Consider the following 138,379-nt stretch of genomic DNA (forward strand, 5'->3'; position numbering starts at 1 on the left):
AGGGATTAATAGAAAAAAAAAAGTATATGCCCACCGGAAATATATTTTCTCCCCGTCAAACGAAAGCGAGCTAATAGAATTTATATGGATCAAACTATACTCAAACAACTCAGAGAAATAATAGAACTAATGATTTATCTTCAAATACTTAGAAGTTAGAGAGCACCGTAATAGATTCATTGTAATATTCACATTAATAGTACAAAATCTGCACCGTATCTGCAAAAAATCTTGACCTTGAGGTAGTTTTGAGTTTGGGGTGAAGGTGAACCAATATATATTACGTGGTTAAAATTATTGATTTATATATCCTTATCTCGTATTTTATTTTGTCATTACTTTATTTATGATCTATTTCATATGTAGGGAAGGGATTAGTATGTTGGGTTTGTAAGGTGATTGCAAATAAAATCCCGTATTGGTTAAGAAATGGGGTGATCATGGACATATAAGTATTGCGATGACTCTACATATAAATAAAGTCGCGAGGACTATACCTAAAGTGGCGCTAATTATAGGATGGTGGGTGGATTTGAAGAAATTGTAGAATAAGGGTCAAGAATATGAGGCAGCTGCAGAAATCCATCTCATTTAGACATCACAAACCAAATCTCAACTTGTTTCACTTTCACACCCAAAGCCAAAGCGACCCAAGTGGAAATTAAAAAGTGGCCATATATGATATACAATTCAATTCAACTCAACTACTCCCAATTAAAAACCATTCCTTCTCATCTCTCTGCGTTGGTGTGAAATGGTGTTGAATAATAATAATCTGGCAATCTCAATAATTTTCACTCTCATTTTGGTGTGGGCAGAAACTGGGGCCGGCGCCGCCGTAGACCCCCACTTCGAGGCCTGCCGGCGGCCAATTTCCTGCGGCGACAACCAGACCATAAGATACCCATTCTACATCCAGAATCGCCAGCAACCCTTCTGCGGCTACCCGGGATTCGCCCTCAAATGCCACCCCAACGGCCACCCCCTCCTACGTCTCGCCGGCGGGGACTATTCCGTCCGCCGGATCTCCTACGACACCAACTCCCTCCGCCTCAGCCCGAGCTCCGGATCCGGGTCAGGGTCCGGGTGTGATTCTTTGATTAGAAATATCTCGTCCGCCCTCGGCCGCGACGAACGGTTCCGGGTCGCCCCCGGCGAGGCGTGCGGGGAGGAGGCGGCGAGAAATGGGTTTTCGGTGGAATGGACGGCGGGGGAGTGCAGATTCTGCAGCGACAGCGGTGGATTCTGTGGATTTAATGAATCGATTCACCATTTCAAGTGTTATTGCCCTGATCGCCCACATGCTTGGCACTGCACACCTATTCCGGGTTAGTTTAGCTTCCTCTTCCTCCCTCAATTTACCTTCAAATATCAAAACACTACTTTAAATCAATTTTTGATTAAATAGAAATACCATTCCAATTCTTCCATTCATTTTTCAATGCCTTAAAACCTTTGGTTTCACTTTTAATTTTGTGTCAAGTTTGCAAGAGTAGCTCATATCTATTAGGTTCTTTTAATCCTCTCAAAATCGTGGTTTATTTTGTTAATCCATTTTGGATTCCAATTTTTTTTAGAATACTCTTTGAATGTTTTAGAATTTGGTACTACATTAATATTTATGGTTACATCTCAAAACTCTAATAGCTCATATCTTATTAGATCCTTAACCAATAACATATATCTCACCAATGATATGATATTATTTATTTTAAGCATAATACTAACTACTGTGTTTTCTATTTTACTCCAAAATCCCTCCTCAATCAAATGTTGTTTCTCACGATGTATTCATAATTTTTCAAAGGCTTTGAAAACTAAATTTATATAATTTACATGAGACTTTTAGAATTTATGAGCTAGAAGAATAAATATTTGAAGAATTTAAAAGGAAATAAATCTGAAGTGACGAAATGGAAACAACTATAAAAAGTAGTAAAACTAATTTATTTTATTAAATATCAGGATTTATTAAGAAAATAAAGAAGAAGAACTAGCCGTGGATTCGATTTACATTGGAATTGGGGTCAAAGGTTTTTACCTTTTTGGGCAACTAATCATAAAGTTGACATAATGCAAGTGCTGTTTGGGGCCGGGGGCAAATATGGAAAGGAGGTCAACTTGTCTATTTCCCAAACTTTAATTATCTACCAATTAAAAGAGTCGGCATTTCGTTAATCAAAGCAGGCAGTAGCTGCCGCGTGGTAAAATTTTATTGGATGTCATGTAAAAATTAAAGAGGAAAAATAAATAAATATCGGTTGTATTTAGAATTAAGATATACGAATATCCATTACTTTTCGTGTGAAGTCAACCAATTATTTATTGAGATAAAATTCATATGGCTTCAGTAAATTAAACACGTAAAAACTTTTGTTTAAGAATAAACTTTGGTTTCATTTAATTAATTTGGGAGACTCTAACGATTATTTATTATCTTCATCATCTTAAATTCTTTGGTTTATCCTTGGTAATCCTATTTTAAGAATTGTTTTCAAATCACTGTAAAAATAAAAGAAAGAAAGAAAAAAGAAAGCGAGAGAATTGTTTTCAAATTTATAGAAACTAAGGTCAGTTCGAAAATAAAATTGTTCGTGTGTGTTTTCTTAAATTATTCTCATGATACCTGTGTTGTTTTTATTTTAAAGAAAAAAAAAAGAATCCTGAAAAACAAGAGAAAAATAATTAATTTTACGGGGTGAGGTTTGAACTAAAAAAAAGAGGTTTTTTTTTTCAAATGATATTTGGGGTTAGAGGTGAGGTTTAAACTTTGAAATGAAAATGAGAGATACATATGTATGCCTTAAGATCGTGCATATATATGTATTTGTTTACTTGCTGTTATCTGTGATTCCATTTTCATATAAACATCGTCACATAAAACAAACCAAAATTTTATTTAATGATTTTATTAATTTAGTCATGAATTTAAATCTACTAAAAAAATAATTAATTTTACCGATCTATTTATTATAATATCATGTATAACTCGTCAATGAAAACATTAAACAATATAAACCTAAACCTAATCCGTTTTCTTATTAAAAAAATGAAATTTCTACGGAAAAAATGGGATTGGACAGATTCCAAGTTGTTGGGGGGAAAAAACCGATCAGTAAAGCTAATTGTGAGAAGAAAATCATATCTGGAATTTAGCGGAAACTCGTGAATGTCTCATCTGTAAGCCGCCGTGAAATCCAATTCGCCGGCGAAGAGACGGGAGAAAATGTTTTCGCCTCATCTTCTTCAACAAACATCTGATACTCGACCTCAGCAAATTCTTCATCGGCCATGACTACCAGAGCTGCGAGTCATCATCTTATTATCATTCAACTCAACTCTGCGATTTTCCCCTTCAGATTGCTTCCGAGCTAAGTTTTCTACCCATTCACACCGCTACATTCTCGTCATTTTATGATTCTGTTCTTCGTTTTGTGCAAATTTCAGTCAGAGACGCGTACCTCTTGTCCTCTCCATCTAACTGTTGACCTCTGACTTCTTGTGCCGTCGGTTCATATCGGGCGAAGACTTCTGTTCTGACTGTAGAGAGCAACTGCTAGACGTGGTTATCCCTAGGCCACGGATGACGAAACCTTCATTTAATTATAGCCCTAATTTTGAACGTTCAAACAGAGATTATGAAGAGTCAAAGAGTCAAGTCTATGTAATGGCTGGTCAATCGGGGGAAAATTGGCTCTCTCCAATTCATCAAACCGCATTTTCCTGTACGGTGCCTTGTAAATTTCTGAAGGATGTCCCCACCTTGATTTTTCTCTTTTGGTCAGGTTTCCTGGAGACTCCCATTCCTGGCTTTTATCGCAGTTTGGGATTTTGGACGAGGTCAGCATAGGAAACCTAGAAATCATAAACATCCCGGAGAAGTAGATTTGGGGATCGAGGTGGTTTTCTGGTAATTTGAATACCGAATTCCATATGGCGTTCTTTTGTTTCATTTTGTTCTTCGTTCTCTCTTATCTAGTATCACTTCAGTTGGCTTTGAATGAGAGCAGTTTCATTCATCCAGATTGTCCGGCCTTCGAATGCGGGAATCTCGGCCTCATAAGATTCCCTTTTAATAACGAATCGCTCCTTGATTGCGGATTATACACAGTAAGAAACTGCAAGACACAGCCACAAATCCAGCTGAGACGTGGAGGAGTTTGGTTCGGAGTTGCTTCCATATCTCAGGCTAATGTCATCCTTATCGACGACCAAGATCTTAAGAACCGAATAGATTCTCATAATTGTTCTATTCTGGCCGATCTGGCTCTTCCAGAAACTGCTTCATCTTCTTTATACACAGCTGATAATATTACTTTGTATAATTGCAGAGATAAGCCTAAAGATGCTACTCCTCTTTTCCTTAGTTCATTTAACTGCTCTGGTTATTACACATACCCCAACTCTAGTGGTCCGTCCAACTGTTTCAACTCTAAAGTTCTAAAAATTCCCGTTAACCCGGTTGGTTCCCAGAATCCAATTATTGAGTTTACTTATAAATTCCATCTTCAAGTGACCATAGCTCGTCGTTGTTATGAATGTTATTATGGAGGCGGCCAATGCCTGACTACCCCAGAAGGAAACTTCAATTGTAAAAATGGAAAAACTATAACAGAAGGTATTTGACTTTCTATGCGGAAGTATTTCCAGTAAACTGTGCTTTAAATCATCTGGATTGGGTTTTGCAATTTCTTTGTGAGTTACACTTTCCTGGTTTGAACTCTGTAGAGTATAATTTTCTATGTTGCTTTGTTCCATCCTTTTATGCTTACTGGAAGTGGGTGTCGGTGTTTTTCTTTTTCCTTTTTTCCTTCTTTTGGCTGTTTCAGATGTGTCTTTGGAGTGTGTTCTTGTGCATAATCTGTACTTTGAAAAACAAAAGCTGGACTGTTCTGTACTGAATCATTACGAGTTCAAAACTAACAACATTCTTTTTCATTGCTATTGCAGGTGAAAGAAATAACTTGAGGATAGCACTAGGTAGAGTACCTTTTCCGAGAACTATTAATTCTTGTCTAAATTTGCTTTGAGCTAATATCATCTAGACATCATATGGAATGGGATGAACTGTTGCTGGAAACCTCTCTTCCGTATTTTTATAACCTATTTTTCCCCTCCTTCCCAGCAGAAATGCATCTATGCACGTCATGGGGAACCTATCAAATTATTCTAAAATAGTTGAAACTCAAAGTTCTATTATTTTCTTGTCGTTTAGTAAAAAAATGACCAAAATTCTGACCACGGCTCCCTCCTCCTCCTCTTTGTCTTCAGGTGCTGGAGTCCCAGGTGTAATTCTGCTTATGTTATTATTTGCTCTTTGTCTTTGGTACTGCAGAAAAAGGCATGCTGCTCCAAACATCCTAACAAGGAATATATCTTGCGAACCGTTCTCAAAATTCGACCTGGAAGATGGTGGTGTGTGCTTTGAAGTCCCTGTTTTCTCCTATGTCGAACTCGAAAAGGCGACTAACAAATTTGATCGTGATAAAGAACTTGGAGATGGCGGTTTTGGAACTGTATACCATGGTAAAAGAAAAACACTCCTCTGTTTACTAACTTTTGTTGAACTGCGTTTTGAGAAGCTTATTAAAGAACTCCATTAGGAACTCTCTAATGTGATTCGAAACCTTCATTTTACTTCCAACTAGGAAAACTTCATGATGGTCGGGAAGTTGCAGTGAAACGCCTTTATCAACATAACTACAGACGAGTAGAGCAATTCATGAACGAGGTCAAGATTCTCACCCGCCTTCGCCACAAAAATCTTGTCTCCCTTTATGGATGTACTTCAAGATGCAGTCGTGAACTTCTCCTTGTTTATGAATTCGTCCCAAATGGTACTGTTGCTGATCATCTCCATGGCGAACAAGCAAATTCTAGCTTGCTCACATGGCCCATTCGGATGAGCATTGCCATTGAAACAGCAAGTGCTCTAGTTTATCTCCACGCTTCAGATATCATTCATCGTGATGTGAAGACTACCAACATTCTCTTAGACAATAACTTTTCCGTCAAAGTTGCTGATTTTGGGATCTCTAGACTATTCCCAAACGATGTCAGTCATGTCTCAACCGCTCCTCAAGGGACCCCTGGCTATGTTGATCCCGAGTATTACCAGTGTTATCAACTTACAGCCAAGAGCGACGTGTATAGTTTCGGCGTTGTATTAATCGAGCTTATATCGTCAATGCCAGCTGTGGATATAACAAGGCATCGACATGAGATTAATTTGTCTAACTTAGCTGTGAACAAAATCCTAAAACAGGAGATTGACGAGCTGATTGATCCATGCCTCGGGTCTCAATCAGATAAAAACACTCGACAGATGATAATGGCAGTGGCATGGCTAGCTTTTCTGTGTCTGCAGCAAGACAAGGAAAGGAGACCAACAATGGAAGAAGCTCTGGAGACTTTAAAGAGGATCGAGAGCGGGGAAGAAGACGGTGAGAATCTGCAGGATGATAATGGTGCAGTGTTGAAGAGCTTTGATACAGCTCCTTCTCCAGAGTATGACGAGGTTGTGTTGTTGAGGAGTAAGAGGCAGCAGTTGTCTCCTACTTCTGTTGCTGATAAATGGTTCAGCTCAACTTCATTAAATCTCAGTGCATCAACTTCAGTATCATCTCTTTCTTAGTTCTTTTTTCTCTGCTCTTTTTAGTTTAATGATAGAAGATGAGATAATGATCATGTAGGAAAGAAATAAATAATTTGGCTCCTTTTTCTAAAAACTAATATATGATAATGTTACATGTATCTGAGAATGACTTTTTTGTATACAATATACAGATTACAGGGCAGGGAATGTACATAGGAATTATTGATACTGTCATGCAGCTGTAAATACATTCTTTGCACATTTTTTTGGGGTTATTGATTGGATCATGGGCCAAACTTGGGCTTGTATTTTTTGGGCCGGGCAGCCCAATGATGACCTGGGCTTTGTGTCTTCACTGTATGGAAAAGTAGTCCACAGTGGTCAGAGTTTTATTGGTTGTTTTGCTTTGTTGTACTGCATGATATATAGGACCACTGGCAGGAAGGGGCCATTTTTCAAATTACTTATTGATTTAAATAAATAATTTGAAAATGTCGAAAGAATTTGACTTTGATAACTTAACAATTTTGATTGATATAAAATGAATAAGATTCCTTTCTCTAGTTGGGATTTAAGGGAATTCAAGTATTATGGTCACATCGGGTCATGTTAATGCCTTTAGGATTTGGGAATCTAGAAAGATCTATGTTTGGTGAAAGTTGTTGATTAATTGACGTAATTTTTAACTATAAATGTCCACATTCATTACATACTATTGAAGTTTTTTTAAAAAAACAATAGAATAAAAAATGTTGTAGAACTTATTTTATGTTATTTCAACCCTATAATGTGTTATATAATATATACATCATACTTCAGAAAAAAAAAAATCATGATATTATGTTGTCTTATTTGAGTGTGAATTTTTATTATTTTTTTAGAATTTTGTTGGTGGTTGTATGTTTGAAGATAGTATTTTGCATATAAATTGTTTTCTTACTCTATGTTTTTTATTGTTATGTAAAATAAGAATTTGTTTGATAACACCTTTTCTTTTTTCTCTTAAACAATAACAAATTTCTTTGTCTTGTAATGAATTATTAAACTATAAAAATGGTTGATTCAAAATTTTGGACGAGTGTCATATCAACTGGCAAGTTGAAGTGAGCTACAGACGAGTCGAGTTCGTGACCTGCAAATAAAACCTTGCACTGGTTAGTGCTTGACCACGTACATTCCAAAATTTAAATTAGCACTTAGTTGAGTTGGTATCGAGCTGAGCTTTATTAGATTAAGTATCTTTTGAAAGGTGAGATTCCTCTTGGAAGCTTTGAGTGCACCCATACTACTCAAACACTCGTATTTAGTATTAGTAGATTTTTCGTCAACGCCATTCACCTTCTTTTGGAGTATCCCAATTCTCAGACAGGCACTGTCTTTTAGGTCGGTGGAAAATGATTTCGCCACTCCTACTTTTTCTCTGCACAACCGAGCTAAGATCTAGACATGTGTTTCTGAACGAGTGGTTCACATAGGCAGTCTCTAATCCATCTATAACAAAAAATTGTAGATAAAAGGAATTATCAACCAACAAACTCAATTTTATAAAATAAAAAAAAAAAACACAAAATCTCATCAAACTTGACCTAAAACAGGAAGGAAGAAAAGAAAAGGAGAAAAAAAAAATCGATTCCCCATTCCCTAAGTTGAAGTTGGAAAATGGAGCCTCTGAAGAGTCAAGTGGTCCAAAGATAATGAAGGGAAGAAAAATGAAAGGCCAAAATGCAATTGGATGGGAGAGAGGTCATTTTATGTGTACTGTAATCCACAACATAAATTGGAAAAAGAGAGAAAAAAAAAAAAAAAAAAAAAGACCCATAAAACTTTTTATTTGGTCATTGCTGCCTTTCAAGTCCTTTTCCATTTCAACTCCCAACTCTCATCCACACACTAATTTCTTTCTTATAGTTCTTTAAAAATAAATAATTAACAATCTATATATAACTCCCAACAACTTATTTTTAAAAAAGAAAAAAAAATACATAGCTCTTTCCCTTAGATGCTAGATTACAACGCTGACTATTAACATATTAATTAACTTTTTGGTTAAATAATAAATTTCGTCTCTATGATTTTAAAAGCTTCAATTTAGTCCAAATAATTTGGACTTAATTTCAACATCTCGGGATGAGAGATCCAACTCACAACCTCATAGTTAGAAGTATGTGTCAATTACCGTTAAACTATGTTCGCTTTGACATTATATTGACAATTTTATTTTTACATGAAAGTTCTATTTTGATAACTATTTTTTTTTACTAGATTTTAGAGCTGAGTAATAATAAAAAGGAGTAGACTTTTAGAGTTACTAAAACTAAATTTAGGAAAGACATGTGAGATTTAACCAAATCAAGGAATTATCAAATTAAAACTAAGTTCAAACCATAGATACTATATTGAAACATAGGGACTAAATTGAAACTTTGCCCCAACAATGGAAACCTAATTCATAATTTAACTATAACTTCTCTTATAAGTCAATGTTCATCCTCATCCCTACTCCTATGATATAGCCCAATGGTATTAGGCCAAATAAAAATAACTTTAGGGGCAAGGGCTGAAAGGTCAACCTAGTTTAAATAAAGTTCATAACATAACATAAGCTTTCTATAATTCATATACTAAAAAATACATTATTTGACTAAATTTATAATTAAATAATTGATAAATTAAAAACTTTCCAACTATACATTATTCTATTATATATATATATGAATCCTCTTTCTCAGTGCTACAATTTAAATATGAAAGTAAGAATTGCATACCAATATAAATATAACTCAATGATCAAAATATATATTTTATATTTTAAGACGGTTTGAATTCTCCCAAAATGCTTTAGCTATCTATTATTATCTTTTTCTCTCTCTAAAGGCTATAATTAAATTATATTTCGTGAAACAAATATCCATGTATTATTTTTAGGTTTAATTTCGCACAATTGTCTTTTCATAGTGTATTAAATTGTGTACAAATGGAACAACTTGGTATAGATCACAATCTATCACAATCTATTCCAAAAATTCTAAATCTAATGAAAAAAAAAATCTGATTAATATTCTCCCTCTGTTGACAGAAAATAAAATATATAAAAGCAGTATATAGTATTTTTAACTGTTCATTTTTTTTTATTTTATTTAAAAAAAAACAGAAATAAAGATTTGGAGAATATGGTGTAATTGAATAGAAATTTGAAGAGTGATTACTATATTACAAAAAGAAAAAAAGAAAAAGTGTGAGGCATTATATAGCATTGGATACCTGAGCAGATAAATTGAAAATAGAAACCCTCCAATTAGGGCGAAAATTTGCATCTAATTGAGGCAATTATTAGGCTACGTATTAGACCATCACATGCTAATCTACTTAATTAGTGAAAAATTATATTATTAAATCTAAATTTTAGTTTTATAAGCAAAAAATTCCTATTATTTGCTTAATTCCAAATGAAAGGAAATAAGCCCATCCACGTGCTAATCACACTTTTTTACTTCTCGTAATTTGTGACCTTTTTTTTTTATTATTATTAATCAAAAGCTAAACTTTCTCATTTTTCATTTTCAATTTTTTACCAATTCATCCACTGTCATTATCTGTTCACTTTGAGAAAGGTTTTTATATTATCAAATTGGGCAATGCTGCAAAATTAAGTATTTCAATTGTGTAATTAAAATATGTATTATTTTAATTAGAGTCCATGCCAGAGGTGGTAACATAAGACATTTTTATATATATAGCTATAAGTTTCTCTGAACTTTATATTAAAAATCGTAAAATAGTCATTTAACTTTATTTCAAATAAAGCATTTTCAAAAAGTATTGAATGATACTTATGGAAATGTAATGCAAGTGATGCTGTCAAATGATTAACATATGTCAAGTCATATGGTTGGATGCAAATCATTTATAAAAAAAAAAACACAAATTAAAATTACAAAAAACAACAAATTAGATCTGAGTGAAAGTTGAAACAAAAAAATTACAAAATCATATTGAATGTTTCGGACTAGTACAACAAATAAAGGATATCCAGATTGGATTTAAATCTTCGACGAGAAGGAAAAGAATATATGCATAGGCTCAAATTATATTAGTTTGGTTTGAATTTATTCGAATCTTTTTATGATTTAATTATATTGACTTGATTGATTTTTGTTGGTACATGAGTTTAGTTATCCCAAAAACAAATCGATTGCAATATTGTAATTTTTTTTCTCAAGTCGATAGGTAATAACTAAAATAATGATTAAATTTAGTTAATGATCCTTGATCTTTTAAATAGTTCTTAAAATAGTTTTCGATCTTTTCAAATTTTCAATTAGGTTATAAGAAAAATATATTAAATTTTGTTAACAAAAATCGTGTATTTCATTGTCAGTTGAAAAGAAATAGATTTTGTTAATTTTGGGTCTAATTTAAATATGTTAGATGGGTTAACACGAATTCAAATTACATATTTATGCGTTTAAATGGGTGAATAGATTAATAATTTGACGAATTCACTTTGTTTACATTAATAATATAAGTGAAAATTTTTTAATACACTCGATAAATTTGAGAATTTCAAAAAATTAAGAACACTAAGCTCAGAATTACTCAAATGATTAAGGATTATTGTGTGATATTTTGCGTTAAACTTAGTTCTCATTTTGTGAAATTTTAAATTAAAAAAATGTTGTTATGTGGGTGATTAGAGCCAAAAAAGCATGAGTGGCAGTGGCACGTGCCGCAGCAAAGTCCTTGAGATTTCCACATCATTGTCATGCGATCACAGAAAAACATGCAAACTTTTCATCACACGTGTCAGCTTTTTACTGTTTTTAAATAACGTACCATGCAAAAAATAAACTTTTTTCTTGAACGTTTTGAAAAAAATTGGAACTAATTATGCAAAAAACAATTAAGTAATAGTTATAATAATACTTTAAATTGTAATTACATAATAATGAATAATAAATTTAAATTTAAAGGGATCATCATTCTGTCAACTATTTCTACCTCCACTCCACGTGCAAGAGGCAAAGAGGTCAGATACCAAAAAGGGAAAAAGAGGGAAAAAAAATCAGTTTTTTCTTTAAAAGAAATATTATTTCCAGCTAGAGATAATATTTTGTGTAAACAATGATGGCGCTTAAATTAAAAAATAAATGTACAATTTTGCTTCAACATAAGGTATATAAGAGCTTAAAAACAAAAACAAATTAAAAAAATGCTTTTTTTCTCAATATTTTTATTAAGTAAATGATTTATTTCCTTAATAATTTAGTTTTTCTAATTTTAAATAGATAACAATTAAGTTCTTAACAATTTAATTATTGCAGTTTAAAAGTATAAAGGACAATATCATTACAATTTAAATTTCAAGAATTAAATAAATACCTCAATTAAATGAAGTACGTAACCAAAAGTATTTTTTAATCCGAGAAAAATAATTGGAACCATGCCCAAAAGAGCAGAAAGATCTAAAGTAAATTTGCAACAAATTAAAATATTGTCCTAAAAACTAATTAAAATATTAAAAGTTAAAGTTAATCAATTCAAAGAAAATTAATTTAATGGTCTGAATTTTCACCCCTTACTTTTGTAAAAATGGAAATGTATATTATAAATTGTTCGTAATTTACAATCAAATCAATCAATATCAGAGATGTTATTAACATTAACATTATTCGATTCTCTCTCTCTATCTCTCTCTCTTTTTTAGTAGGAAGAAAACAATTAGTGGAATCTATTTGATATAACAAAACCACTGTTTCAAAAGTAGATGGCATAATTAAAGATATTAAGAATATTTCTGCAGTGCTCAAATAATGTTGTACCCAGTTTTATTTAATCAAATGATTGAATGAACAAATATTCATCAATATTTTGATTCGAATATTAAAACTATTGCCAAACGTCATGGATTCCATTGGCATTGATTTCATTCAACCACTGTGTTTCTTTCTGATAAAACTAACCCTGTAAAATTTTAAAGGTGACGTCTCTGGATTGGAAGAACAATCACCAAATCAAATGAATTTGAACTTTTTATTTACTGGGTATTTGAGTATTTTCTTCTGTGGAACAGTTCTAATCAAATGCCGACTTTAATTTCTTGGATGAGGAAAGGGAGACTTTTGGATGAGAGAGAAATGTTTCTATTGCTTTTACAGCAAAGCCACTTTCTCCGTCACTTTCCCAGTTCAGATATATAAAAATTATAATGGTTCCAAGCTTTTGCGAACCATTTTAAGTACCTGGAAAATCTCCAAATTCCCCCACCCTACAAAGGCCAAAGGGTACTGAGTCGGTTTGGTGAGGGAAATTGTCGAGAAGCTGACCTGGGTTCTTCTGTTCTGCTCAAAATCCCCGATTGTTTTTATTATAATGGAGTATCTTTGTGGGGATCTCTTCCATTTCTATAGAATTTCCAGGTTCTAGACTTATTTTATCTTTTACAGTTCATTCCTCGTCATCGGTACGCGTTTCCCTTTTCCTTTCCGTGTTGATTTCTCTCTTCTTCTTCCTTCCCCTTCTTTTGTGGGGTTTCTTAGCTTGCTGTCTCAATCAGATCTGCCCTTGACTTCTCGCGACACACCGCGAGACATTCTGGTCTGTAGTTCCCATTTTTCTAATCTTTGTCCTCTGCTTGTTTCCTCTCAAAATTCCCCACAAACCCCGTTAAACAAATTTCCTGTGTAGTTGAGGAATCTGAACTTGAACTCACTTGGGTATTACGACTTGAGCGAATTTGGGTCTGTTGTATTCTAGTGGGAGCGTCGATTTGGATCAAAATCTTGGGTCCGAAGAGCCGAGGGGAGGAGTTTCTTGTGGTGTCTGTGATCAATGGCTTCCAGAGAAGGGAGGCGTCATAATCATCATCATCATCATCACAATCTGGTGCCTCTTGCTGCTTTGATCAGTAAAGAGGTGAGGAGTGAGAGGTTGGAGAAACCCACTATAAGATATGGGAATGCAGCGCAGTCTAAAAAGGGAGAAGATTATTTTCTCATGAAAACTGATTGTCAGCGAGTTCCTGGGAACCCTTCATCCACTTTCTCTGTATTCGCTGTGAGTTCTCTCCCTCTGTTTCTTGTTTTTTATGACTTCAATTTCATGGAAGTCTCTGTATCTGCTATTACGAAGCCATCACCCAAGCAACTGGCTCGTTTGCTCTTTTAAGGAAAGTCTTGGAGCTGACGTTTTTTGTTTAGATTGCTCTTGTTCTGATGTGATCGAACGGTCGTTTCCCGAACTGTAAAAGGTCCATTGGATTTTGCAAGTGGGTTCTGGAGATTTTTCCTCTATCCTAGTTTCATATCTCAAGTTTTATTGGTGGTAGCTGATCTTAAGAGATGTAGTTTGTAAGCCAGGGAAACTTTTTCAAATCACCTCTTCTGATGGATGTTCCAAAGATTTACATAATCTTATAGATGGGTATCTTTTGGGCGTTGAAATTAGGATTTTCTCTTGTTCTTCCTGTTGCTATGTAGTTCTACATGGTTTTCACTATTTGCTTCTAACGCCTTCAGATATTTGATGGACACAATGGAAATGCTGCAGCAATTTTCACGAGGGAACATTTGTTGAGCCATGTCTTGAGCGCGATTCCCCGTGGTCTCGGGCAGGAGGAGTGGCTTCAAGCGCTGCCACGAGCGTTGGTTGCTGGATTTGTGAAGACAGACAAGGAGTTCCAGAGCAGAGGTGTGGAATCGTTCACAGCCCTCAACGATTGGCGATAGTTTACTCTCTTTTCAATTGCATCTCTAGTTAGTAGATACTTTCTACCGTCTGATCTATATTCATTCTTTGATGCACATGTTGCTGTTTTTTACAGGCGAAACTTCTGGAACTACAGCTACGTTTGTAATCATCGATAGATGGACAGTGACAGTAGCGTCGGTTGGAGATTCCCGATGCATTTTAGATACTCAGGGTGGTGCTGTATCTGCTTTGACGGTTGATCATAGACTTGAAGAGAATGTTGAGGAGTAGGTGTCCTTTTCAAATCCAATGATATCCTTTTCCCATTGCATCGTGCTAACTGGCTGATTTGTTTTCGGGTTAATGCAGGAGGGAACGTGTAACTGCAAGTGGTGGGGAAATCGGAAGATTGAGCATTGTCGGTGGCGCTGAGGTGAAGCAATCTTAGCTGTTAGCCAAATATAAGCATCCTATAAGTTCAAAGAACATTGTTTAATTTCTGTAGTGTACTATTTGCTTGATTGTTACAGATTGGCCCCCTCCGTTGTTGGCCCGGAGGCTTATGCCTTTCTCGGTCTATTGGAGACATGGATGTGGGGGAGTTTATAGTTCCAATTCCATTTGTGAAACAAGTGAAGGTATTGATACAATTCTGATTTGTAACGTACTCTGTTCTGATTATGGTAATACCATTTTCAACGTCTCTAATTTACGTATTTGTTGAAAAGTTATCGAATGCTGGTGGGAGGCTTATAATTGCTTCCGATGGCATCTGGGATGCGCTATCATCAGATATGGCTGCAAAGTCTTGCCGTGGACTGCCTGCAGAGCTTGCTGCTAGGCAAGTTGTGAAGGTAATTCAAGCGACCTTCGTCTCGACATTTCGGTGGTTGATAGTTTCATTTCCCAGTTTATCTTTACGTCGTTATTCTACGGTTTGAAGTTTCCTTTCGATGATATCTACAGGAAGCTTTAAGAACAAGAGGCTTGAAGGATGATACGACCTGCATAGTAGTTGACATAATTCCTCCTGATAATTCAGCACAGTCTTCTCCTCCTCCAAAGAAACAAAGCGTACTGAAATCGCTATTATTCAGAAAAAAGTCCCACAGTTCTAATAAGCTATCAAAGAGGCTATCAGCTATCGGTCTCGTGGAAGAATTATTCGAAGACGGGTCCGCCATGCTGGCTGAAAGGTTGGTCTCTTTCCTTTCTGGGTTTTGTTTATCTATTCTTCTTGTTACAATTTACAATTCAAATGTGCACTACAAATATAAATAGAGATGAGCTAGAACTATCATAAGATCAATCCATTGAAGTTAGTCAATCATTACACAACATGGACTACTCTTGAGTTTGTAGAGGCATTGTCAAAAAAATAGAATCCTACTAGAAAATCGCAGAAACTGAAAAGGTTTCGGGATAATTTCGGTTCGATTAACGTATCACTTGACCTAGTTTGGTTGCTAAATTTGGTTTATGCTTGAATTAGAAATATGAATTTGAAGTGATGTTGCAGGCTTGGAACTGTGGAATTGAGTGGATCTGGACATGGCACACCCAGTCTATTTACTTGTGCTGTATGTCAAGTAGATCTTGCTCCCAGTGAGGGCATCTCTGTTCATGCTGGTTCCATCTTCTCCACCAGCTCAAAGCCATGGCAAGGCCCTTTCCTCTGCGCCGATTGTCGAAACAAGAAGGACGCCATGGAGGGAAAACGTCCCAGCGGAGTGAGAGTGGCATAGATTACTTCATTTTTATCAACTCCTAGATTCTTTCTCTTCTTTCGATCCACTTTCGATGGGGCGCGTTACGACTATAATGTTATGCAAAGTGCTGTAAGATGAAAGTTAAGGAGTAGCCATAATAAGGTAAGGAGAGATGAAGTTGGTAGGAGCCATAAAGTAAATAGCTAATTAATGAAGCTAAGCTAAAGCTAATGTTGAAAATGAGACTTCACTAATCCAGAAATTGAAATTTGTCTGTATATTAGAAAGCTCATTTTTTTTTTTTTTTGTTTACTTGTTTCTTCTGAATCAAAGTTCATCATCTGCCATCTGCCTATAATATAATAGGGTGAGACACTTTTTTTTCTTATGATATTCAATGATATAATTTATTTATTTAATGCAACAATTTTTGTTTCAATGTAATTTTTTTGAAGTTGGGCCGTGATATGGGCCACTGTTTTAAGAAAGCAGGCTGATTACTGGACCAAACCAAGCATGGGTTTGGGCCCAATTAAAAGGTGTTGGAACCAACTCAGTTTGAAGTGATTTGAGGAACCAGTACTTTGTTCACTTGAATGTATGCTCCTATCGTATGCATTTCTGTATTCCATGTTTTTTTTTTGGGACCTGATTTGTACTTCTCTCTCTTTTTATATCCGTGTATCCGGATCAGTTTGCATGTACCTCGACTAATAACGGGCTAACTGTCTGATCTTACTATATTTGATTGATAAGGGAACTTGTAGGATATTAAATCTTAGGTAGGTGGCCATCACGATTTTTACTTTATCGGCTTCTAAGGTGAGACATTTTTCCTAAAGTTCAGCTTATCTTATTGCATTTGCAATTGACATGATGTTACGTATAAATGTTACGCGATGTTGAAACCGACAATAATTATTAACTTATTTGAGTCATTAAGTAATGTTACACCATTTACTCACTCCCCCTTTTTTCACCTTTTTCCAAACCGATAGTGCAGATAAGAGAGCCATAGAAATGTGTGGCTTTTGGGTGACGATGAAGCATGATATAATATGCACTTTATGGTGTGTGTGCCCCAAAATAATTGTAAACTTGGAAATTCGATTCGGTAACATTCTCGTTTCTATCTTTTTATTTTTAATTAAAAAAAAATTGCATTGGTTCAACACTCATAAATTCAAGGATCGTCAAAGAAGCTTGTTTTGATTGTTTCCAAAATTTCAACGTAACCAAATGAGCTCTGAAAAACCAAAACGTTGCCCATAAATAGTGGTTATTGATTTTACAATTATTAAACTGAAGGCTCCAAAGTTTTAAAGGGAAAAAACTTTTACTTTTTGAATGATGTAACATCATCTATCTGCATCTGCCTTGGTAAATGCACTCCCAGTCTTTTTCTGGGAAATTATTGAACTCCATTTTCTCTCCTCCTTTCGTTAATTTCGTAATTTGGTGTTTTATCTTGTTTCCAACAAGTTGGTTAAAGTAAACAAATTACCTTTTGACTTACTTTATGTGAAACCAAGAAATGGGGTCAGCGGTTTTTACTCCAACTAACCCCTTTCCAATTGGAAGCAGTTTAAGAGTTGCTTTCACCGGCTTAAAATAGCATATATGGTTGTTATCTGATCTCTTGTTTGTTTCTCATTCTTTGGATTTTGGAAACAATCATTTCTCCTTTCTTATTCCTATTTCCAATTTTATCCTACTTGAATTTTTAGATGTTGAAATCATGCAATACATTTTTCTTCATTAAAATAAAAAAACATGAACGTTACTAAACTAACCCTAAGGTACCTATTATCATAGATCGACGGTTTTTGATCTCCACCTTTGTATGCAATTATTGAACTCAAAAAGAAAAAAATAGTAATTAGACGAGATATTTAATTTTTTTTTTTAACAAATTCATAATGTAGCTTGGAATATGTGTAATGATATAATGTACGTGAACATGCATTCGAGTTACATAGGTTAGGGATGAGTATATGATAAGTAAATATTAAGGGGCAAAATCATATAATAATAACCAAAATAATTGTGTTTTCCCACTTAAAGTTTAGGGACCAAAATGAAATAAATTTGAGAGTGGAAGGCATGGGAGAAAAAACTAAATGGGATGAGTAAACGGAATAAAAATCTGAGAGGGTGAAACATTAATGGGAAATGAAATTAATTATTAGTGGATAATTAAGAGTGGATTAAGATTAGAAGAGGAAATAATAATGAAATAAATAAAGGACTGTAATTGCAGAAGGAAAAACATGGATACAATGGTCAATGATTATGGCTTGATATTTAAAATTGAGGAAATTAGAAAAGGGAGGATATGACAAAATGAGTATACAATATAAATATAATTTTTATATGAAGAAAGAAAAGGGCATCATCGGCAGAAAGCAAAAGCGAAAAAGCAAAAGTGGGGAGAAAAGGCTATTCAACTGTGCAGCTTCCGAAGAATACTTGTCCCATAAACCATTTCTTTTGACCATCTTGACCCTCTGCCATGGTTTAAATTTGTTTGCAATAATGACTGCATTTCTAATTTAATTACAGTTTAAATAATATTTAATTACTTCAACTTTCGATTTTGGTTTATCGAGATCTCTTATTCGAATTCGTAACTTTTTAATTGGAGGTATATGTCAATTACTACTGAGTTATGCTCTTTTGGTTTTATCTTTAAGCTTTTAATCTTTTAAGTAAGGCGTGGACATTTAATTGTTAAAGAATGTTGTCCAACGGAATCCAATTTGCTAATATAATAGTTTAATTAGAAAGGTTTAATTATTTACCCGTATTTTATAACTAAATATTATTATGATTATATAAACAAAGGTTAATGGTAACAGTTGAAATAATTTAATGCTGCGTAATAATGAATAATACGAAAATAGCGAATAAAATTAAAGGCATAACGTGGAAAATAGCGATGTTCCATGTGGCAAAGGAAGTGGTTGCATTAAATAAAAAAAGAAAGAAAAAAAAAAAGTAGTGGTGGAATCCTGTGCAGCTTCTGCATCCTCAAACGCTGCGTATCACGTGAGACTCTGCACGCGCGTCAGAGGCTCGTGTGATGTACGGATGATCAGCCATTTCTTATGATTGCGGAGCGTGCTTTCCACGTTCCCCACAAATGCCTTCGCCTTAGGCTCCACTTTAAAATTAGTTCTCAGACCCCAAATGGAATCAGCTTTTAATCATCTTCCACGTGTCACCGTTTTCCGTCTCTTTCGGGAAAGTTATATCAATTAATAATTCTTTTTCCTTTTTCTAATATTAACCTCCCATATATTAATATGTGATTGGAAGTTGGAACCTAAAGCTTAGAAATGGAGAAAGTTTTTTTTAATCTCGATTTAGTTTAAATTAAAATCTTCATCTCCACCTATTCCAACTTTTTGTACACAACAATTTTAATGAAATGCCGGGGTTTTCTACACAACAATAATGAATGTAATTTCTAAATTGGAGAAACGATTGTATTTTGTGTCTTTATCCTCAAAGACTTCTTAAAATGTCGTCTCCGTCTCATAATTTTAATGAAATTCCTCTCATTTTCTTTGAAAAATCAAGGCATCTATTTATATATTTGAATTATGAAAAAGAAAAAGTCTATGTAATGAATGATAGAAAGGGAGATACATGTGACGGTACTCCGCAAATATTATTTATTTGGAATAATTATTTAGGAGAATCCAATTTTATTTATTTATTTTATATCTCATAAATAAAAAATTTTATTTTGTTTTTTTAGGATATTAAATTTTCGTCGACTGTCAATATTTTCAAGACATTGACATGTGTTTATGGACTCGACACCAACACGAGAGATAAATATGAAAAATTAAACAAAATATCACTAATATAAATATAATATTAATATTATTAGAAAAATAGAAAAATTATATTAAACAGATGTATGTTTGTAAAAATATAATTAGTTGTTGTTTTTTTTTTAAATGTTGATTCTTGGTCCTCTCATTTGCATTTGCATTTATAAAATTAAGAAATTAGCATTTTTCTGGACATAGATATTTAAAACTATTTGACGAAATTAGAAATATCATATGACCACACAGTCACGCTTGATCTATTATCTTCCCCGTTTAACACAATCACTTTGATCCAACGGTAATTTTCTCGGAGGGGGTGTTGTTGTCTTTTCGCATAATTGTTATCTTCCAGTTAATACAGTACACGTTACAAGCTTTTTCAGTTCCTAATACTCGAATGGTCCGCCTCAATCACCAGTAAAAAAAAAGAAAATGATTTATTGCAATGTTGCCCCTTTACTTTTCATTAATTACACCACTGTCACTTCCATTTCCGCTACCCTTCTTCCTCGCGCAGTCGCTACTTACAACGCCGTCATTTTCCTCTACTTCTAAAACCCTTTCTCTCCCGATTCACGTCTTCATCCTCTCTCTCTGTTTTCTTGCAGAGCAACAATGGCGGCGTCTTCTCTGCTGGCGCATTTAGCTTTTTGTGTCTGTTTACTCCATTTTGTGCGTCTTTCTTCTTCTTCGAACCCGGATTTGGATGCTTTAATGGCGTTCAAAGCGGCGTCTGATAAAGGGAATAAGCTTACCAGTTGGAACTCCACCTCTAATCCATGCTCCTGGAATGGCGTCTCGTGCCTCAGAAACAGAGTTTCACGGCTGGTTCTTGAGAACCTTGATCTTACGGGCTCTTTCGGACCTCTTAATGGTTTGACTGAGCTACGGGTGCTGAGCCTCAAGAGGAACCGTCTCTCCGGTCCCATTCCCGATCTCTCCAACTTCAAAGCTCTGAAACTCGTGTTCCTCTCGTACAATGAATTTTCCGGCGGCTTCCCGGCTTCTTTGCTGTCTCTTGTCCGGCTTTACCGCCTCGATCTCTCTCACAATAACTTGACCGGAGAGATTCCGGCTTCTGTCAACCGTTTGACTCATCTTCTCACTCTCCGGCTCGAAGATAACCGGTTTTCCGGTCCGATTATCGGACTGAACCTGCCGAATCTTCAGGACTTCAACGTTTCGGGTAACCACTTCTCCGGCGCAATACCTAAATCCTTGTCGACATTTCCCGAGTCTTCTTTCGGCCAGAACAAGGGTTTATGTGGATCTCCTCTTCAGAGTTGCAAGAGCATTATCAGTAACCCGACTGAACCCGGATCCGAAGGAGCAATCGCCTCGCCCATAACACCGCCCCCGAACCTCACAGTTTCATCGTCTCCCACTTCGCTTCCTGGAATTACGCCTACAGCGAAGCCGGAAAATCACCGCCACAACGGCACCGGGAAGATAGGTTCTCTGGCCCTAATCGCCATAATTCTCGGCGACATTTTGGTGTTGGCCATCGTCTCCCTTCTACTCTACTGTTATTTCTGGAAAAACTCCAATGACAAATCCCGAGACGGGAAAGGCTCGAAGCTTCTGGAGAGCGAGAAGATGGTTTACTCGTCTAGTCCGTACCCGGCCCAGGCGGGAACAGAGAGGGGGCGGATGGTGTTCTTCGAGGGAGTCAAGAAGTTCGAGCTCGAAGATTTGCTTCGAGCCTCCGCGGAAATGCTCGGAAAAGGTGGGTTCGGGACTTCGTACAAGGCCATTCTCGACGACGGCAATGTCGTGGCGGTGAAACGGCTGAAGGATGCGCAGGTTGGAGGGAAACGAGAGTTCGAGCAGCACATGGAAGTGTTGGGAAGGCTGAGACATGGGAACATCGTAAGCCTCAGAGCTTACTATTTCGCCAGAGAGGAGAAGTTATTGGTTTATGATTACATGCCCAATGGCAGTTTGTTTTGGCTTCTTCACGGTATGCAAAATTGCAACAAATAATGCCCCTTTCATTTTCTGCTTGTTTTCGAGAAACTGGGGTTTCATTTCATTTAGTTCTCTCTTTGGGTTTCTCTCCATCTTCCAATTTAATTTTCAGCCCGTTTTTGTTGATGTTCTGAGATCCCTGTTACCTCCATTGTTGAGTGAAGGTCCAAGAGACATGGATTCTTTTTTTAGGCTTAATAATTTTGTGGGAGGAACTGGGCACTGGGCAGGGTCAATTTCCAGACAAGAGAGCAATAGTATGGCCGTACAAAAATTGTCGCAGTTGTGGCAGCTATCTGCGATTTGGAAATGGGGATTTTTACTGTTCACAGATGACACAACAGACTGTTTCGCCACTGTCCAAAGAATCCTATGCCCTACCGAATAAATAATTCTGTCTTTACTTTAATTTAAATTGTTTGATTTCGTTTGTTTTCATGAAAAAGACCCAAAAGTAGAGGATAGAGATAACCCCTCATCCCCATTGCCCGGAAGTGGCACTGTTTCTGGTTTCTTGCGGTGGTGGCCATTTGTGGAGTATTTATGTGTGTTTTTTTTTTTGGGTGTTTGACAGGGAACAGAGGCCCAGGACGGACGCCATTGGACTGGACGACGAGGTTGAAGATCGCCGCCGGCGCGGCGAGAGGTGTGGCGTTTATTCACAACTCCTGCAAGTCCCTGAGGCTGGCCCATGGCAATGTTAAATCCACCAACGTCCTTCTGGACCAATCGGGAAACCCCCGGGTCTCCGATTTCGGGCTCTCCCTTTTCACACCGCCGTCCACTCCTCGATCCAACGGCTACCGGGCGCCGGAGTGCGGCGAGGGCCGGAAACTGAGCCAGAAGTCCGACGTGTACTCATTTGGGGTTCTCCTCCTGGAGCTGCTGACCGGAAAGTGCCCTTCCGTCGTGGAGAATGGAGGGCCGGGGGGCGGTGGATACGGCGGCGTGTTGGATTTACCCCGGTGGGTCCAGTCGGTGGTGAGGGAGGAGTGGACGGCGGAGGTTTTTGATTTGGAGCTGATGAGATACAAAGACATTGAGGAGGAAATGGTGGGGCTTCTGCAGATTGCCCTGGCCTGTACTTCGGCTTCGCCGGATCAACGGCCGAAGATGAGCCAGGTGGTGAAGATGATCGACGAGCTTCGTGGGGTGGAGGTGTCTCCGTGCCACGACGGCTCCGACTCGGTGACGGAGTCGCCGTCGGTGTCGGAGGGCACATGCGGCGGAGGAGCCAGCAGTCAGTAGTAGTAGTGTGTGTACATTCATTTTTATTGGTTTTATTTCATCACTGCCTTTTTTGTTTTAGTTTTATTTATGCTTCCATTTCTAGGCATAAGGGTATTTAGAAATATGTTTGTGTTTTTTGGAGCATCCATTTAAATATTTTAGAATAAGATTCTCTAAAATGTGACGGTGAATATTAAAATAGAAATGTTAATCAATATTCTTGATGCAGTATCTAAAATCTTTTCAACAGACACTATCACAACACTGGGAAATTATAACGTGGACATGTTTCTATGTTTGATTACATATGTGGCCTATGTTGATGTTTAGTTTTGGATGTTTGTGGTAACAGGTATTCTCATATAGAATTTTTAGATGGACATTCTGACCACGGATAGCTATGTAAGTGGATATGAGTTTATCTCGGAACTGACATTAGTCTCTTTATTGTACTAAAAAATTTTTACCTTTGGGCTAGTCCTTAAAATGTTATACATATTTATTTTTTCCTCTTCTTTTTTCTCATCAATTTCTATTAATTGTTAAATATATGGTGTTGAGTAAATATTATTCTAGCTATGCATCATTGAAAATATTTAACCATATAGTTTTTTTTTTTAATAAAATCTACAAGTTCTACCTTTTATTGATTTGAAGAAAACATAAATTGAATAATTATACATAATGAGAATGAAGCACTAAGTTTAGGTGAAATGGTAGGAGAAAAATGAAAGAAGGTTTGATAAATTTATGTGTCTACCTTATAACCCAGTTGGTGGCTGACCTATTTACTTTTGGGCTAAATAAGGGATGGGCCTGACCTCCTCTCTCTTACAGGATGGTAATTCCAACTTTAGCCTATTAGAGAATACACTAAATAAATTATATTCAGATTGATATTTCTCTTAATAATCGAACAAAATTTTTCCATCCCACTTGCAATGCACAGCTAAAAATTTTGGGGGACTCTCCATCGAAAATTCGTGGGGATCGGTTTCCGATGGGAAAATTTTCCCCATTTCTTTTTTGATGTTTTAAATTATTTGTCAATAAATAATTTTTTAAATAAATTTTTATTTAATTACTTAATTTCTAATGTATAACTATCTAAATATATATATATTAGGGAGGTGGGTAGAGAAGAATACCTGATTTTTTAGTACATGTATAATTAAAGAGGATAATATAATTATTTTAGTCTGTATGCATATATATATAAATACATTTTCTCCTAGTACTTTTACTAAAGTAATAATTTAATTCACGAAAAACTTTAGATTTAGTCATTGTACTCTCAAAATAGTAACAATTTAGTCCCAAAGACTTTAGTATGCAATAATTTTTGTTTATGTAGTTTTAAATTTGTAACAATCTTGTCATGACCTTAAGAAATCACATCAAAATTAAGTGTCGATTCTTATCATATAATAATTTAGTCTTTTTAATTTATAAACATATTTGATCCTTCGTTGGTTTACGATAGAGACTCTTTAAATTATAGGGACTAATTGCTACATGGTATAAGGATTAAATCGTTACAAACTAAAGTTGAAGGCTAAATCATTATACAAGGTCCAAAAATATTTTTTAACCATATTATATTGGTTTAAATATTTTTTTTATCCATGTAATTTTCATTCTTTTGCTCATTTTCATCCTATTACTTTCAAACTATTCCTTTTATTTCATGTACTTTAAAAGAAGGGATTATTTTGGCCTTCATTTTCATTCTTATCTAATTTATTTTAGTCAAAATTTTAGCATGACACTTCACCCACCAAACTTCTTAAAATGCAACAACAAATATGTATTAAAAGATCTTCATTGTGTAACAAATTTGTTTTAAAATTTTGCAAATAGGGATAAAGATAGTCACTTTTTAAAAGTACACGGACCAAAACCACGACGATTTGAAAATATATGAACTAAAACAAAAAAAAAAGTTAAAAGTACAAAATAAAGAATTTAAAATATAATAATGATGGAAATAAACAAAAGTTCATTATAAAAAAAAAAGTTAAAAATATATGGAACAAAATAATATTTAAATCTATTATATTTAATTTCAAAGTGTCTCTATTCGTGCATTGACCCGACAAGAAAAGGTTCGTATGGCATTGTAATATAATAATTTAAACTCACACATTAGCTTAAAATCAATGTACCGATAACTTATGTTATACTATACCTTTTATTGTGCCTTAATCAACAATTCTTTATTAAATAAAATCAGATTCTGTCCATCTAAATCCTTCTACTCCTAAATGCGTTCATTTTTTAATATCACATTATGTGTTCTACCAGATTGTTTAATTAAGGTATAATGAAATTGAAAATCTTTAGAATATGATTTGTCTAGTCACTGCTCACCGACTAGGGAGATACGACCTAATAAAAAAATAAAAAATACTAAATAATTCATTAATTTTGTTTAGTTGTGGGATGGAGATCTATATCTCTAACATTTTAGTAATGATATATATCGACCATTGTTATTCACTAATTATCATCACTCTCCTTTTTGTTAGAAAATAAAATAAAAAATGGTATAGACAAATTTTCCCAAATAACACATACATATTTAAAATCTTATGATTAATGATTCTCTCCTTTTAAAATGTAATAATAATCCGTCCATATAATGTATATGGTAGAATCATTGATATTGTCCGTTTTGAACATATAACCTCGTAACTTTACTTTTCCTTTCGCTCAAGGCCTTGTATCATCAATGAAGATAATTGTCCTAATCTATATATCATAGATCACTTCATTACCTAATCAACGTGAGACTTTGTTTCCACACTTTGCAACCCCAATAATTTTAACCCTCCAAAATCAACGAATAAAGTTAAAAATTCTTGATGGGAAAGAACATTTTCAAACCTGTTGTCACAATCAAATTAAAATAAAAAAAAAGGCAAGTAATTTCAATTTTTTTCCAATAACAATTTCGACGCAATATTACACTATTACATATTTTTAAAAAAATAAGTTTGTATGAAAAATTTGTGTTATAACTCTGCAACCGAAAACAGAACGACTGCTTCTTAGAAGTAGAAATATCAAAATAAAAATTTTAAAATTGCATAAGTCAAACTAGAATATTAAAAAAAGAAAAGAAAAGAAAAGTGATGGAAAAAATTGAAAGAAGTGGGGGCATGCCAATCCACACAGAATGGGAATCTGAAAAAAGGGCGCGGGCGCAGAAGCATGAAGCGTGCTGGGCGCACCATTAGCGCCATCCTCCCTACTTTCTCGTGCGTGCCCATTGCCCAACCGCGCACCGCCGCCGCCACCAGTTACCAAACTAAACCGACTGCGGCACCGCCCCTCCCTCCATTTCCGATGTGTCGTCTTCCATTTTTCCAAGCACAACTCCATATAGTCCTTAATGGCCACTACGTAGGATTCAGCGAACAGCTAGCCTCCTAAATGTAAATATTTTGTCGTCTTTTTTGAGCTCGGTGGAAGCTTACGTGGACAAAGCCCCAACCCAAGTTCGTGCTCCACACGCTATATTCCTTTATCCACCCACCTAAAATCAGCATGCCACATTCTTAAATCTTAAATATATGCTAACCCAACCTTACAAGTATTAAACCAATTAAATTAATTCCGTGAACCAATATCCGCATCAATTAGGAGAGTACTTATCCGACCTAAAATTATTCAAAATCAAGCACGCTTAATTTTAGAATTCTGATAGAACGATAAAAAAGAAAGTATAGATAGTAACTATCCCTTATTTATAAACTTTTCTTTAATTATCTCCTACTTAGAAATTTTCTAATATTACGGGAGTATTATACTCCTTTCTGGTTATACGATAAATAAAAAAAAATTGATTCTTTTTAATACATTGCTGACGTGGCACTAATAAATAGAAGGTATTTACGTAGTAGCAGAAATTTTAAATTTTTAAGAAGAGGTGAGGTCAGTGGTTGACACGTAGGCCACCAGGAACGAGCGAACTCCGATTTCGTTCATCTGCTACAAAACGAACGAACAAACCGCGCGATATTCGAAACCCAAACCGGATCAAAAAAGTTGCTAACGATTGAATTATACAACTCAAACCATAGCTTTTGGATGTTGCCTCTCAGAAACGGAATCACTTCTTCATGTTAACAGCGTTTACGCCCATTCCCAATAGTGACGCTGGTGGAGCCGTCGCCGCCATGGCTGCTGCTGCCCCGGTGAACTCGTCTTCCCAATCATGTTCCACAATCGTCGCCTTGGAATCTCCTATTCTCATTTTCGTTTTCTTCCACAAGGCTATTCGAGCTGAGCTTGATCACCTCCATCGTGACGCCATGGATTTTGCTACCAGCCAGGAAAGCGGTCGCGATATTGGGCCATTGTTGCAGCGATACCACTTCCTTCGTGCTGTTTATAAGCATCACTGTAACGCCGAGGACGAGGTTTTTCCTCTTCTTTTCTTTTTGGTGAATGCACGTCTCGACTTACTCAGTTTTCTTAAGCTTTCTGGAAATAAACTGATGAACAAACCAACTGCTACTGCTCTTTTATTAGACTGAACGAAAATCATCTAGCACCACTTGACAAATTTGATCAAGTTGAGTGGAGTTTTTGGTGGAATTGGTGAAAAATGGGAGACGTGATTGTGTTTGGCACCACCTAAATGCGCAACTTGATTTCTGTTTGGAAACTGTACTATAAGTAATTTTGCTGTTTCCAAGGCTAACAGCTAAATTTTTATTTCCTTGGCACTGTTCTAAGAAATTCTTTGGAACGCATTGGAAATTGTAGGTCATCTTCCCGGCTCTAGATCTTCGTGTGAAAAATGTTGCCAGTACTTATTTCCTTGAACATGAAGGGGAGAGTGTTCTGTTTTGCCAATTGCTTGAGCTTCTAAATTCAAATGCGTTGGAGGAAGGAAGCTATAAGAGGGAGCTGTCATCTTGTGCCAGAGCTCTTCAAATATCAATATGCCAGCATATGTTCAAGGAAGAGGAACAGGTACTTCGTACCTTGTTTGACGTTACTGTTTGGTAGCTTTAACTCGTCTTAATCCTAGGTATTCTGATTGGACGTTATGATAGTCTTTACTTATTTGCTGAAGCACATGACTGCCCCCATTGTGATATGCTGAAAGGATATAAGAAAAAGAATTTTGGAAGGAGGAGCTAAAAATTTGGAGGGTAAAAAGCCCAACTCTTCTAGATCGTCAAGTGTTTGATATTTACATTTAGTGAGAATGTTGTGTGCCTGGTCACATGAATATACGATGGATGCAAAATAAAAAGTTACAAAGCTCTACGATACAATAGACATGTTTTTCAACGTATAAGAAGAAGAAAATCTCAATGTCAGGGCCGATCTCATAGTGAGAATCTTGTACATACGACTATAAAGATTGCTAGACAAGTAATCTGAAATTTAACTCAGTATTCATTCAAGTATCCCAGCTTAAAATTGTGAGCTCCTTTGCATGTGCAGGTCTTCCCGTTACTTATTAAGGAGTTTTCTTTTGAAGAACAGGCATCATTAGTATGGAAATTTCTTTGTAGTATACCTATTAATATGCTGGAAGTCTTTCTTCCTTGGCTTTCTTCCTCTATATCTCCAGATGAACATCAGATTATGTGCAAGTGCTTGAGCAAAATTATTCCCGAGCAAAAGCTGCTTCAAAAGGCCAGTGTATCTTCTAGTTTAATATCATTTCAATGGAAATTTTCAAATAAATGGGAGCTAATTTTAATTTATTTGAAGTGAAGGTAATATTTTCCTGGATGGAAGATGCAAGAACGTCTAATGTCAATCAAAGTTTTTATGACGCCAATTTAGAATTTGAATGCCTAGGCTCTCAGGCCCATGATCTTATATGTATGCCAGAGAAGGGGAACGACACTTCTGAATCTTCCAGAAATGGGAAAAGGAAATACGTGGAGCAAAGTAATTTCACCTATTCTACTGTTTCAGTTGCTTGTCCAATCAATGAAATATTACATTGGCATAATGCTATAAAAAAAGAACTAAATAGCATAGCTGAAGCAGCTAGAGACCTCCGATTGTCTCCTGATTTTTCTGAGTTGTCTGCACTCAAGGAGAGGCTACAGTTTATAGCAGAAGTCTGCATCTTCCACTGGTATTAATTTCAGGCTCTGCTTTTCTAGCTTAATTAAATCTAACTCTGTTTAACGATGCATTTATTTTGATAAATCATCTTCATGGATATAATCAGCCTTTACAACAAATAATTTCCTAGTTTTTTTCCCTCCATTTTTCACAGATCGCTTGGTACATGTGTTTTGTACTCTTAAAGATTGGTTGATTATTCAAATGAAGAGAGTGGCAATGGAGTTTCGAGTTTCAGCAGTTTTTTTTTTTTTTTTTTTTGTTGTTGCATACATTGCCGTGATGATTGCATAACATTTTTTCTATAGCAAATAAACAGAATATCTTCTTCTAATATAATAAAGATAAACACAATAAATGCCAATATTTTAAAAGTGATTGCCATCTTTCTTTCGGGTGCAGCATTGCTGAGGATAAAGTTATATTTCCTGCTGTAGATGCTGAACTATCTTTTGCTGATCAGCATGCAGAAGAAGAGATTCAATTTGATAAGCTTAGGCACTTGATAGAAAGTATCCAAGCTGACAGAGATAAATATTCTTCTGATGAAATTCATAACAAGTTAAGTTCTCATGCTGATCAAATTATCAAGACCATCCATAAGCACTTTCATGATGAGGAAATGCATGTGAGTGGCAGTTCCCTGTAACTATATCACAGCTTTCCTCGTTACTTGCTGGTATATTATATGTCCTATTTTTGTATTTTTATTCTGTTGACGATTGAAGGTAGGTTTTGTTCTGGGAATAAAGTTGGTTAGGTAGTTTGTCTCTCTCTGATAGATTTTATCTTTATATTGCTCACTTCTTTTAAACCTATCGTGTCTCTTTGTTGATGTATCTCATTTTAACTTTATTAGAAACCTTAATAATAAATAATAAAATATTTCTTTGAACCCTTCAACCTCTTTTGTTGGAAGAAAGGTTCATTTGAAAATTTACTCCTAAATTGAACATTTGGAGTGGTGATTTTTCTAGTAACTCCAATTTCAATGGCATCTTTATGACCTCTTCGCTTTGCTTTTCACAAGCAAAGGTTCCAAAGAGGGTCCAAGTTTTTGACTTTTGTGCTCCTAGAATCTTTATTGGTCGTTTTAAGTGAGAAGTTTCAGAATTTTCCTTTTACCTTTTCATCAATGTGCACTATTAGGTGTCTTATTTTGCTCTATCTGATTTTATCTATTTTGAGACTTTTTTTTACTATGATTCTGTACACTCATTTATCTTGATATTATTAAAAAAAAAAAAAAAATTTGCCCGGTTGTTTCTACTATTTTCTTGATGAACGGAGCCTTCTAACTAAATAAAATTGGACATTTAGGTTCTTCCACTTGCTCGGAAGCATTTTGGCCCCCAAAGGCAGCGAGAACTTCTGTATCACAGCTTAGGCATAATGCCCTTGAAATGGATAGAGCGCGTCTTGCCTTGGTTAGTAGAAACACTTAGTGAAGAAGAAGCAAGATCTTTTCTTCAGAATATGCAAATGGCAGGTTAAGTTTTGACTCTTAAGATTATGATATACATTGTTTCTTGGTCAAACTTTATCATTAATCAAGTCATCAGCATATTAATCCATTGCTACTAGAGTCTTAATTACAAGCACTTTATTTCACAGCTCCAGAGTCGGATCATGCACTCGTTACCCTATTTTCTGGTTGGGCATGCAAAGGCCATCCAAGGAGCATTTGTTTTTCTGCAAGTGCTATTAGCTATTCTACTGCAAGGATATTGACTGGAGATGAAGAAGTATGCTGCTCCTTTTCTTCTGCTAATGAAAAACCTTCATGCAATCAGGCAACTGAGTATCCCATGCCATCCAACTGTGGAAAGGCAGTATGGCATGGTGACCTAAATGGGTGTCTTCCTTTGAAAAATCCGAGCAAAAAACTTCAATTCGCTCGTATGAAACACTCTGCTTGTGTCCCTGGGCTAGGAGTGGATGACAATAATCTAGGAATGAGGTCTCTGGCAGCAGCAAAATCACTGCGTTCTATGTGTTTTGGTTCTGATGCTCCTTCTCTCAACTCCAGTCTTTTTAGTATGGAAAACGATCCAATCTCTTGCGAAAGTGATTCTAAGTCACGACCTATTGATAACATATTTAAATTTCACAAAGCAATAAGTAAAGACTTGGAGTATTTGGATAATGAATCTGCGAATCTTGGTGATTGCGATGATAGTTTCTTTAGGCAATTTTGTGGTAGGTTTCATCTGTTGTGGGGTCTATATAAAGCTCATAGTAATGCAGAGGATGAGATAGTATTTCCTGAATTAGAATCAAAAGAAACACTTCATAATGTGAGCCACTCTTATATATTAGACCACAAACAGGAGGAAGAGCTATTTGAAGGTATTTCTACCGCACTTTCTAAGCTAACAAACCTTCGCAGAGACTTGAATCGTAAGAAAAAACATAACGGTCAAAATTGGATGAAGTCTCATACCTCTGATATAAATGATACTGTGAGAATGAATATTGAGCTGGCAACAAAGCTCCAGGGCATGTGCAGATCAATTAGAGTGACACTTGACCAACATATTTTCCGTGAGGAATCGGAACTGTGGCCATTGTTCCATACATATTTTTCTGTGGAAGAACAGGATAAAATTGTTGGTAGAATAATTGGTACTACAGGTGCTGAGGTTCTTCAATCAATGTTGCCTTGGGTAACTTCTGCACTTACTCAGGAGGAGCAAAATAAGATGATGGATACATTGAAGCAGACAACCAGAAATACAATGTTCAGTGACTGGCTAAATGAATGGTGGGAAGGACCTCCTGAAACATCTCCACATTATATGGAATCTGTCAGTCATATATCTGGAGGTTTGTGTCGAGCAGATGTCAGTCTCACACTCTACCTCTATAAGTCAAATTATTATTTCTAGAACAAATTATTTTTGGCTTACTAGAAAGTCAATTATTGCCTAATATAACACAGAGATATTATAATTATTTTATCTTAAAAAGAAAGATATTATTATTATTATTTTCAATTTCACTTTTCAGGTTCTGATTCCTATGGCATCTGTGATACAAAGAATGATTCAGTCTTCAAGCCTGGATGGAAAGAGATTTTTAGGATGAACGAAAATGAACTTGAATCGGAAATAAGAAAGGTTGCCCAGGATCCAACCATTGACCCTAGAAGAAAAGATTATCTTATCCAAAACTTGATGACCAGGTTGTTATACTTTACGAACTTTACCTAAACATATAAATTAATATGCAATTTACTATTCTATTCTTATTGTTTAATGGGGTTATATTAGTCGCTGGATAGCTTCTCAGCAGATGCTACCTCAAGCAACTACTGGTGAAAACTCAGATGCAACAGAACTGATTGCAAGTGCCCCATCATTTCGTGATCCTCAGAAACAGATTTTTGGGTGTGAGCATTATAAAAGAAATTGTAAACTGCTTGCAACTTGTTGTGGCAAGTTGTTTACTTGTAGTTTCTGTCATGATAAAGTCAGCGATCATAAAATGGACAGGTAGTTACCTCTTATTTGCTTGATTGTTTGAATATCCCAAGATGTAGTTAAAATATCTTATTCGTTTACAGGAAGGCTTCAACTGAAATGATGTGTATGCGCTGCCTCAAATTTCAGCCTATTGGATCTGTTTGCACGACACCATCCTGTGGTGGTCTCTCAATGGCAAAATACTACTGTAGTATTTGCAAACTTTTTGATGATGAAAGGTGCACATTTGCCATAGCACTCTCATTACCATGCTTCTTATTGAGTTACAAGATTATAATGTGCATCGTGGGTGTGAAGGGGAAAATAAAGAGGAATCTAATCGATACCTAAATTAGTTAAATTGAACTATGGGTTCTGAATTTTGTAGATGATACTTTGTTATCATTTTGCTTATATATGGATGGTATATCAATTTTTATTAAATATATTTTTTATAGGTTTTCCGAATACCTGTTACTATTAAGATGCATGATTTTATTCTTCATTGATCGTATTTTGAGATTTGATAACAGATAAATGATTATTTAGTGTTTACTTTCTGAACCTGAACTTTGTCAGCATATACTCAAATGAGCAGAGAAGTGCAATGTGTTTTTGTTATTTCCGTGTTTTGTTCCTTGCTTGTAGGTTTTTAAAGATTACAAGGCATATTATTAGCTTCTACCATTTCTCATTTAGATCTCTCTTTCTCACACAATATCCGAGATGGAAAAATAATACATTTTAGTTGTTGGATTACTTCCTGGTTTTTTCTTTGATATTTCTTCATTTGTTATTTCAGGGAAGTCTATCATTGTCCTTTCTGCAATATATGTCGTCTTGGGAAGGGACTTGGTACTGATTTTTTTCATTGTATGACATGCAATTGTTGTTTGGCAATGAAGTTGGTTGATCACAAGTGCCAAGAGAGGAGCCTAGAAACAGATTGCCCTATCTGCTGTGATTTTTTGTTCACATCCAGTGAAAGTGTTAGAGCTCTCCCTTGCGGCCATTTCATGCACTCAGCTTGTTTCCAGGTCCCCTTGTTGGATTATTTGCTTTGGTTCTGAGTTTTTCAGTAAAATGTCAACTTGAGAAACTATTTCAGTGGATAGCTTTACATTGTATCGTTACATCATGCAGGCTTACACTTGTAGCCACTACATATGTCCAATATGTAGCAAGTCCTTAGGAGATATGACGGTATGGATGAATAATATGATCTGAATAATATGAAGTCAGTGAGATGCATCAGTTAGCATTGATAACAATATGAATTTTATGTTATTCAGGTATACTTCGGCATGCTCGATGCATTACTTGCATTGGAGGTACTCCCTGAAGAATACAGGGAACGCTGTCAGGTAAACGTCACTTTCTTGCTTACCTTCTTTAAAGTCATTACTTCACTTTCTTGCTTACCTGTTAAAGATCCCATGCTCACTAAACTTCTAATCACCGACTGACTATTTCTCAGGATATATTGTGCAATGACTGCTCCAAGAAGGCGAAAGCGCGCTTCCATTGGCTGTACCATAAATGTGAATTTTGTGCATCTTATAATACCAAGGTGATTAAGGTTAGCTCAGATTCCTGCTCCTCAACATTGAATTAGTAAGCTCCAGTGCCTCTGGCTGTCTACTTGTTCGTGTAAGTGCACCCTTAAAATTGGCATTTTGGTCGTTGCATATAGTAATGGTCGTTTTAACTTTTGAGAATAAAAACTTTAGGTATCAATATGGAAAGAAAATGTAAATTCAAATACGTCACAACTAAGGTGTTTGGGAAACTCAGTGCCTTGCTGCTCATTCTAGTCTAACAGCGTCGGTTACCATTAGGATCTTGAAAATGGGAAAGGATTTGAGGAATTATGTTTGAGAGTGAAATGGCTAAATGTATATTTTTGGTTCTGATTGACAGGACTATTGTCTCTTAATCATAAGTAGAATCCTTCCCTCTTTCTTTCATGGCTATTGTTTTTTCTTTTTGTGACAATCTTACTTCCATTCCCACCTTTATTTTGGTGGTGATTAAGAATTCATAATACATATAATTAGGAAAAATGCTGGTTGCTTATTTTCTTTGGACAATAGCTAAGACTGTTTCTAATGATGAATATTTTGCCATCAAGACAATTATTTGGTTTAATAATTAACATTACTTTACAAGCTTTGCAGAAAGAGAAGGCTTCTATAACTTTCCCTTTTTGTGAAATAAAGAACCGATGAGATGAGCAGCTACTTTTTCAAAAAAGTAAAGCTTGTTACTTGCCTTTCCTTCATTGCTTTAAGTTTACATTTAAAAATGAAGGCTTTGGTTCTTCTATATTTGAAATTCTCAATTCATTGCACTATTTGGAGTAACTCTCATAAACAATTAGGGGCTATTTAAAAAATGACAATTTTCTATATGAACTATACTGTTCCTTGTTTTTAATATAACATGTGGGGTGGGGAGATTCGAATTCACGACCTTCTGTTGGACCTAAATACTTTAATCCGCTGAACTATGCTTAAACTGGCTGATTATACCTTTTCATAATCTATCAAAATAGCGAAATGTATTAAAACAGTAAGCATTTATTTATAGTTGTACCGTGCTATTGGGTTATTTATTGCAATTTGCACAGGAGTAGCATTTTATCAAAGTCTTGTATTAACTTTAGTAGGTCAAAATCTTCTGATTTCATGAAAGAAAAATAAAAATAAAGGTCCAATTTTGAAATTTGTCAACCTCACAAGTCACAACTTTTAAAGATACTAATAATCGTGATAGGTTTGAGTTTTTCGCTGTATTTGAATTATAATACTATAATCTGTTGCACTTCATATATCAATTAGAAATTAGTTATAGCAAAGAAAAACGAGTATAAAAGATTTATATGGTCAAGATAAATTATTTAATATAGTTGACACAATATATCACTTTTAAATATGATAAACGAAAATTGTTAAAAAATTGATCATGTGTTTCATTCAAATGAGAGTTGCCTAAAAAAATGGTTACGAGAGTGAGTCACATATTGTAGTAAATCATTTTTTTTATACTAAGTAAAAATCTAAATGATTTAAATGGTAAAAAAGAAAAAGAAAAAAATTAATAGAGTAAATCTGGATGTAACTTGATTAATTTATATATATATATATATATATATATATTTTGAAGGTTGGACAGATAGTTTGATTGATTAAGATATATATACACGCACGCTCATATACGGTTGAAAAGGAAAAAAATAATAATAATGGAACATGATGCCATACAATGTTTGAAATGGGAAAAACAGAAGAAAAGGAAAATTAAAAAAGAGGAAAGATAGCTACGAGAATTGAAAACAGAGGACAAGGGTAAGTCTGACGACTGACAGAACAGACGGTGGACCGTTTCGAAAAATAATAATCTAAAAATTCATAAAATTTGTGAGCTGAAATTTGAAAAAATCTTCCCTGTTTTCTTTTCTTTCCGAAGAAGGGTCGAGGAAAAGGTCTGAAAAGGACAGGCCGTGGAAGTTCAAGAACGGGGGAAGATTTAAGATTGAAGATTGAAGATTGAAACCAGGCCGTGGAAGTTCAAGAACGGGGGAAGATTTAAGATTGAAGATTGAAGATTGAAACCTTCTCCCCTTTCTCAATTTCTGTCTCTTATTCAACCACCAAATTTGGTTCAGTTTTATCAGCCCATAATTCGGTTCTGTTTCGGAGACGATCTTAGTCCTGTGTTTGTCCTTCGTTTTGTTCATTTCATTTGAAGGAAGAGAGATCCAGTTAGCGTTTCGAATCGTGCGATTTTTTTCTTGGGTGGAATTCCTTGAGGTTTTGGATATGGACGTAGATATCATTTGATTTCAGAAGTTTAGCTGCCTGATTCATTCATAGCATTTCGTAGTTGGAATTAGGGAGTGAGAGAGTGAGATGGGGACAAGTTCAAAAACGGAAGGACCTTCATCCCCGGCGCTTCGACGAGACCCATATGAGGTTTTGTCTGTGTCCCGGGATTCTACAGATCAGGAAATCAAGACTGCTTATAGGAAACTCGCGCTCAAGTAAGTTTTTACTTTATTTCGTATTTCTTTTTATAAATTCATATTCAACGGGAACAATCTTAAAATTCTGTCAATGTGGAAAGCTCAAATCTAGGCTTGATTGTTGATCACTGCATATGCAAAGCTAACAGCTAACCCAGGTCAAATGGCCTGTGAAATATATGGCCACGGCCCGGTGGGAAATCCTATTCAGGATTTGTAGAATTCCCGCCTTTTGTTATTGCTGCTGTCCTGGTTTGTATTGAATTATGTTTTAGTGTTATCTACCATTTCTGGTTCTCATTTTCTTTTTGTACCTCAGCAGTGATTTCAATCTTCAATGGCCATTTTTGTTGGTTCTGGTTTGTGTTAACTGTGAGAGCTTTATGAATTATGATATTAGCGTGGGGCAGGGGCTGAAGGAGTTCTTAGTATGTTGAAGTCCTGTGGCTTGAAATCTTTACCACTAACTTTTGTCTTGATGATTTGCTGTAGCCTGTAGAGGCCATAACGCAATTTTCTAAGAAGTAACATCTATACTTGTTTTTCACTATAATAGCATCATCAAATATAGTTCTATTGGTGATTTGCTGTTTAAAATTTGATTTTCAATTCACATGATGGGCAGGTATCATCCTGATAAGAATGTTGGGAATCCTGAGGCTTCAGAACTTTTCAAGGAGGTTGCTTATTCTTACAGCATTTTATCGGATCCAGAGAAGAGAAGGCAGTATGATAGTGCAGGATTTGAGGTTTTTTTTTTTTTTTTTTTTCTTTCCTCTCTTCCTTATTGTTTCTACTTGTAAAATACCATCATATTTGCCAAGGATAAACTACATTTCGTTGGTTGCATAATTAAATTCTTCTATATAGGTTTGCTTGTTCATTTGTCTTAGTCAATTATAGCCTGTTTCAACCAAGAAAGGGGCAACAACTACAAGTAGAGCATAATATGTGTAAATTCACCCAATGACAATATTAATTAGTTATGAGACCAGAATGGCGAATGGTAAGAACAAACTGATGGATAATTGTGGGAAGAAATCATCAGTCATGATGATCTCAATATACTTCCTCAAGTGTTTTATTTGCTCAATTGTTAACTGAAGCTTGTCTTACAAAGTGTTGTTTAAAAAAAAAAAAGAAATATAAATAGAAAAGTTTCAGTCCTATGTAATTTGGGATTTTTAGGCCTTGTAGAATGGGAACCGTAAACCATTAATGAACAGGGACTTGACTCTGGTGTTAATAGTTATACTGTGATGCGGCAATCCTAATTTGTTTGATGCTTGACTAGTTGAAAATTTTCGTCTGCTAAGGAACTATGGTAAACAAGCTCTTATTATGTTCGGAATGGGGTTACATTTATTCCACTTGTGACTTGTCCCCTTCAACTACACTACCTTTTATTTGAGATTCTATAAAGGGTATCTCAGGCATCAATATAAAGCATGTATAGCTGTGATGATTAGAAACTGATTCTGTAGTTTACCCGACTAGATATGTTTCTACAGAAGTTCCTATTAAAATATTGAAAATAGTAATGGGATATTCTTGTAGAAATCATGTATATTTAGATGTAAAAAAAATCTAAATAATTTTGTAATTGTGTGATATTGAGTTAATTATGTTGTTAATTTATTGATTTTATTATTATTTTTGTGCTGATGGTGTGACAAACCTTCAATGCATGTAAATGAAATTCCTCTTCTTTTGAAGATCCTAATGAACTTGGGTTTCTAAAATAATTTTCCCAGGCTCTTGACGTGGATGGTATGGATATGGAAATTGACTTGTCCAATTTGGGCACTGTCAATACCATGTTTGCAGCTTTATTCAGGTAATATATTTATTTGGTGTTTGAGGTTCTTCTGGTCTGCAATCTCACCTTCTCTAATCTCTAAGCTCGTCTGTTTATAGCAAGTTGGGTGTCCCCATTAAGACTACAATATCTGCCAATGTTCTTGAAGAAGCTCTGAATGGAACTGTGACCATCAGACCTCTTCCTATGGGAACATCAGTCAGTGGGAAGGTGCTTCTGTGGTTCTTATTACGATGAAGATCTCTCTTTCCCTTTAAACTCCATTCACTTATGTAATGCTTCACTGCAGGTAGATAAACAGTGTGCTCACTTCTTTGGTGTAACAATCAATGAGCAACAAGCTGCAGCAGGCATTGTTGTCAGAGTTACTTCCACTGCTCAAAGCAAATTTAAGGTCTATTATATATATATATACTATTGTTATTTTTTGTGCATGGGGAAACATGCATATTGGGTTGCTGCTACTATCATTAAATTCTAACCCAGGATCTCCTTTGTGCACTCAATGTGGTCAAGTGCCCTTTTTTTAGGTGTGGTTCTAATAAGTGAAATCTTTAATTTTCAGCTGCTATATTTTGAGCAAGATACCAATGGTGGTTATGGTTTAGCCTTACAGGTATAATACATTAATATCTCTAATGCTCCCGTGTTTCAGTTTCTCGCTTTTTTTTCCCCTGAAAGATGTATGAGGGGGTAATATGAAATTGAGGAATTAGTTATTATATGGCTGGTAGATTTTTGCTTGCTTCCAAGTTATAATGTGTTTTTACTTTATGAGCTACAAGATCTTTGTGTATAGTTTGTATAAATGGTATTAACTTTGTCATTGTCTTAATAGTCACTCCACTTCAGACATGGCAGTTGTAATTAATTTATATACTTTTAGGATTGACTAGTCTGTTTGCAACAAATGATGAGTATCTTCATAAACAGGAAGATAGTGAGAAGACGGGCAAGGTTACATCTGTTGGGATGTATTTTCTACATTTTCAAGTATACAGGATGGATTCAACTGTGAATGCGGTATGTCAATGCTTATTATTTAAGTCATTACATCTCTACTGTACACTACTATTTTTACTGTTTTTTTTTATAAAAATTTATTTGATGTTTTCTGGGTGATGTTCTGCAAGAGTTGAGAAGTTTATTCTCTTGTATGGTTGATAAATATGTATGGTAGTGCAGTTGGCAATGGCCAAGGACCCTGAATCTGCCTTTTTCAAGAGGTTGGAAGGCCTTCAGCCTTGTGAGGTTTCAGAACTAAAAGCTGGAACTCATATCTTCGCTGTCTATGGTATTATCTGTCAATCATTTGACCTTTTCTTTGAACTTACTACCTAAACTGGTATTTGCTATAATATTTTGTGGTCATGACGCATGATTGTTCAGGTGATAACTTCTTCAAGCCTGCAACATATACAATTGAAGCAATTTGTGCAAAGTCATATGAAGATACAACAGAGAAGCTTCAAGAAATTGAAGCTCAAATTTTAAGAAAGAGAAATGAGTTGCGCCAATTTGAAACTGAATATAGGAAGGTATTGATATTTACCCTGCATTTTCCAGATATAATGCAATTATTTTTTGTTGATACGTTTGTCTGAAAGTACGCTTCCTACTTTATAGGCACTTGCACGCTTTCAAGAAGTTACAAACAGATACAGTCAGGAAAAACAATCTGTATGTATTCTTTACTCAATCCCATACTTTATACTTGCCATTTTTAGTAGCTTTGGAATGATGCTTCTAGCTATTATTTTAATATACATCTTGAATACAAGAAAGATGGACGGTCTAATGGGTGGGGTGGGGGTTAATCTGCAGATTTTTTTTTTTTTTTTTTTTTTTTTTTGGTCTTACTCCCTTCTATTTATTTTGCACAGTGGTTTATTCTAATATTTTCTGTTGCAGGTAGATGAACTTCTAAAAAAGAGAGACAGCATCCACTCTTCTTTCACCGTTTCCAGGCCAGCAAACCATAATGATATTGCAAGTGGTTTAAGCAATGGAAAACATGATGATTCAAAAGTTTACACTTCTGGAGAAGATGGGGGCTCAGATGGAAAGGACAAACCTGCCAAGAAGAAATGGTTTAATCTCAATATCAAAGGATTAGACAAAAAGCTTGGTTGAGATTTAGAAGGGGCATTTGAAATATTGCTTTTCTCTGGGAGGTTTGGAGTGCAACCATAAAGTGATTGGGGCCTATCACACTGCTTTCTTTCTTGTGAGTTTCCTCATAATACTGTTCACTGTATCTACTTTTTGAAGCAGAGCTATACTATACATAAAAAAAGAGATGTGTATTTATGCCATTCTGTTTAGGTCGTATTGAGTGACTTGCTCAGTTCTCAATAGTATTCTGGTAGAGGTATATTTAGTAGTTTCTTTAGTGATAATAAATTCGTTTATTTGGTTTGTGACGAAAACTTGACTGTAAACTGTTTCTGGCAGAGCTGTAGAATTCTCATTTGAATATTACAAATTTTTCATTCATTTGACTCCCACCATGGTGTCCATTGGTTGTTGCCTGATTTTTCTTTGATATTTTGTTGCTGTTGGAAGATTTTTCTGGTCTAAGTTTGATTAAATAAGTGATTTGGTTAACAACTAAAGTACGAAATTTGGCTGTTTATGACTTGCAATTATAGTACCTAACCTATCAAAACAGACCAATTTTTTGGTGGGTCTTAGTTTTTAGGACTTGGTAGGGTACCCTAAACAGAATTCTCAGACAATCATGTAGGCTGAAGATGTGTTGATGAACAGAACACACGTGCAACAGTAGTAAGCAAACAAAGGTCGTTCCAATAATTAGTGGTGGAAAATTGTCTCAATCTGAGCAGAATCTAAGAAGAGGTTTTTTATGGTAGGTGAGTTGTTATCATGTCATGTTCTTGAACCTTTTTGAGGGACAAATTCTCCCAGGAATCAAGGTATTTTGAACATGAAGTTTTTCTAAAAATAAGATATATGCTTATTTATACCCTGTTTTTAAGGTCATGTGTCTCTCATAGGTAACCTTATTGCCTTATGGGAGGAAGCTCCCATATGTTGAGACAATACTTCAGAAAGCACCTTTTTTTTCTTTTTCTTTGAAGCTTTGACTTCAGACACTATTAGTGATATGGCAGAGTTCTATTGGATGAAAATTATAGGTGGACTCTACATTTTTATCAAATATAATATATAGATACACTCAGTAGAAATGAATCACTAGTATTATATAATGGTTTCTCACTTTCTATATAGTATAGTTCTATTGATCTACCTATATTATATTTGATAAATAGAGGATTTTAAATACAACCATAGCTTTAATATGTTTGACAATTCATTTTAGACCAATGCAGATTATTGACTTTACCATGTCTTTAATATATGCTACTGAAAATTTGTATAAGCTTGAGGCCAAATTTTGCCCTTAAATCATGATGATGATCTAAATTAGATAGTTAGATATGTGTTGAATTGTTATGATGAGTGGCGGCAGGTCAAAACAGATGTTTATGTTAATTATATTTTTGAAAAAGCAATAAACTAAGTATTATGGCTCAAGCACACTGAATATTAGTTAAATTAGATTAGTGAAAGATTAAAGAATATATATCACATTATATATGGGTTAGAGGGTAAAGTGAAGTCCACTCAAACTTTTAAAATAATTAGAAAAGTAAAGAGTGTCTCTTGGCAGGCATGGAGGGATTAAAATGAGTCACCCACATTGTTTGGATATTGGGTACTCTTTGCTTTTAAACATATCCACACAAAAAAAAAAAAAAAAAATTGTCCTTTTAGACCCTTCCAAAAAGTAATGGTTTGCAAAAGGAAACAAAGTAAAGATGATTAGAAAGTTAATGGGGTGCAATTTTGATTAATATATGATACTAAAAATGGGATCTTGTTTTAGTTGCAATTATGTTGATTGATTGGGTAAATTTCATAGATAAGCACAACATGGTGGGGCATACTTGTGATTTGGGAAATCTTATATGATAATATTGGCATCTTAATCAACAACAAATTAAAGCAAAACAAAGCAAAAGAAAAGTATGATGATTAAGCCTTTTAAGAAAAATTCAAGAGTTTTTTTAGTGCATTAATTGGATGGGTGGAAACCCATTAGGGAGAGTAAAAATTTAATAAACCCCATTTCTTAAGAAGACACCAGCACATGTTTTATTAAATAAAATTTCTCAGGTTAGGAAAAAAAAAAAGACAAGTATGATTCATTGGATAAAGGTCTCACCACCCACTTGATTATATGTTGTGAATTGCGAAAGAAGTGACAAAGTGGGGACAAAACACAATAAAATGTTTGACACAAAGTCTAAATGTGTTGAGTTTATGTGGGCTTCTTACCAAAGCTTTAATTTTGTTTTGTCTGAAAGAGTTGTACCTAAAAATTCTCAATTGGATGCTTCCTCACATGCCAAAACCTGAATCAATGGAGAAATTTTAGTGCCCACTTGGAATCATCCCCTTTTCTTTTTTTCTTTTGCCCTAACGTAACCTTGTTGGATTTTGACACTTGCAAGACTTAAAATATGAATATATTTCTCTCTAACATCACATCCCACCTCCAAATTATAGAAAGGCGTTTGATGCAGTATTCTGTCGAGCACCACAGGTCGTTCACGAACTAACTAGAGCGAACTGTCGATGTGCAATCTTCGAGACAGAGGAATCTGTACAATGAACAAACACCCCGTCACCCAAGTTAGTGTGAGCACAAGTTTTGTCAAGTTTTTCTCGGAGCAAAATAGCGTACCTGGAATATGGGGTGGAGTGTCTCTTTTATAGGCAGGTAGGGGGACAAAGGTGTTGGAGTCGTTCTGATCGGTGGTTACGGTTGTCGGGGCCCCCAGGTCAGTTGGTCGAACATGAGATCGGATTCCTCGGGTCGGTGGAGCTTTATCATCCTTCTCAACTCGACGAGTGATCAGATCGGCGAGTAGGAATGGTCTGATTTATCTTTTTGGTGACTCCAAACTGAGTAGGAACGTTCACGGGTCGATACTTAACTTTAAACAAAAAGTAGTTTCATTAACTTCTAATTACATCCATTAATCTCTCTCTTGAAAGAAAATTTGATGGGTATGTAGCAAAGACCATAAAGAATTAGAAGAGTGTTTAGAAATATTGAATTAAAGTGGAAGAACTTTTAAAGTTTAAGGAAGAGGGGTAGGTAACATTTGTGGGCAGCATCAACATGGGAAGTCTTTGAATGAAGAAACTAAACAAGTACCAAATGGGGACACCCCATAAAGAAAATGTCAGCCAAGTACATGACTTCTCTTCTGTTTTTGAGCCATATATTAACAATTCTCTGTCCACACAGTTGGGGGTTGGAGTGTGGTCCAGCTTCTCAGCTTCCAAAATTCACACTACACAATCATTCAGAATTTACTCTTCATCACCTCATGTTTTGGACTATGTACGAGATCGGTATATAAGTAAAACACAACATCTGTATTACTCGTGTGAGATGAAACTAAAAGTAAAACTATACGTACGGGTCCATGAGGACCCACCTTGAATGAAGCAAATGGGGGCATTGGAACCATCTTATCAAGTACCTACTTGCTTCAACATTGGAGATTTGTAAGGGGAAAAAAAAGCAACAAAAGAATAATTCAAATATGATATTCCTTTTTCCATCTACACCCCCTTGGATTTGTGGTGCCCCCATGATATCATGTTATATATAAAAAGTGGTGAACATAGCTTAAGCTAGGGATTATTAATCCCATAATATAATATAAAGATATAATCTTTGTTTCATGGAAAATTTTGACAAATCATACACATAGAGAGAGAGAATTGGAGACAAAAGTGGGTCATGTTTTGAAGTTGTGATCAAGACTTTGGAAAGAGCTTTTGAACTAACAAAAAAAGAAAAAAAAAAATTCTGTGTGTGTTTCCAACATGAATTGTAGTTAGTAAGATTTGGAGAGATCTGTCTCCTCTTAAAGTAAAGAAAAGGCATAGGGATTAATAATAGGTTTTAACGTCAATCACGCAAACATCCTATGCACAATAATTCATTCACAAACACCCAAAAAATCATTTAAAAGAATTACAAATTGGGCCCCTCCTTATTTCCCAAGTTTGCAAAATCAACCCTCCCTCTTTTGTTTCTTTCAAAAATACCCCTCCAACTCACTCTCTTTTAACTATTTATATGCATAATATATACCTATTCTATTTTTATACCTATGCTTCAAATCATATATATATATATATATATTATCAATGATTGAATTTTTCTTTTTCTTATATGTGTATAATCTAGCCATAGCTCAACTGATTAAGATATGTGTTATCAATCAAAAGGTTAAGGATTACATATTTGTTGAATTCAAATAAATAAATAAGTAACTTTTTATTCTTATTGATTTAGTTTTTATTGTATTTAATATATTAATAATTCCCACTAATATTTTTGAACCACTAGAAATAAATCTAATTAGAAAGTTAGTGACAAAGAGATCTCTAACTAGGTATGTAAAGTATATAATATATATATGTGTATATATATATCTTAAAAAACAAGTAATGTATGAAGGAAAAAAAAAGTAAGTGCAGTACAGAAATAATTAAAGAGAAATGATAAATTAGAAGAGAGAGCTTCAGAAAATTAATGATATAATAAAGAATAATAAGTTATACCAAGTACTAATTAAAATGGAACATAAATAAGAGGAAGCAAACAAGTTTTGGGTGTCCTTTTCAGTGAATGGGTCATGGGTTAGGTTGACTAATTCGCTGCTTTAATTAATTAGTCCATTAATGAATTAATAAAGGTTTTGGACATGAAACTGAATAATTAGTGTTGTATTGGACTATATGATTCTTCATTTAATTTAAATAATTAATGCATAATAAAAGTGGGGGAAAAATAATCAAGGTGGCTCGCTCAGTCTCAGATGCCTACAGTGAACTAATTTAATTAAACAAATCGTTGAATTTAATATACAAAATTTAATCCTAACTTTCACATGCATTCTTGGATCCTTCCGGCCTATACCACACATTCCATACATTACTAAAATAGGACACAATAATATAGGACATGATATGGCCCAAAAAGATTAAAATAACTCATATAGTTTAGTCAAATCTCACCAATTATGATTATTAAATTGAATATATGCAACTCTGCAAAATAAATTCAAAAAGGGATCTCAAAACAAAAGTAACACTCCGACACGTAAGTTAATCTCATACAATCTATTTCGTTTAGTATTAGCAACTTATTTCGCACGTTCCTAAAGACATAATTATCTCTGGTATTTATAGATGTCAAATAGTTGGAATCGGTTCTTTGACCCACATTGCACGTTCTGTAAAGAACGGCAGGAGTCCAGTGATAGTGGTGAGTTGAAGAGCAATTTTACTTAGTTTGACTGTCTCGATCTTTGTTTCTTCGAGAACCTTAAGATCGAGTCCTTGGTTGACTTTTGTGTTTCGAGATCTCATAGACCTCTTATGACAAAACATGACATGCTATTATTATTTGTCCTCCAAATAAATAGAAAAATTGTGATGATTTTAGAGATGATTAATGAGGTTTAACCAAATCGAAAACTAAATTGAAATCATAGAGACCCAATGAAAAGGTAATTGAAATGAGGCCAGTGAGAGAGAGAGAGACATATGTGTGTGTATCAAAGGGTGGAGATTTGAGAGATGTTTGTTTTTGGTGTTGTCAAAAGGGTAATTATATTTTGGTATTGAAAACCTTCCATTAGATGACAGAGAAAAAAACCAGCAATCCAAAGAGACAAGTGCTGTCCTTACAAGTCCCATGTGTTGTTACTTTGATTGTCTTTCCCATATTTGTCAATTTCCAATCCTTTAACTTTATACATCCCTCTTCTCTCTCCTCCAAGTCCAATCTTTGTTTCTCTCTACCTTGTACTAAATTTGTAAATTAGATTCCTGTGCTCTGTCCTTTATAAATAACACATTCCATGCATCCAAACTCCCTACACATCCCCCAAAATTCTCTCTTTTTCTCTCTCTCTCTCTCTCACAGATTGTAAAAAGTGTGGTTGTGGCTGTGGGTGTAATTAGAAATGGCTGGAGGCCTGGAGTTCCAAACAGAACAAAATCTCACCGCACCCACCACACGCTTAAAGCTAAAACTCTTCGGCTTCGACGTCCGGGAAGAGTTGGAAGAGGAAGATTCTGCCAAAACCCCAACTGGGTCGTCGGAATCCGGCGTCTTCACCCCCTCCGGCGACCGGAAATACGAGTGCCAATACTGCTGCCGTGAGTTCGCCAACTCCCAGGCCCTCGGCGGCCACCAAAACGCCCACAAGAAAGAAAGGCAGCAACTTAAGCGCGCCCAATTACAAGCCACTCGAAACGCCGCCGTTGCTTACGTCAGAAACCCGATCATCTCCGCCTTTGCTCCTCCGCCTCACCTTCTTGCCGCCGCCGCCTCCCCGCCGCCACCCATCATGCTCCCCAACCCAGCCGTCGCCGGGGCGTCGTCCTGGGTCTACATGCCGGCCGCCCGGACGCCGCCGCCGATACAAGTGACGTCACATGGGGCGGTGTTTCCGGCGGCGGTGGTGTCGTACGGCGGCGGGGTGGGGAACTCGATGGCATTGGCGGTGGGTTCTCCGGTGCACGGCCGGGCCGGGGATGGGCTGTCGTTGAACAGATTCCGGAATCAGGGAGATCATAATGGGGTTGAATTTGATGGAGCTTTTGGATTGGATTTGCATCTGAGATTGGCTCCGGCGGCGCCCTGAGTCGCCGGAAATCAGATCCCGATGATGACGTGTTATTATATCGTTGTATGAATGAAAGTTTTCAAAAACCCTAGTGGGAAATTAATCAGTGTACATTTATTTATTTTTTCAACTTTTAGTTTTAATTTTTATCAGATCCATCTCTCTCTAAAAATCTCTCACACATTTGCTCATTAATTATTCTCCTTTAATGTGAAATCATGATTAATTTCAAAACCACTCCTCCAAATTTGAAGAGATTATTTGAACACCGACTCATAAATATATACTGAATAATTTCTTATGAAATTCGTCTTTTTAAAATCGTTTAATGTGCAATAATTGAGGAATTGGGAAGGACGAGAGAGCAAATTTTTAAGAAGAGGGATAAAGGTAAGTGTATTAAAAACGAGATGCCGACGTCAAAAGCATTCTAAAAATATTATTAATACAAGATTAAAAAAAGGGTTTGGTTTATCTTTATTTTATGTGTTTTGCGATTAAACATTTTAATTGAATTCGTTGGCTGTTTTTTTAATGCACTTATAATATATGTTTGCAAGTTAACATGTTGATTAGATTTGGTTTGTTTAGCCATTTTATATATAATTCGCTTTCTCACGCAAACGATTTGTATTTTTAAAAGAAAGAAATTTGAAATTCAAATTTCTAAACCGTAAATGGAATCAGTCATTTCATGTGCCATTAAATCATTTGATTAATGTGTTTTTCGACAAAATTTAATTAATGTTATACAATAGTGAACAGTGTAAAGAAAAAAAATATTTAAGTGATATACTCTCATTTATAAATATAACTCTTTTTAGTACCACTAGAATTAAATCCAAGACTTTTTTATCAGACGATTTATTAATATAATTAAGTTATTATATTGGCTTCGTATTTTATTTATGCAAAAAGTCCAGTCAACAATAATACGAGTAAAAATATCCCAAGTAAAAAAGAAGTGTATATTCTCTATTTTAGTACAATAATATCACTGAACTATGCTCATTTTAACAGAAAAAAAAGAAGTGTATAGAGTGATTTGACAATGCATATTTTAACGCATGTTATTTAATTTCTTAACTTTGCATATTTATTATTTGAGCTTAAAAGTCCAATTTTCTACTTTTGTGCTAATTCAATATACAAGTTAGGAGCACAACATAAAGAAAAATAATTTTAAAAATCTACATAATTTTTAAGTAATCGCATTGTTTATCAATCAACAAAAATTAATATATATTTTGATCTCGAGATTATGAATTCGAATCTATGTCTACTATTATACTAAAAAAAATCATAAAGGTATGAAAGGTATTTTCTTTTTCACCCACCTGCAAGGGTGTTCTTGTCCCTACAATTGGGTAACTTGGTCAACATCGTAATAATGATGGGATAGGGATGATTGCGTGGTAATTTGTGAACCAAAAAAAATAGCAAGAAAAATGTTCTCTTTTTTTTTTCTCCTTCTTTTTCCTTTTTCATTAAATATAATATAATAAAATCAATAGATCAAATGTACTAAAAATATTAGAATATATTATATGTCATGTTGAAGTGTTTGGCAATGTCATTTCCTTGTGATATTTTGAGTTTAGTGGTTGAGAAAGAGTTAATTATTTATTCCGAATATATTATTTCTTAGAGCAAAGAAAAATTAAGCATTAAGTTAGCTGGGGTTATCTTTAGTCAATCACTTTCTCAAATTTGAGTAATTTGTAAGGTTAAATTTGCACATCTATGCCTTTACAAACAAAAGTTAGTGAGAGAGACATTTTCTCAAGCTCCAAGAAAAGAGAAAAAAGAAGGCAAATCTTTCGGTGTCTCCGATAATTAAGCTCATTGTTCAATCATTTCACAAGGTTGGTTGCCACCCAAAACCAAAGAATAAGATGAATCTTATTCTTGTGCATGCTCAAAGACAATATATAAACCAAACATCACTTTATAATCAAAACAAAAGAAGGAAAAAAAAAATCTTTGATATTTTTGCAATAAAAATATCTTGGATATCTCAAGCAATTATTGTTATTCTTTTTTATATCCATGAGTGTTCGGATCAGCTTGCACGCACCTCAGATTAATCTCACAGAACAACTGTTTGACCGTACGATATTAACGTTGAGAAAGAAATAGTTTTTGTTGGGTTTTGCTTGAAATTTATGGTGGGAATTGGTGTGAAAAAAGGGGAAAGGAAAGAGAATGATTGAAAATTATGATGACATGTGAGGGTTTGAAATTAGCTGTTGTACACTACTCCTGAAACTGAGAATGATATATCCTCCTTCTAGATCAGCTTTTTTGACATTTGAGTGCACTCTTTTTTCCAACTCTCATATGGTGAAGTTTTGAAATTTTCTAAATTCATTCCCACAATCTTTTGGACCCCATCTGCTTTCTCTCTCTAGAACAATTTTTATATCATAACCTGTGGAATATGTTACCCAAAACCCAAACTACTGAGGGTTCAAATTTTCTTGTCAATATTGGCCACCCAAAAAGGAAAAAAAAGGGGGGGGGGGGGGGGGGGGGGGGGGATCCCAGTTTTATCTGGCTTTTCTTGCTGGGGTTATAAAGAAGACTAAAACGAAGCTAACCCAATTAGCTGATTTCATCTTTCTCTTCTTTCTATATTTGGCCAAATTGGGTTTGATTTTGTATATTGGTTTGGTTGTTCTTTTGGTTTGTAGCTTATTTATTTCTTAGATTAGAGAGAGAAACGTTGAACAACAACATACATCTTTTAACACTACAATCTTGTCTCCATTGTCATTTGAAACAAGTTTAGGTGAGAGAATCTTCTCATGACAAAAGAATCTCATCACAAGCCATTTCTTTTAAGAGCTTTCTTTCTTTATTTGATTATTGTATCAAATGAATATAAATTTGTTGGTATTAACAATCATTTGGATATAAAATAAATTATCTATCTCCAGCTAAAGTTGATTGAATTGAAATTGGAAAGGACCCAAGAAACAGTACAAGCTTGAAGAAAACCTGCGACAATATAAAGTCTAGATCACATCCACAGATAGATAACTTGAAAGCAATCATACAGCCATGTCTCTACTTTTCCTTCCTTTTTTCTTTTTCTCTCTCTTTACTTCTTTTCCTAACATTATGAGGCCCAAAATAGTGGGCCCTATTGCTGGATGGATCTTTAGGATGACCCAAAAGGGAGATCTTAATTATTGTTGTTCTGTTGGACTTTGGGAACAGATGTGCTTCCAACAAAAATTTGACAAAATAAAGATTTCAAGGATCCATGAAAGTTACTATTGTTTATTTTCTTCATCTATACGATGAATTCTTTTCCTAATGTTATTATTATGACAGGAAAAGTTGAAACTTGAAAGGAGCTGTAGGAAAGAATAATCTGTCAATAAAAGGGAATCATGTAAAGGTTACCATGGCACTGCAACTGCTAAAAGATGACCCACAAGTTTCAACCATTCAACTAAAATCTGTGTCTGTTGCAAATGATAATGAAAGGGATTTACAACCACTTAGAACAAGAGGAGACACCATCCTTGGATTCCTCTGAAACGTTGGAATGGCCTGAGGTAGAAACATTATTTCCTGCTTATTCACAGATGTGGAAGAACAGGGAAAACATTAGTAAAGAATACTGACCACTACAGAGTGTAAGATCACAAAATTGAACAAGTTTTGCAACAGCTGCTGAATCAAGACCTTAGAAGTTTCGAGCTATAGTTCAACAAGGATCCAGAGCCAAGCAGCGATCTCTCTTCGTATTTTTCGACAGGTAGTGCTGGCTGTTCCAACTTCACTAGAACAACATGGTCTCCTTGATGGTTTTCCTCAAGTAAACTGCAATTGGCTGGAGTCTGGACAATCAAATTGTCTCAGAGATCTGATCACTTCTAGAACAGTCTCTATTTTGGCTAGCTACTGCTCTTTCTTTCTATTACATGCAAGACACAGTCTTCTACAAATTCTGCCCGTCTCCTTGTCTTGTCTTGGTACTAAAAGATCAATCAGATGGAAATAAAATGTTGCTGAGAAAGTTAACCGAGAAAAGAAGAATATATTCTTTTTATGTTTATAGAAAAGATGGAAGTGATGGAAGTAATCAAACCAAGGAAATGAAACAGTAGACATCTACTTATATCTATCATACAGACAGCCCCAAATACATCTAAAAGACAACTCCGTACTATAATGTCCATCTATCCTGTGGCATCATGGAATTTTAATATACTTAGTGAGAAGAGCAAGTCTGGATTTATCAAAGAAACTAAAATTGGCATAGAAGAAGGAAACCTGAACTATCATTAATATATGTTATATAACAATCAGATACAGAGGGAAGCACCAGAAATCAACCATGTCCATCAGAAATTCTTGGAAAAAGGAGCTACATTACAAAGGTGGAAGTTTCCAATTCCATTTGCAAATGTCAGTGAAGAAAGCAATTGTCTCGGGGTCAATTCTTTTATATACAATTCTTAGGGAGAAGAAGGTTCCACTGGGAATGAATGGGAAGACTGAAAGTACTATTTGCACCTTGGCAACCTTTGATCACAGGGCAACTACGGGGACCTCTGCAGCAACAAATGATATGGGTAGAATGACATTATAATGAATGTGCTACATTTCTTATCTACAGGAGTAAGTTTTCAACTTGTCACAAACAAAATGTAGATATACACAATCAGATCACAAGGCCTCTTTTTACATGCGAAGCATGACGATTTGTTTCTGATAAGCAGGGATGAAAACTATGAATTTTGTCATAATGGTAATTTTACTAAAAAAAAAATATTGAGAGGAAAAATGATTCAACATCGTTAACAACGAAAACACCAAATCTACTTTGGGGACATAAATCTCATAACGAGACTTGTAAAACTCAAAGCCACTATAAAAGTTTATTTTGATAATCGGAAGTCAAAACTTTGCTGTCCAATAGAGACCCGCACCCGTCCTAAGGCCTGAATGCCTGAGGCATCAATGATTTTTTTAGTATTAAACTCACTCGAATATTTGAACTTGAGACCTCTAAGCCCGTATGACCAAGAGATCCCAAGTTATTGTCAACGGAGCCACTATAGAAGTTTTTAAATGACCGTTACAATGATTAATGGATAATGATAGATCAAAATATTGAATATTGGATATATTTCCTTACATCCAGTACCTTCTTGATTTGATCAATAGTTCTATTAAAATAATGTCAAACAAAAAACTACGTAGCCCTTCAAAGAATTTCATTAAATTAATAGTCCCAATACACCCTAATATCTGAAGAATTCTCATTCAACAATAATCAGCGGCCTCTGCCATTAGAATAAAAAAATTATTAAATAGAGACCTTGTGATGTGAGTGTCTAATGAGAATTATTATCGAAGGATACGAGCATGTTCGGTTGATAGATTTCACATCATTGAAGTTTAATGCATATATAATTTTCGCCACCTGTGGAAATTCCTCATCTATAGTCACACAAAGTTTGAAATTCTATCAGCTAATTGAAAAGCTGTGATTTGCTTCAGAACGAATTGCCGGTTAATGGTTACTTGTTGCTAAAAGATTCTCAAGTTTGAACCAATACTCTAATACATTATAAGAACCAAAGTTTGAACCGCTTGAATCAACTCTCGCGCTTTTGTAAAGAATAATCAGTGTGCCCAAGTAGATATATGTTTTCATTCTTAATTACAGTGATTTAGCATTTAGAGGGAGAAGATCCTCTCAAGTTGGTGGAGATTATTGCTTGTTTCTGTGAATTGACTTGTTGAACACCCGGGTTTATTTTTGCCTGTTTTATCCTTCCCATCATTTTATTCACTGCCCAAACTATTATTTCCCATCTTCTTTGCCATGTTCTTTTGAATAACTTCCTTTCTTCATGAACTCCAGGTTCTCTCCTTAACAGCAACCAAACGATATATTATGTGCATAATTTGGAAGGAAAAAGTTATCCTCCAAACTCAGGGATACTAGCCAAGGAGCCAACTCAATAAACTAAAATCAACTCTACATGATTCCGCCAGGGGGTAATCCACCTTCTATCAACTGAAGCATTATGTGCACGCAATGCTAAACTAAAAAGACACATTAGACACAAAAAGAAAAAATAAGATCGTTCAATTTGACAGGGAAAAAAAAGCGTCCGGTTAAATGATTGCAGTTATAGACAACAAATTCCATAAGAAATCAAACATCACAAGCGTAGAAAGAATTCATATGAACCTGTAAAGACCATCCAAGTTGACAGTAGCTAGAGCGTGGATCAGGTGGCTGAGTTCTGAACATAGACATCGCCATTCCCATTCCCCAATGCCTCGACAACTGAACCAGTGAAGGATCTGTGTTCGCTCTTCCATGGAAAAGAAGGTCTAATGTGGGCCGGCTTTGAACTTGAATGTGCTCAACTTTGATATTGGGCCTCACGGGCTATTAAGCCCAACTAGAACTATTCACCTCGGGTTGCTATTTAAACCCGCATAATTTCTTGGTACACCCACAAATTTAGAAAGACAAAAATTTTGCTTGCTTGTATAAATTGTTTTTTTTTTTTGAGACGTTGTGTAAATTGTTTTAGAATATATAAAACATCTCTAAACAGAGTATTTCGTTGTCTTTTTATGCTATCTTGATTTGAAAAGGTTTAGTTTAAAAATTTTGACGTCATAATTAATAAATTTTAATTATACCATTACCAAATAAAAATAGCTAGTTATAACATTTTCCTTGAGATAAAATGTAAACCACCCCAAATTAAAAAAAGATATTTTATTTTCTGGTGTTTCTTTTTCCTAATAATTCGTTTGGCAAGGTTACTATTTGTACAAACAATTGACATTTTGTTATTAATCATGTGTAATTAATGACTGGAAATGAAAAAAAAAAAAAAAAAACAGAAATAAGCTTGCATGGGAAGTTTAGATCTGCATTTCACAATTGTGACTCTATAATCTAGAAAGAAACATAAGAACAAAAAAAAAAGTTAAATTTAAAGATTGTGTTTAATTGGTTATTGACTTTAAAAATGATTTAATAAATTTTAAACTTTATTTGTTGTGTCTAATCAATATTGGAACATTTTTTTAGTACGATAAGAATCCTTAAATTTTAGAAAACATGTCTAATAAATTTCTACATTTTCTATTTTTGTATTTGATATATACTCAATTTCAAAACATTTTTTCAAAATTTAATGATCCATGGAATACAAAGTTGAGAATACAAGTATAACACTTATAAAAGTTTAGAAAGGATACTAGTCACCCTATTGAAAGTTTATAATTATATCAAGCATCTTTGTAATACAATCTTCAAACCTTTGGACTAAACTTGTAATTCAAATAATAACAATAATAAATAACTTGTTTCCAAAATTTGTTTACTATTTTATTGAATTCCAAAACTCCAGAACTCCCGTAGAATGAAAATGGAAAAAAAGAAGACAAAAATCGAAAACCAATCTCCAGCATCTCTAAAACTTGAGTGGAGTGAATACATCACAAAAATAACAAAACCAAACAAACAAACAAATAAAAGAATTGAAGCAAACAAAGAATAAGTAACAAAAAAGAATGGAAAAGTTTCAAATCGATGGCATTGGCATTGCGAGGGCCTCCATTTTCATGTCCGCATAGAACTTCTGAATGAACAATTCAGCCCTGTGATCAATCGAATCATCTTCATCTTCGCTCCACTCCAACGCCTCCAAAAACTGCCCTGCCTCTTCCTCTGCCTCCTCCACTCTGTAATTTCCATCCCGGAAACTGCCACTGCTCAGGCATGATCTGCACGGAAACAGCAGCGAATACACATGGCGGCGGCGGCTGCGGCGGCCGGATCTGTGATAATGAATGAGAGGAGTGGCGGTGGACGGGGAGAATTGGTAGTGGTGAACAAACCCATAATAAGAATTAGGGTGCCTTGCAGTCGCTGATTTCTTGAAGAAAAGGAGCTTTGGAATGATGGGTTTTCCAATTCTAGTGATAAAGATGGAAACTTTGAGGAAATTTGAGAGCTTTTGGAAGACGAGTGGCATCTTTGCCTGCATTTTTAGGAGGCTGAAGAAGCTGAAGGCTATTTGAAGGTGACGGAGGAGGCGCGGAGAGAAACAGGGATGACGTGGCGGAATGTGATTAGTGGTGGGGAGCCAAGCTGGAAAAGGTCGATGTGGTCAGTTCAACTTTGGACTTATTGGGAAGGAATAACAATCTAGCCGTTAGTATTGCATTTATTTATTTTATGTTTTTATTATTATTTCTTTTTGCGTTCTATGCTGTAAAGTTTGAGGTTTTGACCCGTTTGAAATTTCAAAGCCATTCTTGAGGAATGAGGAGACTGCATTAGAGAAAAAAAAAAGTATTTCTTTTAATTCGAAGAGCACATATGCTTGCTTCTTAAGTTATTTCTTTGAATTTGAGAATGTTTTAGAAAATAGTACTCTCTTATTTTTAGTAAAAGTTCTGTAAAAACATATTTTAAAAGTTTGTTATATACATTGTTATAATGTAAAAGGGGTTTGACAACCTAATAGACTTGAATTTATTTTACCCAACACACGTTGGTTGGGTCAAGGTGGATCATAAGTTTATTCTTTTGTCAAAACAAAAATTTATTAATTAAATTGACTTATTTGGTCTTCAATAGTTAATTTATTTAACTATTCGTGTATAAGTATATAAATAAGACACCAATTACTTTGTTTAAAGTTAATGGTTTAATTTTTCACCCTACAATTATTAAACTCTAAGATAAAAAAAATTAATTAGCCTACCATTATTACTAATTTGTAAACCTTTTTTTTCAATAAATTACACAAGCATATATGTCTATTTTAATTTTTTATATATTGAAAATTTATGGCTTCCCCCAGAATAAATAAGTCTTTAGTTGAATGACGGAAAATTTCACTATTTTTTTAGCAAATTACTTAAATAACCCAAATCAACCTGACTTTAACATTTTATAATAGTTTGGTTGGATTTTGTTTTTAAAAAATTACATCATAAATAAGTTGGTAGAAATTTTAAAAATATTTTTAACCCGTTGATCGAATCTATCATCTATTTTAGTCTGAAGTATGAAGAATTGCAAGAGGGTAGTTTTTAACACAAGTCCACCCATAATAGTAAACATCTATAATTTTCGGGTCCCAAGAGAATTCATTAAAAAAAATAAAAAAAATTAATAGATCAATATATACTATTTCAATTTGGATGCTATTTCTTCCTATAAAATAGTAAACATCATAAAAAAAAACGAGTTTTGTTGAACTTGAACCACGGGTCAAAATATAACAATTGTGACTTTATTTTCTTTATATGTATATTTGACTTTGCAATTGGGAATGCGCTTCTACATTTTATTATTAAGTAAACAAATAATTAATTTATCATAAATTAAATAATCTTGCCTTTTGTTTTCACAAAAAATAATATTGTTTTTTAATGAAGATTTTAAGCTAATAAAATATTTAATATAAATAATTGTAAATTTGTCAAGATAAATTATAAAAATGGTATAAATATAAGAATATTCAATATTTATGATACGGAAACAATACATCAATGATATATTTTAGATAAGTATAATAGTGATATAGATTTATCAATGATATACTCTAGTGGTAATTAATATCAACAATATATTTATCTTTTTTAGAAAGAAAAACAAACTTTATCTATGATAGAAAAAAAGGTACAGTGATAAACTTCTTGGATGATATAAAAATCATATAATGGTGAAATATTATATAGTGATAAATTTTAATTATAGTAGATAAATAAGTGATTATGAATGGTATATAAGAAAAAAATGTGTCGTATTTGTAAAATTTTTGTCTGTGATAAATTTATAAATATGACAGTTTATTTGAAATCATTATTCTAGGTTAGAAATTAATATAAGTTTGGAGTTTCATTTTGCAATAAATATAGCATTGAATCAAAAGTATATATAAATATAATTTATAAACCAAATTAAAGGGAGACTTATTTATTTTTGTAATATAATACTGCAACCAAATATATTAAAAAAATTTAATATTGTTATAAATATTATATAATAAGGTATGGCATGCCTATAAATGATGGATATACCTTGTTTTGGATGGAAGTATATAGATGCCACATATGCAACACTATGCCAGCAAGAATTCCAAGGCCAATGAAGCTTTCTTCCCCTTTAAACATTCCTCGAAAAATCACCATTTATGTTGCAGCTGAATTGGATTTGATAACGGAAAAGTAAATATTAAATTTCCTTAAATTTTAAATTTATAATAAAGTTAAAAGGCTAAATATATATGCTTTAGTTCATCGTTAAGTTAGAATTCTAACCTTCTAATTGGACAAGTCGCCCCGAGTGAAATAGACAAAGGGAAGATATGTGCAAAAAGATCTGTTGACACTTCGACGTTCAAAGTTGGTATTAGTTTGAATTACCGCCGCTCTCAAGACAATTAGCTAATCAGAATTGCATATACATGCATACGAAACAAGTACTCTCTATCTAATACGAGTAGGTTGGTGGGTCCCACTCGCCTGTCGCTTTTTATGATTATCGAAAGATAGTCAAGCTACAAATTAAGGTTGAGGTATTACGTGGTCGGGCTAAAAATAATTGTCGAGGTATTGCTCTTTGGAAAATTGGTCCGAGACTTCACACCTCATCATTGAAACTTTTTTTAACAACACCTACTAATTTAATTAAAAAAAACAAACTAAAACACTAAAACATATATTTAACTTAAATCAAAATATTAAGTATATATTTTAAATAGTTATTCCTGCATGCAGATGTTTGGACCAAGTCGGTATGTATATTACTAATTTAATGTATATTGGATTAAGTTACAATTCAATGTAAAAGTTTAAATTAATAAGTCATCATAAATTTAGTTATTTTATATAATTTTTAACGTTAAAAAATAGACAAATTCTTCTATGAATTAATAGCAAGTTTTCTTTTTCTTTCTTTAAAGATAAATACAATTATATTGCCCAACTATAGAATGATATTACATGACAAATTTTAAAATTGCTAAATTAAAATAATAGAGAGAGAACTAAAAAAGTATATGATTATTATTACTCCAAATATCATACGTAATTGGAAAAGTTTTTATTTCTCCAATACTGATTATTCTTTGTGTGGTAATGATTGAAAAGTTGGTTTCCAATGACGCCTTAACCAACAATAATTATGGCTTTGAAATAACTCAATATTTTTTTAGCATTATGTCTAAAAATAATTTTAAAAGATATATTCCTAAAACTTGAAGCAGGATCAATCTGAAAATCTTGATTTATTTTAAAAGACAATAAAAATTGGAGAAACATGTTTTCCTAATACAATATTTTCTTTCCAATTATTCCTCTTTGTGTCGGTATCAAATACGTTTTTCTGGCAGATTTGAAAATTGAATCTCAATTTTAAAAAATTGTTGTTGTGTTGAATAATATATTTATAAAATAGTGGTGGTTACAAACTAAATATTTAGTTCAATTTAAAATATTATTATATATGTTATAAATTTTGTATAATTATTATTTAAAATATATATATATATATGAAGTAGTATATTTATCAAAATTTTTATTTTGGATCGAAAGTATTTGTTTTTATTTTATTTGAAAACAAGAAATAGAATTCGATTCAAATTTTCTACCAAACAGGCCCTAAACATACCATCACTATTTTTATGGATCAATGACCATTTATCTTTAATCTCAATTTACAACAAAAATTTAAAGGTAATAATTCATTACATTAGCAACGCAAAACCTATGCAATATTGCAACTTATATTTATATTTATAGCATAGATGTACTTATAGAAAAAAATCTTTAAAAATAATAGTTTAGTTCGTTAATTTGATTTCGAGATTTTAAAATTAGCTTAATAATTTTGTTCAATTTTGATTGATTTGGTGGTTAATTTTTATCAATTTAATTTTATATATATATTTTTTGAAATATTCAATCGGAGAAAATTGCAAGGTTGCCAATTATTAGGCATTACATTAGAGATAGCATCAAGCTGAGATTGGCAGGGCCTGTGATGCTTTCACGAATTCTGACAGAAAAAAATTTCATGCTTTTTTTAATTAAAAGAATTATAAAAATTTGTTAGGTGGAATTATTTTTTCAATCATCTATTATTTTCAATTACCAATTTCATAAAATAGTCAACAATTTTAATTAATGTACGTAAAAATGCTAGGGACATGTTAAAAGAAAAAATACTTGAAATTTTAGCGATGGGAAGGAAATAAATATAGGTTAAACTTTCAAGGTTGGGGCAAAAAATTTAAATCAAAAAGATTAAATGTGTCTTCAACTCTATGGTTGATTTTCTTCCAAAAAAAAAAAAAGCCTCTATGGTTGATGTGGAAAAACTCCATTTATAAGCATAAATAATCCTAGGTAGTAATTAGTTGGATCCAAGGTCATCCCATGGAGAGTAATTAATGCAAATTTTAGAATTGAGATCCAACCCGTGCTAATATTAATCACAAATATTATATGATCCTGATGCAATTAAGCAAAATTAACAAATTCAAGCTCGACGCGAGGAGATTAAATATATATATATATTTTTAGAATAACATGGGTGGAGAATCTAACTCAAAACCTCATGATTGGAGGTATATGTCAATTACTTGAGCTATACCCACCATGGCAAATTCTAATAATTTCAAAACTATGCAACCATTTGACAACAATTAAGATAAGAATAAATTGATAATTAAGACACTATCATTTACAGGATTTCATGGCTTTTTCTTGACAAAACTGTATTGTTCAGTAACAAAAACACTTAAATAAATGCCCAAAAATCATTTCTAACTCTCGAATTTTAGTTTGAGATGAGTTGTTGAGTATGTGAAGACGTGCTTCGTGTGTCAACAGGACAAGGTCGAGCGGGACAGACTCTTGAGATTCTTGGAATCGTAGCTGTATATAGCGAATGAAAAAAGCGTTCATCCTGGATTCTCTTCCTCAATAAAAATGTCAAGAAATTGATCCCTATTCATTCGATCAAAGTCTCCAATTCAAACATGGGTTTGATTCACACTCCATGTTATGAGAAATATTTACCATCCGTTTCTGGTCAAGACGGGACAGATAATGTGGCGACAACTAGGGAGAACAAGTCATTCGACAGGGAGATTATGAAATTGCGGAGGCCTTACCTTAGTTGGATCTCACTGGTGCCAGCCTAAACGGTAGGTAGGAGACGGATGTGTGACGTTTGGAGCGAAAATAGATGGCGAGTGCCTAATCGAATTGATCGGATCATATAGGAACAAGGTTCAAGCCGTCATCCGTCTGGAGCCTTTTCTTCCACCTCTCCTCTCCAATCATCTATCAAACTTGCGTTCCCTAGACGCTATAAAATGTGGGTCTTTCCTTCACCTATCGTATGTCCTTCGACAGTTAAAACACCCCATAGATCCGATCGTTCACTCTTTTAGACCCTTAGTTTCACTTGGTTGGGGCAGAGTTTTGCCTTCCATCCTGAATGGAAGGGAAGAATGTGGATAGATGGAACCAAAGAGGAGCTCCCCCGACTTAGCGCACCATTTACTAATCTCATCTTTTACGCAATCAATCACCTTTTGACTGTACAATAATATGTGGAGCTCGACATGTCTCGAAGCGTAGGAGAATGTTCTTTTGCTGATATTATCACCAGTGTTCGATATTGGGTCATTAGAACGCCCATGTTGTGGCAATTCCACTCATAAGATAATAGGTTATTCCTATAGCACGTCCTTGCACAATGCTCAACGCTCCAGGCTGAGCAGCTGGAGCAACTTTTAATCTATTATGAACCCAAACAATAGATTCAATAAGTTCTTGTCATTTTAAGCCTAGTTTACCATATTTTTATGAAGGCATAGCTTTAACATGTGAGTAGCTCAAATTTTCTAAATGTACACGCCAAAAATAACATATGTCTATACTTTTGAATTCATCGATGGATCAATTCCACTGATTTTAATCGTACTAAAATAAGCTAAATATCCAATATTTAAGTTGATCACCCTTGAGAAGGGCACATAAATTGATCATTATCTTATCTTAATGCAATTAAGCAAATCAACAAATTGGAGGAAATTAAATTAAAATTTTTATTTTTTAGGGTTTTTTTCTTGCTTGTACAGCCGCCACTGATTTATCCTCTCCGAAGGGCCTTTTCCAGCCAATCTAAAATGAGGGTTTTTATTTTTGGATAAAATCTTTCTGGTATCGTATTTTGTATTGAGCCCAAATCTTCGTTTTCTGTTAGATCACCCAATTGTGAATGATGCTACAGCAACGCCACCTCAACGTATTTTTTTTCCTCCAATTCTTAGGCTTCAAAATAAAGGGGCAATCAAAACTACAATTAACCAAATTATAATAAAATTTTAAATGAGTAAAAGAAATAAGAAAATGATCACAAGATAAACAAAAACTCAACTCCTAATTCAATTTTACTAGAAACTCACTAAAATCAATCAAGGTAAAAATGTCACAATTTTCACTCAATTTTAACTTAGAAATGAGGAGATGCTAAATTTAATCTCATTTTATGGGATTGTCAATGGTTTGTATATTCAATTAATCTGTTTTATATAAAAAAAAAATCTCCACTTTATTTGCAATATATACCTCCTTAAAACTTTTAAGATTAGTTTACAAATTTCAATCAACCCTTAAATTTTCTAGGTTATATTTATCTAGCCCTTATAATTTAAAAATCTTTATTTGAACTCTCAATTTTTTTTTTCTAAGAGGTAACTCTTTGTATCTAATAAGGCAACTGATCTAATCAACAGATGCTTAGATCAATGATTATATTATTTAAGAGTTATGTAGCTACAACGTGAAGAATTAAACATATAGTTGATTTCGAATGGGTAACGAAACGAGGTAATTTTAGTAAAGTAAAGCAAATTGTAAAAATTATGCCTTAGTTTTTTTTTTCCCTTCTGAGGTCAGCAGACCATATAATCCTTCAAAAATACACATGTAGCATGTCACAAATACTAATTACATTAAAAATTCAAATAAATATTAAAAAAAATACTTTGAAATTCAAGACTTTATAGTAATTTGGGTAAAAGTTTCGATTTAATCATGTGTAATTAAGCAGCTATACTAGTTTAGAAATTCGGGGGTGTAGCTACAAAATTTGCTAGTGGCCTAATTTAGGTTTATATCAAACCCACTAAATGCGATATATTTTAAATCTTGAATTAAGCCTAAAAATGATCCGGCGACATAAAACTAAAAGCAAAACGACGTCACATGGCCCCTTGGAATCTTCAATATATGGAGCGCAGGTTAGCAGGATGGGCGCGTTTTAGTGGCGTCCACAGAAACCAAAAAACGTGTCAAAAATTAAAAACAAAAAAAAAAAAAAAGGAAAATTGGGAGCCCAAACCTCAAAGCCCTGGAAGTAACGTTAAATCGGCCGCAGCACCCAAATAGGTTGGGTATATAAAGTGGCGTTTCCCGGCGGTATTCCGTTTGCTTAGCGCGACCCGAACCAATATGAAGAATATCGCCAACCAACGGACCCTCAAAAATCTCTCTCACTTTTCGATTTTTTTTGGAGGAAGAACCTCAGCGATCTGATCTCGCCGCCTCGCTCTGTCGGCCGGGTTATGGTGTGTTCCGATTCCGACCAAACACTACTAGACTCCAATTCCATGGCCATGGGACTCGAGAGATCCAAGCCCCTCCACAATTTCACGCTCCCCTTTTTGAAGTGGGGGAATCAGAGGTATCTCCGCTGTATGAAATTGGATTCCGATGCCGATGCCGGCGACGGCGACGTTCCTCACGCCGCCGATCGCCGATCACCGGCCGTCAAGTTCAACTGCCGGAGGTTTCACACGGACAGGGACAGGGACAGGCCGGTGTTCTTCAAGGATTCCGGGAAGCGGCTGAGGGGTTCCAAGTCCAAGATCGAGAGGAGCCACGACAATTACCGAGGCGATGAAGGGATTGCGGCGGTGAGAGAGAAACTCATGATTGATCTAAAAACCGCCGCCGATAAGATGAAGGTTGCATTCTGGAGAGATGGGGTGGTGGACGACGACGATGAAGACGACGCGGCAAAACCGGAGAAGGAATTTCCGGCGGCTGCGGCGGCGGAGGAGTTAAGACCCTGGAGTTTGAGGGTGAGGAGGGCGGCGTCGAAGGCTCCGATTGACGCAATTGGCGGAGGTAAAGGCGGTGGTAAGGGGTTGAAGATCGAGAAGAAGGGCGATTCACCGTTTAGAAGCGGCGGCGGCGGCGGCGGCGCGAGGTCGTCGCCAGGGCGGCGAGTGGGAACGGAAAAGAAGGAAAGGGAGAAGTTCTCGGTCTCGCTTTCCAAAAAGGAGATCGAGGAGGATTTCGCGGCGATGATGGGACGCAGGCCGCCGCGGAGGCCCAAGAAGAGGCCCAGAATTGTACAGAATCAAATGGATGTAGGTTTTCTTCTCTCTTCGCTGACCTATTTTTCCCTTCTTTTCAAATTGGGTTTTCAAATCTGCGTCCCTTCCCCCATTGCAGACGCTCTTCCCCGGACTCTTGTTGACGGAGATCACCGCCGATCTCTACGACGTGCCGGAAAACCCAAAAAACTCAAAGGTAATTTCGCCGGGCGCCCTGTTTTTTCTCCGAATAACAAATCTAATCTAATCAATCTTCCATTTATCATATTCGGAATTACCCTCTTGATTCGCCTCATTCCTACAGAGGATTTCTTTCTCGTTTCCCCATCTGAAACCAGAAGTCAATTCCAATTTTCAATCATAATTGGTAATTGGTATGATCGGGATCTTCGTCTAATCACATTGGGTGGTTATTTTAATTTGCAGAGTTAGTACCGGAAACCGAACCGGCAGCCTCCTTAGAAGTTAGACGACCGGCAACCTGAGACGCTGCTAATCCATGGATGACATAGGACCGACAGACGGACCGAGCTCCATCTTCTGGAATCGAGAATTTATTACACCACATTGATTTTCAGTAGATTTGTGTTGTATGTTCCATTCCATTGCTCTGAAAACGCTAATTCTTGTGTATTAATTATAATTACATTTCATTCTTGTTGTCCTGAATAAAGAATAACGATTAGTGGGAAGGAAGAAGCACAATTGTTTTGCTTTCATCTGTGATCGATCTCTGGATGGATATTGGTTAACAAATTAGTGAAAAAATTGATGCGAGGGGAGGCGGTGGTCCAGGATGGGCTGGAGAAGAGGTTATTTTGGACGAGCCATGGATTCACATCGTGGGTGAATTTGGCGGATAGGTGCCAGTTGGTGCCGAATGCTTCATCGTGGCGTCTTGGCCTCGCGCTTGTTCGATACAAGTTTACATCTGGACAGAATCTATCTATAGCATTATACCGAATTTTATTTTAAAAGTTTTATATTTTCTTCTTCTGCCCATACACCAGACCCCCAATTTCTCAGAAACTTTGTACAAGTGGAATCTCATAACAATGCTAAATTTGATGAACATAACAACACACTACTTTTTCCTCTTAAATTGCAAATTACGAATGTTATTTATCATTTTCAAATTTTTATTTCGAAAAGTTTTTTTCTTTTTAATAAACACGTCTCGGATTGGATTTAAAATTTCAATCTTTTGATATATGTCTAATCAATGGAACTATAATTAGGTCTTTGATTATATTGAACAAACTAGAATGCTTTTTCTTTGTTAAAAATGAATGAATTAAACACAAATCTTACTAAATAGAGGTACTTTAATACTTTTCTGACTCTTTAAAATTAAGGTTGCAAATTGATCAATTTGGTTGAAATGATCGAGTAAATTTAAAATTATCATTTTTTGTTTATGAAATTTTAAGATGGGTAGAAATTGGTTTAGGAACATGTCAGGAAAAGCCCACAGCTACCTACCCCGGGAAATTAAAGGGGAAAAATTCTCTTCAAACTAAAAAGAAGAAAAGAAACGGAAGTACAATGAATTTTATACAAAACTGAAAAATTTTGTCAGAAGTGGGATTTGAACCCACGCCCTCTCACGAAGACCAGAACTTGAGTCTGGCGCCTTAGACCACTCGGCCATCCTGACTTTTTGAAAACGAAACGCAATTTAGTTTTATTATTAAAAAGCTGTAAAACTGGTATAAACCCCAGCCTCCTCCTTGCGTTGTCCGATTCCCATTCTCAAAACCCATCCGTCGACGACGGAGTAGAAATTGCAGAATGTTACAGGCTTCCATTTATCCGATCCAACCGCCGGCTCCGATTTCACGTACCAAGTCTACGATACTCCCAATACCTTCATCATTTTCCTGGCCCATCCGCCGGCCGTCGACTTCGTTTCGCCTTCGATCACCCCCGATAACTAGAAGCTCTAACTCTCAAGCATTTGATCTCAACGCCACAAAAAGGTACTTTTAACTTCTCAAAATATTGTTAATGTCTTCTTCTTTAGCGCTCTATGTCAAGATCTTTGACCTCTGTCGAGTCTCGAGCAAAAATTCTGCAAACGATTTTTGGTGAACCAACCGACTTTTGTACTGATATTCCTTTTAATTTATTTACTTTTCTTTGGAATTCGGGTGGAGTGCAGAATTTTAATTGCTTTGGTTTCTGCAAATGTTTATGTCCCAGGCATCAGAATTGCAATTGAAGTAATGCCCTTATTGAGAACATATAGAAAAACTAAGCATCTTACTCTTCATAACTACAGGATGGATGGGTTCCTAGATGTTGAGCTCAAAGTTCGTGATTATGAACTGGACCAATTTGGCGTTGTGAACAATGCTGTTTATGCAAGTTATTGTCAACATGGTGAGCTCAAACATCCACTTTTTCCCCTTTAATTTAATTTACTCTTCACCATTTCAAACGTTGGTGTTTATGTCCACTGGCACCAGAATTTCAATTCCAAGAACATCCATGTCATCGCTGATTATTCTCTTGGCAACCCCATTTGTTGATGTATCCAAAAGGAAAAAAGAAACTCCAGTTGTTGGGTAAACTTTCATTTTTCTATGATAGTGAGCTGAGCCTAAACTTTGTTGGGGGCCATTAGTCTGAAAGCTGTAAAACTGTTGAAATTTCATAAATCTTATGGTTCTCTGAAAGTGACTGAAGCATTATAACTCAGTCAAAAGCTATTCAAGATATTGAATTGAGAACTTAAGCAGGTCGTCATGAGCTGCTGGAAAGTATAGGCCTTAGCCCTGATGCAGTTGCTCGCACAGGGGATGCATTAGCTCTATCAGAGTTATCTTTGAAGTTCCTTGCACCACTTAGAGTATGGGATGCCTCTGTTGCTATGTCCATAAACCATTTGCTCTATAAATTTTGCATTCTACAATTTACTCAATGGCTTTCTTTCTTCTCCACCTGTTGAATTGATGTATCGTTCGAGTAGAGTGGAGACAGATTCGTCGTTAAAGTGAGGATCTCGAGCATGTCAGCTGCTCGCTTCTACATTGATCACTTCATTTTCAAGCTTCCAGATATGGAGGTCGGTAATGAAACCATTCATTTTCATCTCAGTTTACTTTGTACACATTCTTGGTAGCTCTTTTATGCAGTTTTTTTGTCTTAATTTCGTTCTGTAGCCAATCCTGGAGGCAAAGGGTACGGCAGTTTGGCTTAACAAAAATTACCGTCCAGTGCGTATCCCTCAAGAATTTCTGTCAAAATTTGCTGAGTTTGCTCGGAATCATGAGTCGAAGTGATCAGCTTTGGGATGGCAAAAGTGGTACTTGCCTTTGGCCCTGTATTAGAAAGAAGGCGATGGAGCAAATATCTGATTCACATACATATCCAAATGCATAGCGATGAATTCTTGCTTTCTCATATACTCAAGACCACAGGTACTAAAATAGTGTGGTACATATATATATAATTTAGATAGGTTTTTCAGCAGATTATGATTTGATGACAATTTGATACCTTATTCTCATAGTAAGCTTATTAAGATCTCGCTTGGTAACGTTTCCATTCCCTGTTTCTTGTTCTTGTTCCTCATTTGTTTGGTAACAAACGTTTTCAAAAAAGGATGTAGTTTAGTATTTTTTTGTTGTTTCTGATTTGTGTTTCGGTTTCCAGGTCCTGTAGATAAATTATAAATCAAGTGCTTAATTGTACATGTTAAAACTGTGGACCGTTGGCAGTCTCGCATGCCTAATCTTCCTTATTTCTTGTCTTCATTCCCTTCAAGCCCCATTGGAATAATATTTTTCCCTTTTTTTTTATGTTTTATATTTTTTTAATTTAAAATATTTTGAAAATTTATTCTTTTTATTATTATATTTTCTTAAACAAAAATTTTCTATTTTAAAATATTTTGAAATTTAAATCTTTATTTAAAGCTAATAATTTATACTTTTATAAGAAGAAATTTATATTTTAAATTATGTTTTCTCTCATGAATTATGTTCTTGAGTATATGTGGTATATTTTTATATTATATTTACTAAATTTTATTTTAACTAAAAATAAAAAGAATGCCAACATTAGTTAAGATATATATTAATGGTTAAGAAGTCCTACGTTCACATCTCGAATCCCACGAGTTGTACTAAAAAACTAGAAATAGAAACAAAAAAAAAAGTTATCAAACATATTTTTATTTCCATTTTTTTTTCGAGAAACAAGGAAGAGAAATAGTTACAAAACATATTCCCTCATTTTCCCTAATTCTAAAAAAAATAGTAAATGAAAAACAAGAAACAAGAGCGTTATCAAATGGATCTTAAATATTTAAGTACGGACCTTAAATATTTAAGTTGGAATGGTGAGTAGTTGACACTCCTTGAAAAAAAACTAGTTTAATGCTCGAAATTACGAAAGTACCCTCACTTTTCAAAAAGAGATTTTCGAACTCCCCCTTATATCATGATTCTCACCCCCTCGATCTCGGACCCTCACTACTCTCTTCCCCCTTAGTCGCAATATATCTGGTAAGTCAATATCAATAATATTTTTTGGATTAGGTTTCTATATTTTCAAATTTTTTCTATTTTCTTGTTTTTTGTTTTCTTATATTTTATATTTTTGTTTTCTTATATTTTCTTATTATTTTTTATATTTATATTGTTGTTTTTCATATGTTATATTATTTTTTGTTATTTACATTTTCTACATTTTTGTTTCTATCTATTTTATATTTATTGTTTTTATATTATATATTATATATATTTTATTCTATTTTCTATTTTTTAAATTAAAAATATTTTGTATTTAAAGCTAATAATTCAGACTTTGAAATTTATATGGTAATTTATGTCTTCTTTAGTGAGTTTTTTATATTTTATATTTTTGTTTTCTTATATTTTCTTATTTTTTTTATATTTTATGCATTTTTATATATTTTATATTTTATTGTTTTTATATCTTTTATATTTTTTGTTTTTATATCTTATATTTTTTATAAAATATTTCTATTTTTTAAATTATAAATATTTCGTATTTAAAGCAATAATTTAGACTTTTATATTAAAGAAATTTATATGGTAAATTATGTTTTGTTTTGTGAGTTATATTCTTTGGGTATATGTTATATCTTTTTATATTATATCTACTAAATTTTATTTTAATTAAAAATAAAAATCAAAGTCAACACGTATAGTCCAAGAGGTTATGAGTTCAAATTCATGCCTCCACAATACTAAATGAAAAATAAAAATCGAAACCAAAAAATAAGAAATAGGAAATAGTTATGAATATTTAAACTGTTTGAACAAATTATACATTTTGTTTTTTCTTTTTCATCTAAATAATTCTTAGCAACTTCAATAAAAAAATACTTACTCCATTAGAGTATTCATTACATTTTCGATCATTCAAAGTTTATATCCAATTTCAATTCATTACAAGATTGTCTAAAAAAACAATCTCGTGAAGAGTTCTAGATATCTTGTAATTAATTACCTAATTATAAATTAGATTTAACTAAACCTAGAGAGAATTATGGCAAAAAACAACATTTAAGTAATCTCAATCATGTAACCTCAATGCCATATTTACATTTAACTAATATCCATGCATGAAAAAAAAAAGAAAAAAAAAAGTCTTTAAAACTTCGATTTAAGGTTCAAGTTCGGGTTCATGGCCTACTCCCAATAATCCTTAGAGAATAAGGAGTTTATATTTTAAGTTGTCATGGCTTTGAGTTTATAGAAAAACAGAAACATGAGAGGCATAAGCATATATAATAAAAACAGGAGCTTCAAAAAATTCACGCATACATTTAGAATCAATCCAAAGCAAAAACAATTAGAAACAGGAACAGGAAACGGAAACAAGAGGTTACCAAATGAGCCCTTAATTACTTTGATTTCTGCAGACGTTTGTGTGTCCCGGACATGAGAATTGCAATCGTTAAAAGTAATACCCTTATTCATAACATATAAAAAACTAAACATCTTAGTCTTCATAATTACAGGATGGATGGGTTCGTTGATGTTGAGCTGGACCAGTTCAGTGTTGTGAACAATGCTAGTTATTGTCAACATGGTGAGATTAAACATAATTAATTTTTCCCCTTTAATTTAATTTAGTGTTAATTGAATGAATTGAGAATATAAACTGATGGAAAGTATAGGGGTTAGTCCTGATGCAATTGCTCGCACTGGGGGCGCATTAGCTATTTCAAACTTAACCTTGAACTACGCAAATTCAAATTGGGAAACTAGCCTTTGTTTTGTTGCTATATTTGCAATTTTGCATTCCACAATTTACTTAAATGCCTCTCTTTAATTAATTTCTTCTCCAACGAGAAGAGTGGAGACAGATTTGTGGTTAAAGTCAGGATCTCGGCCATGTCAGCTGCTCGCATCCACATGGATCACTTCATTTTCAAGCTTCCAGATACGAAGGTCAGTAATCAAACCATTTGTTTTCATCTTAATTTTGTCTCGATTATTCTTTTTTTGTCTTAATTATTAATTTAGCCAATCCTGGAGTCAAAGTGTACGCCGGTTTGACTTGATAAAAATTACCGTCCCAGTACGCATCCCACAAGAATTTGTGTCCAAATTCGCTGAATTTGTTCCTGATCATGAGTCCAAGTGATCCACTTTGGGATGGCAGCTACCAAAACAATCTTTATTAAATAATAAATTATGAAATATTTGGATTAGGTTGATTTAGTGACATTAATTCAAAATATGATATACATATTTTCTAATTCCTTGCCTCAAGTTTAGTAAGTAAATCTTTATTTATATAATTAAAAATTAAACTCAAATGAGAAAGAATTCATTCCACATATGGTGTTTACAAAATTGGAGGAACGAAATCAATGGGTTGAATCTATATGAAACTTTAGAATTACTCCTCTCATTAATATCATTTTCGTTCTTTATTCCACGACTCTTTTAGTCTCTAGGATAAGATTTAAGTTTGAATAAACTAAAAGTTGCTACATTACTTACTATTTTGCTCTCTCGGTTGCTATAATACATTAATGAATAAGTATGTGAGTATCTTATTTTATGTCCAAAATTATAAATATTTTCTCACTTCCGAAAGAATGCGAAACGTAGACCTCATCGTCACTTCAGCCCTGTCGCAAGCCTATCGAAATATCTCGATGTTGGAACTTTCTCTCCACACTGCCCCTTCTTCTTCTTCATTTTCAAATATGCAACGGAATTAAAACAAGCATCAAAATGGAGATTATCGTCACAAGCGTTAGAAACAGAATAGGATCTTTTAACATAGAAATAGAATAGCATCCTAGCGCGCGCACTTATTGGCGCAAGCGATAGCGATAACTTTTGAGATAGAACCCATAGATTTTTAGAAATTGTCTTGGATTTCTGTTCATTTGATCTGGTAGCTTTCAACAGTTTGAAATTTGATCTCAGATTTTTAGAGACAGAAAGGGAAAGAGATCATGATCTGATAGATTATGAGAGAGAGAGAGGGAGAGAAGAGAGAGTGTTATTCAAACTTTGATACAGATTTTGAGGGAGAGGAAGAGGGAAGAAGAGGATTTAAAAAGTAGAGCTATTTTGGTAATATTTAGAATGGTATAGTTCTACTCTCTATAAATTCAAGAATCAAGAATAATTTTATATTTATGTAGGGTGATGATCAAACTCACAACCTTTTAGTTTGAGATATATGTCAATTAAACTCATTTAGTTACAAAATATTTAAATTTTTAAATAAAATTTAGAAACGAGAACAAAGAAACGGAAACGAGTTTGTAAGGGCCAAGGTAGGGTTGTTTTTAAAATCCCGGAATATAAGAGAAGTTGTTTGAGGCTAACGATTTTTTCTCCTCTCCCTATCGCTTGGATTCTATGCAGATAAAAAAAAAAGGTAACAACTAAAAAAATTAAACTGAATTGAATATTTCGATTTTAAGAGCATAAAAAAATGTGTAAATTATCGAGAGTGGAAAGATAGTTGAAAGACAGGAGTGTAATGTAATTTGAGAGAACCCACCATCAATTTACACTGTAGTACGCGCTGGAGCTTAAATTCCTTCTCGCCCAATTCTAATGGCGTAATTCACTTTCTGGGCTTCCTTTCACAGTTCCTCCTCTAATTCCCCCTTCCAGAATGGCTGAAGCAGTCGAGAAGAGGGTGATGGTGGCCATAGACGAGAGCGAGTGTAGCTACTATGCCCTCATCTGGGTGCTCGAAAATCTTCAACAATCCCTAGCCGAGTCCCCCCTTTTCGTCTTCACGGCTCTTCCTCCGCCCACGATTTACACCTTCGGCGCTGGTGCTGCTGCATCGCTTGGCCTTGCGCGCACGTATTGTCACGTTACATCCAGTTAAGCATTTCTAATTTTACTTTACATACATGTAACTTCGCTAATATTTGATGTATAGAGAGAACATAACGATGATCCGTGGGCTGTCAAGTGATGAACTGAACTAATCCGGGCCTTTTAGGTCTTATGGAATTTTATTATAGTTTGAATTAGTTTGTCTGTACTTGCTGATGGATTTAAAAATAAAAAAGCATCGATTAAGACGTTGAGATGTTCTGATCAGGTCAATTTTATTGTGCACGACAGATACGGAGTTGGCTAATTCGATCCAAGAGAATGACAAGAAAGTCAGATGCGCCCTCCTTGAGAAAGCAAAGGATATATGTGCTGAAAGAGGGGTATGATTGGATTCTTACTTTCATGTCAAGTTTTCACGGTGTTCTGTATTTTGATTCAACAGGACAACTCTGACCTCCAAATTTGAACAATTTGGATCGAGAACATACGTATACTCATATTTGAAGAACTTTTTTTTTAATGTTTATTTCTTGATTGCATAAATTTGATGCTACGTAAAATTAGGAATGCAAAATTGTTTATCGTCTGCAGGTGGCTGCTATATCAATCACAGAGGTTGGGAATCCTGGAACAACCATATGTGATGCAGTTGAAAAGCTCAATATAAATATGCTTGTCTTAGGTGATCGTGGCCTTGGGAGAATTAAGAGGTTGGTCTTCATTTTCTTATTTATACAACCAGTTGTGCTCAGAGGTTAGACTTTATTAATCAACATTTGCCTTCCAGAAGCGTTTAGCTTCGACATCTCAAATTTTTTCTGACGTTCGTTGTTGCCAAAACACATGCATAAGTAAGTTCATAGCTACTAGTAGATTATACTCATTCTAATGAGTAAATATCTATCATTTTCAAATGATGAAACTGAAGAGTTTTCTAGCTTATGTCCTTGCTTCTTATTAGTTGCAGAATGTCTATCAACTTATATGAAATAATTGTACATTTTTCAGCTTTTAATTTCTTACTGAGATATCCTACAACCCAGTTTGTTGCTGCCTGACTTTCAATTCGTTAGAATTTTGAGATTTTTAGCTTTCGGTATCATCACCTAATAGTACCTGTGCAACTTTTTTTCTTCTTTTTATCGATTTTGCCCCTTTTTGACTATAATGGGTTTATGTACCGGATGCTGACTGTATCAATATATGTCTCATACAGAGCTCTTATAGGGAGTGTGAGCAACTACTGTGTTCAAAATGCCAAGTGTCCTGTCCTTGTTGTGAAGAAACCATAGTAATTAAAGGTCTGCTGCTTTGTCCACTAAATTATAGAGCTCTGCCTCAGTTTTTATTATTATTATTTTTTTATTTTTTTAAATGATAATCAGGTTTGAATGACTTTGGAGCTGCTTGGGAGTCTTTTCTTAAAAATAGCTTTCTACTTCCGTTTCCAAGCTAATTTTTACGAATTGTGATCTGATGATCCAATGGCTTGTAAAAGATAAGATTGTTGTGTACTTGATATCATCATTTACAAATTCAGGACAAAAGGACTACTTTGGTGCTCTGGAAAATGGGTCATCTGCCAAAACAATTCTTAAAAGATAGTTAACTAAACATGTTTTTATTGAATTTCTATTCTTAAAAGAGGGAAAACTGTTTCCCAATATAGCTCCATTATCTCTTTACATTTGTATAATATGACAGAAATTTAATGTGCTATTCAACTCCAATTCTTGGATGGGGAGGGGATCCAATTCATGTAGCTCAATGAGGCATGGACTGGATAAAGAGATTAAAAAGAGTTAAATCAAACAAAGAGAATGATATTTCAGGAAGAACTTTATTCACGTAGTAGTGCTGATTGTTTTACAAGCTCACGTAGCATAATACGGTCGACTTTTTCCCAACTACTAACTTGAAACATAACTATTTCATGCAGGCTTTTCCTCTGAGTATAAACTAAAGGAGAGTCTGTCAACTAAAGATGCGATTTAAAACAGCCGCTAATCTAACTCCACCTTGTGCCAGACGCAGGTTCACTATCGGCGCTCGGGAGAAGAAATATTTATCTGCAAGCAAGTTTTTAAGTTAAAATCTCTTCTGCCCAATGAACAGCTCAATCAAGCTTCGTAAGCAGTCTACCTTCTAGTATAGAACCTTCACTTGCACCTTTGTATGCCCAGTCACAGGCTGCTTGGATACTTTCTGATGCATATCTGCACATTCGAGCGAAAGTTGAGGCATATTATTGAAATTATATGCTCTAAAAAATGAAGGATCAATGGACTGTTTCTTGTGGCACATACATTTCTGTGCATGCTACCTCATTAGAACTACACTTCTCCCACTCTTCAACGTGATTTCTCCATCCCTTCTGTTGATCAGAAACAGCAAAAGAGAGAGGAAAAAAAAGCATTAGAATCTCTAAAACGATTAGGATCGAGCTTGTTTTTCAAGTTGAGTTTTGACTTAAAAGTATATGACCGTGATATTCATTTGGATTGCATCAACCAGGCCATCCACACTGAAGTTGTAAAACTTTTCTTCTGCAGTCTCGATAATGCTGTCATCCCAGATCTGCAAAAATCACAACCAACTCTGTATTTTCATGGATTAAAGACTAGAAATGTCAAGGGCACTCTGTTGAAGTTGGGTTATTATAATTACATGGTGAAGATTTTGCTTCCTGGTGTACCAGTGAACATCGATCGTGTTTCCTCCCCTGTCTGTCGTAAATCCCACATGCAGAGGCTGCATTTGAGGTAAAATCATCTCAGTAAATAATTGCATATGTCCATGTAAGCTTCATATCGTACCTGATGGATGTCTCCCATGAAATGTGAAAGAAAAAGAAGTGCTTGAGTCAAGTTATCTGGCGATGGGAAGTTTTAGCGTATTAGCAGATTTATTGGTAAATTGATGAAGAGAAGTCGATAAGATTTTTGTATTCTTGAAAATTACATTTAGACTGAGATGGTTGAGCTTGGTACTTCAGAAGCTGGGAAGTATAGTTGTTAATGGCGCCTGCAACACACCGTCCTATCACTCCTGCTTGGTCTTTGCAGTCCCCTTGAAAGATTGAAATGACAAAAATTTAGAACAAGGAGAGAAGAAATCAGACTAGAGAGGAATGGAAACAAAGGAAGTTACTCAACTGTCATACTGGTAAGAACAGAGGGAATCTGGAGTATCAATGAAATGAAGAGCAGAGGACCAGTGATAATAAAACTTGACTCTGTCAGCCCAACTGCAAACGCTAGCCAAATCGCCGCTAGCGGAGTCTGGCAACAGTTGCTGCACTGCATCTGCTGCTGCTCTGCTCAACCGTGACTGTTCCAACAAAACAAAGACCAAAGAAGTTCCTTCATCAAAGATGCAAATTTGGAAAATGGGGTTTCAAAGACATATAAAGAGAAGAACCTGAGCGATTTTGCAGACGGCAGCATGGCCGTCGACGCCCCAACCAGAGATAACAGGAAAAATGAACCCCAACAACAGCAAGGCCGCCACTAGAACTTTACAGGTCTCCATTTTCTTATTTTGTTTGTTTGTTTGTTGTTCTGGTTCGTTTTTTGTGGTTGCTTCAGCAGCATTAATAGAGCAAAAGAGTGTGAGCCTGAACTGTTGAAGATTTGGAACTGAACAAATGTGGGATATGCTAATTGCTGGATTCCAAATTTGTGGAAGAAATTATGGTAATGTATTAAATAATGGAACTGTGACTCTCTCCTCCCCTGGAAAGGAAGGGAGCCTGTGCTGTGCTGGTTTCACATGAATCTGTTCTATAAGAATGTAATTCCAGTTGCTGTCTGTATAGTTATTTTATTATGTTAGAAGGAATAAAGTTTTTTATTATTAAAAAAAAAAGCAAATAGAAAGAGATTCAACTCGTTTCCTACCTTTCCCTGAACTCAATTTATAAGTCCAATAATCCATTTTCTACAAGCCACTCTAGTAATCAACACATAGAAGAATTCATGTATAAAATCTTTAAAATTTTCTCTCTTCTCGACTTTAAACTTTGGTAAAAAGCAAATTATTAATATAATAAAGAAGTATATAAAACCCTTTATTAATTCCACAGTCTAAATAAAAATGGTATGAATTCTAGAAACTAAGATTGAAGATTTGAACAAATAAGGTTTTCCTTTATACGGCAACTTTGAGATTTCTTTTAAAGAGGGGGAAATGGTGTTTGTTTAAATCTAAGCTTAGAAGGTATTTTAAAAACCGAAAGTTAGAAAGTTTAAGCCGTAAAATCCGAAAAATATGAAGTTATCAAAATTGGAAAAATAAGTATAAAGATTTATAAACTGACGAAGGCTGACAGCTTCCTACTCATTTGACTTATCTGTAAAGAAAAAAAGGGAAATCATATGAAGCAATAAGATAATAGAGTGTTTGGTAGAATAATAGAATGACGTGGCTTCTTTATTAGCTTAAGAAATTGAAATGTCGACTTTTTTATTTATTTATTTTTGTGGTTGCCAAACGCCAACCAATTATATTATTATTATTTTAAAATTATTGATGATTGGGGACGCGGTGGGACCCAATTAAACTTAATTTCTTCACTTTTATGTCTTATTTTTTTGGAGGGCACTCATGTTCGTCAAACCCCACTAAACCCTATCAAAATGATTGCTTTTCTTAATTAATTTTATGTCAAAATGTCTCTCTCAAGCTTCAATTCAACCCCATCCGTTGATAAGTTGAATTGAGCTATGAAACGAGATGAATTGGCAACATTTTGCAAACTCAAATTTACACATTCATATAATACTTGAAGAAAAGTTTAAATATGAGATTGAATTAGCACTAAACTATGCTTATTTTTATAAATTGTATTTATTTTGGGGTAAGGATAAAATAAAAGTTGAAGTATTCAAACCATTCTACACGGCTTCATTTCTATTCAAACCCAACCGGCCAACGGAATCCATGTGTTTCATAATTTCATTCTAAATGTAAATAAATAAAAAAATAAATGAAATAGTCAAACATTTACGCACGAGTTAAATGGCTTTAATTTAATAAGAGGTTCCATTTTTCACCCTGTCATACCAAGTACCAACACAAAACTCAAACAAAAAACAAGTTTCAAAGCTTTTTTTTTTTTTTTTAATTCAATAAATTTAGAATATCAAGAGAATAATAGGTACTAATCACATATTTGTTTTCTCAAAGCTAATGTTTGTGCGTTGGTGCTGTCATATTTGTAATCTTTTATTTTGTCTTTTAAGTTTTCAAAATTTATATTTTCAATTTTGAATTTTAAAAATAATAAGTATTTTGGTCCTAGAATGACTTTGAGTATCTATAGTAATATGATGATGTAGATATATATTGAAATGGATATTGGACAAACTAATATTCGATGACAAAACAGTAGCAAAGGTTATAATTATTTCTTTCAGACTTCAAAACTAAAATAAATTATTGAAATTTTTAGGACCAAAATAATTTTTCTTTGGGCAAAATGCCCTCTTTGTCCACGAGGTTTTAAGTATTTATCTATTTAGTCCTAATATGTCGAAATGGATACTTTTAGTCCCTAAGATTTGAGAAACGGTTCTAAATGACCCTTGAACTCCTCCGACAATTTTTTAAATGACATTAAAATGACGTGATTGTTAAATTGCTCATTTTAATTATCGATTTGGCAAAATTTTATTTTAATAATATCTAGTAATTTCTCCATTTTTATCTCTCTCTTCCCTTCTTCTCGAGTCATTATCGTCCCCCTTAGGGGAAGAAATTACTAGATCATATTATTAAAATAATAAAAATTTTCCAAATCAGCAATTAAAACGAGAAATTTAACAACCACGTTTTTTTAATGTTAGTTGGCCAACAATCAAAGTAGCTCAGTGAGCATTTTGAACAAATTTTCATATTTTATATTAAGTATCCTATTTGAAACCCTAGAGATCGATAGGAACCTACTCAAATTTCAAGAATAAAAAATGTGCTCTTAAAAAATTAAGAAATAAAATATACCTTTTAAAAATTCAGGATCAAATTTAAACCCTGTTTTTATTAGTTTTTATTTTAAACAAAATAAGTTTATATGCAAGAAGCAATTGACAATGAAAGTTAAGATTCACGATCGTTGGTTTCTATTTCATTTAAATATAAGAAGCAATCAATTATTGGTTTCCCAAAATAAATATAAACTTATTTTGTTTTAAATAATTAACAAAAATAGGTTTTAAATTTTATCATGAATTTTTAAGATAATTTTAAATTTATTTTAAAAATAAACTTATGATGGTTGTATTTCTTACATATATGGCTAATTTTAAATTCAAATTATCAATTATCAACTTAAATATAGCTATTTTTAACCAAAAAAAAATAGTTCAAATCATCACCTAAAATTTATATTTCAATTTTCTTTTATAGCAATAAAATGTTGGTAAATAAATATAATACATTAAAGTTGAATTTGTTTTGTCAAAACGAGCATAACTTTAATTGACATATACCTCCAATCAATAGGTTGTGAGATTGATCCTCTATCCCCACATGTTGCAATAAAATAAATTTGAATTTATTTTTTTAAAGTAGAAGTTGTTCAAAATCAGAATGATTCGTTATACTTGATAATAAATAATGTAACAATTTTTTTTTAATTCAAAATTTTGTAGCAAAATAAAGGCATTGTAGCCAATTCTAGAACGTAAATTATATTTGGTGGAAATCACAAATTTGGAAGTCGTTTTTGAGATTTTTATCATTCAGAACAAGATTATGTATTTGATGTGTCATTCCATTTATGAAAATATTTAATATTACATTACTTGCTGTATAAAATTAAGAATAATTTTTTCCATTAGAAAAATGTCATCATGTATTATATTTACAAGTTTGTTGGAAGGCATGTCTGGAAGAATATTTGATGCTTACTTTGACACCTATCAAATCCCATTTTAAACAATTAATTAAATTGAAACTATATAATATAAGTAAATCCAACTTGTCACCATTGGAATTTGGCAATTCTTTTTTTAAATCGCATAATTAAGAATTTATCTTTATCTTTTTCACTCTCAAATATTTTAATTAAATATCATTAAAACTAATCTACTATAAACACAAGAAAATAGAGATAAAAACAAGAAAACAACAAATAATGAAACAAAAATACTAAAAAAATCATCAGTTGAAACTAAAATTCATAGCTAAAGTTTCACCCACCATTTACAAAAACTTGTTAATCAACTCTAATATATGCAAATTCTTATGGTTTCGTTAATGTATGAGTAGTCAAATCAGCCTTTTCAAATAAGAAATTGACATATTTATATCACTCTAGTATTGAGATTCAAAATTTATTTATTTATTTATTTATGAATAAGCTCAATTTTGAGAAAGTTTTTGTCTCTTCTCAATAGTTTAAGAACTCATATCATATTCTAAATCAAAAAAAAAAATAAAAGAAAAAAAAAACTCGATTGTAAATCAATCGTCTCTCAAACTGGGTTCAATGCCTTTTCTAGTGACATTCTAAAAATAGGTCGAAGTAAAATTACCAAAACCAACTGTTACAAAAAAAAAAAAAAAATACACAAGAAGATATCTTTCAAAACATTTTCAAGTTGTACCTAAATTCTCAAGAATTAAAACTTTCTCTTTCAATTATTTAATGGCATTTCACTTTCTGAAATAGATATTTTCATCCTACCTATTTTTAGAAATTCAAAATCAAGATTCCAAGGCCACAATTGATAACAACTTTGTCTTTTTTATTTTTATTTTTTAAAGAAAGAACTATGATTGTTAAAAAAAAACTTTTGTATTTCTAAAATTTTAAACGAATACGGTATTTGAAATAAAAAACGAAATACGAAATGCTTATCAAACAAATAGTGACAATAGGTTGTAGGTATAAAATTTTTGATTATTTTATCAGGAAAATTTAAATAAAGAAAACCCCACCAAAAAAGAAAAAAATAATCGACTGGCCGAAGCGGGTGCGCCTCCCCGTACCGGCCACCACCACCGTCAACAAAATCAATCATACAATTTCAGAAGGTGGGGCCCGTCTTGGACGTTAGCAGAACCGATGGATCACTGCGTAATATGATCTGTCCCCACGTGTCAACATCACAAGGACGATGTCCACAAAAATTTGTGACCGAATATTATAAATTTGATCCCGTCCGATCCCATTATAACTTCCCTGCGGCTGCTCGCCCCAAAATTAATTAATAAAAATAAATACCAGATATATTTTTCCCATTTCTCTGCTCTTTTTGCTGACGTGGATGCCATTCAGACTACCACGGAGCCAATCTCTATCTTGCACGTCACTCCTTCTTTGGTTTTATCTTCCATTTCAGCCTCTTCTTTTCTCCTTATAAACCCGACCCCTCTTCCAATTTCATCCCCTCTCTCGCCCTACCAAATCCCAATTCTTCCCCCAAAATCAAAATCCCTTTCTATTACTCTATATCCGAATATTCCCAATTTGGATTCCGGATTTCTCTTTACATCTCTTCATTCTTCTTCTCCTTTAAGTCTGTGGCTGCTTCGGGTTCTTGGCAGTACTGAGGTTAAACATAATGGAGGTTCCTGTGATTAACAGGTTTAGTGGGTTGGAATCGGGGATCGGTTCCTTGCCCAGCCCCACTCTTATTCCCCAAATTTTGGGTTCCCCTTCTGGATTTCAAACCCTTTCTCAATCCTTGGATCTCTGGAAATGGAGCGCTGTGATTATTGCCGTTCTTGCTACTTTTAGCGGCGTAATCAACCGGATTAAGCTTCTGCTCGTGATTTTCCGGCGCCAGAAACGTATTCTGAAGGAGATTGTTGATGATTCCGACTCCGACGGTGAAATCTCCGGCGATGATTCTGCGAGCTCTGTTTCCTCGTCGTGGTCCGAGTTCGAAGAAGACGACGACGAGCCCGTAGCCACGTGTTCCCGGAATTGGGACTCGAGTGACCGGGATTTGCGCGTCAGAGGCTCCGATTATGATCTCGAAACGAAACGGACTCCGGGACTTCGGTACCGGCGGAGCTTCCAAAACCAAGACCGGGACGGCGACCAGCTCCCCTGGACCGATTTCGCCGGAGGAAAGAGCGTTGTGAAGTTGTGGGATAATTTCAGATTCGAGTTCGATCACCGTCGGGTCGACCCGAATGAGATTAACGATGTAATTGAAGAGCCAAAAATCGGCTCCATTTTGGCCGGAAAATCACAGATAGCACCGGCATCGACGTCGACAGTATTGTGGTCGGCGGCCGCGGATCTTTTCGGTAAGACGTCGGTAAATCTGTGGGACACGCGCGTGGGTTGTCAAATTCCAGCATTAATCGCGGATTGGATGCCCGTGCCGGGGACGGTCCTCGGGGTCAAATTTCCCGGTGACCAAAAGGTTTATATTAGAGACGTCGACGCCGGAAAGATAACGGTCGGTGACGTGAGAAACGTGAAAACGCCGCTGGAGAATTTGACGGCGGCGGATGTGGAGACTTGGTGGGACGCCGACGCGGTTATGGTTTCAGCGGAATAGAAATACCGACTACCGAGTCAGCGGGTGAGTTGTCGCCACTCGGCGGTAACTCGTGTTAGTTAGGGATTAGCTGTTCTCCATTATTCATTAATCATTGATGGCCGAATCACCCTTCCTTTTATTTTAAAGAAAAAACACCAAAAAAGAGGACAAAGAAAAACAGAAAAGACGAAGACAAGATTGTAAATAATGTAATTTTATTTTAATTAAGGCGAATAATGTCTATAAATCGATATATTATATATTTCTTGTCCGAGATCTTGCTTTTCTATTTATTTGATACAATTTACAAATACAAACAATTGGGGTGAAAATAAAATAATGAGAAGCGGAAGCGGTTGAACCACATAATTTATTTAATTGCGTTTATTAGACAATAATTATTCCATTGATTATTGAAGATGCACACGAATGAGAAAGATAAGAATTGTGTAATTTCTTAGGTGGCTTATTATTTTTTAATTATTCATAAAACTAGAAAAGGGTAGTGGGAAATGAAAGCTTTGTGTTTGGATTGGTAATGAAGTTTTATTTTGCTTTCGAAAAATTGACACTTTTTTTTTTTAGGTCTAGAATTTGGTGGTGGCTTGATAATAGACGACACGAAATGACTCGTTGAGTTCTATGATGACTACCAAATCAACTTCTCTTTTTTCTCTTGCCCCAAAAAGAGTAATTCAAATACTATCCATATCCAAATAAAGCTAATTTTCAAAGTCATCTTAAAATTTGGGTCATTTCTCTATAATGCGTGTTTAAAAATATCTATTTTAGCTTTGGACATCATGCCACATATGCACTTTAATATATATATATTTAAAATCATATTAAATTTTTTTTTGGAAAATTTTGACATAAAAATAACCGCTTTTTCTAAAGTAGTTAAATTTAAAAAAAAATGTTGAGATTCTAATAAACATTTTGAGATTTTAATAGGTAAAATGAACCAAATCTAAAAGTTGATATCAAAATAAAATATAGAGGCCAACAAAAAGTCATGAGTTCAAATGTTAGCTTAGTTGTAATTGACATCTATCTCTACCAAAAAATCATGAGTTGAAATCTTCTACTTTTTTTTTTTAGTATTAGGGGGATTTGAGCTCACAATCTCATGGTTAGAGGTATATGCCAATTACTGCGAGCTGCTCGCTTTGTTAATCTTCCACCCTATTTATTGTAAAAAAAATGAAATGTAAATAAAATTAAGTATAGAACTTAACTGCTCAATTCGTTCTTAAAAAGTTAATTATTATTATTGTTATTTAGTTCAACAAGATGTAGAAATTGCAATTTCAACCTTCAATCCGTTGTCAAAGGATATATACACATAGCATAATGCGTTTATAGAAATCACTTCTTAGATTGCCATTCCTGCAATAGTGATTAACGTTCGGCCCATTATGGGCCTTAAAATTTGGCCCATTATTGTATTATCTACTACTTGGGCTTCCCTATGGATTTACATATACCAAACAATATTGGGCCGAAAGGCGCCAAGCCGTACCACACAAGTCACAAACTAGAGTAAATGGTAGGGAAATTTGGTTGGATTCTGAATTTGTAATCTTGTCTAATTTTGAGTTCCTACTCTTTATCTTGTATCACAAAATTACGTATTGGCACAACTACTTTATATTACGGGTAAATTTATCAAAAATAAATTTTTGTATTCTACAAAGAGAAAAAGTATAAATAACCTAAACTAGCCATTGATTTGAAACAAAAATTCAATTAACCTAAAATTCAAACAATATTTGTACTGAAAGACAAAAAAGAAAGTGTATTTATAATCAAATAATCAAAATTCACAAAAATTATGAATTTAAAAAAATGGTAAAGAATTAAACATAACATACCCAAAGATTTACTTTTTTGTGAGGATAAATACATCCAAATATTTTTATGAATTCAATAAAAAATGAAAAAATATATAAAAATGATTAGAATGTTATAGAAAAAATAATAATAAATAACAAGAAAAATAAAAATAAATAGAAAATTCATACATAAAAGTGGAGTGGAAATCGTTAAGAAAAAGAAACAAGAAATTTAGTTTGAATGGAGAAATTTAAAAAAAAAAAAAAAAAGATGAGAGAAGTAAGTGAAGATGTAAATAACACTAAAGAGATGAATAAATTAGAAAAGTAAAAATAAATAATCACATCTAAAATATTTAATAAGAGATAATGTACGATTAATTTAAGAGAAAAGGTGAAATCCTGTTGATCAATTTTGCTCGTGGACCCCACATAAAAACTATAAACATTTTTATTTAAATAATAATAATATTCCTTTACACATGACGCAATTTAAATTAAACTAGTATGGGAGTTCTCCCTACTATGGGATATGGGAGGATAAAAAATTTTCCCCCTTGTCCCTGTCCATTTAAGTACTATAATTTTTTTAACCATTTTTTTAATCAAATTTTTATCAATTCAATAAAGATTGAAAATTTCCGAATTTCTTATATTTAGAAAGTAAGTAATGTTTTGATTAATTGAACTAATATTTTTGTACGTGTAGGGTGAGGATTCGAATCCCTAACTTTTTATTTAATGATATAATACTATTCAACACTTAGAACTACACTTGTGCAGAGTGAAATTGATTTTTTTAATTGGTAAGTATACAATTCAATTATCTAACATTTAAATTTTAAAATTGAATTTGTTACAGACAGCACTCCAAAGTTCCAAAGCATTTAACTATATTATAAAATAATATTTTTAATTAAAAAAATTTAAATGAATTCACTGTATTATACAGAAGCTACAAATTCTAGAAAAGAAAAACGTGTGCATGACGTAAGCATAAGCAAAGCAGTCCACGTCATAGCTTGATGCATGTTTTAAACTTTTAGTACGGTCGCGCCGAACACCGCCATGCAATCGCTTTTATAGATTTTTTTTCCTAAAGGAAATAAAAATTTATAGAAGCTTGTATTATGGAAATTTGGGGCAAGTGAGATTAAGAAACACAAGATTTGGAAGCTTTAAAAACAATTTGATTTTTATATTATTTTGATCATACGGTTCAAATACTTTTGTAAACTCTTAATGTTTTTGTTCTAAAATTTTAGATCACAAAATCCTTATGTTAAATTTTTATGAATTATGTGTTGGGAATGTCAGAAGAGATATATATTTTCCAAAACAAAAAGAATGCATTTTTCTATCGGATGATTTTTTTTCAAGTGAGAAAAGTGTTTTTATTGAGAAAGGTTGTTTGGAGTAAGCTCGAGATATTTTCTCACATGTTGCCGTCATTGGTTCGGTTGGATGGGCAGGCGAGTTCAAGTAGCTCACGCTTACGTGAAAAATATTTTACCTTAATTAAAACGGTTTCCTCTATTTATCATATATGTTTTTAAAAAAGAAACATGTTTTTTCTTCTTCCTATAAAAATCGCCTATTTATTTCATTTTAGAACACACCAAGAAAACTTTTCTTCTCTCTATTTTTCCTACAAAATTTATGAGCTTTGATATTGATCTGTTTCAATTCGTTTCGGTAAGTGCATGTTTGATCTTAATGTTATGTTAATTTTTTGGGGCAATCGGTAATAGAACAATTTAGCACTAACATCACGTCGAATTTACTTTCAAAACAGTGGACGTTGATGATCATTGTCATTGATTTATACTATGTCAATTCATACCTATGCGACAAGTGTTTAAAATGATTTGTTGAGTTCCAAAATAGATTTAATTGTGTTACATGATTCATGAAAAAGTGAATGAGAATAATAACAATAAAATAAAATTTTTATCCAAACTTCAATAATCAAAATAAAAAATATTTTAAAGTCACCACAACAAAGTAAATATAAAACTTCTGGCTCAAAAATAAATTTTTGAAGCCTTAAATTTTATTTAACATCCAAAAAAAATTACAATAAATTTAATTCTTTGAATACGTATATTATTGATAATTTTAGTTGTATATGAGCATCTGCAGAATTCAAGTCATAAGACTAGTCACTTGCATTTTTTGTCCATAGTAATAAAACGTGTGCCAACTGCCCAGAAGTAAAGAACTAACCCACCCCTTGAAATTTACAACCTTAATTAAAAATATTGTTCCATTCAAATGAAATTAAAACTAGTTAATTAATCACAGTCAACCGCATGCTCTTCCTAATTAATACTATGACGTCGCGATATTTTATAATTTACACAGGTTGACTTTTACAACTCATCACTTGAACATAATATATTCATAAATACAATGGCTGAGTCCATCAGCATCAAATTGTCAAAAACAAAATAAATAAACCCTTCAAAATAATAAGCTGTACAGAATTGACTACCAAAAAAAAAAAAAAAAAGATCATAATTATGGAAGGGTTTAGATGGGAAAAGAATGAATTGAATAATTATGATAACTAATTCACAAATTATAGTTGTTTCTCTAATGGATTGGATCAATCCAAGTTTATGAACAAGATTTTAACACAAATTAAAAATTCCCAGGAAAAGGAAAAAAATTCAAATTTAATAAGATGACGGATGATCCTAAAATTCGGGCAAGCCTTTGAGAAACTCCATGAAAGAGGGGGACAAGGAATTAGGCAAGCCGGGGGACGCAAACGACGTCGCATCGGGCGCATATCGGAGACCCGCCGGCGTGAATAACGGAACGTCGGCCAAAAACGAATGGCTCTGACTCTGACTCTGGACTTCCTTAACGTAGGAGGGGTGGTGGTTGTGGTCCCCACAATTAACCTCCTCCGTTAGAACCGAGGAAGAATCGTTATCAAAATTAACGTTGTTATTTCTGTCGGAGTCGTCGGCGTGGGGCGGCGGCGGCGGGGTGAAGCCGGTGAGGCGCTGGACGAGGGCCATGAAATCCTTGGGCTGGGTGTGGATGATTTTGGGGGAATGGGTGTAAATAATGAGCGGCTGCCGGAGCTGCGGCGGCGGCTTACGAATCAAGCGAGAGTGTTTATGGATCAACAAGGGAGATGGGCGTGGGCCATTGATGTCGCAGGATTTAGCTGGGCTCATGGTGGTCGGCGTTGCGCCGGAGGAGGGGACTAATTATTGATTTGATGTCAAGAAGAAAAAGAAAAAAAAAAAGTGGTTAATTTGTTATAGAGAGAGGGGGGAATTTATAGAGAGAGAAGGGCAAGGTGGGTATATTTGTAATGAGGAGCTGGAGGAGGGCAGCGGATAAAGTTGAAGAGGGGGCAGGGATTTCTGACCGTTGACGTGCATGTATATGATTTTATTTTTTGTATATGTTACAAAATATTTTTAAAAAGGGCGATTGGTTGGTTGTTTGGTTTATAAATACAATTTGCCAATTCTTTAGTATTGGGATTGAGATGGCTCATGTGAAACGTAATTATCTAATGGTATAATTTGGGAGATTGACTGCAAAAACTTAAATTCGGGATTAGTGATTTCGTTCAAACAAATCTATCCTAGTTTAAGTTTAAGTATTCGTGGGGGTTTGAAAATTGTTTTCGAGCCAAAAAGGAAGGAGGGAATATCTTGGCAATTGTCTCATTTTAGGTAAAAAGATAATATTAAATATTTGAATGTTTTCTTTCTTATTCTCCACTCTCGCTCACAAGATTGGAAAATCGTATAAATACAAAAGTTAGAAAGTAAAATTTGTCCATTTCTTTGAAATTTTTTTACTTCGACCTTGTTCATATGAGAACACATGTATATGTTGCATATACTCTTATATGTGTTTAGAGTATAATGAAATTCTCCACTTATATCCATGAGATCAATTTCAATAAAATTCATTTAATGGAAGATATTTCAATTTAAAATTTAATCTACCTATTTCGATAGAGAAATGAATCAACCAAAATTATCAACTCAAAATAATTTATTTGAACTCTAATTTTTCCTTTTTAGCATTCAAACCATAAGTAAGACCTTACTTATAATTTGAATCCAAAAACGAAAGGTTGATCATATATTTGAATTCATCAGAATAAAATTGGCTCAATTTGATGTTAAAATGTAAGTTTATTCGTTTTAAAGAAGATGTGGATCGTGAGATTAGAGTATTAGAAAAATTAATTTGTATGGGATATCTCTTACTTGTGATTTGGAGTTTAAAAAGCACATTGTAAAACTCTAATTAATTTAAATTTAAGGAAAAAAATAAACTTTGACTTGGAGTAGTTATAATAATTTTTACCAACTTTTATCAATTGAATCATAAAATTAGATTAAAAGTGCAATTTTTACCTGCTAATTGATCATCTATTAAATCTATCAGAAATTTATTAATTTAATAAAAATCAGCTGCATAAAATCAAATATTGTAATTTTTTAATTTTAATTCTATCCATTAAAAGAATTTTCTTTTTCAACAATTATTTAAATAAAAACTTACCAAAAGGTAAAAGCTGTAATACTCTGAAGACATTTAAGATAGAAATTTTACCACTTATCCAAATTTAATTTAAAGTGCAATTTAATGAATTAAAAATTTAAGGTCAAAAGCTAAGGTCAAAATTGATCCCTTTTCAAAATTTTAAAAATTTCCTATTGTAAACGGAGTCTCAACTGAAATATAATATTAAATAAAGTAATTAATGTAATTAAACCCAGGAGCCAAATAGTAATAACAAAAGGACATAAGAAGAGGAGAGTAGAGAGATAAACTTGAAGGCAGCTGTGGTAAAGAAACATCGGAGAAACACAGTTTGAGGGACTTTCCGTTTACCTACGACGGCGGAGCCGCCGGAAGAATCAATTTACAATTTTCTATTATTATTATTATTATTATTATTTAAACTTCAAGTTGGGGTTTGAATTGTATAAGATTGATCCAGCCTACACACTGACGATGAACATATACATATAAAACATTATTAAGAATAAGATATTACCTGCGCAAAAAAAAAAAAAAAAAAAAAACCATTATTAACACTGTACTTTATTGACCAATCTGTGACGGCTGCGTCACCTATTTTTACTTTGCAACAGTATGTGTATTCGGAAATTTCATAATACTAGGTTTTATTATATGGTCGCTTAGATTCCTGTTTTTCTCATATATAATTCTATAAAATAATATCGACATGATTTTACGTGAAATATTTTCAATACTATAAAGTATTGTTCAACATTTTTGTAATATATTAGAGATAACCAAATCTAAACCATTCTTAAACATTGATATATTTTAATGAAATGACGGTTCAATTACTTAACTTTCTTTTGAATTTTACTTGGTTTTATTATTATCATTTTCTTTTCTGATAACTAACCTATAATCTAAATTTTAAGACCTGCAGTCGAAGAAAAAGATATTATTATGTATGCGATTAGGTCACTCCGTTCTCAAGAAATCCTTTTTTTAACAACTGTATTTCTTTCTTTTCCTTTTTTGGTAGGACATATTCTCCTTACACTATATATAAATATACAGAACCATTTTATTTATATAAAAAAAAATAAAACAAATATAAAAACAAAACAATCATTTTTTTAGATATGTAGGGATAGAGATTGAACTTACAACTTTCTGACATGGATTAATGTATTTAACTATTTGAACTACCTTAAAATTGACAAATAAAAACACAGATCCTAATTTGAGATGTTCATCAATAGAAAATAGATGAAATTTTACTATTTTACACATCGATATTTAATTAAATAAATCAAAGTGGCAATTTACATTTACAAATTATTGTAAAAAATCCAAGATATCAAGAAATATTAAAATTGTAATACTAACCATCTATTCTTCCTTTTATTAATTCCTTAGTTATTTGACAATCTACAATATTATAATTATTGTTTCTTCGTTATTTAATAATCAAGAAATGTCTATTAATTATTTTCCTTATCAACACATAACCCTAGAAAAGCTCTTGAGATTTAATTTATCACAACATAAAATTTAGAAGGTATATTTTATTTTTTGGTGATTAACCAGACTATTGCTTTCTTGATTTTATTGATGTTCGAGTACTATTATTACATATTAACAATTAGAATATATATATTTTTACAATATAAAATGATTAACCAGATTTATATTTTTGTCTTTAAAGGATGGTATGGATAACCGTTGAATAAATGAGCATGCAACAACAATTTTCGACACCGATGCAATGTCCTACCTAATCCTCTCTGATAGTCAAGTTAGCAATTAGAGAAAGAGAGCAAAAAGCACCCTAGTAGTTTGTTGATATATTTTTCACTTACCTAGTGGTCGTAGTAGTATGTCTGTCTTATAAGCGCGGAAGGTCGATCGGAAGGATGCTTAGCACATGACATGGTGGGGATCGTATACGAGACTCTGGCGGGCCGTTAGGGGACGACATTCCTAATGCATGGTATTTGCTTTGTTCACTGTCACCTTATTCCTTTGCAGACTACTTGCAAGACGTGTCGCACCTCTCGTACACTATCGCAGGTATCAATGTCGCTCCCTTCCTTAGGTCATACACTTATGACAAATTTCGGTCCCACTGCCAACTGTTGTCGCTATGAGTGAGTGCAGACTGCTTGCAGGAGAATATATATATCACTAACGTTACTGTTAAGGATCCCACATTGAAAAGAAAATGGACCTTGCATAGTTTATAATAGACATGAACTACTCCTCTCATTACCAATTGGTTTTGAGATGGAAATCCATGAATCTTGATAGTTACTTTTGCTTAATTTAAATATTTTTATGATCAACTATTTCTATAGATACCTTCATAAAATGATGTTCATCAATACTTTGATGGACACAGATATTAAACTCTTTAATGATAACTATTTTTTATATTTGAATGGTAATATTTTTGTTTCTTGTTTCTAAATTTTAATTTTATTGAGTTACTCACACATTTGACCACATAAGTTTTCATATTTCTATTTTGTTTAGAAATATTTCAACACTGCATAGAATTTTGAAAGAAGGCGCAAAATCAAGTTTTTTATTTTTTATTCCCATTTCAATTCCTAAAACATAAACAAAAATATTTTTTTATCATTCTTGACTAATAAAAGGTATAATAAATATTAAAAGGTAGTAATAACATAAAAATTTAATTAAAAAATTATTTTTATACAAAACTTTTACTTTTTAAATTGAAAATTTACTGTTTGCTTCTTTCTAAAAAAATTAAAAAAACAACAAATATTTACCGAATACAATTATATTATTTTATTAGAAAAATAAGAAACGAAAACATTAACACAGATTTAAAATTACTCCTCGATATGAGAGGCAGCTGGATAAGTATCCTACGTGTTGGAACGGGGAGATTTGAATTAAAATAATAAATTTCAAAATAGAAGAAAGTCTGAAAAAGGGATGGACTTGCATATAAATAAATGAACTTTTTTTTGACATAACATGTAAATAAATAATTAATTGGAGGTTTGTATAGAAACAGTGCATGAGCTTAAATCTTGGTCATTTTCGAAAATAAATAAAACGAAAGAAAGAAACCCTGGTCAGACCCGCATGGTTGACTTTCAACCAAACAGAACAATATGCGAATATACATGCAACAAAATACCATAATACCTTTTCAAAAAAAAATAATAATAATAAATAATATCATAAACATAATACGTGCATACAAAAGTCAAAGTCTTTGTTCCAATAATTTAATTTCAATTTCTATCTTTAATCTTTGCAATCCGACAATGGCAACCGAAGCATCTATAAATTCTACCTTCTTGTCGTTACTCCCAACAAACTTTAAATTACACATCTTTCTCCTTAAAATTAAATTAACTTTAATATATGATTTTACCAATAAAGCATGTAATTTCTTTTACATCTCGGACTGTCTAGAATCTCATAATACAAGGTTGAATTGAAAATTCACGCGCAATACAAAAATTTTCAAAATAACAAAATTCTTAAATGATAATTTTGACGACAAAATTAAATTAACAATAAGAAGTATTTAAAGATAAATATTTTCGTACAAAAGTTTTTTCTCTCTTGAAAGTCAACCGCCACCTGAGCTAATTAAAAACATGGAAAATGACGCGTTGTTATTTGAAACGAAATTTTGGAAACCTAAAAAAGTCAACTCCTAGTATTTAGAAACCATGAGTCTTGGGTAAGGTTAAAGAGATACCGAAATTGACATAATTTTTTTTTCTATTTTCAGAATTTAAATATTTAGGATTGCATATGATTTTTCAACTTTGATTAATGGGAAAACCCCAAGCTAATTTAAGTCGTGATGAAAAGATAAACAAATTGTTTAGTTTATTTGTCACGGCATCCCATTTTTTATTACCAAGTTTCACATTAACTAGCCATCATCAACCCTTAAAAAATGTTTCAGATTAATTATATAGTCTATTTTAATCTAGGTTAAAAAAATATATTTAATCATGCACTTTTTAATGTAACGATGTAGTTTTTAAATTTTTAAAAGTAATGATTTAATACTTGAACCGTAATAATTTAGTCTTTATCTTTAAAATTTTGTTAGAATTTAATACAAATATATGTGGTATGACAACTAATATGCCACGTGGACAGGCCTTAAAAAAAAAGAATGTGTCTCCCTATCCCCTCATCTCCCAATCTCCAAGCTTACAACCGACCACCAGCTTCACCGTCCAACTGTCGGAGATTTGGAGATGAGTGCCTGGCAAGACTTAATTCCGGCCAAATTTGGGCCGGATTTTAGTCCTCAATCGAAGTCGAAAGCTAAAATGAAGAAATTCCATTTTTGCAATCTCCAAGATGGCTTTCTTTTGAATTTATATTACATGGAAACCAAACCCACACATTGTAGTAGTGGATGAAAAGGGAGGATAGTCAATGATATTCTCGAGAATTAAAAAAAAAAACGAGGAGTGAAGTGAGGATTTGGGCCACACAAAAATCGATTTTCAAAATCTAAATTGTAATGTTGTGCATTTTGATTTATAATCTAGGCATAAGAATCCTATATGGTTGTTTGCTTGAGGAATTAATTTTAACGGAGACGTGGAAGTCAAATTGTTAAGAGAAAAGAGATTTTGTTCCTTTTGGCTTTCGACTTTGAGAACCAATATCGAGCCTCAATTTTGTCTTGACTTACGTCTTGCCAGACACTCATCTTCAGATCTCCGGCAGCCGGACGGTTAAGTTGTTGGTCGATCTCGTAAGGGTGGGCGGTGGGTACTGGAAGATGAGACTCGTAATAGGGACTGGGAAACATGTCATTGGTTCCTTTTTTGTATTTTTTTTCCCTTTTTTAGCCAAGCGGCATCCTAATTAGCATCCAACATCACATTTCTATTAAATCCTAACCGAAACTTAATGGTAACAACTTAATTATTACTAATTTAAAAGTTCAGAGATCAAATCATTATTTCAGTGACTAAATCGTTAACTTTCACGGACTAAATGTATTTTTTAACTTTTAATTTAAGAAAGGAAACAATGTCAGGTAAATCCAAACGATTCTGTTTTTTTAATTTTTAAGTCCATTTATTAGTAAATTATATACATTCATTTTATCCGGTTCTTCAACATGTGTAATATATTATTGTTTGTTGAGAATATATAATATTTTGTATGTTATTATATCTAATAAATTCCTTTTAAGTTATTTGTCTCGATATTTTCTTTTATAAAAATGAAGAAAATGTTGAAACCATCAAATAAATGATGCGAGATCTTTACGACACTAATTCGGAGACACGTATTTCGCGCGCTAATTAGAATTGGGCCGGAGACAGTTAGCTATTTTGGTCCATAAGTATTGGGCCAGAACCAATCGGCTATCTGGTCCATAAGAATTGTGCCCAATTGCTAACTGCCTACAGCCCAGTTAAATGTCAGAGAGATCTCCAATAATTACTTTCTAAAATGACATTTTTGCCCTTCTTTGTATCTATAAATGACTCTTTTTTTTTTTTGAAATGGTATCTATAAATGACATTAAATGTTAATGAGTTAAAGTATGATACTAATTCAGTATATCACTGATGTGCTCAAAAAAAAAAAAATCAGTATATCACTAATTATATGTTGAATATTCAAATTGTAATTTTGTTTATGTTTCAATTAACCTTATGTTAAATTCTTATTCTTAGAATAATTCTGTTTAACGTTTTCAAATTCACGAAATGAAGTGAACATTGTTTGAAAGTTTTGTTTTTTATAACTATTTTTCAATTCTGTAATCCAAAAAGTAAAAATTATGAAAATAGTATTTTAATAGTTGGAGCGTTTTCAAATTTTTAATTTCAAACTTAATACAGAATTACATTAACATAGATAAAAAGTTTGATAAATATACTATTTTATATTACATACTAATTTCTTTTTTGTTAAAATTAAACGTATAAAATATATAATATTGAAATATAATAATTCTACCAAATTTATAACATATATGCTAATTAGTTAATTAATATTATTTTATACTAAGCTAGAGATACAATTTACAAATATATTAAATATATTGAAGAATTTTTTAAACTGACATTCAAGTTGCCTCTCTTGTTGTGGGCTTTGTCCCCTTTCCTATGGGCCGAGCGGTTGGCTAATAAAAATATTGGAGAAAATAAAAGAGAAAAAGAAAAGCATATTATTCCTAGAACAAACAAGAACGAAGAATCCACTCTGCTTCAAATTTAATCGAAAAGTCGATTCTATGACAAGACCCTTCGATAAACTTACTTCACGCACGTGTGTGTGTATACAATGGAACATTTCTATTTTCTCTATTTTGAATTTCTTCCTATGTAAAGATTTTCAAAAGAAAAATATATCTTAATAACTTGCGTAAAAATACTTACGCTACATAGTTCTACTCTTGACTACGTTTTATTTTATAAGATTGATACAAATTTGGTAACACCAATGTATATACATATATAGGTATATATATCTCATATTATAGAGATGAATGAGGTGCAATAGCAATAGCATAGTTGTTTAATTAAATTAAATAAGACAAGCAGGAATTAAAAAGGAAAAAAAAAACAAGTAATTAGGGGACTATATATATGGTCTATAATAGAGTGAGAGGGAGGAAGTAGTGAAACTGAAGCCGCAGGACAGAGCCGGCTGCCGGCCACTGGCAGTGAACACACAGAATTAAAAATAAAAAGAAAAAGGGAAATTTGTTATATTAATTTATAGGATCATGCGCAGGAAGCCGCACGCGCACTGACGCTGCGAAGGAAGGCCATCTGAGTCGCGACAGGACAGGGCCTTTCCTCTGTTCCAGTTTCTGCCAATAACCCTAATTTTTAATTTTCTTGTTTTTATTAATTTCGTACTTCGGTTATTGTTGTTTTATAATATTTTTAATTCCTCCGAACAACATTCTCCGAGACCAGGCATGTCCACGACTACTGCCGCTTAATTCCCACTTCCACTCTTCTAAAATCATGCGCGTATGCTAAATGCAATCACTGTCTGTTCTGTTCTTTGGGCTTATGATAATTTTTTATCGGGTGGGCTGCAGCTGCCTTTCTTTTTCTTTTGCAAGTATTCTGGCTTCCTTAAAAGCCAGCTGCTACCTCCTGCTTCGAACTCTGTACATTGTACTTGGAAACTTTATAAGGCCTCCTACTCTTTTCATGATACACACATAAGGCAAAATACAAAAACCCTTTCACCAAAATCAGTTGACAAGAAGTAAGAGAAGTAATTATACTTTCCAGGGCCTCAGCTATATGGATAATATAATATATAATATACAAAACATTTAGGTAGGGAGGATTTATCTCTCTTGAAAAATTGACAAGTTCAAATATTCTAGAGTGGTTGGTTCAAGATAAGTCAGGATCTAATTAAATCTTTTTCATAAAAATAGTATGACCTAGGGCCCTTGAATGTGTCCTTTTCATTAGCTTTTATGGATGAGAAAAAATGTTAAGATTTTGTTAATCTCATACACTAGCTACTCAAACACAACTCGCCTTTGATTATCACAAAAGAAAACGTAGACAATATTTCTTTTTTTTTTTAATACAACAATATATGAGAATGGAGATTCAAATTCACAATCTTTTAATCGGAGATAGATACACCCTAACTAGTGGAGCTATGTTCAAGTTTATATATATATATATATTATAGAATAACCAAATTTTATATTTATACAATCTTTAAATTTTAGGTAGAGTTAAAACGAAAACTTTAAGATATCAAGTATTTTATATAAAGCGAATATCAAGTATGTATAAACAGTGCTTACTTGGAACCCAAGCAACAAATTAGCCTAATACTACATAAATAGAAGCGTTGAAACCTATCTCTTAGGACACACACTTCCTATTAATTACAAGCCCACATTTTAAATGTACCTACATTTAAACTATATGCTACACCAAAGACCAAACTCAAGTTTCTAAAACCCTAGTTTCCAAAAACCTAGATTTTAAAAAACCATGGGCTAAACATAAACACATTCACTTTGTTTCTATATTGGGAATAGGAAAACATGCGCATGTCTCAAACAAGACACATTCATTATCGGCACATTTTTTTTTTCTCTTAAAAATAATACACATGGTTCAATACTACATCTTGGGTTAGTTCAAGAACTTGAAATCAAATAGAATGGAAGAAGTGGACACGCGAATTAATTAAGCTCAACAATTATATATGATATGGGGTCCCCAAATCAATAATTCTAGATTATTTCCCATGTTGTGCTGTACGATTGCATATCTTGTTGAACTACAAATTAAATTTGAAATGGATAGATATACGCATATGATTAATTAAGATTTAAGAGGCCAAATAATTTGATTTGTAGCTTAAATGTCCCTTTCAAAAACATGGTATATAAGAGAGCAAATGATTGGAATTTTTGGAAGGCCATTGATGACCGATTAGGATTGCTGTTTTGGAATGAACATGTAGAGCTTCCTAAAACGAAGAAAGGAGGAAGAAGGATGGAGTAACAGGAAACATGAAAATGAAAGAAAACTGTATAACATCTACCTAGGCTTGGTCTTACATCAATTTTAGCTCATTTAGTTTGGTCCCCATTTATATGACATTTACCCAACCAGAGAAATTTTTTGGATTTTGGCCATCTTTTTCTTATGTCTTGAATCGATGCATCTCATAATTTTCTTTTCAATTATGGTTATGTCTTAAAAACCCTTGAAATTTCGTACAATAACATTGAAACTCAACTCATCAATTCATTAGGTCAAACATGATCAATTCAAGTTACTTGTTTTAGTTCTCTAACCATACTCGTCAAATCTGGAAATCACAAGGAAACTCTAATATGAATTTGTTTTTATTACCCGGGGTCGGCAGCTTTGGACCTTTTTGACCCTATATCTGGGGTATGCACACTGTGCCCATACTCGTACATACACAAGAGGTTATTGTTTAGTTAAGTTGCATTCATTAAAAATATTGCTTGAAGGTCCAAACCACCCGGCTATCTTTTGAGACAAGAAAACTGTAGTATTTACCTCACAAATAGGGATGTGAGAGTTGGATCTCTATTATTTTTCTAAAAAAAAGATGGATGAATGTGTTAATCACCCAAAGTATATATAATTGTTTTGTAAAATTGAGGAAAAAAAACTTATTTTTTAAAGAAAAAATTTAAAATTAAAGTTGTGAAATAAATCTTTTCGCTACAGTTAGACTGAAATATTGTTTTAATATGATCGTTATGATTATCCGTCAACTCACCTCAATTGAATTATTTGAAGTAATAATTAATTGAGAATACCAAAATTGTCACGATTAGTATTGATAGTTTTAAATTAATTATAGCTTGTCTTATCCATGTGCTTAGTTTGTTATGATGTTGTTAATTTGTGTTAGGATCGATGCAATTGAATGAGACTTTCTGTTTCCCTTTAGCGCTGTTCAAGTTTTACTTCTTTTTTTTTTATTTAACTAAAAATTAGTTTTTGATATTGTTTGTTCAAAAGGGAGGTAAATTTACTAAATAAAGAAATGATATTTTTAACCATATTTAGAAAGCATTACTTTGAATTTGCATCCAATAACATAAAAACATTATCAATTGATATTTCTGGCTAATATTCAACTACCAATTTCAAAAAAAAAAAAAAAAAAAATCAACTACAGGCAGGAGTTTAGTATTGACTTAGAATTTTTTTCTTGAAAATTCAAATTTACAACCTACCAAAAAAACTTTCAACTTTTATTATCGTTTGATTTTTTAAATTCAACAAATATACGGTGTTGTTCAAACTTTAAACTTAAAAAACATAATGTGTAGTACTAAATGATAAAAAAGAATAATCAAACTTGATCTGTAACTTTCGATTATAAAAAGAAATGAACTAACGAGCATAGTTCAACAGTAATTAATATATATTTACAACTAATAAGTCGTAAATTCAATCAACCACCCAATACTAAAAAAAAATATATAAAAAATATTAAATCGATTACACATAACCTGAACCGCTTCATTTATTTAATGTACTGCTTTCCATCAGAGGAATCCGAGAGGGAGAGAAGAAGGATGATGTTTTTAATTTAAAAAAATAATAAATATTTTCCTATCTTGAATATTGGGTATGATCTGTTGGAATTATTTTGGCAAACCTTCACTCGCTCACTGAAAACAATTCTCCGCCAGAAAATCCATCCGCCGTCGCCGATCTGAAACCTCCGCCTCCGAAGACCTTCCCGGGGACAATGCGAGGAAGCACAAATATTAATTATTACTTTTTATTACAACCTACAATGAAATAACAAATTAAATTAATTTATTATATTTATATTTTGCTACTCCTCCAAGAAGCGCTTTACAATCCTGAAACTGGGCTCCAAAACCTGCTCCTCCCATATCGCCGCCCGGTTCCTCCCGGTTCCCGGTTCGACCACCGCTCTAAACGCCTCCGTGGCATTAAAAACGTTAATATCCCACCCCGCCCGCTTCAGTTTCAAAATCTTCCCGATTTGCCTCTCCGCCAGAACATGCGTGTTCCTCTTAATCGCCACCACCGCTTCTTCAAACGCTTCCTTACAAATAATATTATTTTTATTGGGCGGCAATTTTTTGAAGTACTTGTCGAACTCCGGCACTCCAATGGCCTTGCGTATCCCGATATACGGCGCCGTTTCTGCCACGTCGGGGTTGTAAAACTCGGCCAATTCCTGGAACATCCCGAGGTCGAGCATGTCGTCGACTCTGACGGACAGGTATTCTGACAGAACTGGAAACGCGACGTCGAGCCAGAGGAAGCAGCAGCGGTAACGCAAATCGCGTGAGATATTGGAGAATGGGAAGTTGGGGCGGAATACGTCGTCGTTTGGGTGGAAGTGGTTGACGAGCAATGCGTGAATGAAGGAATTGGACCCACCTACGAGGATGGGGAGTTTGTTGCGGGAGGCTATGTTGGAGACGACATTGTCGGCGTGGGTTCGGAAGTGGAGGGGCGTGAATTCCCGGTCGGGGGAATGGTAGTGGCCGAGGAGGTGGTGCGGAACGTCATGTCGTTCGTGGAGGGGAATCTTGTTGGTGGTTATGTCTAGGCCTTTGTAGACCTGCATTTTGTCGGAGTTGATGATTTCGGCCCCGAAACGAGTCGCCAGTTGGACGGAGAGGCCGGATTTGCCGCATCCGGTGGCGCCCATTATCACGAGAATCTTCTTCTTCTTGTCTTCGGAGACGGCGGCGGAGATGGGGCATTGGCGGCGGCGGCGGCGGGAGAGGGGAAAATGGTGGAGGGAGATTTTAGAGGAGTAATAGAAAGAGGAGGAAGAGGAAGCGATTGGAGAATAAGGGAGTGTCATAAAGATTATTCAATCAAAATTCCCTCTCTCTGTTTTTCAACTTTGCTGGGCGGGGGATCTCCTTATAAATTTGTATGCTTTCCAGGGCCCACTCCACCACTTTTATTTTTTATTTTTTATTTTTTTAATACCATTTGGAGAGATATTTGAAATGCGTTGGTTGAATTATGTATCTATTTCTTAGTCAAATTTAATTTTCTCCATTTGGTATTAATTAATACAGTGGGTTAATTTCTCCACCTGGGTATAGTCAGTAATCGTCTAGAAATTTATCCTTTCTTTTTAAAACATGGGTCTAATTTATGCATAAGTACTCCTACTTATGGCCATCGTCGCCCAGTGGGATGTCAATAAATTTATGAACGAAATTTGAAAAAAAAAAACAAAGATAAGTGATTTTTTTTTAATTTAATGTTTTTGTTGTAAATTTGGAATTGTGTTTGAGAAATTTTAAATATGCTTCGTTCATTGATTACATTTATAAATAAATTCGGAAATTTTAATTTCACTTTAGATGCTATTAAAAAATAGAAAAAAAAACTCAGGTTGGTAATTAACAGTAGGTTTAGGTTATTCGTTAAAAAAACAAAGGCATAACATTTACTTTATCTAAAGTTTTTAATATTTTTAGAACTTTTTAAAGCTATTTAAAAATTTTTTTGGAGACATATCTTTTGTTGTTCCTTTTCTTTATATATATAATATTCTATATATTTATTTAAAAATGAAATAAATATAAAATAAGTTAGTCTAAGAAAATGATTAGAAAATGTATATCAAAATAAAATAACATAATAATTTTTATAATAAAAATTTATATATGAAATTATCCCATCGAATAAAATTCTACACGTTGTTACGGCTATATTTCATTTTTTTTAAATATAAAAATATATATTTGAACCATTACATTTTGTATCTTGAAATCATATTAATCCTTATAACATTATACCAATTTAAGCTATCCAGGACCAAAAAAAAAAAAAAAAAACTTACACTATTTTATAAATTAGAGATTCAAATCTTCCATTCTTAATGGGTAATGTTATAATATTTTTTTATAAAAAAAAAAACTAAAACTAATTATCATGATGTTTCTCCTTTTCAAAAATTAATTATGAATTATTGTTATTATTATTATTATTTTGACACCATTGCCCCTAATGTTGTAAGCCTCTTGGAGTCATGAAAGGAAGAACGAGACCATATATGAGGATAGTATAAAACGCCAACGGAAGTATACATAATACATAATATTATAATTCACTTTTGATTACTGCGGAACTTCCACCTATATAAATTTCAACAGTCAAATTCTTTTAAATCATTTTATTTAAATATCACTAAAATAATCGTTTCATGGAACCTACACAAGTCATGATTTTTTCCTCCTATATTCCTTACATGGTAATGGTTTAGCTAAAAATTAATGTGTTTTTTAAATCAAAATTTAATATTTATATTATACTTAACTAACCTCAATTCCAACATGCGAACAACTAAAGTCGTAAATTTAAAGTAAATAGATATAATTAATTAAATACTACATTTTCTCATTGTATACTTTTTGGTGATGGTGAAATTCGGAAGTTCCACGTGTCCTTCAGATGAGTAACCTTCGAACGAATGAACCTCCAACAATGAGTCTTCATACCGGTGTGATGACTCGCCTAATATTTCCCAACGATCAAGTTAAAAATCACAAAAGGAGAGAAATAATGGTAAGCACCCTCGTAGATTTAGTGACAGATATTTCACTTACTATGTGATCGTGGTTTTCTACATTCCTTTTATAGGTGTTGGAGTCGATGAGGGAGTATTCCGATGTGCGGCATTATAGGGTCCACTTACGTAAGAGCTCTAATGGACTATTCGGAAACATTTCCAGCAGTTGAGAATCCATATAAGTGAATTAAATTTATCCAATCCATCCTTTTGGGTTGAATGGTAGTTTATTCATTCTTAACATGTTATCACCTTGTACGTGTCTACCAATGTCGTTGGTTGTACATCCATGATAGATTTGGTTCTCACTACCACATATCAGTACTCGAGTCTCACACGTTTTCGGATCGATTTCCACCCTCAACAGTTGTTTTAAAAACCTACATTTCCATTTTAAGTTATAAAAAAGATTCATGAACAAAATGTAATAGGAAATTAATAATCAAAGTAATTATTTATCTAATATAGTTGAATAGAAGGGGAAAAACAACCCTTTTTGTTGTAGCAAATAACCAAGATTTAATTTTAGCGAACAAAAATGGATTTGCAAAAAAGGTTCTTATTTTCCATTTTGTAAAATTGAAGTGATGCATGTTGGGGATAATTGCCAAACTACCCAAAGAATTCGTGAGAAAAATCCGATTTACAATAATTATGCATTATAACCAAGTTGCAAAAAGAATAATTATTTGCACTGATATTCATGACAACATTAATTACTTTTTTCAACACCCGGTTAATTAAATGATGGAGTAGCCAAACACTTATGACTTTGTGCACAAGAAAATAGTTGCAATAAACGGATAATAAAAAATAAAAAATGAATAAAATGTTGAAACTCTCCAAAATCAAATTTTAAATAATAAAATTAGAAATTAATTAAAACCATTACCAAACAAATGAGTTTAAGTGGGATTTAGCCACTCAGTCCAAACACGCCCTATAAAAAAAAATAGGACGAGTGCCGAGTGGCCTCCTTAAATAGGCACAGAGCCTCAACCCATTGTGTATATTTCCGATGTGGGATGTGTACCACCCGCCCCGACACTTTTCTTAAAAAGATATCAGGCTTGTTCCCGTCAATTTTTTTTTATTCATCATCTAATTCTACTGTATTTGGTTGTCAAAAAATATGAAATTTAGAGAAAGGTTGGAAAAATTTAGAAAACAAAAATGATACCGAAGGAATTAGTGTTGTGAATGTTGTATAGCATGGGGATCGGGAAAAAGGTGGGTGTCGGAGAGAGTGGGAGAAAATGATGGGAGAAATGAAGGTATGTTTGGGAAGTTGTCTCCACGTGATGGCCACTTGGAGTTGTGGGGGACGGGGTCCAGCCGCTGCCGTATCGGAGCACACAGCCACCAATTTCGGCGGAGCACGGCGGCAACGCCTCGCCGGTGACTCCTTCCTTCGACGACACTCGGCGTGCCTCTCCCTTTCCATTGGCCCCCTCGTCTCTATTCATTTCTTTATCATTACCATTCCCCACCTGATTTTGAATATAGTTTAAATTAGATTCTTTTTTATTATGGTTTGGCAAAATATTATAATTGAAGTTTGTCGTACAAGGAGCAGCACTAGGAATTGTCCCGCATTGAAAAAATACAAAGAAGAGTGTGCTCGAAGTGCTATTAGATGAGTTTATAACCTGAGATTTTATTCCTTTCAATTGAAATATTTTAAGTCTGGTATACCTGCTCTAGTTAATTGAGCGATATTTGTTTTGATGGAGTGTTTTGTGTAATTGAGATCGGAGAGAAAAATCTTCTCTGGTTTCATCATGTTTTAGAACAAATTGGAAATGAGACCAAGAAAAAAAAAGTCGTTTCCAAAATTTCTATATAATTTTGAGAATATAAAAAAAAAACTGAAAATAGGAACATTACCTAATGGACCTTTAACAGCTGAGTTAGATATTCCAACTACTCTCTAATTTTTAAATATATGTTTGAGAATGATTTTGGCATGATTACTATTTTCTAAAATTATTTTTACATTAGAAAATGGCAAAAGTGGAGAAAGGATGAAATATGAAATGAAGGTTAAATTACAAGTTTGGTCTCTAAACTTTATGAGATGTGTCTGATTATAGGTTCAAAATTTTAAATAATATTCATTAAATCCTTGGACTTGTCTAATAGGTCAATGAACTAGTGTCTAGAATGCCTTTGAACTTTCAGTTTTCTATCACGTCTTATATAGATATACTTGATTTTTCAATTTTATGTCTGATGTATCCTTAAATTTTAAACAAATGTCTAACAAGTCGAGACTTTCTAGGCACCTATTTCACATGAAATTGAGAGTTCAGAGACCAATCAAGTATTTTTATAAAAAAAAAAAAAAAACCTTCAAGAATGTATTAAATAAAATTCTTAAAGTTTAGGGAGACTAAATCTATCATTAACCAAGATTCTAATACATCTATCTAACTTTATAAGCTTAAGTTTTTAGGTTAAATGGTGAATTGACAGTATATTTAAATATCCATTTATCTCGTTAAATTGCATTACTTTTTTAGAAGGAAAAAATTTCGACCTATACAAAAAGTTGGTTCAAACGACACAGAAAAAAGAAGGAGAGATTATTGTTTAAGAAAACGGAGACGGAGATTAATGTCCCCGCCGCGTTGACCCTAAAATATGTATAATTGGAGTCTACGTATTAGAGACCCACTTATTTCTCTCTTGTCTCAATTTTAGCCAACCACACAAGTTAATGCATTTATGTAAATGCTTCTTTTCAGCTGCTATTTAGGGAACATCACGAAATAGCATCTCATTCATCCTCGATACAATACATACATTAACCACAATATCACACTTCTCCTTGTCCCCCTCCACCATTCTTTTGTTCTTTTCCCAAAAAAAAAAAAAGATTTCACCTCTTGTTCTCTCTCTCCCTCTTTTTCTTACTTTAAAATCATTAACGTCCTTAGCGGTAGATTTGAAATGTATGACTATAGTATACGTACATAGTCATTTGAAAAGCAAAATGATAAAAATAGACATGCCTCGAATCATAATTAATTTTTCAAATGAAGGCATAGTGTACGTCATCTCTAGTCACAATTGATCAAATGTGAGTGATTGTATAATCCGCTCAAATGATACATAAGTTATTAAATAATGCAAGTTCCAATGATTGATAAGAAAGAGAGAAAATTGCAAGACTTTGAAATAAGTTTTATCAACTTGATAAGGTTTTCTAGATTTTGTGTATTATGAGTGTTTTTTTCTAGATTTGTAGTTGGTAAATCACTATCTCACATGATATATTTTCTCAAAGAGATGTATTTTATAGAAAAAAACATGAATCATATCATCAAATAGCGTTCTAATTTTTATACTAAAATTGTTGGGTACACTTGTAGGATTTTAGTAATTCATTTAAAAACTAGTCATGTGTTGTGTCATTATCCTCTAATGATGCCTTAAACTTAGGAACATCTCCCTCATTCACACAATTGAGACGGGAAAAAGAAGAAATAGAAAAAGCAAAGTAACATGCATATGAAAAATGTCTCTTTGCTTAATTTTTCTTTTTCTTAACAGCTTGAACAAAGTTTGAAAATTGAAATTCAATATTTGAATTCCATTTGCAGTCATGGTTTTGTAGAATATCGTTTGAATTCCCGTCTAATTTTCTTAACTGAAAGTTCACAGAAAGATAAATATTTTTCGGTTCTGTTGCATTCAAGCATTTTTAGCAACTTCTTTCTTTCTCTCTCTTTTCTTTTTCTGACAAAATTTTGATTAAACTCTAAAATAATGAAAATTACTCATTTCAAACCAATGTTAATGGAATTCCTTTAAAATTTGAGTTCTGAGTATTGTATTTGACCAAAATAAATATTTCAAATCCACACAGAGAATAATATTTAAACTTTTGTTTGAATCAAATAGTTTACAAATTCCTTAAAAATTGTTGAAAGAAATTAAACTTTATTAATTAAAATCCTTGTTATAAAAAGTATATGGATAAAGTAATAAAAAATAAAGTCTTGAATTTCAAATTGAGATTTCAAAACTGTCAAAGCTTCAAAAAAAAAAAAAAAAGCACAGTCAATGAAGAAGAAAATAGACAAAGTCCGTTGAAACTCTTGAAAAGTTTTGTTTAAAGATGGGAAAATCTGTCCACATCATCATCTTCTTCTTCATCTTCCAATTCTAAGAGACCATTATTAAAAAAGGTGTTTTGAGGTTTGAATTTTTGAATATAATAATTTTATTAACACAAGGAGGGTTTTAAGCTTTTGAATTAATTATTCAACTTGGTGTGAAGGTAATGATTAATAGATGTTATCATATTTTCGTTTCTTCTAAAGGTTTTTGTGTCGAAGTGTTGCATCTTACATTTATTAGTCAATTGCATTCCATTCTCTTAAAAAAAAACAATAATTAAATAAATAAATTATATATTGACTATTCATTGTAAGCTCAAATTATATTAAAATACAAAATGTGTATTGAATTAGAAAAATTTTGAAAAACAAAAGTTAATCGGTATGCTACTCGAATTCTATTTCTTATTTAATTTTTAGAATAGATTAAGTTAATATCTATTTGAAAATTTTGTTTTCTTAAAATTATTTTTTGATTATTCTGTTAACCAAATAGTGTAAATATGAAAATGTTGTTTTAACATTTTAAATTCGAAAAATTAAATTAAAAAATATATCAACTTTGATAAATATACTACTTTAGGTTTTTCTTTTACTTTTCGGAATCTTACACTATTGTTTAGGTTGAGCGGAGACTTATTGTTTAGGTTGAGCAACATTGTGACCAACACAAGATTGGTACTGGATACCTAAAAAGCAGGTGGTATTTCAAAATCTGATCAAACATTTGCTTTCCGTCACGCGATCCAGAAAGACAAATATACTATTTCAAGATATAAACTTATTTCACCTTTTTGTTAAAATTAAAAAACATGTAAAGATGTTATAAATTACCTAATAATATTTTAGATTAAAATCGGTAATTATTACTAGTTTATAGATACATTACTAAATACAACTTGAATAATTTTCTAAATTGGGATTCAATTTCCAAAATTACTACCAAACACATTTTCGAAAATACTAATATACAATTCTATATTAGTATTCAACAGCCACGATTAACATCTTTATATCAATTCTCTTTAACATATTAAAGACCATTCAAATTTTTATAACAACACTTAAAAGAAAAACTATTTTTTATTGAGAAAAATGTTGAGAACCGACAACCAGTCGTAATAACAGTTTTGTTTCTTAAAGAAAAAAATATACTTTTTAAAAGCAAAAATAAAATAAAGAGTCTTTACATAAATATCATAAAATAAATAGTTTTTTTTTTTTTCTTTTTCAATTACCTCACCGATAATAACTCGAAATTAGTCTGGCAGTTGTAAAAGGGGTCGGTTTTAAGAAAAAGAAAGAAACAAACAAACAAACAAAACGAACTATCCGCGGAAAATGGAACTGCGGCAACTGCCTTTAACACGACATTCTCTTTTTGAAGATGAAAAAAAAAGGTCAAAGTTAATGATTGTTAAGAGGATTTCGTTTGGGTTTTTAAAATGAGAAACCTAAAAACAAAGTCAGCTTTAAAAAATTCAACCTTTCTCTACTTTTCGGGCCAACTAAATTTTTGCATGAAAACTGTCTCCTCTTTTCCTTTTTATCTGCCATTTCTCCCCATCAAATATCACAATTCCTTTTCCAAAAATGAAGACAAAAAGAAAAGGCAGCAGTTGTTTTATTTTACGATCACGTACCAATATATTTAATAAAAATGATCATAGACCATGTTTACTCATTAGATATGATAATTAATCATTTCTTCTTTATTACTATTCCTATTTGTAGTGAGTTGAAAAATGTCTTTGATCTCTCTTGATATATACTTTTAATTATTGTAAGTTGTAAGGTTACAATTTTTATATGTAAAGGCGGCAATGGAAATTCCATCATCCCCGGCCCTCGCCCAAAAAGAAGTCTAAGGAGTTATTTCACACTGGTCAAGTTTGTTTTTTTGTTTTTTCTGATACATTTATAGAAATTTACGTCTTTCTATTGAAAGAAAAGAAATGTACACAACATGGAATGGGAATAGAGATATAAAGTTGGGTTTTGACGGTACCGCAATTGAAGCATATGGAAGGCGACCAATTGGAGAAAGGGAAGAGAAGAGAGAGATTTATGCACAGGCAGACGAAAGTTATCATTTTTTCTCACCGACCATTTATAGTCCTACTGATTACACACCATGTGAACTCCAAGCACTTTTATTTATTTTTGACCAGTACAGTCGGTTTGACTGCATGCTTTTTTTACTCTGAAAAAAAAGAAATTCGGATCCTTTTTAAAGAAAAAAAAAAGGGGAGTATTTGCTGGTCGATTTTTGGGGAGATTGTAGGAGAAAAAACCAACTTAATCTCGCCGACCATTTTAGGAGAAAAAACGTCACCTTTTCTTTTTGTTGATTTGGTGAACTATATGTTTCAACGAATATGACTATCTGAGTCGGTGGCCACTGCCTGCCGACGGATTCTGGGCCTGGCCCATTATTCATACTCTTTTGGGCTTCCACTCCCCCACTAATTTGGGCCCAACTATTCCTCTAACTGCCTCCCGAACCATGTATTTTTAAGTACAACACAAGGAGGTGGGGATCAAACTTACCATCTCTGAGTTTGAGATATATGTTAATTACCGTTGAGCTATACTCGGTTTTTGCCTCCCAGATCATGTTAGATATTAAGTTAGTTTGAATTTGAGTTTGTGTAATTATCGATGGCTTGGATAAATATCAGATCTTGAATCCTGGTAGATTTGGAATTTAACTAAAATGGAAATAAGAACTCGCCCGAATTCTAAAGTTTCTTATTCAATGTTAATTCATTTTTTTTTTTAAGTCTGAGTGGCTATGAGTAATTTATTTCCTATCTAAACTAGGTTTTCTTTTATATTATCTAAATATCGCTGAATGATTCAAAAACATTTTCTTTCACAAACAAAGGAATAAGGTGTAGTTATTAGTTAAAAAATATTTATTTTTTTTAAGGAAAACTGTTGCAGCCCAATATAGAAAAGCCCGAAAAACTACCTACCGACCCATGTTGGGAATAATCGAGGCCCATTAGGCCCGTATTGAAGTGTTTGGATTTCTCGAAGGGAAAAAAGAGGGGAAATGGGAATGGAACGACAACTGTAAGCACTGACTTCCAGTTTATCCATGGCGTCCCTTCTTTCCTTATCTGCAAGTTCCTTGAGCAGAGCAGCAACTGCTGTTTCTCTTCCAACCACTTCGTTCAAGGTACTTCACATTCCTTCCTCTATATTGCTTCGCTTTCTTTGTTGGAGATTGGAGAAACTAAGTCAGTTCAATTTTCTGGTGCATTGATGCTTTAATCATTTACGAATCTCTAATTCTCTTGCGTTTCCAGGGAGATGTGAAGATTTTGAACTCGAAGCCGTTCAACATTTCTTCATTCAGGCTCAAATTCAAGGTCGGAGATGGAAAACACCTGGTTTTTCGCAACCAGGCAGCTGCGTCTTCCCTGTCTGCCTCCTCCGTCGAGGGTGTGCGGTTTCGACTGGACAATCTTGGACCGCAGCCAGGGTCGAGGAAGAAGGGGAAGAGAAAGGGGAGAGGTATATCGGCGGGGCAAGGCGGCAGCTGTGGGTTTGGAATGAGAGGGCAGAAATCAAGGTCTGGGCCAGGTGTAAGAAAAGGATTCGAGGGTGGGCAAATGCCTCTTTATCGGAGAATCCCCAAACTTAGAGGAATTGCAGGAGGTAATCCCTGTTCTCTGTCATTTTAATGTCATTGTGATTGATTCTTCTGCCTCGAATAGTAGAACTCTATGTATCTGGCTGTTAGGCGTCCGCAATGGCTAATTGTGCCTTTGAATTGTGGTGTAACTTCTTGTTGCTTCGTTGAGGGAGAGTTCAAATTGCCTTTCTCTCAATGGGCACCCCTCTTTACCACTAAATTTGCTCTTGCTATTTTCATATTTGGAGGTTGTTTGAGAAATTTCTGCCTCTTATTCAAAAGACTGACTGCTTACAGTAGTTTGGACTTATTTCACTTGTAATATGTGTAATTCCTTCATCCTTGATCGTAGGATATTCAACCCTGTTACATTTTAGAAGATCAGGACAAGGGAGAAAAACAGTCACTCTAGAAGTGGACATTCTTCTCCCGGTTACTTGAAAACACAATTGATGATTCAATATGGTGTTTTGGGCTGGAGTGAGTAGAAAGCTGTGATTGCTCATAATGACGGTTTGTAGAAGAGAGAATATTATTTAAACTGGATATGGGAGGTTGTCAATTTACTTTTTCGTTTTTGGAAAATGAAAATGATGTATTAACTAGACAGGAGGATTAGATAACCTCTCAATCCAGCCAAAAGAATTACAAAAAGCTATTCTATTCGGTTGAATGTCAAATGAAAGTGTAATTACAAAAGCTCCTAGACAAAGTCACCATCTACAGACCCGAAAAGGCAACTCTCGAGCATAACTTGTATAGTTACCCTTGCCCTTGTACTAGTTATGCCTTAGGTTATAATGCTTATTTTATCACCACATGTTGAGAGGTATTTCAATCTCATATTAAGAGAGTGGACTTTCTGATTTACTCCTCTTGTTTCTCTTCTCTTCCCGTTCTGAGGTGATTGTGTTTTTTTGTATGTCGTTCTTGTGGTCACGCTTGGATTCACTCTTGAACTTCCAGCTGAACAATTGTTTTTGCTTTCAAGGTATGCATGCTGGGTTACCTAAATATGTCCCAGTGAATCTGAAGGACATTGAAGAGGCAGGATTTCAGGAAGGGGAAGAGGTCTCCCTGGAAACTTTGAAGGAGAAGGGTTTGATCAACCCATCAGGAAGAGAAAGGAAACTCCCATTAAAGGTACTATTGTCACCTGCATCTATTGTGAGGATTACAGAAGTGAATGTCAAAATTGACATTGTGATGCATTTTCCTGCTCCAAGATCTGATATCAAAGCTAAATGCTTTAAAAAGATCTTGTTTGACTCATTGGGGTTATGTTATGGTAACTCATACTCATAGATATGCGCTTGACTTTGTCTTTCCTTCAGATTTTAGGTGATGGGGAGCTAAGTGTGAAGCTAAATATCAAGGCTCGATCCTTCTCATCAGCAGCAAAACAGAAGCTTGAAGCTGTTGGCTGCTCCCTTACAGTACTACCTGGACGAAAGAAGTGGGTTAAGCCATCAGTGGCTAAGAACCTCGCACGTGCAGAAGAATACTTCGCAAAGAAAAAGGCTGCGGCAGCTGCTGAAGATCAAGCCTCCGCATGAGTGGTTGTAAAGTTGCAAATGGTGACAAATTCCAGGTTAAATCTCTTCCTTCGTAATTTTGGGCCTTGGCTATAATATTGTGGGCTTTCAGTCCAATTCCATGGTAGTTGTCTGATTGTATTATTGATTGATTTCGAGAGCAACTTTTCTTCTCTGAAATTATGTCGTTGCTCTCTTTAATTAAACTGCCAAAAGAGAGTATAATCAATTAAAAGAAAAACATGGTTCAATTCAGAAATAGCGCGTTGAATATAAGTTGACTAGTGGGGAGAAGAGCACATCAAATAGGGATGATTCAGTTAATTTAGTCTTTGCCATCATTCTCAATCATGTCATCCACAGAAGCAAGAGTCTTTGACCCAATAAAGCATTTCTGCTTATCTAAGCTAACCAAATCCAAATCCGAATCAGTTTGGATATTTCTGGTTCACTGAACTGTGGAACTTATAAATTAGTTTTTCCCATTTTCAAAAAATTGCAAAACAGTTCTAGAGTGGAAAATAAAATCATATTCAATTCAGAGCGATCACTTCCTTTTCTTTCCCCCCTTTTTTTTTTCTTTCTATCTCCCTTTTAGCATATGGATAGGATCTCCAAAAGAGTCATAGGGTTGATCTTTCTTCTATCCCAGGAATGTAGCAAAGGATAGGAATAGTCAATTAGAATGTGTCAAAATTTGAATTTTTTGGTCACTTTCATGATTGCTTGCTTCAATAAGTTATATTATATGCACTGTTGTTTTGGATGCAAGGCATGTGCTTTATTAATCACATATTGTGCTGGATGACTCATTTCCTCTCATTTAATAATTGCCCATTTGCGCAAGAGAATTCGAAAGCGACCACAAAACCAAATGCTGCATCACCCATGGTGCCTTTTCTCCATTATTCTAACAATTTTGGACTTTCTTTCTCTGTCTTTTACTCTCTCTCTCTCAAGCTCTGTTTTGGTGTAAAAGCCAAATACCCTCGAGCCAAAAAGGATGATCTTTCCAAACAAACTAGTCTGTATTTAAGAGAAAAGCAAGGTCAAATCAAATTTTCCTTCCAAAACCCACTGAAATCCTTCATACGTTGCACAAAATTGCTGGCTAAGTTATATGGGGTTCGGATTCTAAACCCTTTTCTATACTCCTTTATATAGGAACTTTTATTTATTTGTTTGTTTTTTTAGAATACTTTATAGTTTGTGAATGATGAGTATCTTATATTGCTGTTGAGGAAATCTTGAAAGGATACACGTGTGTGCCCAAATTGAGTGGAGTTCCATGTGGAAATCTACATCCTTGGTTTTGTTAAGTTTAAAATAAGTTTGTAAATTAAATTATAAATGCGGTCATCGGTCAATCTCTTGGTTGGAGAAATAGGCAATTACTACTGAATTATTCTCGTTTTGATTTAGTCATCTACTTTCAGGGGATAAGTTTTCAAATATTATTATAACTCGCACTTAAAAGTATAACTTTGCAGTAAAGATATTTATTTTTTAAAATTCTAAATGATCCACCCGAGCATAATATTTACTTTATTATTTGAGGTTGGAGGTTCAAATCTCTATTATATATATATATATATATGTATCCATGTAGATACGTATATTTTAAAACTATTTACTCTTTATACACATTTTCTCTGTTTCCTTTTTACATGTTTCTCACTATGTATATACACAATTTTTTCCCATTAATATCTCTCTTCGTGTTTTTTTTCCCGTCACAATCTATCGTTTTAGACGTACTAAATTCTCCAAGTAATATTTCTTTATGGTTTATAACTTCACACTTTCTCCAATTAATTTATCTATACATACAATTTTTTAAATTTATTATACTTTTGGTAATTTACTTGTTTCCATTTCAATAAATTTTCAATTCTGAACGTATTTGTGACGTATCATTCAAAAAATTATTTTTACATTCGGTCAGTATTATTATAAAATGGTGGCCAAATAATAACTAAATAAGGATGCTTTTCTGTTCATAAAGAGTCTTTCGTTTTTTCCTTTTATATCGGTGATTGTTTGGGTCTGCTTGTGAGCACCTTGAATATTCGTATCGTATATTCGTATTATATTTGGTTGCTTGGGTAACTAGTAGGATTATAAAAGATACTTCGTTGGAAAAAAAAAATTTAAATAAAGGCGCTTCCCAGCAGGTCTTAAAGGGTGGGTGACGTCGACCTCCGTGGGAGCCATTCTAGATCGCTGGTGGCCAGGGGTTATCATTAATTTTGGAACAATGAAGATTTTTGTTTCTATTATTATTATAATTTACCGATGCATTGGTCAAATTACACATTTGATTTTTTGTTTTTTTTTTTGGGCGTGTGAACGTTTGACTTAATGTAGAAAGATTTTGGCGTGACAATCTTTCCATGCTTTGATGTGATCAATTTTAATTTTGTCAACTTAATATAATAATCTTTATTTTAGATATATAAATCTCAAAGTAATCATAAATCAGGATTCATAAGATGTTATTTATATTAGAAAATTCAAATAAGTGCAACAAGGATGGGTTTAAGAACATAAATTTATTAATAAAAAAAATACTAAATCAAAATTCTTTTATTTAAAAAAAAAAAAGCTTTGCATTCTAACTTAAATTCAAGTTTGTTAGGGGTGAAACTTCTAAAATATAACATAGTTCACCTTAATAGAAACCTTGCTACTTTAATAAACTGCCACATATCATTAACAATGAAATAGAAAAGCTAGGTCTAGATGAGATCGAAAAGCTATCTAACTTAAACACCTAACAAAAATATTTTCCGGTAAAATACGATTATCAATAAAATAAAAAATTATTCTATATGTATCAACCCTTTCATTTCCTATTAATGGTGGAGTGACAATTAGTTTTGGTACGTTGGATAATATCATTATTGTCTAACCCAATGACATTTCTAGAGGGCTTACATGTGGCTGAATAAGTATTCTATAAGGGTTTATTCAGTTTAAACGTACCATTTAATCCTTTAAAAGGTGTTTTGGGCGAGTAACTTTAGCTTCATGCTTTTATTTCCAAGAATCCAAATTTAATCAAGTAGAAATTGAAAGAATGGACTTTTGTTTGGTAATAGAAAGAATCATGGGAGAAATTTTTTTATATTGATATTCCTGATTAGTAATTAGAAAACCCTTGAAATCGTAAGAGACTTTAAAAGGTTAGGGGGCTTAACAAGGTTAAATCAAAGTGCCTAATTTGTAACAACCTTAGCTTATATTTGTTGTAAAGTTGTCAACATTGCCACCATATCTTAAAGTGACAACCAATAAGGGTACCTAAGTTGTCTTAACAAGTTAAATAAATGGGAGCAAATAAATTGGAGTGCCACCTTACCATATTGGTTGCAATGACGAACGTCATACATCTCCTCCGTATATACAAGGAAAGAAAAGATCAAAAGACTAGATACATTTATATGACTATACATACTTGAATATACTAGAGATTCAAGTTAATTGACGTTGATGTTTAATATCTATTATTTTTGTACCATCCTTTGACTAGGTACATTTCCTCCCACTTGACTACTAATATTTATCTACTAAGTTGAATCAAGATTTCAGAACAATAAGATAATTACCTATATAATTGAAATTTGAAATCCAATTATGATTACTCAGGTTATGGATTAAGTGAGATGACTAAAACATGGAAGGGTAGGCAAGATTGATCCGACTTAAAGGGTTTAAGGAAGGGAGTAACATACTCGCAGTGGTTTGCTGGACAACTGGACAAGAGAGTTGAGACTCGACCTAAACTTTGGACTGAAAAAGCTTGATTTGTTTTTATATAAGCATTACACAAGTGGACAGTTTTCTCATATCTCTTTCTCTCTCACTTTTTCTAGAGAGGTATCGAATCAGTAATTTTGACTCACCATTCCTACGTATATATTGCATCATATTTTCTTTAATAATATCTAATCTCCACCAAAAAGCCTAGCCATAGCCAAAGGTGAGGAAGCGTAAATGGTGATTATACAATCATTGATCTCGTTATTTTCATCTTCCGAACCAACTCATAGTTAATACTTTGCAGCTTGAAAAAGCGTGTAAACACGTGACGACGTCGTTGAGATAGCCGACTAACCACATGAGGCGATACACGTGTCGGAATCAGGTAGCTTGTGTGGTAATTGAGTACAACCGTCCATTTAATTCAGTGATGAGTGGGGCCCCGCTGGAGTTTGGGGTTTCCGTCTAAAATTTGAGATATTTACACATCTACAGTAAAATAATAATAATTAAAAAGTTGGGAGTTAAGGCGCCGAAACCGGTGAAACTTTTCTGTCGCCCTCCGCTGGCATTGGCAGTAGCACCACCGGCACCGCCAACGCTCCACTTACCTAACAAATACGAAATTTAAAATAAAAAAAATATATATTTTTTAAAAATGGAAATATAAATTAAATTATAAACCCGATGCGAAGACTCACTCGGCCCGGGTTGGGAACCGTTGCTGGTCTTCCTCTGCTTCTTCTTCCTCCTCCGCCTTATCTCTCTACTCTCTTCTCTCTCTTCCTTTTTCTGCTATTCTGATTTCTCTGTCTCCCTCTTTGTAAACCGCGCTTTATTCACTTTTCCCATCTCTCTGTATCTGTGCTCAACAGTTATCCGTTTATGCCCATCCACACGGAGCTTTAGCTTTTAAGTTTTTCTTCTTTGATTTCTGTATATAATACTTCCACAGCCTTTTCCGGACCTCTCACAGCCAACTGCTGCCTCTTGATTTTCAGGTATTCATCTTTTCCCCCTCTATAATTTCAAATTTTCCTTTCTCTCCTTCTCGATTGCGGCGCGCTTCCGTCGTTTAATTAAATCTGTTGACTGTTTGAGACTGAAATTTCTAATTCTTTGACGTGGATCTGCCGTCTGGTTTCTGAGATTCTTAGAAATTTTCGTGTCTAGAGATTGTGAAATTGTACTCTGAACTCTAGGGTGGATGATTGGACATATCTTTTCCAGTTTATTTTTCTCAGAAATTTTAGGCGATTAGGGAAGTGATTGAATCGTTTGTGATTTTTGGTTTTGAAAATTTGGAGTTCGTTCAGGTTTTGATTTGATTTTTTTCCCCCCTTGTTCCTCGAGATCTACTTTCTATTTTGCATAAAACTCGGGAGTCTTTGGATTGCGTCTGTGTGTGTGTGTTGTTTTAAAATATTGAATTGTTTTAGACAGTGAGGATCATGCCAACTAATGAGCTTATTTTTGTCCATTCTTTTTTTAACTTTGTATTTTAATTTATTCGCGAAATTGCCGAACAGATTCCGATCTGCCGAGGGGACAAAATCAAACTTTGAATTTTCTTCCCTTTCTTTCCGCTTTCATCGTCTGTTTGGTGCCATATGTCGCGAGGGCGATTTCTTTTATATAATATGTTTTTGGTTGTTTCTCCTCTCTCCAGGTTTATTTGTCCCTTGATATAACCGAAGACGCAAACATGAATCACTGCGCCATTCTGTCAAACACCTTCTCGGGCCACGAGGAGATGAGAACCTCTGTTCCGGGCCCCATTTCTGACCTCAGAGATCAGATAGTTTGCCCTAAACCTCGACGTTTAAGCAATCTAAAGGTCACCGTCAACGGCCACGCCGATGCCTCACTCCGGTGGAATCTATGGTTAGTCTCCTCTTCCCCCAACCTTCTGAAATCATGATAATAATTAAATAAACTGCTAATTCTTCTTGAACCGAATTTCAGTCACCAAGTTGAGCAAATTGACATGGCAGCGGGACCGGATCTGCTGGACTTCCTCCTCACAAAAGTATGTCTCTTTAATTAGACTTCAATTTCTTTTCTGTTCCAGATCAAAATCAGTGCCATCTTCTTCCCCCTTTCCACGAGAAAAACAAATAATTTAACTAATATTAGAGGAGGCCCTCGTAGGTTCGTTTGTCTACATCAAAGTCATTTCCGTGGACCAAAGTTATTAATCATATCGTTAATCTTACAGAATGGTTGCAGCGTGGACCAATCCTTCACGCAGTTGGCTTCGTCGCCCCCTTTTTTATGTGGGTCTCCGCCGAGCAGAGTAGCCAACCCATTGATTCAGGACGCCCGATTCGGGGACGAAAAATTCATTCCCTTTGCACCGATTGCAGCTTCACCGTCGGTTCAGTTGTCACCCTCCACAGCCTCCAGGAAAGGAGGCCGTGTGAGGGCGAATTTTGGGAACAAACCAGCGGTGAGGATTGAGGGTTTCGATTGCCTCGACAGGGATAGGCAAAATTGCAGCATCCCTGCCTTCGCCTAGAAACCCCATCTCTAAAATCAATTCCATACAATACAAGACATATTATACTTCATCTCGGAGATCTCAAGAGAAGAAAAGGATACGATTTGCGTTCGTGTAAATACGTTTGAAGGGTTCTCTGTAAATGTAAATAAAAAAAAAAAAAAAAAATCAACCCCATGTATACTAAAACTGTCCACTTGTAAGGCTTTTTTTGAGTCGGGGGCAAACGATGCTATGGATGTCAAGCTCTTGCATTATATTTTTGTAATTAGGCGTCTGTAAGAAGAAAGTTGAGGTTGAGGACAATTTTCATTGTGGTTCGTTTTGGGATCATTTGAAGTTAAAGAGTGAGAAAGAGAGGCAATCTGTACATATTGCAGAATTTGAAATGGAGTCTGTAAGAAAGAAGTCATCAACATGTGAATAATGTAGAACATTTTCTGATTGTGAATTTAGTTCTGTCTCTGGATTTTTGTTTGATTTTGGTTCAGAAAGTGATTCTGCGAGATCAAGATGTAGTGTGTTTGCTTAGGCATAACGCTAATGGAGATGGGTGTGATGGGATCCATTGGATTTTCTTTTTCAGGGCATCTTCACGGTATCACCGACCTCTCCAGCTTTTGCTAAAGCAACTTTGTTGCAGAGCTTGCCCCTTTATAGAGTGTTGTTTTCTGAATTCTGACACAATTTTTTACATTGGGAGGGGACAAGATTCCCTGCTTCATATCAGATGTTTGAGCTACAAAATTAGCATAAACTAATAATTTGATAAATATTACTAAAAAGAACTGCTTTGTTAAAAGAAAAAAGTGGTGATGACAGTTAACATCGGTGGTTTTGCAATGGAATCTTCAAAGGATTAAGGTAGAATATGGTTAATGAATATGATTCACTCTCAAGATGTCTTGGTGGTGAAATAGTAGATACTCGTGACTTAATGGATCACTCTAAAAAAGCATAATGTTGAGAGAGTGACAGTTGAATTGGAAGAAATAGATTTGGCAATGCATTCTTGAAGATCTTTTCTATCAATCACCTAAGTATATGCAACCACTAAAATTAAACAATGGTATATTGATACAATAGAAACCTTCAGTACATTTGAAGGATGGGTGACTTACTCATTTAAGTGACTTTGGTACTAGAAGGGGTATGGAGTACGAGTGGGTTAATTCAGTAATAGACAGCTGGCCACGATGGAATCTTCAAAGTGGAGCGTTGGTTTCTACTTCCTAGGACTAAAACAAGTGATAGAAAAGTACAACAATATCTATTTGGGCTAATTCTGAGCCCAATCGTGGGTTGAATGAAATGCTGGGCCAAGACGCGTGGCCTATACTATGGGCCGAGAAAGGGCTCGCTGGGCGTGCCAACGTTCTCTATGCTCGGCCCACATCTGGGAAAGGGACTGATTGGTTCGTCAAATCTCTCGATTGTCGCCCAGCCCGTGGAAAATTCCAACGGCTGTCCTTGATTGTGGTTCAAATGTCCAATCTATCTATTGGAAGCAGACGAGGTTCACACGTTCTATCGTGTCTTTTCGTCCAATTGAAAGTTAGTTTTATGAAAAGGATAACATTAAACGTCATAAATCATATATTTATTATTTTGTTTGAACTTAAAGAAAACTACAAAAATAACCTTTATCTTATGGTATATTTGTTGCGGTGAAAATGTTTTTCTTATCTTATTTTACCAAAAAATTAAATTCACCATTGTTGTTTTTTTTTTCAAAATGTTTTGGGTAGGGTTCGAATTCACAGCCTCATGATTGAAAATATATGTCAATTACTACTTAGTTATGCTCGTTTTGACAATTAAATTCACAACTATTACTATTTCAAAAATAAGACTCTCTTATACGCACAATTGAAAATACATATTTCTCAAATAGGATGGAAGATTCTAAATTAGTTTTGTAATTATTATAACTAATCTTAACTATATTCGAATTACATACAATTCTATGAATTAAGTTTGTGTTTGAGACCTTAATTTCACATGTTTGTTTTTTTATTTCTATTTTAAATAATTTCTTTGATTACTTCTATTCTTCATTCATTTCTTACTTTGCTAATTTCAACATATTATTTTTATCTATAATTTTTTTATTATTTTATTTCTATGAACGATGGTTCTACCTTTCTTCAAGACCGATACATTGAGCACTTCAACAAGTAATAACATATTTATGCTAATATAATCTTTAATGATCATTCAAATTAACAAATCTAATTTTTTTAATCCAAATCTAATTATAATTCAAATAAAAATAATATTATCTAATATTTCATTTATTTGGGACCAATATCCTGGGCACTACGGCAAGTACTTATTGCTTTTTTTCACTATTTTATGCCATGCAAATAAGCTATCAATAAGTTATAATTCCAAATTGCTTTATTAGCTTTTGTACCATAGAATTACAATGACATGCACTCTTATATGTCTCATATATTAATTTTCTCTTCAACTTGATATTTATAAATATATTCATAATCGAATCATGTTTATTCATGTACATTATTGATGTTAAAGGAAGTACCTAATAAAAAAGAGAGGAATATGATTAGTTTGCAAACTATTTTACCAAATTAAAGTTTAAAGAAAGCATTCAAAACTTCAGATTGAGTTTGTTGTTTCCAATTTTCCACGAACGAAAGAAATTAAAAAAGAAAAGTGTTATTTTCATGGTAGTTACAGAACAACTTCAGGTGGGGCAGCGACAGATATTTAGCCGGAAAGCCCATTATGAACCATACAAGTGGAGTGGCCCCTTCCCAATCCACCGATGGAAAGGGCAGCCGTCGGCCTTCATTACTCAAGCTTCCAGAAAAAAAAAAAAACGGCCCTTTGATTTTTAGGCCCAAACGTCCAAAATATCGTTTATTTTTTAAAATATATATATAAAAAAAGGAATATCATAAAGGCAGCGGTTGATTGGCTGAAATTGAACCTTATCGTTATCGGCATTCGGCAATGAATCTCCATTCTCGAGCACACACAGAAACGGAATTGGAAAAAAAAGAAAATTGAACATTTGATGAATGCATAATAATTGGGCGAAAGCAGGGAACATGATTGCATTAGATTGAAGGAGAAATCAAAGCATCATTTTATTCCAATTCGAATTGGAAAGTCCGGGAAATAAACATAGGTTGAAGAGACAAACCAAAACGGTAAAATGAAGAGAAGAAAAAAAATTCAAATGTTGTTGAAGCCCAATGGAAGCGAAACGAAGAGGCGAGACTTAGTAGCTTGATGGCTTGTAGACAATGAAACTGATGCACTGCACTTGGCGCTTGTTGTCGAAGCCAATGACCCTGATGAATGCGCTGGGGTATTCCTTCTTGGCCTCCTCGATCTCCTTGACCACCTGAGACGCGTCTGTGCAGCCGTACATGGGCAGCTTCCACATGGTCCAGTAGCGCCCATCGTAGTACCCTGGTGACTTGTGGTGCTCACGGTACACGAATCCATGCTGCAACCACCAATTTACATCTTATTCAAAATCCCATCGTCTACTAAAAAATTATTCATTCTAAAAAAAAGAACACTACCTCCAGCTCGAACTCAATGCAGGGGATCCACCCAGACCGGATCAGGTAGTCAATTTCCTTCAACAACTGAGTTTCGGTCATATCAGGCAGGTACGACAGAGTCTCGAACTTCTTCTTTCCAAGTGGAGGCCACACCTGTTTTTTTTGTTTTTTTTCCCCCCAATATTCAATTAATCAAATCAAAAAAGAAATGTGTGTTAGTTGAAGAGTTGTGTGCGTACCTTCATGCACTGAACTCTCCCGCCGTTGTTGGCGAGGGTGGTGATGTCGTTGGTCTTGCGGGTGACGGGGAAGGCGGCGGCGGATTTGAGGCCAGTGAAGGGTGCCACCATACTAGCCTGAGCAGGGGAGGCGCGGTTGACGGAGGCAACGGCCGCGGATGAGACAATTGAGGAGGAAGCCATTTGCCCCTCTTGTTGATTACTAGAAGCTGCTAGTTAGGTAGTAGAGTAGTAAGGGCGCTGTTGTTGTTGAGCTTGAGAGGCCTTGCACTGTGAGATGGTCCCCTATTTATAATCCCAATCTCCTTCCCCTCCAACGCTTCTCCACCTCTTCCCCCTTTTATCCAAAACCCCCAACCAATTCAGTGGTCGTAAATTCAGCTGGTAAAAAACTTGGACATTATTTTCGATTTAAAGATCATGTCACGCTTCTAATGGCCACATAGTCGACGAAACCTTATCGCTTCCACAACCACCCTCTCCTTCCGCCACGTGGCACCTGCCCATTACCCTTATCTCCTTCACACCCAACCCAACAGCAATCAAGAATGGGCCTCCCAATTTCCACACTCACCAGTCGCCTCAACTCAAATACTTTACACACACACAAAATAAATTCAGAATTATATTTGGGGTTAATTTAATTCGATTTTTTTTTTATCGTCGTTTTGGTGATTTGTTTTCTGAGTTTGCTCTCTGTGTTAATTTAATTGTGTTTAGTGGAGTGGGTCTAAATGAACTCTACTAGCCACGTCACCAAAATACGCTTCACTACGTGGACCACTGACATTATGACAGCGAGAAAGAGAGAGAGAGAGAGGATGCCAGATGGCCCAGATCCGTGATCAGAGGCCCGCTCATTGGGAGGCTACGAGAGTCCTATCTACAGTTAAGCCTCAGCTTTTAGGGCTCGGGTATTGAGCAGCGATCATAAGCCCAATACTAGGCTTCATGGAAGAAAGACCGGCCCAATTTCGCGTATAAAACACCACACATTGTAAGATGGGCCTATTCATACTCCAAGTTGTTGTGATTTTTTTTTTCTCTTTTTCATTTTAAATTTAGAATACAACATTATAACCATATGAGTGGGAATCCAAACCTTCATGTTACTAATATCTTAATTGTTAAACTATACTCAAAATTGGCAGTGAAGTTGGACTTATATTTGAAACACGAGTTTGTGTACTTCGAACCACACATTTTTTTAAGTTAATCATAAATTTAGCAAGCATTCGAAATTGCACATTCTCTTACATGTACAAACTAAATATAAACTATATAGATTAAAGGTTTGTATGGTAAAAAGGTGGGCCACAACATCCACTTCGGTCACTCACGCCCCCTGGGGGGTTCTACGGATGAATCTTAGTTGGACCTTGAAGCTCTCACAAGCCAATCCAGGCTCTGCAACTACGGAGTACAATTTCTCTCATTACGTTTCATTGTAGAAGGAAGGTAAGAGTTCAAATTGAAAATGTGCTAGGTGAAAGCTTCGTTATGCTGCTTCGCATTTCTCACTCACTTACTCATCTACGTAGTCGTTCGCCATTTCTTTCCAGAGATGGAGAAGCACTTTCAGCACTCTTTCGACTTTTGAGCTCGAATGATGTTAAAGGATTGAAAATCGTGTAAGTAGCCCATTCTCTCTCGTATTTAGCCTACCAAATTGTTGTTGATTCTCTGTTTTATCAAGCATTGTTATTTGTCTGTGGATTTCTTGTTAAATTTACTATAATTTAGAAGTTTAAACTCGCAGGTCTATTGTTGATTTAGCTTACATGAGACTGATGCTTTCATGTTCAAATTCGTCAATGTTTTCATATCAACAGTTCACATTTTGAATTCGTAAACCTAATCAATATTCGAGCTCATCCTATGGTGTTAGACTCCATCATTAGTTTATTAAAATTACTCTAAACTCAATAAATTACCCTCTGAGTAACCTAACCTCTGTTGAGAGTATGCTTCTTGTACCAAATTCTTGGTGTTTTGTAAGAGTAGGAGCTTTGGATAATGTCTCGTGTCTAAATTATTGAGAATTCCTATACAATTCTCTAACGGAAGTGTGTTGGCGCGAGAATACCGAGGATATCTTCATATACATCAATAGCTGCTGTAGAGATCGCCTGACCTAGAGGAACCATCTCTGAGTGTGTATTCATATTAGCTGACTTAGTAATAGGGAGAAAGGGGGAAAACTACAGTGAAGAAATTCTCATTCTATTGACTAGTTTCTCTCTGTTTTATGACTGCACAATTTAAATAGTAGAGCTAAATTCGAATAGTGGAGACTGCATTTATGCTCTCTAATATTTAAGTGAGAGGCATGCAGGTGTAACAAACCAGGCCAACTAACTACTACAATTAATTGATGAACTCCAACCGACTCTTTGGACATCTCTATTTGTAGTTGTTGGTAATCAGCAATGATCAAGCACCTTTAATCCGTGGACAGATTACATAAATCTGGTCTTCGACACTTGTATATTCATCAGTAACACTTGCACACTCAAAGAAAAATTTTCATTTGCCAAGATTAGTCAATAGTTAATTTACTTGGATGAATTATTCATTTATGACAATTTAGGCAGAACTTTTGAAACTGTTGGTCTTAGTTGAGTGATGTTTCAGGATTTGGAGGCTGTTCTTTCAACTCATTGTGGAATCTTGTTTCTGAGACAATGAGACCGAGTTACATCAATCCAAGTTTGGTAATTTTTGGGAGGTTTAAAAGAGAGGAATAACAGCATTCTTGTTGACAAGAGAATTTTAGAAAGTTAGGTCACTTTTGACGTTTCTAGCTAGATTTCCGCATGAAAAGATTCTTATAGTTATGCCTAATTGCGAGCTTTTTGTAGATTTCTTCTCTAGGTAAGGTTGTTAGCCCTCTAGGCTTCTTTGCTGATTTCCTATTTATTCTTTATTTTTTATAAAATTCTTTTGCCATTCCCCAATTAATGAAACTGTTTCTCATAAAAGTAATTGGACAAGAAAATCAGCTTTTTAACTACTCAGAACCTGTGTTAACTTTTACTGCTGCCGTATCTGTCTCTGAGTTAATTGAAGCTCATAGATCAGAGAGAAAGGATTTGGAGAAAACTTTTGCGAAAGAATACAGACCTATTGGCACCATCTTCAAAAGCTTAGAACCTACTACCTAGTAGTAATTTTACTAAATGAAAAGTTTCTTTTAAAATCCATTTTGTACCTATACGAAGCAAAAAACTTGTAATTGACGAGCAATTGCCTTTCATCTAGCTATATCCAGGTTTGATGTCGATGACGATTCCCATGGAATTCTTTTTTCTTTCTTCATTTCTCTTTCCTTTGGTATGAATAATGGCATGTCAAATCCAACATCTATGCTCCTGAATTTTCTCAATTCCAAGAAAAGCAAATGCAGAAACCTGGTTTTTTAACATAGTTTGTGCTAAAATAAATTGGATCTACTTATTATTATAATAAGTGTAAACTAGTTCCATTACATCATCTTCTTTTTTTACTAGAATGAGAAAAATATCTCAAGAGTCACTCATTCAGCTAAAGGGAAGTAGCTAGGGAAAGAATAAGATCTTTCATTACTTAAAAATACAGATTCTTTTGTTGATTTGATACCATCTTTAGTTAGGCAATTGGTTTGGCTCCAACGTTTTCCACTTTTGTTTTGTAAAATGGATGAGCACCTACAGAGTGGTGGGTCCATCTTATGTTTGATCAGTATGGCTTTAAGATTACACTTAGTTCTAATGAATATTTTCTTTGTATAATGGGTATGCTAGTGAGCGCGACCAATCCTAAATCTTACTCAAGCCCCATTAATCCATTGGGTCGATCCTTGTGGATCAAAGTGCTATATTAATAAGATGGTAAGTTCTTTCTTTCTTACAATTAAATACCCATAATACTCAGGATTTAGGTAAGGAGAAAAAGTTGATGTTGTACTAGGAGAAGGCCCCCCACTGTCTCATATGTGACCTGCCTTGGCTAGAGAGATCAATGGCCTGGACAGTATCGTGTGATTAGAAGAGTGATAGTAAAGGATAAATGTCCCCTATTTTTGTCCTTTTATTTCTGTGTGCATGTACAAGTTAGTCCTTCCATCCCTCTCAAACGACTATAATCACCTCCAACGAGGGAAACAACTCTCTAACTTGTAAAAATTCGATTATAATAATTATAAAAAAAGAAGACTTGTAAAAATTCGACGATTTTACATGTTGAAATGCTTTGGGTGTGATGATAAGTTAGATACTGTTCAGTATGATATGGTACCATGGTATTATAATAAAGTTTCGTCTGGTTTAAATGGTCAAAATGTTAATTTAATCAATAGCATGCTTGCAAATAAATGTGTCTACAAAATCATTATCAGGTTGAAATTTCCAATATATTCTATTGAGTCTGAGTTTCACAAGTGATCAATAATTTATGCTTTCAAAATGGCTTTTCAGCTGCATTTTCTCCTCTCAATTGAATCACACTATTGATGGATGCTACAAAGTGCATTTGTTCTATAAACGATCCTTATTCTCCCAGAGAAAATCATGCATGGTCTGTAATTCGTTTTGTCTCATCCGGTTGACGGAGTCAAGCAAACAATTCTGATAATTAAAACCTCCCAGGAGTTGAAAATCTTCTGAGTACATCATTGAAGTAAGTCGTTCAATAAAAACTTCAACCAACTCATGAAGAAGTTCGAAGTTTGATTCCTGTTCAATACGTATTCCAGGATGGCTTCTCTGGTGTTCAGAAGCTTGTGTAATTGCAGGTATAATTAATAACGCGTATCCACTCGGTACCATGGAGTTATTTATGCACAGAACTTCTCCACAGTGAAACATTGCAGGAAGGTGTCTTTATTGGTGGGGCATGGTTCATGGTTGCTTCTGAAATATATCTAACATAACGCGTACTTGGTTACAGTGGCAAAGCTATCCTCAAACGCAAGTAGTACAAACTCAGTGGTCGGAATGGCTGGCTATGCTTAAAATCCACCATGTCAGATTATCACCTCCACTTCTGGGTATACTAATGATTTATATCTCTATTGTTGCTTAATTAAATTTTTAGTCACTGTGTCTCTAATCATATTATATCTATCTCAGGTCGTGTAAATTGATGGTGTTCCTGAGAAAGAGCTTTTGCAGATGATATTAGTTTTTGGAAATGAAGCTTAATCTGGAAAGGTTATAATATATTTACGAAATCTATCCTTTACCCTGTAATAGAACTATTGTGGACTGTCATTTATGATTGCCAATGGAGAAGCTACTTTGATGTTGGTGGTTGGAGGGAATATGTTGATTGAGATTTAAGCAAAGAACATTTCAGTCAGTTGGCAACTTTTTGGAGCCAGAGGGGAGCTCGTGGTTTGGTTCGAAATGGAGAAAACTAAGCAAGCTTGGATGTAATTCCATTTCCATATGAATAGGAAAAGAAAGAAAAGAATGAATTGAAACTTTTAGAAACTGTCAAATCGGAAGAAGTTGAATTCCAATATTGACCAAGTCATTTGGTTGGTGAGAGAGAGAAGGGAAAAAGGTTGGAGAGGCAGAAGAAGGCAGATGGGGGAGTGAGTAGTGAGGCCAAACGGCCAAAAGGAAAAAGGCAAAGGTAATAAAAGACACCCGAAGAGGATTAAAAGGGTCATAGGACAGAAGAAGAGTACAAAGTCCAAATAGGAAGCAAAAGTTGCTCAACTTTAATGCCCTTGCACTGCATGGGGCTCAAAATTCAAGATAGGCTTTCTGAAATTGATAGAATGGGGCCCTTTTCCTTTTGGATGTTCTGTTCTGCCTGCGTAGGACATGGCCTCATCACTCTTTTTTCTCCATCTCATGCTACTCTGCCTCTGCCTCTGCCATAGAGTAGAAATGTTTTCATTTTCAATTCAATGGTTTTGGTTCCTGCCTTTTCTTTTCCTTTTTCTTGAAGGACGAGTCCATGTCTTTACTTAATCCAATAAAGAATTTAATACAATCTGTCGTTTATAAAAATAGATAGTAATTACCACGACGCATGCGTAATAATCTTTGACTTTTTCTTTACTCCAGTACTAATCTACCCGGTTGAATCGACTTTAAAGTGAGTTATACTAGTAAGTGCGCAAGAGGGTTTTTGGAATAATCATTTGGTTTTTTTTTAATTAATTAATTTATTGTTTTTTTTTTTGTGTGTGCTGAAATGTAGTTGGAAAAATGCCTTATTTCTTATCTTCCTTCTAATCAATACCCCACATTCCGTCGCACTTTTTAGGAAGTGGCCCCTGTGGCTGTGGAGAAGAAACAAAATATTAGCTAACTTACGTAGAAAGTAAATTAAATTAAAGTTTTCAGGTTTTTGAGAAACCCCTTTTGAATAAAAATTTTGAAAAACAACTTTACAAAGTCTCCTTCAACTTGAACCCTAAATTGATAATATCAAGGAGTACTGAAAAATGTTCAGTATTATTATATTTTATAGCCTATAAATTAAAATGTTTGGTAGAAATGAGACCAATTGGAAGCTCCCAAAGAACTCACATGACTGTGGTATCATCAAAATCATCGTCAAGAAAAGAGTTCTCGTTGCATTGTCTCCTAATTACTCGAGGCGTCCAATGGCAAAACCATACGTGGCTTTAATGTCTCACGTTATTGGAATCTTAATCATAAGACAATAAAATAAAATGGCACCGACATAAGGTTGTATTTTGAATAAATTTGGAGTAAAACCATGCTGAAATCACTACGGTTTTCTCGTCATTGTTAATTTGTTAACTAATGAAAGCCAAATAGGAGTCAAACCTAACTTTTCCATTATCATATATATGTGTGTGTGTGGTGGTGGACCATTTTAGCCTTCTATTCCCTCGTCACGTGGGCCACTGTCGTCTCTCTCTCTTTCTCTGAGTCCCATTATAGCCGTCTTTTCTTCACTCATATATCTCACAGCTAAGCCTCTCCACTCGAGGCCATCTGTGAAAAGAGAGAGAAATTAAAGAGCTCTGATTTGTGATTTGTGATTTGTGATTCCAAACCAAATCCATTCAATAGATGTCGAGCCAGAGAGAGGAGAAATTTGAGGCCTGAGGGGCTGTTGAAAAGTGAAGATTCCTCCGAATTTTGTTCTTGTTTTTTATGTGGGTTTTTTCAACTTCCGGCTGCCGGCCTCCGATGTGTACCAGAAGAATCGCCGCCGTCTCCTCCTCCGCCTCTTCTTTCGCCATTCTAATCTTGATCCTCTGGGTGTCGCAGATTTGGGTCTGCTGCCACTGCCAAGCTAGAGCTTCTCGGATTCTCCCGCCGCCGCTCACCGGCGACGCAAAACACGATGCCAGCGGCAAAAATGAACTTGTCCAGAAATATTTGAGAGGAAGAGCTTCCGATCGCCACGAAGGATTCGAAGACAGCAAACGGAGAGTACCCAGTTGTCCAGATCCTCTCCACAATTAGTTGAATTTAATTCATTTTTCCGACCCCTCTGTCTTTGTCATCATTTTCTTCTCCATCTAACTCCAAAATACCCCCGTTTTTCTCCTCAATTTTTGCTACATTGTGATCAATTGCGATGCGTTTTCTGTGGTTCTACAGAGAAAACCGGGGTTATTTTGGTACTTCACTCTGTTATATATGAAATTATATATTTCCTCTTTTTAATTCATACAAGTACAGAACAACACTATGTAGCCACTTCTTTTTTTTTTTTCCTTTTTTTCTTCTTTTTATTTTAATGGGAAAACCAAATGTTGTAAATTCTACTGCAGAAAACAGAGGCCAGTGGGTCGGTTTCAATTTTGGAGGGTTCAATTTGGGAAAAAGCCAATCCATGTCCGCAACTGAATCAAAAGAGAAAAAGTAAAAAAAAAAAAAAAAAAAGGAAAAAGAAGGAGCGTTAATATGTAGTGTATTATGTCATTTCTGTGTCGAATCTGAATGATCTGTCATCACATATTATTCTTCGTTGGTAGCCGGAGGCTGGATGGGCCTATTGGGCCTTGACCAGGGAAAAAACCGGCCCAGCCCACATAAATGAGATGCGTTTGGTTCGGAAAAAAGGGAAGGGGTTTGAAGGGGACAAAGATAAGGTTAAAAGGGGAGATATAAATAGGAGTACGAAGAGAAGTAGATTGGATTTTAGTGTTTGTAAGGATTGGGAAAATGGAGATATGGAGATCTCAATTCTCGTATGTGGAATAATTTATTTGTGAAGCAAATGGGAAGAAAAGAAAGTGCATTGGGAGGCCCATCAATAAGAAAAAAATGGCAGCAGTGAATTGAGTACGAACACGAACAATTAGTACTACAAAAAATTTGAAATTTATTTGGAGGAAGAAGAAGGAAAGAAGAAAACAGGAAAAACAAAACAGAGAAACCGAGATATGAGAATACGCCGCGTATTGCGCGGCCAAGAAGTTGAGAAAATAAAAGCTGCAATTTATTATATGCAATTAGCGCCCTGCTTTCTTTGTCTGCTTGCATTTTGGATTTTTGGATTTTGGAATCAAATTCACCATCTACCTCTTTTTCTCCTCATTTTATTTTTATTTTTTCCTCCCTCTTTTCTATTTTACCAAAAGAACTTATACGAACCAGTGAAGGTGCTAGAGAAATATTTATGAATGTTTTGAAAATAATTAATTTTGTGTGCTGGCTTGTCTTTATGGGATGGGGTGGGAAGGTATGCAAATTTAATATTGGTTTGAATGTTGAATATTAAATGTAGTATTTGAATTTAAATTCCTATTCAAAATCAAAATAAAACGTGTCTGATTAGAGCGAGAAGATGGGGTCGCCGGCCCATTGATGGATTAGCGGACCAGCTCATCGGCCCATTTATAGACTTGTGGGCCATCTCAAGATTCTCGCCAGCCCATTGATGGGGATAGCAGACCGGCCCAACGGCCCAACATTGATTGAATAGGCTTGTCTACCGACATCTGTGGATTAATGTATTGACCATTTTCATGTTTAAAATGTATGAGAAAACGAGGTCCTACCTCTTCATGGTAATTTTTTCATTTGTAAAAACCCTAGGGATGAACATAGTGAAGAGAAAGTGGAAAGACACGTTAAAAAATTTCATTAACCACGGTAAAGATAAAATCGAAGAATAATATTAACGAGTTAGAATAGCGTACGTCATGTGTACTCTTCAAAAAGACATAAAATTATTTAATTGTAAAGATTGTTTATTCAAATATCATACTAGTGTCGGTTGAACCTATATATATTTTTTTGTTATTTTGCCAAATGCTTTGATTTTTTACCACAAAATCAAAATTTTTGTTCGCTTAAAATACTCATGCACATAAAATCAATTCTACTTTATAAAGGGGTTAGTTTTTGTACTAGAATTAGCTTATTCACCTAGTTTTAAGGTAATTAAACCAAAACCCATTTGATTAAAATGATAAATTCAAACCCTAATCGTCAACATTTCTATCCAAGAGTGCCTTTGGGGCAGAAAGCTTATGCTTCAATTAGCAAATCCAACAAAGAAAAAAAAGTTGATTATTACTTATTATGCCTTTTCCTACCGACGTGGTCACATTATAAAGTTTAATCAGACAACAAAATCCCCATATTAATCAGAGAATCCAAGTCATCCGCCCAAAAAATGGAAACCACTTAATTACATAATTAAGCTTAATATGACCCACCCCCACAAAAACCATTTGCACTTTAGCGGTTTCTAAATTCCAAGGGCTGCATTTGAGGAATTAATTCTTTTATTTGATTATGTAAAATAGGCCAATTTTCCCAATATTGTTTTTGTTTTTCTTCTTTGTTAATTATCAAAGCCAAATGAGACACTCTAAACCGTGAGTCCATCGTTGATTGTGCCCTTAATTTCTGCTCTTCAAATTATATCCAAAATTCATCTAGAAAGTCGAAACTCAACCGAAATCAAATTAAAAATAATGATCAAAATTAAAATATTAGTAAAATCGAGACTTATCAAAGTGTTCCAATCTAGCTAAAAAGAACCTCAAAGTCTACAAAATAGTCTCATCCAACTACAAAAACACATATTTATGGTAGTAAAACAAGGTATTAATTAATTAACTCACGGTTTAGTCATAGTTAGGAGAATTTTTAAAGGAAGTTGCCACAATGTGGCAAGTGGCTGATCTGTTTTATGAAATACGGGGCATAAAATGACTTTACATATGATTATTTGTTATTGAGATTTATAAATTTTGGTATAATTATTCAACGGTTGATCTTGGTATTATTCAAACTTAATTTGTACAAAGCTTGATTTTCATTAAATTAATAATTTTTTTTTTTAGTTTTCACACTTTTTTTTTGTGTTGTTGACAATTTTTCTTTTTTGATAAAAAATTTTGTTGTTAAAACTCATCAGTGAATTTACACAACTTGAATAAAAATTCACTACTTGAATAAAGGGTAAAAGTTGTAACACCCATCAAAGTTTAGGGTTTAATCCAATGAAATTAAAACTATAAGGTCGTGGAACTTGATAGTATAAAAATTTTCTTTTTTCCCTAAATTTTATTTTTTCAATTATAAGTAATATTGAAAAGTAAACTATAATAAATCATTATATATAATATTAGTTTGTTCAAATTAAAATATAATTGACTTTTTATCCATATAAATAAACTAAAATTATTTTTACTTTTTAAAAATAAAAAATGATATGCTAAAAGAATTCCTTGTAGAATAAAATACTAAAAGTTATAACTTTATTATTATTTTATTTTTAGTAAAATAATTGGAACAAGAGGATTTTAACTCGTAAGTACCTCTGGATCAGAGACAGTTGCCAATTACTCTTGAATTAAGCTCATAACACTAAGAACTATAACTTTATATATACATAAACATCACTTTTTTTGGCACAAAAAACAAGAATTTTGCATGAATTGAAGTTTCAAACTCGAGACAACAACGTGCCCCTAATCCGTAAAAGCATATGGATCTGCATCTAAATGTGTTTGGTAAATTTAAATCATTAGATATATATACGAGAGAGAAATTATAAAAGTATTTTCGATCTATGTGGTGGATTTTTGAACCCACGTCCTCTCAATAATTTGTTTTTTCACTCCAAAATTAAAAAATTGATTGCCTCAACTCAAAGTAGCTAAAAAGGAATCTTATATTATTATTATTATTATGGGTAAATTTAGAATAGAATTGGTAGGGAGAGGAAAAGTGGTGGGTGGGGCAGAGGGTAGATTTTGGTCCCATGAAAGGCTTTGTACTTACTTGTGAGGCTTCCCCTAATTCCTAATTCCTACCACTGCATGCCCTCCACATTTCTATCTGCTTTGCTGTTTCTCTTTTGTCTCAATTTTCTTTTTTTAATATTATTTTTGCATTCCCACACCTTCAAGACAAAATCCCACTTTTTTTTTTTTTTTTAAATTTATTTTTATCCATTCAACTCTAATCCAACCACAACCACTGTTATTTTTGATCAATTGATCAAATTATCCCTCTCTTGATGATTGATGAAGATTCAAGAGTTTTATTTGGTAGCTCATTTTTTGGATTTGCAGATTCGGGATTTCCTTAAAGTTTGTTATGTAATGTTTAACATAGATTATATTTGTAAAAATCAGTGCCCACTCAACTCATCGAAGTTTGAAAACTAGGCAAGGAAGTGAAGTACCCTCAAAACCCCATTACGAAATTCCTCGAATGCCCTTGTTTGAAATTCTTAAATACCCCTCCCCCTCCCCCTCCCCCTCTTCTCTCCTAGCTTTAGAAATTAAATCATTTTGGAAAATGAGAATGAGCTGCAATGGGTGTCGAATTCTCCGAAAAGGTTGCAGCGATGAGTGTGTAATTAGGCCATGCCTTGAATGGATATCGTCGCCGGATTCTCAAGCCAACGCCACCATTTTCCTCGCCAAGTTCTACGGCCGCGCCGGCCTCTTCAACCTCATCACCGCCGCTTCTCAACACCTCCGCCCTGGTAATTTTTTCTCCTCCGCCCCCACCATAAATACTTTTTTTTTTCTTTTAATTCATATGAGTAATCTATCTACCCTTTTGGTTTAGTGGTGTCTATATATATAATTCGAACCTCTAACAATTTTTTAAAATGCATGTAATGTCCTACATAGTTAAACTAATATTTAAGTTGGTAGGTTTGAGGGTTTATTCTAATACTTTTAATTTATGTAATATTATTTTCTTTCTAATTCATATAGCTAATCACTTGTCATGTGGCTCGTACTAATCTCCAAGAGTTGAGAGTGTTATAGTCAACAAAATAAATTTAAAATGTTGATATGCAAAATCAAATTATACTTTTTTTAAATAATATATTACATCACAAATATCAGTAGGAGTTCTTATTTGTATTTAATGATTGTGGAATGAAGGATTTGAACCATCAACCTTAAAAATATAATGATGGTGAACTATATTCAAATGGACAGATTTGACTCCTGAAAAACTGATATAAAATTATACATCATGATATCAGATAATACTTTTTTGTTTCGGTTGCTTCCTCTCTTAATTATTTTTAGATTAAAGGAATTGTATCAAAATTTTAAGATTTAAAAATTTTTCTCTAATTTATCATTCCAAACATTTTGAATTACATAAAATTTTATATATATATATATATGACAAGAAACTAAAATTTTTGGCGGTGTCGTTGAGGATGTCTTGTTGTGTGTTTTTTAGCAATTTTCAAGTCGCTGCTGTACGAGGCGTGCGGGCGGATGGTGAATCCAGTGTACGGTTCCGTCGGATTGCTCTGCTCCGGCGACTGGGACAGGTGTCAGGCCGCCGTCGACGCCGTCTTGACCGGAACCATGAACGTCGAAACCAACGCGCCGCCTTCCAATGCCAATGTTTTATGCTGCGACATCCGCCACGTCTGTACCGACACCAACTTGGCCGCTCCCGGCGAGCCTCGCAAGGTCAAGGCTCGAAGCCGGTTCAAGAAGCCCGACCACCGGACCAAACCAAAATCTGGACCGGCTGAAATTTTGGGGAGCGGGTCTAATTGGGCAGAGTCGGGGGCGAACCGCCAGATTGAAATGGTGGATGCTTTGACGGTGAACCGGGGGAAACCAAACCGAGTTTTGAGGCATGGAAGCCGGTCTGAGAGGGTGGATAATGTTGAGCTGGAACTGACTCTTAACTCGGCTCAAAAATAAGAAGGAAGAAGAAATGGAATTAAAAAGAATTATCGTAAAATTATATTAGGAATTTAGGATTCCGACATGTGGTGGTGTTAAGAAGTTGAGGTCTATGTCGTGTATGTGTGTTTCATGCACAAGGCAGTTATTACAATGTACTGCGCTCTGTAATTTCAACTTTTTCCCTTCTTTTTATGTATAAAATATCTTGTAAGAATGAAAAAATAAATTTTTATATGACTACAGTTTTAGTGTATGTAATGAACTTTTATCCATTTTCACTATGGTAGTTGAATTTTGGAATTTTGATTTAGGTCTAAGAGTTTTATTCACTTTTAATTTTGATTATTAAATGTCCTTTTTTGTGTTTGATTTTTGGTTTTTAAAAAACAAGATTTTTATAAACAATTCAATTTTCTTTTTTTTTTTTCCTTTTTCAAAAACCATTTTGAAATTCTATGTAAATTAAAAAAAAAAAAAGTAAGTTTTTCAAAAACAGATTAATCTCATTTCTTCTCTTAATAGTCGACTTTTTTTTTCTTTCTCATATTTATCTTTAAAAAGTTTATTTTTCATTCTAAAACTTTTTTATTTCTAAATTTCTCTCTCCAAACTTTATTTTTATCTATCTAAAATTTTTATATTTTGAATATTTATTGTTATTTGTCTTTCTTTAGAATTTTTTGTATTTTTGTTTTTTCCTAACCGATAAATTTTATTTCTTTATCTAAAAATTTAATATTTTTCCTAATTTTTTTCTCTAAAAAATTTCATATTTTATAACTTTTTATGTTTCTTCGTAATCTATTTTTTTTTTCTAAAAATTATATTTTATTTTCTCGTTTAATTTTCTTTCACTATTAGTTTTATTTATCTTTGTATTTATTTATTTTATATAAAAATTATATTTTCCATCTTGTTTTTATCTTTAAATTTGTTTCCACTGTCATTTTTCTCTTTCTTTATAATTTTTTTTTATTTAACATATTTTTCCCTCGCGACTTTATTTTTTTCTCCAAAATTTTTCTTTTTGTCTTTAACTTTTCTTTCACTATTTTTTTTTCTAAATGTTTTTATTTATCTCTCTAAGATTTATTTTCCAAAAGTTTACTTACATATCTATTTCTAATGTAGTTTTCATGTCTCTACATTAGGGGAATACAAAAATTTCCATAGGATGGGATCCCAAAAATAGAAAATGCACGACCCCTTCCCCGATTCCATTTTTTAAATAAGTAATATATATATATTACATTTTTTTATATTTAAATTCTAAAAATAATTAAAAACATTTATAAAATCGATAATTTTTCTCGAGGACATCTCTCGGAACCAAGAACGAGGTGGAGACGGAGACTAAAAATTTTCACCAGCTCGAGAATGAGGTCCTCACTCGCACCCACATCATCTCTCTAATATGTATTTTCAATTTTCTAACTTTTTAAAAACACAAAACTAACTAAAATAGTTATCAAACGGGCCCTCAATTTTAAAAGTACTTGTTTGAAATTCTACGTTTAACCTCTATGTTAAAAGTAATAATTTAGACTGGATTTATGGTTTAGAATTAGATTAAAGAAAATGAGTTGAATTAAATGATTTGAATTAAATTGAATTCACTTGAGTTGGCATTATTATCTAAAATTTTATTACAAAATTATAGAAATATTGATTATTTAAAGATTTGTTTACAAATGTTTCCTCACATGAAAAGAAAAATAGTAGTTAAATATCATCTTTCGTTTTTATTAAAAATATTTATGTATTTTTTTTTCTAAAAGTTTTTTGAGAGTAAGAGATCTAAGGAAACAGAATTAAATAAGACATACGCGTAAGTGTGATAAATAAATAAAAGAATAGTTTAAAAAATAATTAAATAAAAAGTATAATGTTAGATTAATAAATTCATACGGGTCTGAACTAGGGATGAAATAGTTTTGGGCTTGTGAGTTCGGATCGATGGGGCTGAACTAGGGGTGAAATATTTTTGGGCCTATGATGTTGGACTCTTGATGGGCCCGAACTAGGATTGAAATATTTGAGCCCGTGATTTTGGACCCTTGATGGGCTGAACTAGGGACCGAAATCGTTTCGGCCACTGTTGGAAGTAACCTTCTATCGTTGACCACAAAAGAAAAAGAAAGAAAAGATATGTGGGTCCACTTAAAACTATCATTATCCGTTGGAAGAATAGAATATACATATGATACATTCATTCTCGTTGTCTGGTAATTTAATTAATAGAAAAAAAAATCCATCTTTTGTTCTTTTATCGAGTTGAGCGATTTAAATTTAATGTTGGAGATTCGAATATTAAATGAATTCTTTTGGATTCTTTATATCAACTGAGATTTGTCAATTGAATTGTGTTTATTGAACAACATGAAATAATTAGGGACATTTGTATGAAACAAGAGGGAGAGATTTCAGGTATGATTTTCTCATAAATGTAATAACCCCAACTTGGATAGAAGGCATTATTATTTTACATATTATTAGTACAAAATAAAGTTTCGCGATTAAAATTACGAGAGTAACAAATTGGGAAATAATATATATTAATATGATGTTAATAATCATAAATTAAAGGGAGGCAAAGGTGGTGGCGCAAAGCAAGACGATCTCTTCACAAACCTCCCTTTCATTCTGGGTCTCTTCTCTGCATTCAGTTTCCGAACTTCATATCTTATTTTCTTTGCAAATAATCTCGTCCTTCGCTTCTCTCTGTATCTCGACACTCGTGCTTCTCTCTCTCCTTCAACTCCGGCCGCCGCTTGTCGGCCAATTCCGCCGCCCAGTTCCCCGTAAGGCTGGTAATAGTACTCACTCTCCCACGTACCCTTCATAAAAATACACCTCACTTTCAGAGACGCAGCATTTACCATAACAACAATAACATTCTTAAGAATTAAACACTACAAACTATAGTAAAATACATTTTATAGGACGTAGAGGAGATGAGAAGGGAACAGACCATGCAATCCGGCCAGTAACAATTGACGACGTCGACGTCGAGATTCGGCCGAGCACCGGACGTCCATGGAGTTCCTCTGCTGCCCCAAGCTATTATCACTGCTTCACTATCCAAACTCAATGACACTTTCTTCTTGCTTTTTCCAATTTTGGTGTCTTCCATCTGATCAACTTCCCCGTTCTTCACAACCGCCATGACTTCCACCATCACCTTCTCTTCCTCGCCGCACGACGCCGTATTGCTGCAGAAGTCCATAAGGTTCAGCTCAAACGGTTCCCTCGTCGCATCGGCATCGGCGTCCAGCATCGGAGCAAATTCTTCCATCTCATCTTTCTCAATCTTAACAACTTGGTCGCTGTTCAAAGAGTACTCTTCCTTTGTGGTGGAGTCATCATCTATGGAGGCCGTCAGCCCCAGTTCTTCCATATCAAAGCACTCATTATCAAGCGAGTTTCCCAATAGACTCTCAACATCAGCCGCAAATTCAGCAGTATCCATATCGTACGAAAGATACCCATTTGAGTTTTCTTTTTCCAAACCAACTCTTGATTCAGGAACCCGATGGAGGAGGAGGAGCTGTTCTTCTTCGGTTTCTTCTTTAGGACTCACCTCCGGTACCTGAGGAAATGGCTTGCTCGCCGGAGCGCTCTTGCCTGGCCTAGGGGTGCGGGCCTTCCTGGTAAAGCCCTGGTGCCAAGAGGCGGCAGAAGAGGGTCTGAAAGAGGCAGTTTGCAAACGGACTCGCTCGTGCCTACGAGCCAATGGGTTGGCGGAGTGGACCGAAGCATCACAAGCTTGGCAGAGGAAAGCGTCATCGGCGGCGCAGAACCAGCGAGCCCGCTTGCTGATACAGCTATCGCAGGCTCGGGCGGTCTTGCCACCCTCCACGCCTTTCCTCGTCGTCATTGAATTCCAATAACCAGAAATCCTATAAGACTCAAAACTCACTCGAAGCACAGATGGAAGAAATGTAATATTCGACACTGTACATAGACCTCGAGAGTTGAGTCTGATATTTTTCTACTTGTCCGTCTTGGGGCCCTGGGAATGGCCCGCAGACTGCGCTTTTACAGTCAAATTCAGAACAGAGAAGGGTCTCGACTCTCAACTGGGGAGGAATTGCACTTTTAGGGAACTTTTTTACTCAAAAAGGAATTGCACTGTGTGGGCCCACAAAAGGGCCTTATCCACTTTCTCATTGGTTGAGGGATTGAAGTTCATCCGAAGGTTTGTTCTCTGATTGGCTGGGTAAATTTGTGGGGCACCCTAATTAAGAGGGATTGGGAAGAGTCCGAAACCAACCCATCACTCAAAGTCACCTCTCTCCGTGAAAGGGATACTTTTATTTTTGGTTCAACTAAAAGTTGAGATCTTGTTTAGGGGCCCCCCATCCCAAATTGCATTATCCATTACCCTTCTGTCTCTAATCCCATTCTTCTCGCCTCCTTCCTTTTATTCCAAGTTGAGTATGAACAATTCTCCTCCACTTTTTAACTTTTCCCAGAAAGAATAAGATTTTCTCAGCCCAGCTGGAGTTGCTCAAATCAGTTGAGATTTTACACACACACACACACACACATGCACACTTGCAAATATTTACCTAATCTAATAAGGGATTGGAATTCTGTCAGTTTTTATGTTTCAGCTCACAAACTTCCAAGTTGTCTTAGCATCCAAAGTTTACATTGTCTTGATCCATCCCCTCTCCAGATTTTTGTCATTCTTTGAAATAAAATATAAAATATGATCTACAAATGTAACAGGTTACAATATTTTACCCCCATTTTATTCGAATATCATGAGCAGGAGAAACTGCGGGCTTTCTTTAACTAGCCTTTTGAGTTGGATACAGTAAAAATCTCTAAAGTCAATAAAGTATGGCGAAGTACAACTCGTAACACCTCAATCTGAGCTTTCTTTCAAAACCTTTGAAACAGCTCGGGTGGTAGATGGTGTCGTCCGACAACATCCTCCAATGAATTTAGCTCCCAAATCGCGCCATCTTGAACTAAATGATTCGAATTTGTCATCCCCAAAACAATTTGATGGCTACCAAAACCAGAGCACTAAATTAGTTATGAAAATATC

At 34.2% G+C, this 138,379-nt stretch overlaps 20 protein-coding genes, 2 long non-coding RNA genes, 1 other non-coding gene and 1 pseudogene across 38 annotated transcripts in view; 15 read left to right on the top strand and 9 right to left on the bottom strand.

Annotated features, from left to right (window-relative positions):
* Positions 1–461: 461 nt before the first annotated feature.
* Positions 462–3,217, top strand: LOC148209297 (LEAF RUST 10 DISEASE-RESISTANCE LOCUS RECEPTOR-LIKE PROTEIN KINASE-like 1.2). 2 transcript variants are annotated; one of them, XM_088117669.1, is made up of 2 exons: positions 462–1,328; positions 3,084–3,217. In XM_088117669.1, exons 1-2 carry the CDS (start codon positions 755–757, stop codon positions 3,167–3,169), a joined length of 660 nt encoding a protein of 219 aa, XP_087973795.1. In that variant the 5' UTR covers positions 462–754; the 3' UTR covers positions 3,170–3,217. The 2 variants fall into 2 exon arrangements, with proteins under 2 accessions (XP_087973795.1, XP_087973796.1); XM_088117670.1 differs by lacking the exon at positions 3,084–3,217 and adding an exon at positions 1,966–2,100 and having other exon boundaries at positions 755–1,328.
* A 691-nt stretch (positions 3,218–3,908) lies between these two features.
* LOC111018720 (LEAF RUST 10 DISEASE-RESISTANCE LOCUS RECEPTOR-LIKE PROTEIN KINASE-like 1.1) lies at positions 3,909–6,870 on the top strand. Its single transcript, XM_022294941.2, has 4 exons — positions 3,909–4,618; positions 4,951–4,980; positions 5,272–5,526; positions 5,649–6,870. The coding sequence occupies exons 1-4, from the start codon at positions 3,934–3,936 to the stop codon at positions 6,632–6,634; spliced, it is 1,956 nt and encodes a 651-aa protein (XP_022150633.1). The 5' UTR covers positions 3,909–3,933; the 3' UTR covers positions 6,635–6,870.
* Positions 6,871–12,810: 5,940 nt separating this feature from the next.
* On the top strand, positions 12,811–16,376 carry LOC111018678 (Protein phosphatase 2C family protein). The gene is made up of 8 exons (XM_022294876.2): positions 12,811–13,648; positions 14,110–14,281; positions 14,415–14,568; positions 14,651–14,714; positions 14,812–14,919; positions 15,010–15,135; positions 15,248–15,477; positions 15,801–16,376. Exons 1-8 carry the CDS (start codon positions 13,424–13,426, stop codon positions 16,024–16,026), a joined length of 1,305 nt encoding a protein of 434 aa, XP_022150568.1. The 5' UTR covers positions 12,811–13,423; the 3' UTR covers positions 16,027–16,376.
* A 3,924-nt stretch (positions 16,377–20,300) lies between these two features.
* LOC148209298 (leucine-rich repeat transmembrane protein kinase family protein) lies at positions 20,301–23,261 on the top strand. Its single transcript, XM_088118112.1, has 2 exons — positions 20,301–21,792; positions 22,375–23,261. The coding sequence occupies exons 1-2, from the start codon at positions 20,448–20,450 to the stop codon at positions 23,046–23,048; spliced, it is 2,019 nt and encodes a 672-aa protein (XP_087974238.1). The 5' UTR covers positions 20,301–20,447; the 3' UTR covers positions 23,049–23,261.
* A 3,756-nt stretch (positions 23,262–27,017) lies between these two features.
* On the top strand, positions 27,018–34,563 carry LOC111018696 (zinc finger protein BRUTUS). Of its 3 annotated transcripts, XM_022294907.2 has the most exons (15): positions 27,018–27,454; positions 27,804–28,013; positions 28,494–28,688; positions 28,772–28,949; positions 29,052–29,142; positions 29,535–29,760; positions 30,453–30,621; positions 30,747–31,958; positions 32,142–32,316; positions 32,405–32,626; positions 32,698–32,835; positions 33,399–33,633; positions 33,740–33,799; positions 33,889–33,960; positions 34,074–34,563. In XM_022294907.2, the coding sequence occupies exons 1-15, from the start codon at positions 27,155–27,157 to the stop codon at positions 34,209–34,211; spliced, it is 3,621 nt and encodes a 1,206-aa protein (XP_022150599.1). In that variant the 5' UTR covers positions 27,018–27,154; the 3' UTR covers positions 34,212–34,563. The 3 variants fall into 3 exon arrangements, with proteins under 3 accessions (XP_022150599.1, XP_022150598.1, XP_022150600.1); XM_022294906.2 differs by having other exon boundaries at positions 28,772–29,142; XM_022294908.2 differs by lacking the exon at positions 27,018–27,454 and having other exon boundaries at positions 27,819–28,013; positions 28,624–28,688; positions 28,772–29,142.
* A 1,428-nt stretch (positions 34,564–35,991) lies between these two features.
* On the top strand, positions 35,992–40,946 carry ARG1 (Chaperone DnaJ-domain superfamily protein). Its single transcript, XM_022294909.2, has 11 exons — positions 35,992–36,638; positions 37,246–37,369; positions 38,375–38,457; positions 38,538–38,649; positions 38,729–38,833; positions 39,005–39,055; positions 39,373–39,462; positions 39,625–39,733; positions 39,829–39,977; positions 40,066–40,119; positions 40,351–40,946. Exons 1-11 carry the CDS (start codon positions 36,508–36,510, stop codon positions 40,570–40,572), a joined length of 1,230 nt encoding a protein of 409 aa, XP_022150601.1. The 5' UTR covers positions 35,992–36,507; the 3' UTR covers positions 40,573–40,946.
* A 5,305-nt stretch (positions 40,947–46,251) lies between these two features.
* Positions 46,252–47,338, top strand: LOC111018716 (C2H2 and C2HC zinc fingers superfamily protein). The gene has a single exon (XM_022294928.2). The coding sequence runs from the start codon at positions 46,521–46,523 to the stop codon at positions 47,202–47,204; it is 684 nt and encodes a 227-aa protein (XP_022150620.1). The 5' UTR covers positions 46,252–46,520; the 3' UTR covers positions 47,205–47,338.
* A 3,211-nt stretch (positions 47,339–50,549) lies between these two features.
* LOC111018611 (uncharacterized) lies at positions 50,550–53,550 on the bottom strand. Of its 2 annotated transcripts, XR_015786993.1 has the most exons (4): positions 53,407–53,550; positions 51,474–51,754; positions 50,883–51,175; positions 50,550–50,768 (listed from the first exon to the last, which is right to left on the bottom strand). It is a non-coding gene; the product is annotated as an uncharacterized LOC111018611 (long non-coding RNA). The 2 variants fall into 2 exon arrangements; XR_015786992.1 differs by having other exon boundaries at positions 50,883–51,754.
* Positions 53,551–54,544: 994 nt separating this feature from the next.
* LOC111018726 (cotton fiber protein) lies at positions 54,545–55,243 on the bottom strand. The gene has a single exon (XM_022294949.2). The coding sequence runs from the start codon at positions 55,226–55,228 to the stop codon at positions 54,764–54,766; it is 465 nt and encodes a 154-aa protein (XP_022150641.2). The 5' UTR covers positions 55,229–55,243; the 3' UTR covers positions 54,545–54,763.
* A 7,356-nt stretch (positions 55,244–62,599) lies between these two features.
* Positions 62,600–64,332, top strand: LOC111018706 (uncharacterized). Its single transcript, XM_088117009.1, has 3 exons — positions 62,600–63,646; positions 63,732–63,809; positions 64,040–64,332. Exons 1-3 carry the CDS (start codon positions 62,837–62,839, stop codon positions 64,043–64,045), a joined length of 894 nt encoding a protein of 297 aa, XP_087973135.1. The 5' UTR covers positions 62,600–62,836; the 3' UTR covers positions 64,046–64,332.
* An 854-nt stretch (positions 64,333–65,186) lies between these two features.
* On the bottom strand, positions 65,187–65,270 carry TRNAL-CAA (transfer RNA leucine (anticodon CAA)). Its single transcript has one exon. It is a non-coding gene; the product is annotated as a tRNA-Leu (tRNA).
* A 57-nt stretch (positions 65,271–65,327) lies between these two features.
* LOC111018616 (acyl-acyl carrier protein thioesterase TE3, chloroplastic) lies at positions 65,328–67,162 on the top strand. Its single transcript, XM_022294787.2, has 5 exons — positions 65,328–65,592; positions 65,895–65,995; positions 66,355–66,464; positions 66,585–66,680; positions 66,778–67,162. Exons 1-5 carry the CDS (start codon positions 65,405–65,407, stop codon positions 66,895–66,897), a joined length of 615 nt encoding a protein of 204 aa, XP_022150479.1. The 5' UTR covers positions 65,328–65,404; the 3' UTR covers positions 66,898–67,162.
* Positions 67,163–71,584: 4,422 nt separating this feature from the next.
* On the top strand, positions 71,585–75,723 carry LOC111018690 (uncharacterized). 8 transcript variants are annotated; one of them, XR_015787078.1, is made up of 6 exons: positions 71,586–71,954; positions 72,202–72,293; positions 72,505–72,623; positions 73,130–73,214; positions 73,942–74,042; positions 74,466–75,723. XR_015787078.1 is itself a non-coding variant. In XM_088117010.1 (5 exons), the coding sequence occupies exons 1-4, from the start codon at positions 71,738–71,740 to the stop codon at positions 74,003–74,005; spliced, it is 492 nt and encodes a 163-aa protein (XP_087973136.1). In that variant the 5' UTR covers positions 71,585–71,737; the 3' UTR covers positions 74,006–74,042; positions 74,466–75,723. The 8 variants fall into 8 exon arrangements, 6 of the variants coding, with proteins under 6 accessions (XP_087973136.1, XP_022150590.1, XP_022150588.1 ...); XR_015787077.1 differs by having other exon boundaries at positions 71,587–71,954; positions 73,853–74,042; XM_088117010.1 differs by lacking the exon at positions 73,130–73,214 and having other exon boundaries at positions 71,585–71,954.
* On the bottom strand, positions 73,845–75,469 carry ENDO2 (endonuclease 2). The gene is made up of 9 exons (XM_022294894.2): positions 75,334–75,469; positions 75,069–75,243; positions 74,875–74,982; positions 74,730–74,785; positions 74,581–74,664; positions 74,398–74,490; positions 74,220–74,287; positions 74,056–74,129; positions 73,845–73,982 (listed from the first exon to the last, which is right to left on the bottom strand). Exons 1-9 carry the CDS (start codon positions 75,442–75,444, stop codon positions 73,888–73,890), a joined length of 864 nt encoding a protein of 287 aa, XP_022150586.1. The 5' UTR covers positions 75,445–75,469; the 3' UTR covers positions 73,845–73,887.
* A 4,561-nt stretch (positions 75,724–80,284) lies between the features above and the next one.
* On the top strand, positions 80,285–81,687 carry LOC111018608 (uncharacterized). Its single transcript, XM_022294778.2, has one exon. The coding sequence runs from the start codon at positions 80,481–80,483 to the stop codon at positions 81,429–81,431; it is 951 nt and encodes a 316-aa protein (XP_022150470.1). The 5' UTR covers positions 80,285–80,480; the 3' UTR covers positions 81,432–81,687.
* Positions 81,688–85,739: 4,052 nt separating this feature from the next.
* On the bottom strand, positions 85,740–86,535 carry PDE337 (VQ motif-containing protein). Its single transcript, XM_022294954.2, has one exon. It carries the CDS (start codon positions 86,437–86,439, stop codon positions 85,948–85,950), a length of 492 nt encoding a protein of 163 aa, XP_022150646.1. The 5' UTR covers positions 86,440–86,535; the 3' UTR covers positions 85,740–85,947.
* An 11,116-nt stretch (positions 86,536–97,651) lies between these two features.
* Positions 97,652–99,202, bottom strand: LOC148209299 (adenylate isopentenyltransferase pseudogene; annotated as a pseudogene).
* Positions 99,203–108,006: 8,804 nt separating this feature from the next.
* On the top strand, positions 108,007–112,546 carry RPL15 (ribosomal protein L15). 2 transcript variants are annotated; one of them, XM_022294984.2, is made up of 5 exons: positions 108,007–108,166; positions 108,297–108,648; positions 109,617–109,768; positions 109,960–110,216; positions 112,332–112,546. In XM_022294984.2, exons 1-4 carry the CDS (start codon positions 108,086–108,088, stop codon positions 110,179–110,181), a joined length of 807 nt encoding a protein of 268 aa, XP_022150676.1. In that variant the 5' UTR covers positions 108,007–108,085; the 3' UTR covers positions 110,182–110,216; positions 112,332–112,546. The 2 variants fall into 2 exon arrangements, with proteins under 2 accessions (XP_022150676.1, XP_022150675.1); XM_022294983.2 differs by having other exon boundaries at positions 112,335–112,546.
* A 2,058-nt stretch (positions 112,547–114,604) lies between these two features.
* On the top strand, positions 114,605–116,877 carry LOC111018762 (translocase subunit seca). The gene is made up of 4 exons (XM_022294999.2): positions 114,605–114,923; positions 115,592–115,806; positions 115,888–115,951; positions 116,141–116,877. The coding sequence occupies exons 2-4, from the start codon at positions 115,628–115,630 to the stop codon at positions 116,438–116,440; spliced, it is 543 nt and encodes a 180-aa protein (XP_022150691.1). The 5' UTR covers positions 114,605–114,923; positions 115,592–115,627; the 3' UTR covers positions 116,441–116,877.
* A 2,636-nt stretch (positions 116,878–119,513) lies between these two features.
* Positions 119,514–120,495, bottom strand: LOC111018606 (ribulose bisphosphate carboxylase small subunit, chloroplastic). The gene is made up of 3 exons (XM_022294776.2): positions 120,204–120,495; positions 119,983–120,117; positions 119,514–119,903 (listed from the first exon to the last, which is right to left on the bottom strand). The coding sequence occupies exons 1-3, from the start codon at positions 120,384–120,386 to the stop codon at positions 119,673–119,675; spliced, it is 549 nt and encodes a 182-aa protein (XP_022150468.1). The 5' UTR covers positions 120,387–120,495; the 3' UTR covers positions 119,514–119,672.
* Positions 120,496–120,632: 137 nt separating this feature from the next.
* Positions 120,633–126,127, top strand: LOC111018604 (uncharacterized). 4 transcript variants are annotated; one of them, XR_015787176.1, is made up of 6 exons: positions 120,633–121,200; positions 121,513–121,661; positions 121,766–121,834; positions 124,658–124,974; positions 125,130–125,229; positions 125,312–126,127. It is a non-coding gene; the product is annotated as an uncharacterized LOC111018604 (long non-coding RNA). The 4 variants fall into 4 exon arrangements; XR_002602421.2 differs by having other exon boundaries at positions 120,633–121,661; positions 121,745–121,834; XR_002602420.2 differs by having other exon boundaries at positions 120,633–121,661.
* A 5,550-nt stretch (positions 126,128–131,677) lies between these two features.
* On the top strand, positions 131,678–133,578 carry LOC111018633 (LOB domain-containing protein 40-like). The gene is made up of 2 exons (XM_022294805.2): positions 131,678–132,134; positions 132,857–133,578. The coding sequence occupies exons 1-2, from the start codon at positions 131,858–131,860 to the stop codon at positions 133,333–133,335; spliced, it is 756 nt and encodes a 251-aa protein (XP_022150497.2). The 5' UTR covers positions 131,678–131,857; the 3' UTR covers positions 133,336–133,578.
* A 2,202-nt stretch (positions 133,579–135,780) lies between these two features.
* BBX14 (B-box type zinc finger protein with CCT domain-containing protein) lies at positions 135,781–137,908 on the bottom strand. Its single transcript, XM_022294972.2, has 2 exons — positions 136,292–137,908; positions 135,781–136,157 (listed from the first exon to the last, which is right to left on the bottom strand). The coding sequence occupies exons 1-2, from the start codon at positions 137,195–137,197 to the stop codon at positions 135,894–135,896; spliced, it is 1,170 nt and encodes a 389-aa protein (XP_022150664.1). The 5' UTR covers positions 137,198–137,908; the 3' UTR covers positions 135,781–135,893.
* Positions 137,909–138,053: 145 nt separating this feature from the next.
* Positions 138,054–138,379, bottom strand: part of HMT-1 (Homocysteine S-methyltransferase family protein) — a 3,386-nt gene continuing 3,060 nt past the window's right edge. Inside the window, exon 7 of the mRNA XM_022294973.2 lies at positions 138,054–138,340. Coding sequence (XP_022150665.1) covers positions 138,194–138,340 — 147 coding nt within the window. The 3' untranslated portion in view covers positions 138,054–138,193. The remainder of the gene's footprint in view (positions 138,341–138,379) is intronic.

This window comes from Momordica charantia, assembly GCF_013281855.1.
Source record: "Momordica charantia cultivar OHB3-1 chromosome 9 unlocalized genomic scaffold, Mcharantia_2.0 BLBB01000009.1, whole genome shotgun sequence".
Taxonomy (NCBI): domain Eukaryota; kingdom Viridiplantae; phylum Streptophyta; class Magnoliopsida; order Cucurbitales; family Cucurbitaceae; genus Momordica; species Momordica charantia.

Bases quoted from the DNA above. Each gene is read 5' to 3' on its own strand.
- LOC148209297 (XM_088117669.1), top strand. From the start codon at position 755: ATGGTGTTGAATAATAATAATCTGGCAATCTCAATAATTTTCACTCTC. The intron at 1,329-3,083 runs GTTAGTTTAGCT...GGGATTGGACAG, and splicing joins GCACTGCACACCTATTCCGG to ATTCCAAGTTGTTGGGGGGA.
- LOC111018720 (XM_022294941.2), top strand. From the start codon at position 3,934: ATGGCGTTCTTTTGTTTCATTTTGTTCTTCGTTCTCTCTTATCTAGTA. The intron at 4,981-5,271 runs GTAGAGTACCTT...CTTTGTCTTCAG, and splicing joins TAACTTGAGGATAGCACTAG to GTGCTGGAGTCCCAGGTGTA. The intron at 5,527-5,648 runs GTAAAAGAAAAA...ACTTCCAACTAG, and splicing joins TTTTGGAACTGTATACCATG to GAAAACTTCATGATGGTCGG.
- LOC111018678 (XM_022294876.2), top strand. From the start codon at position 13,424: ATGGCTTCCAGAGAAGGGAGGCGTCATAATCATCATCATCATCATCAC. The intron at 14,282-14,414 runs GTGTGGAATCGT...TGTTTTTTACAG, and splicing joins CAAGGAGTTCCAGAGCAGAG to GCGAAACTTCTGGAACTACA. The intron at 14,715-14,811 runs GTGAAGCAATCT...TGATTGTTACAG, and splicing joins GCATTGTCGGTGGCGCTGAG to ATTGGCCCCCTCCGTTGTTG.
- LOC148209298 (XM_088118112.1), top strand. From the start codon at position 20,448: ATGGCGGCGTCTTCTCTGCTGGCGCATTTAGCTTTTTGTGTCTGTTTA. The intron at 21,793-22,374 runs GTATGCAAAATT...GGTGTTTGACAG, and splicing joins TTTGTTTTGGCTTCTTCACG to GGAACAGAGGCCCAGGACGG.
- LOC111018696 (XM_022294906.2), top strand. From the start codon at position 27,155: ATGTTAACAGCGTTTACGCCCATTCCCAATAGTGACGCTGGTGGAGCC. The intron at 29,143-29,534 runs GTATTAATTTCA...TTTCGGGTGCAG, and splicing joins GAAGTCTGCATCTTCCACTG to CATTGCTGAGGATAAAGTTA. The intron at 33,961-34,073 runs GTAAACGTCACT...ACTATTTCTCAG, and splicing joins AATACAGGGAACGCTGTCAG to GATATATTGTGCAATGACTG.
- ARG1 (XM_022294909.2), top strand. From the start codon at position 36,508: ATGGGGACAAGTTCAAAAACGGAAGGACCTTCATCCCCGGCGCTTCGA. The intron at 38,834-39,004 runs GTCTATTATATA...TTTAATTTTCAG, and splicing joins CTGCTCAAAGCAAATTTAAG to CTGCTATATTTTGAGCAAGA. The intron at 39,463-39,624 runs GTATGTCAATGC...ATGGTAGTGCAG, and splicing joins TGGATTCAACTGTGAATGCG to TTGGCAATGGCCAAGGACCC.
- LOC111018716 (XM_022294928.2), top strand. From the start codon at position 46,521: ATGGCTGGAGGCCTGGAGTTCCAAACAGAACAAAATCTCACCGCACCC.
- LOC111018726 (XM_022294949.2), bottom strand. From the start codon at position 55,228: ATGCAGGCAAAGATGCCACTCGTCTTCCAAAAGCTCTCAAATTTCCTC.
- LOC111018706 (XM_088117009.1), top strand. From the start codon at position 62,837: ATGGTGTGTTCCGATTCCGACCAAACACTACTAGACTCCAATTCCATG. The intron at 63,647-63,731 runs GTAGGTTTTCTT...CCCCCATTGCAG, and splicing joins TTGTACAGAATCAAATGGAT to ACGCTCTTCCCCGGACTCTT.
- LOC111018616 (XM_022294787.2), top strand. From the start codon at position 65,405: ATGTTACAGGCTTCCATTTATCCGATCCAACCGCCGGCTCCGATTTCA. The intron at 66,465-66,584 runs GTATGGGATGCC...TCGTTCGAGTAG, and splicing joins AGTTCCTTGCACCACTTAGA to AGTGGAGACAGATTCGTCGT. The intron at 66,681-66,777 runs GTCGGTAATGAA...TTCGTTCTGTAG, and splicing joins TCAAGCTTCCAGATATGGAG to CCAATCCTGGAGGCAAAGGG.
- LOC111018690 (XM_022294896.2), top strand. From the start codon at position 71,738: ATGGCTGAAGCAGTCGAGAAGAGGGTGATGGTGGCCATAGACGAGAGC. The intron at 71,955-72,201 runs GTTAAGCATTTC...TGTGCACGACAG, and splicing joins GTATTGTCACGTTACATCCA to ATACGGAGTTGGCTAATTCG. The intron at 72,624-73,129 runs GTTGGTCTTCAT...TGTCTCATACAG, and splicing joins GGCCTTGGGAGAATTAAGAG to AGCTCTTATAGGGAGTGTGA.
- ENDO2 (XM_022294894.2), bottom strand. From the start codon at position 75,444: ATGGAGACCTGTAAAGTTCTAGTGGCGGCCTTGCTGTTGTTGGGGTTC. The intron at 75,244-75,333 runs GTTCTTCTCTTT...TTGTTGGAACAG, and splicing joins CCGTCTGCAAAATCGCTCAG to TCACGGTTGAGCAGAGCAGC. The intron at 74,288-74,397 runs GTCATATACTTT...TCTGATCAACAG, and splicing joins CAATCCAAATGAATATCACG to AAGGGATGGAGAAATCACGT.
- LOC111018608 (XM_022294778.2), top strand. From the start codon at position 80,481: ATGGAGGTTCCTGTGATTAACAGGTTTAGTGGGTTGGAATCGGGGATC.
- PDE337 (XM_022294954.2), bottom strand. From the start codon at position 86,439: ATGAGCCCAGCTAAATCCTGCGACATCAATGGCCCACGCCCATCTCCC.
- RPL15 (XM_022294984.2), top strand. From the start codon at position 108,086: ATGGCGTCCCTTCTTTCCTTATCTGCAAGTTCCTTGAGCAGAGCAGCA. The intron at 108,649-109,616 runs GTAATCCCTGTT...TTTGCTTTCAAG, and splicing joins ACTTAGAGGAATTGCAGGAG to GTATGCATGCTGGGTTACCT. The intron at 109,769-109,959 runs GTACTATTGTCA...TCTTTCCTTCAG, and splicing joins AAAGGAAACTCCCATTAAAG to ATTTTAGGTGATGGGGAGCT.
- LOC111018762 (XM_022294999.2), top strand. From the start codon at position 115,628: ATGAATCACTGCGCCATTCTGTCAAACACCTTCTCGGGCCACGAGGAG. The intron at 115,807-115,887 runs GTTAGTCTCCTC...ACCGAATTTCAG, and splicing joins TCACTCCGGTGGAATCTATG to TCACCAAGTTGAGCAAATTG. The intron at 115,952-116,140 runs GTATGTCTCTTT...TTAATCTTACAG, and splicing joins TGGACTTCCTCCTCACAAAA to AATGGTTGCAGCGTGGACCA.
- LOC111018606 (XM_022294776.2), bottom strand. From the start codon at position 120,386: ATGGCTTCCTCCTCAATTGTCTCATCCGCGGCCGTTGCCTCCGTCAAC. The intron at 120,118-120,203 runs GTACGCACACAA...CAAAAAAAACAG, and splicing joins GGAGAGTTCAGTGCATGAAG to GTGTGGCCTCCACTTGGAAA. The intron at 119,904-119,982 runs GTAGTGTTCTTT...TGGTGGTTGCAG, and splicing joins GCATTGAGTTCGAGCTGGAG to CATGGATTCGTGTACCGTGA.
- LOC111018633 (XM_022294805.2), top strand. From the start codon at position 131,858: ATGCCCTTGTTTGAAATTCTTAAATACCCCTCCCCCTCCCCCTCCCCC. The intron at 132,135-132,856 runs GTAATTTTTTCT...TGTGTTTTTTAG, and splicing joins TTCTCAACACCTCCGCCCTG to CAATTTTCAAGTCGCTGCTG.
- BBX14 (XM_022294972.2), bottom strand. From the start codon at position 137,197: ATGACGACGAGGAAAGGCGTGGAGGGTGGCAAGACCGCCCGAGCCTGC. The intron at 136,158-136,291 runs GTCTGTTCCCTT...ATTTTTATGAAG, and splicing joins GTTACTGGCCGGATTGCATG to GGTACGTGGGAGAGTGAGTA.